The sequence below is a fragment of the Thamnophis elegans genome, chromosome 3 (assembly GCF_009769535.1).
Source record: "Thamnophis elegans isolate rThaEle1 chromosome 3, rThaEle1.pri, whole genome shotgun sequence".
Classification (NCBI taxonomy): Eukaryota; Metazoa; Chordata; class Lepidosauria; order Squamata; family Colubridae; genus Thamnophis; species Thamnophis elegans.
Window position 1 is genome coordinate 113106768 of NC_045543.1, and position 144179 is coordinate 113250946.

The window sequence follows — 144179 nt, forward strand, 5'->3', positions numbered from 1 at the left end:
TGAGACCAAGGAAACCTCATGTAGCGAAGACAGAACCAGCACAAAACTCTTAAGCATAAAAAACTTTCTATACAATATACATTTTTCAGGGCTTTCAATTTAGGACCAAAAGGATTATTGTGTATTCTTTGATATCAGTGTTATTCCGGATACAGCATTCCTTCTAACCAAATAACAAAAATCCTTGTTGAATATAGGCACACCTCTATCCTAAAAATAATTGAAGGCTTCTCCATCTCTGCCCTCCCTTGCGGCTTAATAGCCTGTGGCTTGTACCAAGAGGAAAACCAACAGAATAATAACATCACTCCCTCCCTGCAAAATTGACTATCAACAAGGTGTTTGTTTAATACCCCTGCTTCAACCATATATGGTATAATTGAAATGTGATCAGTTCAGCTGCCTTCTCTCAGTAAAGGGCAGGTATGCAGTTTAACTTTTTACCTTTGCTTAAACAACTCTGGTCTGCTTTTGCAAAATAAATAATGTATAATAATTGTTCTCACCTATTGAGTATTGTAAAGGGGTACTCCCCTAAAGTAGTGTCCCCAGGAAGTGCTGGAAAACAGGAATTAAATAGAAATTCCCCAATTACAGAGAACCTTTCTTTAGTGGATATTGTTATCATAGTGCTTGGAAATCAACTGAACTCCTCACTGCCCGAGAGATCTAAATAGTATGGAATTGCTAACCATTGTCCTAAATACTGTAGTTGCCCCTCATTTAATGTGTCCCTCATTTAGCAACCATTCAGTTACCATATTGGTGAGAATGTAACTTAATCCTTGCTTTTACAACTTTCACAATTCTGTAAAGCAAAGGGAAGATGATGTAAGATTGTACGCATGGTTGCAATTTCTTTAGTGACCACTTTGCTGGTCCCAATTGCAGTAGCTAAATGAGGACTACCTGTATAGCATATGCAGGTTAGGAAATCCCAGAAATTGCAGTTTCAACATAGCAGGAAGTTAACAAGTTGGAAAGGGCTGCTTTGAAGTCTTTTTACAATCCATGTGAACTTTATCGTTCGGTTCCATTGTGGCTTACTCAACCCAATATGCATGTAAATGCAATCTATATATATATCAGAGTATTTAGCTGATTTTAACTAAACACTTGAATTTTATTTGAGATACAAAGAGCATGATCCTGAAAAAATACTTAGAAATCAGCTTCTATATTTTTTGTATTGTATATCACTAACATAAGAGCCTGCAATTTACTGGTGTTTTTATCCACAAAGCAAAATTAAGTATAACAACTTTGTTAGGGATACTTTCAGGATGTTGCACTTTATGGAGAAATTGCAAAAATCGTGCTCAGTATTAATTCAGTATTAATTGCCTTTATTATTCAAAATGACGTATAATATTCTTTTTATACAAATGAAAAGATGAAGAAACTATGAGCAAAAAACATGTACAGGTAGTCCTCAATTTACAAGAGTTCATTTAGTAACAGTTCAAAGTTACAAAAGTACTGGAAAAAGTGACATAACCATTTTTCACTCTTACGGCCATTACAGCATCCCCATGGTTATATGATCATAATTCAGAGTCTTGGCAGCTGACAATTGCAGTGTCCCATAATTATGTGACTCCCTTTTGTGGCCTTATGATAAGAAAAGTCAGTGGGGAAGCCAGATTCACTTAATAACTGAGTTACTAATTTAACAACAGCAGTGATTCATTTAACAACAGTGTGAAGATCATCAAATGGGGCAAAACTTACTTAACAAATGCTTCACTCAGCAACAGAAACTTTGGGCTCAATTATGGTTGTAAGTCAAGGACTACCTGTATTACAAAGGGAAAAAAATGGCAGAACTCTGGTCTTTGGAGGGCGGAGCTGACGTCATGACAATATGATGTGTGATCTTGGAGCTCTAAGGTCGCCGTCGATATCTCTGCTGCTGGACGGTACCTTTGGACGTAAACTGTCCCATAGAGATGCTGATAGAGAAGGGCACATCCTGCTGATCCCAGGGACATCGCAAAGTCCCTGGTAGATCCAGGTGCAGCTCTTTTTTACAGCCACAGAGAAGCAGCCATTGAAGCTGCTGAAAGTTGGGACAGGTCCAGAACGGAAGAAAAGCGGGAGAAAAAATGTGTCAAATTGGTGAAATAAATTTTATTATTAGAGAACATAAAAAATAAAGTTAAAATCAAAGACAGAAGAGGTTAAGCGGTGAGATTAAGCTTGAATTAAACTTAGTGTTTTATCTTTCTTTAATTTTTTTTTATGGATAGAACTTTTACAAATGCTTTTTACTTTTTAAACTGGATCGGTTTTTATTTTCTTCTATTTTTCTTTTCTTTAAATACTTATTAAGACTTTATCTCTTTTTCTTTTTTCAACACTCTTGAATTTTTTTTCTAAGAACTTTTCTCCTTAAGTTTGGAATATAAAGAGGAGAGTAAAAGCAGAGGAAAAGAAGTAACACTGCCACTTGGAGGCTTGGAAACATTGTTTTTCTTGTTTACTTTGAACATTTGATCTATATTTCAAGGTTTCTGAGCTTGTTTATTGAAAATGATAGCGGGAAGAACACAGACTGTTTATACAGGTGCTCCTCTGGGGTACTATCAGTAGCTGGATTGGAGTGAAAAGAAAGCCTTGACTTGAAAGAATACAGTGAACTTGTTTGGAATTTAATAAAAAAGCTTTGGATGATATAGTGGCAGTGTTTACTATCTGGAGGAATGGCGCAACATGAAAAAGAAAAGGAAGTAATATTACAAATGATTATGCAAGGAATTCAAAAAATACGAGTAAGAACAGAGAGCATTGAAGAGAATGGAAAATATTGAACAAAGAACAGAAAATATAGATGAACAAATTGAGAATATTGACCAAATGATGATGAAATTTGAGGATAGAATTCAGAAAATTGAAGAAAAAGATGAATGACGAGACAAGAAAATTGGTGATATTGACAGCAGATTGAACGTGGTTGGAAAATACAGGAATGGAATATTGAAATGGGAGATTGACAGATTGGAACTTTACCTCAGACTCCAAAACATAGAAGAAGAAAAGGGAGAAAATTTTGGCAGAAGTAATGAGAGAAATTTTGGCAGAAGCATCGGAGAAGGGAAGTTGATGGAAGGAACAGATGGAGGGTTTCGAGTCTTTATAAAAAAGCAATGAAAAACAAGTTGCCAAGAGAAGTCCATATAAGATCTACCAAGAAAGCAATTAGAACACAAATACTACAAATGGCAAGACATATAAGATTGCACTACTATTGGAAGGATACAGGATGATGTAATGAAATGCTATAATAAAAACTAAGTTAAATTTAGAATATTAAGCATAAAATGAAGTAATAATAGTTATAGTCAAATAAATGATTAACAATAATAATGCATATATATATATATATATATATATATATATATATATACACACACACACACACACACACACATATATACATACACATACATACATACACACATACACACACACATTTGTTTTTGTAGATTTTCACGGGTGTACGTATGCTGGTCTTGTTGTATTCAGGTCTTTTCCCGTGTAAATATACTAGATTGATAATATGAAATTTTATATAAATTGTAAGTGAGGATTATGGAGAGGATGCTCAAAAGTTTTGTAACCAAAGATAAACAATTTTATATAGAATATAATATAAAGATGTAATATTACTGGATGGTTTTAGGATAATGAAATGAAATGCCAGGAGGAAGTTATTCATAAAATAATGTGCTGAAATGAGTAAATTGTCATTTGAAATTAGAGAACAAGATAAACAATTTTATAAGACATGGGATTTATTTTATCAATGGTTAGATAAAAAACATGGAAATGAAAGATACTAGAGAATGTTATCAATACAAGAATAATAGAATGATACTGAATATAACAAAGATATTATTATTGGATAGATTGAAGATGATATAATGAATTGTTATAAATATATTTAGTATATCTACTGATAGTCAAACAAATGAGGTATAATGATAATGTATACAAACATTCGATTTGATATTATGTGATTTATATAATTGCAAGTGACTATGGAAAGGATGCACAAAAACCTTGTAACCAATCTACACACTGTATGTAATGGACGATGGTTGTATGTTTTGTGTCGTTTGTCTGTCTAAAAATTAAAAAAAAATTTTTTTTAAGAACTCTGGTCTTTGGAGATTTTCAGTCATCCAGGTCATGGTTGTCCCAAAGGTGTCCCTCTTTTCAAGAGGCAACTGGACTTTCTGGGTTTTACTTTGAAGAGTTTTTGTTCTCATTCAAGAAGCTCTGGTCCAATTTCGTTAAACACAATAAGGTGAATATTATGTGTTTTCCATTAATTATAATCATGTAAACTGTGTTCATCCTCTGCATCATCACCTAGTAAATTATGACCGCTAAATTCACACATACAACTATCTTTAACTCTTCGGACAAAGTGAACTACAAAAAGTGATACACGAAACTACAGTGTATCTTGTTAGCAGGCAATGTTTGAAAAGGCCGCAGGCCAGGTTTATGCCTACAACCCACTAACAAGGAATCAGCTTGACTTGGGGAGGGGGGCGGTTTTGAATGTTTGGGTTCTATCTCGCCTTTCCCATTCATCCTAGAAGGATCCTGGGGCCTGCGCCCCTTTCCACCAGACTTGCAACACCCCCTCCTCCCCCCCCCCCGAAAAAAAATCCTGATACTGCGAACGCTGCGCGGCTCTCGGCCTTTCCCTTCCACACTCCCGCCCGCCCTAGCGCGCCTGCTCAATCCCTTCCCCAAGGGAAGGCGGGCGGCCGCGTTCCAAGCGTCTATGTTGTTTCGAACTTTGGTGCCTGCGCCTTGACCGGCCATCTGGCGCCTGCGCGTCTCTGCCTGCCTAAGGATTCGCAGGAGACGGGCGCTCGGCAGGCGGAGGGAGTCACGGTTGTGCCGTGAGCGAAAGGGCGGCGTTCCGAGGCGGTTTCCTCTTTCCGAGAGAGGCCCCCGGTGACGGAAGGAGCCGGGCCGAAGCGGCGAGATGGTCATGGAGTACTTCGTGGAAAGTTTTTGGGTAGGGGCTGATTCGCTCGGGAGGGGGCAGCAGCCTTTTGTTGGCTTGGAGGGCAGGGTCTGTCACTATACAATCAGCAGTGGGAAAAGCGGCGAGAATTGGGGCAGGCAATTGGGTGAGCCGGAGCCGGCGGTGCCCCTTCGCGGCCCCTGCGCCACTTGGGAGCGGGGTTGGGGCCTGCCGTTGGGTCGGTTGCTGCGGTGGCGAAGGCGCCGGTCGGGACCGAGGCTTTTTTTTTTTGTTTGTTTGTTTGCCTAGGAACGTCCCGGGAAACGTTGCGGATACGGGGGGCCGAAGGGCAGCTCCGGGGACTCCTTCCTTCCCAAGCCCCTTTCCTTGCCGGACCCGTGTCCCCGAGGGTCGTAGTTCGGGGGAAGGAGAGCACCTGCTCGGTCACCCTCCCACTTGCCTCTTGGTCAGCTGGAGGTTTGGGCACCGCGGTCAGCGAGGACGGTCTTAAAAAGAGGCGACTCGGCCTGGCGAGATGGGATTGTTTACTTTTCCTTCCTGCGCTCCTGCGAAGGAAAGACGAGAGCTTCGTTCCCTGGAAGTTTGATTCAGAGGAATCTCCTCTCCACTCCAGGATTTCTAAATGCCACTGATATTTTCGTTAAGGCTTTGGGGGACTCCAACCGTAGCGTACGCTTTAGTCCGTGTTGTCCTTCTCGGTTCTTTTCCTTACATTTATCATTGGGGGGAGGGAGGAGTGTTTTTTGAAAGAAGTGGCTTTAGACAAAGCAAGAAAACAAAGGAAACGAATGGCAAGCTGAAGTTATCAGTTGAGAATGTATTGTTATGTACTTTGAGTACTTGAATTGCGCATTAAGAAGGATTAGTGGCATTTCAGAAATAAAGGCAAGTCTGATCCTTAAGTTGATCCTGCAGTTTTAGGAAATTGTATATTTACCAGACTCCATGCTTATTTGTATGTGCATACTGTCCAGGAAGGGAAACTATTAAGGGTATTCATCTTTCTCTCTCCCTGACTTTAAAATTTAGGAGCAAACTCTACAAGTAGTTATTAGTTGGGCAAGCCATAATCTTAAAACTATGAACAGCCTGTTTACATAGACATTAACACTGGTTTAGTGTAAATTACTATCTTAAAAATTATAATTCTGTCTCTGCAGAATTTCAAAAGGACTATGTAAATTTAGTTATCAATTGGATTTGCTTTTCTTGAAAACAATTGTTTAAAACTGGGCTAATGCTGATTAAGGTTGCAAATAGAATGAAACCCATTAAAATAAAAGGAATTTATGAAATGTATATTTAAATAGGCATGTGCATAATTATATTGCAAATGGTGAAAATAAACTGTGTGTGTGTGTGTGTAGTTGAGGTTTCAAGAGCCTTAAGATACCTTCCATCATGGACATTATTTTTACATTCTCCAATATATTACATAATTATGTTTACACCGAAACTACTCCCATTGAAATCAATGAGATACACTCCCTGACAACTGTAACTTGGTTATCTTTCTATTTTTTCAGTACTGATGCAAAAATTAGTATCCATAAAATGACTCTTGCTGCTATGAACAGTACCTATGGGTACTTTCTTAGAGAGAAGGTAACTTTTTCATGGTCATTGCAACATTTGTGGTAATTCTGCAATTACTTATATAGTGAAGTGACTTCCTTTTTCCAGAATCTGTGAAAATTGGGAGGTAAATACTCCACCTATTCATTATCATTTATTATGTTTTTGCTTGATGAATATGGGCACCTCCCCCTTTCCCTTTTTTGGGAACTACTTCTGATTTGGCAAGAATAGCAACTATTTCTGTAGAGCAGTGTTTTTCAACCTTGGCAGCTTGAAGATGTGTGGACTTCAACTCCCAGAATTCCCCAGCCAGCTAGCTGGGAGAATTCTGGGGGATTCTGGGAGTTGAAGTCCACACATCTTCAAGCTGCCAAGATTGAAAAACACTGCTGTAGAGTACTATTTGAAAGCATAGTCAATAATATTTAAAACATATTTTTATGCTTGTTCTTAGTAAACAATATGTATTTTCAGGCATGATCTTAATTTTAATTTTACCTCAGAACCATTACTGATCTTAGCTTATATTGGATGTGCAGTTGACTAGGAATTTTCAGTACTATTATTTGCAAATTCAACAACAACATCAAAATCCCTCATAATTCTGGAAGTAAACAGTGGCCTTTCTGTATTATTGCTAAAAACAACAACCATTTCTAGATTCTCACCATAAGCCAACTGTGACTTGAAAGAGTCATTATTTTTAAGCTTATAATCCTGATGTTCATATTTCAGTCCACAGCAGATTGCAGAGTCGTATGAAACAAGTGTTCATTAATGTTTGTGTGATTTTAGAGGCAAATCTTGATAGCATAAGTGTCTTCTTAATCCTGTTGGCATTCACCATTTTTGTGAATTATTTGCATGAGCATGAAGGAAGTAATTATTTGCCTAAAACACAAAACAAACAGAAAACAGAATAATTAGCAACAAGGAAGAAAGCAAACTTTAAAACTACTGAAAGAAATTCAATGTAATCTGTGATTCATTTCTCTGTGAAGTTAATAAGCTATTGGTAACTTTTTCAAGAATGGTAATAGACTTTCTTATGAGTGAGTATGAGATATTTGTACTCTATTGATTGGAATTAAATATTAACAATTAACTTCCACTACTTCCCTTGTATGGAAGCTGATAAAAAGCCATCTGATTTCCAAAGTGTTTGCCATTTCATCTTTTTGTTTTCCTAAATCTGTATCTATTCTTCTTTTAAGCCTAGACGGCATCATCCTATTCAATTCCAGTAATTTTGGAGATTGTTCTATTGGGTTGTGAATTATCATTCGTTTTTCAAAAAATAGTTAAATAATAAAATGTTGACCATTTTATATTTTTATTGAGAAAAAAATGTAAGTTAGAATCATGTTAGCCAAGTTATAAGGGAATCTGTTTGGTATTTCCTTATGATAGAGGTTCTTACTCTGTTGCAGCTGAAATTCCCTGAGGATTCAGTTTTACTGACCTGTCTTGATGATAGACTCCTGAGTAACTATCAAAGGAGGGAGTTACCCTATATTGATGCTGCATATCATCTTACCTGTATCTGAAACAGTTTTTGTGAACATATTATTTATATTATTTATTTTTATAAAATCTTGAAGTAAAAAAAACATTTGATGCATTGACTGCCTCCCTGCTATATTTTCTGAAATTTGAACAAGCTGTAGGAATAAAATAAGGGAAGTGTGCGACCCTCCTGAGCTCCATTTTCACTGGCAGAGGGTTGCAGGAGGCTGTGGGAGCCGAAAACAGAGCTTGGGAGCCCATTTTCGCTGGCAGAAGTACCATGGGCCAGTCCTTCACTGTTTCCAGGGCGGCCCCACGGACCAAATCCGGTCCCGGGGCCTTCAGTTTGATATCCCTGCTCTATATAGAAAGCATTATATAACTAAATTGTATTTAAAATCAGGTCTTTGCACTTTTGACTATAGTCTAAATTTGTTCTATCTCATTGCATATCAGTAATGATCACTTTAAGTATGGTTATTATCCCTATAATATTAGCTGTGATATGCATGGAAAATGATCCATAATGGATACAAATACTTTTAAACTGTTACATTTCTCTTTCTAGGACAAATCTTTTTGTTATAGTTTATATTAGACATATGAACATTGAATATTATTTGTAATTTTACAATTTTCTAACTTGTTTCCCAAGGCTTTGTAGCAAATTTATTCATGGTAATATATCTACAAAATACCATGTTTTTATCTTGTTAGTACAAAAAGTAAATTGTTCCATTTGTCTGTATAAAAATATTGCTATCAGGTTGCTGTCCTGTTAATATAAATTCAGACACTTTGGGAAAATAAGATAATATGTTCTACCTATTCTGCAGATCTTTGGATATATTTAGTATATGAACAAAACAAGGAGTTCCTGTAATATGTTTCCTGTTTTGTACTGAGAATTTCAGCATGGAAATGCTCTTGTCACTCGCTAATGCTGTTTTCTTGTTATTGCTTACACAGCTACTTTCATTTCCATGCTAGGATCAGATTTAACTAAACTTGTGAAGCAAATAATTGGGTGATAAAAAATCATTAAGTTTGCATTTGTACCTACTATTCTTAATATAATGGCCACAAAGGATTGGAAATAGATATTTTTATTTTAGTTTGTGTTATATATTTGATTCTCAAAGAGTTCGGTTTCAAAGTGTTTCCATTCAAATAGGTTGCTGAAGAGTCTAGCGGAATACTTTATAATTTAAAAAATGGAGGATGGAACTAGAAGGTCAGATTGAAGTTATTGGGGAGAGAGTGACCATATTACACATAATGTAAGCACAAGTAAGCAAACAAGTCTTAAAGTCTTAGACTTTAAAAAATTGACATGGATGGAAATTCTAAAGAGAAAACTAGTCAGGATTCTAAAGAATCTCTGAAAATGAGATTGTATGTTGTGCAATCTAACACAATACCACAGAGGAAGAAAAACAAGAGATCCTAGATGAAATCAGCATGGTTGCATAAAGAACTCTCTGATAAACTGAGAGGTAAAAAGAACAAATATAAAAAATGAAAAGAGGGCCACAGAATCAAAATAGAGTACCAGGAAATAATCGAATCTGCAAGGAGAAAGTCAGGAAAGTTAAGCTCAGAATGGGAAAAAATCAAGGAAATGATCAGTCCACTAATGGGAAGAAGATGGTAAGAAGGTGATGGGCAACAGGGAGAAAGTGGAACTGCTTAATTCATTCTTTGAATCTGTCTTCATGTAAAAGGAAAAAAATAGTCTATACTATCAAAAACAGCACTGTAGGAGACAGAACAGGAATGCAAATGAAAATAGGCAAGAAAATCTTAAGAAAACACCTGGTCACTCTAGACAAGTTCAAATCACCAGGATCAGATGGATTACGTCCCAGGATTCTGAAGAGGCTGGCACAGTGGTGGGTTCCGGATCCCGTTGCAACCGGTACGGTGCAACGGGGCTGGGCATCCACCACATGAATGTGTGCAGCATGCGTGCATGCGTACTTATCACCAGTGATGCTCCGTGACGCTCCAGCTGCTCATCGGAGCGTCATGCAGGTGCTGTACACTTGTGCGTGGAAGCCCCGAAAAACTCAAATATTGGTAAAGAGCGCAAGCAGGCAGGTGGGCCCTCCGGAGCACCGGAACGGAACGGTACCTGGTGCTCTCGGCAGGCACTGGTACACCCATAACGGGGTGTACCAGTTGTTTCCCACCACTGGGCTGGCAGATGTGATTTTGGAACCACTGAACAAAATCCTGAGCTCCTGGAGCATAGAGTAACTACTAGAAGACTGAAAAAGAATATGTGGTTCCAATCTTAAAAAAGGGGGAAATGTGAGTCCAGGAAACTACAGTCCATTCAGCCTAATATAAATACCTGTGAGCACCTAGAAACAAGTAAGGCAATTCTGAAACTAACATGGGTTTGTTAAAAACACATCATGTCAGACAAATCTTCTATATTGCACTGATAAGAGCACACTTGGAATATTGCATCCAGTTCTAGTCATTATGATATAAAAAAGGCACTGGGACCCTAGAAAGTATGCAGAGATGAGCAACAAAGATAAGGGGTCTGGAAGCTGAGGGTTGAGAGAACTACTGAAGGTATGTCTAAAGAAGAGAAGGGACTAAAAACGACCAATACTTGAGGACCTATCATAGAGAAGAGGGTTGTCCTATTTTACAAAGAGCCTGAGGGTGGAGGATCATTAGAGAGAGATCCAACCTAGAACGCAAGCGCAAGGTCTAATTTCCTGACAGAACAATCAGTGGAACAACTTCCAAATTCAGCACTACGCTTGTATAAGCACAATAAACTTTCTATATTCCTCTTTTTCCCCTACTGATCTTTGATGAGTTGTAAGCCTTGAATCAAGTACTTCCTGCCCTGTTTCTTCTTAACTTTATAGCCCACCTTTCTCAACCTTATTATCCTGGATGAATCCTTGAAATAATTTTCTGGTCTTAGTGATCTCCTGCATAAATATATCTATAGCAAACATGGCATGACAAGTTTTAAAAAGTTATTTTTATAGTGATTTTTTTTGCTGGAAAGAATGCACTTCAGTAGCTGAGACATAGCAATTGAGATAGAATAAGCTTAAGCTGGGATGGACTTGCTCATTTTGGACTCCTGAAGCAAAGGGAAGATCTTAATAAGGGGACACTGGTAGAACAAATAAAAGGCAGGTAAATATCTAGGATTCAGCTCTGGTGAAGCATGTGTGAAAGTACTTATGCCTATAATTTCAGCATTTTCACATTTAGTGGGTCTTCAGTAGACCTAACAGCTTCATTGCTTGTCATTACTTTTTGCATAAGGACCATACATTTAATCTATTGCCATTATCTCAACAGTGATCCTGCATCTATCTCCATAGCCTTAGTAGTCAAAATAAAATAATAAATAATTAACTGTTTCATGGTAAAATAAATTAATACATTTTATCTTTCATGGCATATCACAATTTTAATTTTCTTCAGTTTGATTCACTAGAACAGTGATGGTGAACCTTTGTTGGCTCGCATGCCAAAAGCAGGGGGTCGTGCGCAGGCGTGCCACACCCATAATGCAATGCGTGACCCCAGCGCACATGCGTGCATGAGCAGCGCTCACACACCCCCATTTTTTGCATAGTTTTTTTGCCCTCCCCAGGCTCCAGAACCTTTATAGGAGCCTGGGGAGGGAGAAAACAGCCTCCACCCAGGGGGCCCTCCGGAGGTTTCAGGAGCTTCCCTGAAGTCTCCGGAGCGCAAAAAACCCGACCCTATGGGCAAACCGGAAGTTCAGGAACGGTCTTCCAGTTTGCTTGTATGGTTGTTTTTTGCCCTCCAGAGGCTAGGAGGGCTAAAACCAGCCCTACGAGCAAACTGGAAGTCTGTTCCCGAACTTCTAGTTTGCCTGTAGGGCGGGTTTTTTGCACTCCAGAGGCTTCAGGGAAGGGAAGAAGCCTGGGGAGGATGAAAAATGGCCTCAAAAAAAGGCTGAAGTCAGCTGATAGGGCAAAGCCTCGCGTGCCCTGACAAATGGCTCCGTGTGCCACCTGTGGCACGCATGCCATAGGCTCGCCATCCCAGCACTAGAGACTTCTCTATCTATGAAAAGACTTCAGTGTTCTGAACATTGAGCAAACCAAACAGTCTTCATATAGCATTCGTTATCTTTTAAGTTTGACTATATATTGTGTGAATAAGTAATCGGTTAAATAATTTGATGGGTGTATATATGAAGTGGGAAAATAACTAGGTGCTGGTTGTATCTTTATTAAAAAGTGGAGCCTGTAAGTTTAATCTTATTTAATGCATATTAATAAAGCTTTGTTTATTTTTATTTTTTTAAATGCATATTTAAAATATAAGTTTCCTAAATTATTATTCTCTCACTATATCTGTATAAAGAATCATGTATGGGTAGTCCTTGTATAGCAACCACAATTGAGACTGGCAACTCACTCATTAGGTAAAGCAGTTGCTAAGTGAATCTACACCTAATGATCCTATTTCAGTTGTCCTTCGGCTTACAGATCTTACACAAGAAAAGTGACTTCAAATCCAAACATATTCTTTTTAAAGAATGCACAAGATTGCATATAATTTGCCTTAAGTTTGCATCTGTTTGGTTATAACTTGAAATACTATATTCTCCTATAACAGTGTTTTTTCCAGGCTGTAGAACTGTAGGGTTTGACGAGAACCTGATGGGGTTCCGTGAGATCAAGGGCAATCCCACCCAAATCACTTATGTACAGACAATTTTCTGCCATTGGAACTTTGCCTTTTTATATTGAATGAATACAATTACCTAGAAACAATAATCAAGTCTCAGGGCACCACTTCATTCTGGTTTTACAGCCAGTTTTGTTTTTATTTAATGATTTTAATTATTTGTTTTGTGCCTTATCTGAACTGTGATGTTTTTATTTTAATCTAGGGTGAAAGGAATAATGGCTTTGATGTCCTTTATCATAATATGAAACATGGCCATACATCTACAAAGGAATTAGCAGATTTTATAAGAGAAAGGTAAGTGAACTTTTTAGCTCATTTTTCTGATTTAGAATAATCTTGATTTATGCAAAAATTGAAAGAGTGTATTCCTTAAAGCAGCTATGCTTAATTTGGATTCTTTCCAGACCAGCTTCTAAATATTCTCTAACAACAATGCTGGCAGAAAATCTGGTTGTTGAAATATACACATCAGGTTCCAGGAATAGTTTTGTGTTTCTTTCTTTAAATACTTCTCATTGTGTTTCATATTGTGTTAACACAATTATATAATGCACTATTATTTAATTAATAACTGTATTGTTTAATGTTGTATTATTTTAAACCTTTCTAGAAATTAATTTATGGTCCTGTTTCCGTGACATAGTTCACCTTTCATTTACTAATCTAGTAAATTGTGAGTCACTTTGCAATCATATTGAGGTGAAATTTTCAGTCATTTTTATTACAAATATATTTCTTTATATATACATAGATAGATATTTTTAGGTGGGTTCACTTTTTACTCTCACTGAGGTTTGTATATTTTAATTTTGATGGTGATTTTTATTTTTAGAAATTATTTTAAATTATTTATGATTATTTGTATACATTTGTTGATTATTTGATGTACACCATCAGAGTAGTTTTTTATGAGATGGGTAGCATATAAATGTGACTTGTAAAAAAATAAAATAAATATTACTCTATGAATCACATGAGGTCCACAGCAAGCAGGAAGAACCTCATGAGTCTCTGCATAGGAAGTATTGGCGAGACTTCATAATATCACACCAATGGCTAGACAAGCAGGAATGGGTGGAAAATGAGATATAGAATCCCTATAGATAGCCACCCTTCTGCAGAATTACACTATTTTCCCAATATTTCACCTATTAGGGCCAGCATCCAGAAATAGAGTATGGGATAATATGCTTACCTGCTGTGTGCCTTACAAGAAAAATAAAGCATTTAATATAAGCATAAAATTGCACCAAATGGCCACCCCAAAACGTAAGAGTTCCAACAATAAACATAAGAAAGTCTGGAGGTGTTGGAAGAAAATGTAAAAAAGGAATACATGCTCAGTAAATAGGATATCAGACACAAGACTGTCAGGCATGCATCTTTTCAAATGCTTCTACTCAGCTGGGAGTAGAAGTATTTGAGCTGTTTGAGCTATGCAATGATTTAAGTTTAAGATACCACTGTAATACATGATGACATCTCTGACCTGCATCATGGTTTTCATCTTGCTTGCATCTGTTCAATTTTGACATGAGAGGCGGTCTTAACTGTTTCCAAGGCTTTCCCCCATTTCTCTCTCTGCTGTGAATAGGAGGGAATCCTTCCTGTTCTTGACCTGAGTGGGTACCCCAATCTTATGTGGTCTGCATAGATTAAAACAAGATGTGGTTCCTATTTCACATATGATTGGTTATCATGAGGGAGTTATTACACGGTTCTGTTGTGTTCTGGAATAAAAATGCTAATGCTGGCAAGAGGATTGTTCCTTGGAGTCAGGCTATGTGTAACTAACTTTCTTCTGGTTGGCTAGGTAAAGTATTTGCCTTGTGGAGAGTGGGTTTTTTTTCTGGCGTGTCGTAGAACTAGGGTGAAGAACCCCTTTTACCATTTGATGAATGGGGTTTTTTGGGCTGATGATCTCAGATGAGATTGGTAGCTATTGGCATAGTTTTCTTTTTTTTAATGTTTTTTATTTTTTAATTCACATTAATATTATTAATGCAAGAGTTGCTCCCACCCCAATCTTCACGGAATCTATTAACACATGGGATCTGTTGGCGGTGGCAGCGGTGGCAATCCACGTTGCCTGGAACAGGCCAAAAAAAGGACGCACGGAGGTTAAAAATATGACACGCGGAGGCAGCGATAGGCGGCGGCAATGATCCCCACAGCCTGGAACAGCTGATTGGTGGTATTCCAAGAGGCCAGTCCAACCGCCAATCAGCTGCTCGCACTAAATCAGGCTGTGCTGAAGCTGACCAGGTTGTTTGCTGTTTGCTGCAAGGAGGCAAATTGCTGGAAGCAGAGGTCGAAGGGTGGAAGTTGGTGGTTGGGCGGGGCTTCGGCAACATTTACTCTATATAAGACACACAGACATTTCTACCCACTTTTGGGGGGAGGAAAGTGTGTCTTATAGACCGAAAAAATACAGTAGTTCTTGACTTACATAATGGAGTCCAGAATTTGCATTTTATGTCATGGTGGTTGTAAGTTGAGGCACCCAGATGACCAACGTGATTTTATTAATTTTTTCTGTATCAGTTGTTAAGCAAACCCATTGTCTCAAATGGGCTTTTTTTGCTAGAAGCCAGAATAAAATGTTGGTTTCCAGAAAAAGAATGTAATTAGCAATTATGTGAATTGCCGGATGCTCCAAATGGCCACAAATGTGAACTGGTTGCCAAGTGCCCGAAATGTGATTGTGTGACCATACATTAGAATTTAGAATCTGGGTCATAAGTGCCTTTTGAAGAATCTGTTGTAACTTTCAACAGTCATTAAGCAACCAATTGTAAATCAAGGACTACTTGTATAATTTAGTTCACAGTTATTGTTTGCTAAATGTTGAAATACTAATGCCAAATAAGAAATTTGAGGTTATACAAGAGAATAGTTCTCAACAGAAACTGATTTCCATCTCTTCAAAACAAGCAGAGCCACTTGACTGTCCACTGATTGCTACTTTTTGTAATCTCTGTGCTCTTTTCTGCTAAATTATAAACACTGAACAGGTTTTGTCAACAGGTTTTGTTAAAATATAATTTAGGTCTCTGCCATGAGATATTTCATAATTACTATTGTAAGACTCACTGAATGCCTGATTACGCTTAATGAGACATTCAGTCTTCTACCATAGACTTTCTGATATAAAAACAGTGGACATATCACAGTAGAATATGTTGGCAGTCTCCAAACTATTGCAGTTAGTAAGACAGGAGCTAACAAATAGGGTAGAGAGCAGTGATGGCTAACCTTTTTTGGATTGCGTGCCAAAAGCGGGGGGAGGGCAGGGAGGGTCGTGCACGGGCGTACCCACATCCATAATGCTATGTGTACAACCCCCCTCCTTTTGGCATGCTTCCTTTTTCGCCCTCCAAAGGCTCCAGAGGCTTTCTAGGAGCCTGGGGAGGGCGAAAACAGCCTCCCCCGCCCCCTGGAGGCTTCAGGAGCAAAAAACGGCCCTATGGGTAAACTGGAGGTTCAGGAACAGTGACTTTCGGTTTGCTCATCATTGATGTTTTTCGCTCTCCGGAGCCTTCAGGGAAGCCTCCTGAACGTCTGGAGGACAAAAAATGACCCTACAAGCAAACTGGAAGTGACTTCTCGTAGGGTCATTTTTCGCCCTCTGCAGCCTTCAGGGAAGCCGCCTGAAGGCTCCAGAAGGTGAAAAAAAGGCCTAGGAGCAAACTGGAAGTGACTTCCGGTTTGACCATAGGGCTGTTTTTCACCCTCCAGAGCCTTCAGGGAAACATCCTGAAGGCAAAAAACGGCCCTACGAGCAAACTGGAAGTCCGTTCCTGAACTTCTGGTTTGCCCATAGGGCTGATTTTTTGTGTGAAAAACTGCCTTAAAAGAAGGCCAAAGTCAGGTGGTGCGTGCTGGAGCTGACAGGGCAACGCCTCGCATGCCCTGTTTAACAAATGGCTGCGCATGCCACCTGTGGCACGTGGGCCATAGGTTCGCCATTAAGGGGGTAGAGGGAAGATATTTTCCCTGTAAAATATCTTTCTGAAACAATGCTGTCTGTCTTCAGTTGTGATATTGTCAGCACCTTTATTTCTTTTATTACATGAATGGATTTTCATATAATACTGTATCTTTAAATATTTGAGAGAACTAGTTTGGTATAATTGTTAAGGCATCAGGCTAGAAACGGAGAACGTGAATTTTAGTCGGCTTTAGGTACAAAGCTAGCTGGGTGGTCTTGGTTTAGTCACCTTCTCTCAGTGACAAACCTCTTCTGAAATCTTGCTAGGAAAACTAGTAGGGACAACCCAATAGTCTCCAGGAGTCAAAACTGATTTGAAAGCAATTGATGAGAACTGAAATGAGTTAATTAAAATATACCTGTATAATAAATATACTGATGTGGCCAACATATCTGCTTCCATAGTTGCAAAGAATTTTGAAAGTCCAAACAAAAGGCAAGTATAGACTAGTAATCCTTAATTAAATTCCAGTGTACAAGAAATTAGTATAAGTACTAAGAACTATTTCCATCACACTATGTCCTCAATAATGTTTCATAAATGGATTTTTTCAATATTTGCAAAAGTGGAGTGATAGACTTTTATATTAATTATTGTAGATAGTACTGAAGAACTCCTCTTCCTCAAATAACATTGTGTAAGTAAAATTAGAAGTTTCTAATGCAGAAATCTGCACAACTGGATAGTACACAAATAACTTTATCAGCTCCAACTGTTTTCCTTTTAGAGTTGTATTTGGAATAGCACCTGTAACTTGAGCAAGCCATATTTAATGGAGATTTTACTTTTGAAACCCTTCCTCTTGAATAGACCATTGCAGTGCTTCTATAGACTTTCTCTGTTTTGTATATGTTATCGACAATGTATGAAAAGTTGGCATTGTATAGATCCGTGATGGCGAACCTAGGGCACATGTGCCGGAGGTGGCACACAGAGCCATCTCTATGGGCACGTGTGCCATTGCTAGCTACTCTTCTGGTTTCGGGCACGTGCAAGAGTCCCGGAAACCCGAAGATCAGCTGGCCCTTGTGCATGTGCATGGCATTCTGGTTTCCAGTGCTCCGGCACACGCGAAGACCAGCTGGCCCGTACGCGCATGTGCACCGCCCAGCTGGTCTTTGGGTTTTTGGGGCACATGCGTGCACACACATGCATTCCAGTTTGGGCACTCAGTGCCATAAAGGTTCACCATCACTGGTATAGATACATGGTGTTTTAGGCAAAGTATGAAATTGTTTTAATGTGCTACATATTTTCCCTAGGTATTGTGTGCCTAGGCATTATGCAGAATGACAAGAAGTACCGTACTTTTTGGAGTATAAGACGCACTTTTTTTCTTCAAAAAAGAGGCTGAGAATCTGGATGCGTCTTATACACTGAATACAGCATTTTTACCTCCCGAAGCCATGCCCCTTCACCAAAGTGGCCGTGCATAGCCTTATGGAGGCTTTTAGAGAGCTCCTGGGGGCGGGGGAGGGCAGAAATGAGCAAAAGAATGGATCATTTTTGTCCACCCAGCCCCCAGCAGCACTCTATAAGCCTCCATAAGGCTATGCATGTAATTTCTTTGACAAAAAATAGGCCCATTTTTGCCCCCCAACCCCCCCAGAAACACTCTGCAAACCTGCCCCCCCCCAGGCTATTCATGCCTTTTGGGGGGGGAATGGCCCATTTTTGGGAGGTTTGCAGAGTGCAAAAACTTTTTTTTTCCTTTTGGAAAGCTCTTTAACTGATTGAGGAGATTTACACTGATCAAGTGCTGTGCCAGCAGAAACACCTACCTATCTACTGTATTTCTCTTTATCTCTATTTTTCTCTCTCTATCCCCCTACCTACCTACCCCACTCTCTCCCTTCCTACCTACTGTATTTCTCTCTCTATTTTTCTCTCTCTTTCTATCCCTTTATCTACCTACCAACCTACCTACTCTCTCTCCCTTCCTGTCTACTGTATTTCTCTCTCTCTCTCTCTCTCTCTCTCTCTCTCTCTGTGTGTGTGTGTGTGTGTGTGTGTGTGTGTGTGTGTGTATATATATATATATATATATATATATATATATATATATATATATATATATATCTGTCCCTCTTCCTACCAACACACACTCTCTATTTCTCTCTCTCTCTCTTTATCTACCTACCTAACTACTCTCTCTCTCACCCTACCTACCTACTGTATTTCTATCTCTTTCTCTCTCTCTCTATCCCTCTATTTACCTACCTACTTTTTTTTAATTTGCCTCTTCAAAATCTTGATGCGTCTTATACTCCAGTGCATTTTATACGCAAAAAAATATGGTGTTTAGATAAAGTATGAAAAGAGAATCATGAAAAAGGTTAAGGTTAGAGGTATGGTTATGGTTAACCATGATCCTAATTCTTTATTGAAAAGATCTACCCGTATATGAAAATAAAAGAAGAAATGCAAAATAAAGTCCAGGACTTTCTTACTGGAAAAAAAAATAAGAGAAAGATGAGCTTGACCTACTTGTTGCAACAAGGAAGGCTAGAATGGCATTTTATCAGGAGTATTTTCTACTTTGCCAGTTTGCCTTTTGGCATTACGTAGAATGCCTAGGAACTAGTGAAACATTAAGCGTTTCATTCTTTAACGTCCCATTTTTAACATTCTGTAAATTTGCAATAGTGGTGAATATCTGTAGCTCTGGTTTAGGATGAGGGTGAAGATTCATTCTCCAAGCCTGTGGCTTGGTTTCTGAATGTTTCGTTACCAGACTAAATAAAATCTTCAGCAGAGTTTAAGGGATGTCAGTGTCAGACTCTCACCAATGACTCACACCTGACCCATCATAAGACCCTCACTTGACACACCCACTTCTGACCTATCACAAGACCTACTGACCACACAAAACCCTTATAAACAGAGGAACACCGACATTCCCTAAGCTCCACTGAAGATGTTACCTAGCTGGTAACAAAATGTTCGGAAACCAACCCACAAGCTCATTCTGTAGATTTCCTAGGCATTCTATAAAATGCCTATTTCAGACATTGATAGTAACATATATGACCTCTGAAGGGTATAATTTCCCTTAAATGTTTGGACAGAATTTTCTACATCACAGTCTGAGTAATGAATGCTGCACTTGGCCCATTTTTTGTTTTACATTGATTTGTAAAACAAAAGGTAAATTAAATCAGGAAACCAAGGTCTCTAACACAATGTACTTTTCAAATACTTAAATGCCTTTTAATATTCCTCTGTCCACTGAACTATTCAGATTAATTATTAAATTTGTAAGCGTGTGATTCCTACATTGCAGCACAGTGCCTTGAAGCATTGTACAAACCACAGGGGCAGCTATAAGATATTTTAAATTTTTATGGCCTTAAGGCAGGGTTTGGCAATGTCATATTTTTGTGAAGCTGGGTTTTCAGTGATTGCTGTGATAAAAATCAGTGTTGAACAGGAAATGAGGGTGGTGATGTTCAGTGCAATTCCAGGTTTGAGAATGAGAAACAACAAGTATATCAATTACTAAGTAATTGCAGTTATTTAAGAATGAAATTTTCAATGTATATGTGCTATTTTTTGAAACAGTTGTTAGATTATAAATACTTATACTTTTGACCTGTTTAACAAACAAAAAACCGGTTACTATTTCATTTGGCCTAAGGGAACCATGAAAGAATTACTGTAATACTAAGAGCGTGGTGAACTGAGAAAGTTTGGGAACCCTATATAAGGATTTGCACCCTAAGGTAGACAGTTATCTATAATAACTCCAAATTAAAGTTAAGAAGGTTTTCACTTCTTCATTTCAGGAAATCTAGCCAGATGAATTGCCTCTGTTTTAGAGTAATGAATCTGGTCTAACCAGGGTATCCATTCTAAATCCCAGGTATTTTGTTTCTTGGAAACCAAGGACACACCTAAAGGGTTAAGAATTAGATAAGCTTTGTGGAGACTTCCCACCACATGCTTTACATGTTCCAGATGCTTCTCTTAGCTGCAAGTACAAATAATCAAATCATCTACATACTTTCCATGCTGCTATCTTAGACTAGGCAATATCTGATAGATGAGCCTCAGATCCGTTTCAGAAGACTGATGGAGTAAAAAAAAATCTATGTGAAAAAAGTCTTATAGGGTAGAAAAGGCAGTCCGAATGTTTTTTTCAAGAGGAGTCTTCTAGTATTACTTCATGAAGTTTAAGATGAATGGGTAGGAGGATAAATGGATGAACTGCACACAGGGGTGGGTGGGGAAGAGAGATGGTACCAGTCAATCAAATCCTCTGTTTTTGGACAATGATTAACTATTAAACTAGCAGTGTTGTTTATTTCTTTGCCTTGTGAGGTTTGGAGCCAGTGCAGTGGGTGTTTTGTTTACTGTTTGCTATTGGAAAATTCTCTTATTCAAATTTCAACATTTTCATAGTTTAAATTTCATTATGTGTAAAAGCCCCTCTAGAGTAAAGAATTAGACAGTGAACATATTATTTAAAAAAAATATGGGAATGAAGGAGATGAAAGCTGGAATCAATATTGGAGGTTGAAAGCATAAGAATTTGAGATATGCAGATTATAATATCTTATTAGCCTAAAAGAAAGAAGGCTTCACTTATTGCTAAAGTAAAACCTAAGTTTAAAATATCCAGGTAAATGTTCAGTATGAAGAGGAAATGTCAATCTTAGATTCCATTCAGAAAGATAAGAATTCTTTAAATAATAATCTTCCATATGGTTGTGAAAGCTGAACAGTGAGAAAGAAGAGACATATCTTCTAATTGTGAATTAGGAGATGGTTATTAAACATTAGAGATTGCAGAAGAATGACTCAGTCAACCTAGACCAAATAGGGTGATTCTTCCCTTTAGCAAGCAGAAAAAAAACATACGTAGGCAGTGATGAGAGCAAAATATGATGGCCTGGCAATGTTGAAACTAGCAGTAGGAGAGGAAGACAAAATAATTTTCTAGGAAAGCACTAAAGGAAGCAACCGACTCAATGGCATTTAATGCTAACTAATTTTTATCTGCTAAAAATCGAATCAGTTGTTGAGATCAAAGTCACGTACAGGAAATAGTAACTGCAAATATTTGCTAAAGTGGGATGATTTTTAAAGAGTAGGCAATGTTTTGGAGGACATAGTGAATTTAAACAAGTGGTTGTTTAATTACCATTCAAAGTTACCACAATCTTGGAAAGGTGGTTTGTGGCCCGTAAAACACTTCCAGCCATTGTAGAACGTTGTGCCAGTCCCACAGTCATCAGGCACCTTCAAGTATTTGGCAACCAGCTCACATTTACAGCCAACTACCCCACAATCATATGGTTGCCATTTGCAAACTTTCTAGCATCGTCCCCCAAGGTCAGTGAGGAAGTTGGATAGGAAATGTTGCAAGTAGAAGAGATAGAGGGAAGCTGAAATCCTTTTGTGAGCTGAAGAAAAAGAGCTGAAATTCTGAAAATTTGTAGACTGCCAAAGGATTTCCCCTCCATGTGCCAAGGGGAGCTGAAATCCTTCAGCGGATTTCAAGAACATTTGTACTTTATATCAGTTTTTATTACTTACTGCTTAAACACCTTATTAATAAGCTTTTGTGGAATTAAAATTAAGTGGTATAATTTTCAACATATAAATGAAGAAGTAGTCCTCACCTTATGACCACTTGTTTAGTGACCATTCAAAATTATGATGGCCCTTTTATAGACAATTAAGGGTAATGTAATCCAAGATATGGAAAAATACAGAGGGAACATGAAATACACCTACAATGGGAAACTATTGAGATTTAAAGACAGAATCACAAATTGGGGGCATGTAAGGATGTATAATTATATAAAGATAATGATGAGAATAGCTGAGAATTGTAACCAGGTCTACATCTTGGCCAAAATTAGGCTGGGGGAGGTGGGGTTTAAAAGCACAATGACTATATATGTATACTTTTGTTCTATTTTTTTTAAAAAAGGAGGCAAATACATGTTAAAGTTAAATATGTATATTGAAAAGGAATTATAAATGCCATCAACATAACGTGGAGCTCGCTCAGAAGCTGAAATACACTAAGTAAATGAGATGAAGAGTGGGAAGTAGAGGAGAGAGGTAAGGGAAGAAGAGAGGGATAGGAGAGAGGGCAAGGGTGGGAAGAGGAAGAGAGAAATGAGGAGTGGAAAAGGAAGAGATGACAGAGGGAAGAAAGGAGGAGGGGAGGGGGAGAAGCAGGAGATCTGTGCACTGCTGAGCCTAGCTGGTCGAGGCTTTCTGGCCCTCTCAGTTGCAGTGTTCCCACAGTCATAAAGGCAGGCATGCTGCTAAGTGCCCAAATTTCAGTCATATGAGCACAAGCATGCTGCAATGGTTGGAACTTCAGCACCAGCAAGTCCCTGCGTTCAGGGCCATCATAATTTTTTTATAAAGTTTTTTTATTTTTTCATTTTCATAACATATAATCACATGTATACTATTACATAGCCAACATCATAATGTATTTTTAAATTCTTACATCAATTCACCTTACCATCAACTCCCAAAGACAATTATTGGCTCTTCTATTCTCCATACACCATATTTGTACCTTATCCATCACTTTCTTCTCCCTCTCTTCTCCCCCTCTCAAGAAGCCTACCCTTCCCCCCCCCCCATAAGATAGAAATCTTGGATTGCACTTAGAAAATTAGTGTATTGACAAAATGTCCATCTGTCAATCACAAAAAGCCATTTGGATTTGCAATTGACAGGTGAAAATTGATTTCCTTGGTTATCCGACTATGGCGTACTAGGTTCTTAGGAAGAACCCAGCGAGTATGAAGGCAAACACTAGCTAAAGAACTGGCAATTGTGGAGATGAAAAGAAAGAATGAGAAAATCACAAAATATAAAGATCTGCAAATAGAAAGACAACTGTAGCAAAGAAAGCAAATACAGTACCAATAGTAATAGGTTCCTTGGGCTCAATCCCAAAATATCTGAAGCACCATTTGAATACTGTTGGCATTGACAAAAATCGCCATCAATCAATGTAAGAGACAGCTTTACTTGGAATAGCTTACATTCTGCGATAATACCTTTAATATTAGTAAACATCTGCATATCCCAGCTCTTTGGGAGGAATTTGCTACGTGGATAAAAACGCCAAATCCAGTCTAAATAATCTGGCTGACTATGTGACCAACCATAATAATGCAAGCTAATCAAATTTTATGAGGAAAAACTCTGATGACATAATAATAGAGTTTAGAGGGAAAAAAACAGATTGGTGTTTTGTTTGCAAGCAAATGATTTTTTTTTTACATTCAAATTTTAGGACAAAGCTTTTTTTCTTTACACATTTAAAGAAAGAACTGAGGGTTTTTTCCATGCCCATGACACTATTCTAGCATGTTAGTACTTTAAAAGTTTACAGTTGTGGAGGTGTTGATCTCAATTTTTTTTTCCTACATTCAATTGTGTATGATTCTCAGAAACTGTCGGGACAAGATCCTGCAGTTTTCTTGGTAAGTTTTTTGCAGAAGTGATTTGTCATTGCCTCCTATCTAGAACTGAGAGGAAAAAGTGAGTGGCCTAAGGTTACCCAGCTGTCTCAGGCGGAAATAGAACTCACGGTCTTCCAGTTTTTAGCTTTTATGCCTTAACCACTACACAAAACTATCTCTAACTGAGATCAATTAAGACTTGGACTAATACAATTAGTGATTACTGTTTTAATTAATTATTCAAAGAACATAGATTTTGCACTTTGCTTGTTGAGCAAACAAAACAAGGTTGTTCTTTTTTTTCAATAGAGCTACAATAGAGGAAGCCTATTCAAGGTCAATGACAAAGCTCGCCAAATCAGCAAGCAACTATTCACAGATTGGGTAAGTTGATGGAGTCTAATAGCAATGCAGTTTTATTCAGATTCTGTTTTAATATCAGAAATAATTGAAAAGCCGATTGAAAGCATTGGGGTGGCTTTTCTGCTTTTCTCAACGTAATCCCATTAATATTTGTAATTTCAGTATTATATTATAATGATTGTCTGAAACCCTGGAAGAAACAGAATCTACAATTCTTGGGATTCTTGCTAGGAATACAATGCTAAGTTCCACAAAGAAAAAAAATTCTGACTCTATTCTTGAGGTTGAACTAAACCTCATGAACTTAACTGGTTCTTGCTTTCTTCAACTCTCCTTGAAAGCCTTTCAATATCAGTTCTACCATATCCATAACAGATGTTGAATTTAACTCATGTAACTATTGCAGGCTCTGTTCTATAAATGTAAAGACATTTGAAAATTATGTGAACGATACTTTTTTTTCAGTGTAATAAGATCAGAGTATTCATTTATATTGAATGACAATTATACTTGACTCTTGAGAGCTTGATCCAGCTCTAACCTTATCCACATTTAGGTGGCTAATTATAAGCACAATATTTGCTTCTAGAATAATTAAATATAAATCTTTTTAAAAATACATGCTACACTGTCATGTTGCATAATATATTACCTTACTTTCATATGATTTTGGTACTGAACTGTTGTCATTTTCACTTCTTAGGACATTTGCACCAGTCTGGGATGTTTTCAAATCATCAACTGAAAAACTAGCATGCTGTCATCTAGAACTTGTTCGAAAGCTGCAAGAATTAATAAAAGAAGTGCAGAAATATGGAGATGAACAAATAAAAGCTCACAAAAAGGTTTTTATATATACATATATATATATACATTCCTAATTTTTCTTTACATAAAATGAATTGGTAGAATGTAATACCTGTATGATATTTAACAGACTAAGGAAGAAGTTTCAGGGACTTTGGAAGCAGTTCAAAATTTTCAGAGTATTACCCAGGCACTGCAAAAAGCAAAAGAAAACTACAATTCAAAATGCGTGGAACAAGAACGTTTGAAAAAAGAAGGTGCAACACAGAGAGAAATAGACAAGGTAAATTTTTAAAGCCTTTCTTTTGTTCTTGCATTTTTTAGCCTAAAATTGCAGATTTTTTTTCTAGATGAGACAATATTAGTGATAAATGTGACATGTTGTTTGCTTACTGGAATAGTTGTACATTAGCAAACATTTAAGCCAAAATGTATAATTTTTGCTACTTTATTCCCTAAAAGGTAAATACACTGCCGTAAACATTGTGTGGTATCCTGAAAATGTACACTATCGGTTCTGGTGACTGTATAAGTCAAATGTCTTAAAATAGCAATAGCAATAGCAATAGCAATAGCAGTAGACTTATATACCGCTTCATAGGCCTTTCAGGCCTCTCTAAGCGGTTTACAGAGAGTCAGCATATTGCCCCCAACAATCTGGGTCCTCAGATTATAGCTAGTATTCCATAATCTGAATCTTAAAACAAAAATTGTTCAGCTTTGATAAATTGTAGAAATGTTTATTTTATTTGGAGCCATTATTCATCTGAAATCCAAAAGAGAAACACAAGTGACTTCACCTTCAGCACTTATATTTTTCCTAAACTCTGGAATTGTTTCTGTTTGAGATTACTGATTTTTAATGGGAATTAAAAAATAAATAAATTGAACAATCATTTTCTCACACATGTTATAATAAAACTGTTATGTAGCCTGTTACGAGAAAAAAGGTTTTATATATTTTATTAAAACATTAGATGTTTTGTTAATTTTTATGAGTTATGTATGATAAGAATTGATATTTACTCTGAGAGCAAATGAATACATGTAAGGAAAGGTAAAGGTTACTTGAACTCAATTGTCAAATGTATTTTTCTTGGTGATAGTACAGAAACTGCTTGTCAATGCCTTCTTCCAGAATGTTGTTTTGTTTTTACAAAAGACTGATCTATAATTCTGGGATCCCTATGAATTAGCAAGGACTCTCAACCAGTCCTGGCTAATTCTGCTCCCAAAACAAGCCAAAATATCTTCTTCCTCTGATTTGTCTAGGCAACAGTAAAATCCAAGAAAGCTACTGAAATGTACAAATTATATGTAGAAAAATATGCTGCAGCAAAATCTGAGTTTGAACAAAAGATGAATGAAACTTCCCAGGTAAGATTTATCTCCAATTTATTACATTGAAAGTTATCATGAAGCAGATTCACTGAACCAGAATGTCTGTTTCAAGCATATCTACATTTGAACCCTACCGAGAGGTGGGTTGCTTCTGGTTCGGCTGAATCTGTAGTGGCGGTGGCAGGAGACTCCACCCACCTCCCGGATGCTTCTGCACATGCGCAGAAGGGTTGCACGCGAATATGAGCGAACCGGTAGTAAAATGGTTAGCAATCCACCACTGACCCTACCATTATATATAAAATAGCTAGAATCTTGGTTAATTTTTATTCCATTCTTACAGACAATTTTCCTCCCTTTTATTTTGTAGCATTTTGCAAGGAGTCTAACAGAGGACAATACAAAATCCAGGTTGAATAAAAACTATTTGTAATTGGTTTTCAGAGGAGATTTTTGCACATAAATCCTAGCCCCAGGGACATTTTTAAATCTGAGCAAGTTGTCCTTTATACCAATTAATGTTCTTTTTGAGAAGAATTGTTGAACATAAAACTTTTTCATTGACAAATTAAAATCTTTTTATATTACAGAAATTTCAAGATATTGAAGAAATGCATCTCTTCCATATGAAAGAGATTATAGAATGTTTTTCAAGTACAATAAATGAAATTCATTTGCAGATTGGAGAGGTGAGTCATTGATTGTATTTCATTAATCGTACTCTGAATTGAAGAGTCTTTCATATCTGAACTGCTATCCTATCAAGGTTCGTACTTAATATCTGTTTGAAATTATTTGGGAAGATTTAATGGGCTAACTGTAATGCAATTTTTATATATTGCATTATAATATAAATATATTTTTATCATACAATGTACAAATGTTTTCGTATCTAGAATAAGAGGAAAAAAGTTTATATATGGAGCAAATATTTTATCAATAAATAATAGTAAAATGTGAATAATGCATTTTTCTCAAAGGCATAATTAAATTTTTATATTTCTGGTTGTTTGCAACACTAGTGATTGCCTCTTGATTATATTTAGAGAACATCTGAGACAGAAGCCAGCATGTGGTTCTTCCCTTTTGATCACTAGGAAATTTTCTACCTATGTTAAAATATGGCATAAAATAAACTTTCATCATACAATCATTCAAATATGGGAAATGAAGTTGCTGCCTCATATTAATTACAACACTGCAGGGGCAAATAAGCAAAAACATATTTAACCCATATCTAGTTAGCTAAATTAACCTTACTAAATACTTGGGCCAAAAATTACTTCTATCAAATACTATAGCATTTTTAGAATTCTTAGAAGATTTCCATGTCAAGAGAAAAGTTCCCAGTCATATAAAATATTCAAGAGTACTTACAAAAATTGAAAAATATAGACTTCCATAAAAGGAGAAATCAAAAAGGTTTATAAAGGTGAAAAGAGAAATAACTGGAAAAAAACTCCATTTGAATTAAGTTAAACAGCAAGGGTACAGAAAGAAATACAAAATGGAGGCCATCTCTCAAAGTTAGAAGAGAAAACAAAAGTTAATGATCAAAAGAATATATTAATAGAAAATAATATATTAAGAAAAAATGGAGAATGAAGTTGGCTGGCTCTGTCTTTCACAGGGGCTGCAAGAAACTGAAGTAAAAATACCTTAAATTCAGAATATTTGCATAGACCATTTCTCTGAATAAAACCTTCATATTTGATTACTATATCCTGTTAGCTTACCTGGGCTGCATTGAGTGAAGAAGAATTGTCTTGGGCTGCATATAAATATACCAGTGACGTGTGGTGAGGTTTATGGCTGGTGAGGCAGTCTTCTCCCCCGACATCCCACTGTTTAAAGCGCTTTCTTTCTTTTGCCCGCCTGAGTTCTGACAGGCGGGTGAAAGAAAGCGCCAGCCCGCTGCTGGCTTTCTTTTATCTGCCGCTATGTCCGACATAGAGGCGGGCAAAAAAAAGCCAGTGGCGAGTGGGTGCTTTCTTTCTTTTGCCCAGAGGCTGCAGCCCACCTGAGCTGCCCGCCTCTGGGCAAAAGAAAGAAAGTGGCTTTTGCCTGCCCTGCCGCTATGTCCAACATAGAGGTGGCCCGCCTCTATGTCGGACATAGCGGCAGGGCGGGCAAAGGAAGCCAGCGGTGGGCTGGCGCTTTCTTTTGCCCAGAGGCGGGCAGTTCAGGCGGGCTGCAGCCTCTGGGCAAAAGAAAGAAAGCGGCAGCCTGCCAGCAGAGGCGGGTAAAAGACCCGCCTCTGCTGGCGGGCTTCCTTGGACACAGAGAAAGAAAGCTGGCGGGCTGCCCTCCTTGCCTCTCCTACCCCCCTTCCCTGTCTTCACTCTCAAACAAACTCTCTCTCAAATTGAGAGAGAGTTTGTTTGAGTGAAGAAACAAACACACGCACACACAAATTACTTACAAATTACATTAATTTTGAATTCCTGCCCCTCCCTTCGACCCACATACCTTTTCCAGCTGTTTCACAATCACAGAGGATTTGAACTCTGCTCTTGCCTGCCATGAAAATGTAAAAGGAAAAAGGCAAGAGCTGCTGAGGTCAGGCTGGGCTAGCTGCTGCCAGAGTCCCCAATGGATAACTTTGCTTAACTGTTTAAAAAAGCCTTTAAAAAACGCCCTCTATAGGAGGAGGCAAGAGAACCATGTTCCTCATCTACATAAGGATTTTTTCAGCTTTTAACCCTTGCTTAACTCTGCTCAAGTGATTATAAAGTCAGACTAAATGAGGCACGTGGTTCTCCCGCCTCCTCCTGTAGGGGGCACTTTTTTAGAGGCTTTTTTAAACAGTTAAGCACTAAGCAGAGTCATCCACTATGACTCCGGCAGCAACTACCTCAGCCTTTTTCCTTTTACATTTTTTTTTCTTTTCATGATGACAGTGGTGAGGCTCTGCTTCCCCTGACTGCACGTCACTGAAATATACATAATATAGTTAATGTGGGACCTCATTACTAGCTGCCCAGGGCTGCATGCATCACATGGGCCATGGGTTGGACACATCTGCTATAAAGCCTTTTTCTTTCATCTTTAAACTTCTGCAGTATTAAAATTGCTGAATAATCTTCAGCTGAACTTATTTTTTTCCTGAAAGGTCCATGAAGAATTTAGAAATAACATGGCAAACACAACAGTTGAAAGTCTGATACAAAAATTTGCTGAGTTAAAAGGCACAGGCAAAGACAGACCTGGTGAGTTTTTGTTTAGTTTTTTTCCCCATATACTGGTAACTCTTTTTAAAATAGCTTTCTTAAGGCCATTGAAGACAAGGTTTTGCCATTCGGCTTTAATCTAGATGTACAATAGAAATCTGTTCAATGTTTATATTGATTGTAGTTGTTGGTTTCTTAAACCTTGATTGCTGTTGATGTTATATGGTTTTTATAACACTCTTTGTTCATTCATTCAAGCAGTGTGGTGGCCTAGTGGTGAAGATCCCTTGCCTCCCACTCGGAAGGTTGAGAGTTCAATCTTAGGTAGTGTTAGATGTTTCTCTCCTAGGACACAAAGAAAGAATGTCTGCTGCAAACTCCATGTGATTGTCAGGAAGGACATCTGGCTAGTAAATGCTGAGCTCTATCCATTCATCCTGACTACACAAAAATAGGGACTACAGGGTCATTAAAAGGGAGTTTTGTTCATTTAGTCATTCTTTTGATTGATTGATTGATTGATTGATTCATTCATTCATTCATTCAGGACCTACAAGTCAGTGTTGATTCATGGTGACTACCTGGGCTAATTCTTACAGTTTACTTGGCGAAATTTTGGAAGCAGTATGTCTTTGTCTTCTTCTTTGGACTAAGAGAAAGTGACTGGCCCAGAGTTACCTTGCTGGCTTTGGGCCGAGGGTGGAACTAGAACTCTCAATTTCTGTTTCCGTCTTGATGCCTTAACCACTACACCAAACTAACTGTTTTATGTAGTGTGGTAAGCCATTGAGAGTCACATATTTCAGATGGGCAGCCATATAAATTGATTGAACAAATAAAATATACTTTCTGCATGTGTATAACTCTACTTAAAAAATAAAATCAGCTATAATTTAGCGATTACTAAACTGTTAAAATTCATTTTTAAGAAACAGTTGAACTTGATACTTTTTACATTGACAATTATTCTCATTGGATTCAATTTACCTCAAATGAAATTGGCTCAGTCTTAAGAGTAACTTTTAATGTACCTATATCCAGTCCAGATAAAATTAACATTTACATTTAATTTAAAAATCTACTTTATGTTCTTTAATTTAAACATATTTTATTGAGTCTCGAAACTAATGAATTCCTGAAATTTATTCTGTAGAAAAATAGACTCAAAGTATGTCTTCCTTCCTTCCTCCCTCCCTCCCTCCCTCCCTCCCTCCCTCCCTCCCTCCCTCCTTTCACACTATCTTGGTCCAGGTGTTTGTACGCCCGTCAGTTTTAGGATTGTGCCTGCAATCTGCACAGAAGCAATCCAACATGTTTAGCATGCACTGGTACATGCTGTGAGATTGTTTATAGTGCTTAGCAGAGCTGTCCATTGTAGAAGACCTTCAGTATGAAGTTTTTAGCAGACTGTCAGAGGCAGGTAGTACTCTTCTGTGGTATTTTCCAGTAAAGCTGTGATAAGCAAATTTTAGCTTTATTATTTACTACTGAATTGCCCTCAGTGCTGCCCTCAATTAAACTGAATCTGTCCATCCCAAAAGTACTTTGGCACAGCTGTGGAAGAAGAGTCCTCTCAGTCTGCTCCCATCGTACAGCCCTGAGAGGAAAATAGCTGAGGGGTTTCCAAAGCAGAGCACGGAAAAACAGCATGGTTACTCTTAAAAATTGTCTAAAAATAAATAAAATAAAAGACTTTGCCATTTAATTTATTATTGATTATTAAAGTTAGTCAAAGCTAGTGTCAATTTTCAAAATTAAAAAAAAATGTCACATATATCTGTATTATGTTGAGCTAGTGTCAACTTTCAAAGTTTAATAAAACTTCATCACATTTATATCTCTCTGCTATGTTGAGGCTGAATACATTCTACCTTGAATTCTTATCCTCCAAATAGAAATACAGGTAGTCCTAAAATTACAACCATAATGGAGCCTGCTCATCATAATAGTCATAACAGTTACAAATCATGTCACCCACATAATTGGCTCAATTTAACGAAGTAAAGGTTCCCCTCGCACATATGTGCTAATTGTTCCCGATTCTAGGGGGCGATGCTCATCTCCATTTCAAAGCCAAAGAGCCAGTACTGTCCAAAGACGTCTCCGTGGTCATGTGGCCGGCATGACTAAATGCTGAAGGCACACGGAACGCTGCTACTTTCTCATCAAAGTGGTCCCTATTTTTCTATTTGCATTTTTACATGCTTTCGAACTGCAAGGTTGACAGAAGCTGCGACAAGTAATGGGAGCTCAATCAGTTACATGACACTAGGGTTTCAAACCGCCAAACTGCTGACCTTTCTGATCGACGAGCTCAGCATCTTAGCCACTGAGCCACTGCGTCATACAAAAATATTACAAAAATAATAGTGTGCCATAAAGGTATATCTGGTACATTGATCATCTGTTTGGTGAATAGTTGTGCTGCAGCTATGATGAAGCTATTGGTGTCGATGAAGCCTTGAGATGTTGGAGGCACCTGTTAGTATAGGATCTTTTAGGACAAAGATAGCTGGTAAAATTAGGCTCTGGTGGTGACATTTTGTCTAGTGGGGACATTTGGCAGCAGTAGATATGTTGAATTTTCCAAAAAATATCCACAGGACACACAAGAGTGTTCAATAGGTTGCATGTTGTGAAAATCTGCATTAGAGTATTCTATTTTGCCGAAGTTCAGTGCAAGTTCTTACTGCAAAAATATTTTTGTTACTTCACAAAAGTATTTTGCAACATATTGACAACTCCTAAGTTCTCTGAAACTTTTTTTTTGTAGATAAAACTTTTATTTATTAAAGGATTATATAAATTGAACATGACTTTTTTAGGTTTCTAAAATAGTGAAAACCAGGGTCTTAATCCAAAAGGAAAAGTCTGAAGAAATGTTACAGTATGGTTAGGAACCTTTGTCTTTTCATACATTATTAAATATTTTATAATATAAATGATATTGTTCATATGCAAACTTTTTCAGTAACTAATTGTATGGTGATTATGTGAACAATATACATTGAATAATTTTACATTTAGCAGTAGTTTTGGTTTTTATTTAGCAGTATTTCTCTTTCTTAACTTCACTTTTCAATATTTGTATTGAATGTTAAATATGAAGTGGCATGAGGAGTTAGTAACAGAAAGATTGTGTATGTGTTTATAATGCAAAATTAACCTTTGTGATTGAGCTTTTACATCTAAACATTAGGAACAGTCATTTGTTTTGACAGCAAAATTAATTGAGACTAAAACAGTTGAAATTCCACTGGTATCAAGCTGTTCATTAGGAATTGCACTCTGGCTTTAGTGCTGTCAAAAAAATAACTTGTTCGACTATGATTAAATAGCAGAATGATGGTCGGTCCACTGCATTTGAGAAAGAGGTTGAATAAACTTTCTACCGCAGAAACAATTCAAAAGTGACATGTTGCAAGAGGGATAGAATGTGCATTGATTTCCAGCTGAGCTGTCAACTGGCACTGAGCCAGACACGCAAAGCTTTGCGGTTTTGAAGCAGCATGTGAGGCATATGTAGTTTTGAGAAAATTGTCCTCCTTTCATGCATGACTTCTTACTAGGAGATGGGGGCAGGGAAGGGAATCTTTTGTTTTACACTAAAACCAACCATTCAGTTTTCTTACATGTATGAAGAAGTAGTTTAGTATTTATGTTGTTTTTAAGTAGGGGTTTCTTTTGAAATTAGTCCCACAGGTTGATATTTGCTAAATGTATTTCACTTTGATTTGTTTAGAAAGCCGAAAGTTTTTTTTCTATTATTGATGCATTTTAAGAATATTCAAGAACGGTTCACCAATTAAATTTGTTCAGCATCCATTATTTTCTTTCTTTTTCTGTTTACACATTTGATACATGTTCTAAGTGGTCTAATTTGAACTGAGTATTTCAATTGTATCAGTTGACCTGCCATGACCCCATTCTCAAACCGAACTGTTTCAGAGCTGTTACTGATTAAGTGACAGGTGACTTATGAGATTTGTGAATTTTCAAGACTTCTTATTGTTCCTTTAGTGCTGAACATTTCTGTTATAAAACAAAACATACCATAAGAACCTCAAAATAGAGTTGGCTCTGTCCCCATATTTAAAATAATTAGAAGGTTTCTATTTAGATGGATGATGATAATGATGATGATGGGTCAGTGACTTAATTTGTATTTGCTTATCCTCTTGAAATTCTAAATTATACTATAGCCATCTAATTTTCACCATTTAAATTATAAACCTGCTTTTGTTTATACGTATGATTGAATTTAATGAATACAAAACTCAACTGGGGAATCAGTTTGGAGTTGTGTAAATTTATCTGAGCTTTCAATAGATGGCAGCATGTGGCCAACCTTGTCTCTTCTTGGAAGCTAAGTAGAGTTGGGTATGTGGTTAGTACTTGAATGGAAGACTACCAAGGAATCCCAGGGCTGCAGACCACTCGGAAGTAGGAAGAACATTCAGAAGAAGATGATATCCTTAGTATTTATGCAAAAAACAACATTGATCTGTCTATGTAGTCACCAGGAGTCAAGCTCAGTTTGAAAAGTGTCTTTATCTTTTAAAATCTTTACAGAGTTATGTATTCAATGACTCTTGTCAGCAGCCTAAATCTTAATTCTTTAAATATATATATATACAGTATTGTATAATATTCTTTTACATGTATATATAACGTCAGTAACTGTTATAAATGTATTAATTGTGGAGTGATCTGATTATACTTTTCTGTTAATTCAATGAAGCGAATTCTGGGGTTTCTCATAAGTACAAGCAGGAAAAAATATTATTTGGAAGGATCATTGGTGATCTTGGCTTTAGGTTTTTGATAATAAAATACCATTTCTATAGTAGTTGAACATGGAGACATCTCCAAATTTGATGAGTTTCCCATATGTCCACTCATCTAAATCATTGATGGAAATATTGAAGAGTAATGGGCCTAAGACATAACCTTGGAGTACCTTACTGCATGTAAAGTACCCTCCATGTAATTTCAGTTCCATTGAAGACTTCATGCATATTGAGTGCAGTTGGTCAGCCAATTACCAATCTATCTGGTCGTGATGCTGTCTAATCAACATTTTTCTATCTTATCAAGTAGTAGGTTGTCATCCACTTTACCAAATGTCTTACTGAAGTCCAAGTAAATTATATCAACAGCATTTTTCTGATCCACCAATTTTGTAATTTTGTCAAAGAATGCAGTAACTTTTGACAAAGCCACGTTGGCTTTTGGTTATGACTTTGCTTGCCTCTAGGTGTTCACTGATTCAGTGCTAGATTATCTTTTCAAGAATCTTCCCAGATATTGATGTAAGACTGATAGGTCTGTAGTTTCCTGGATCCATCCCCCCCTTTTAAAAAAATGAGAACTAAATTTTAAGCTAATACATGCTTTCCAACTCTATTCTGTTCTGTTATTACCAAGATCTGGCTCACACTGTCTCTGAGATTTGTCCAGATTTTTTGTCCCTCAGTAACCTTGACATCAAGAGCTTGCACATGTGTATATATGTTTCTCTATGTACACACACATAGAGATGCTGTTTTTGATCCTTAAATATGTCCTTCCTACAAACAGGGATTTCTCTGCAAGGTAGCTATGTGAATACCACTATGCTATTTTGCATCTTATAGGCAAGCAATAATATACTACTGCATAACACAAAGAATTAACTAAAGAATAATTTTTTTTTCTTGTTTTCAGGACTAATTGAATTTGAAGAATGTAATACAGCCAGTGCAGTGGAGGGTAAGTTTTTCTTCATTGTAAAAATGATTTAAAACATGTACAATGCAATATAGGGTTCTTTTTGGTAATCATTAGGGATAATCTACGTTAAAATATTAAGTGAAATACATGAAGATGAACATATTATGTTTTTTCGATTTAACAGGCTCAGTTGTGAGCCACAGATTGCTTTATATGCTCATGAGAAGCAGCAAAAATATTATTATAATTATTTTTTCTGAATAAAAAGCAAATAGCTTCTCAGCATTTCCATAAATTTCTTCAATTTTTAAATTTTTTGCATCTGTCTATTTCCCATTTTCAAATAAGTAACAAACACTTACTAATTGTATTCTATTTCGGGAGTGTCAAACTGGTGGCCCGCAGGCCGGATGCGTCATGCAGAGGCCATGGCCACCATAGCTCTGCAAATAGGAAAAATGTCACACAACATCACGTGACGCTGCATGTGTTCTATTTGACACCCGTGTTCTATTTGAACAGAAATCACTTGGTTACTCGAGAAAATGATTTTTGTCAGTAGAATTGATTTGGACGAGCTACTCTCTTTAAGTCTAATAGCAAGGCTGATTATTAGGGCTGCCATCATACTCTTCCTGTTGCTTCGCAGAAGCAATGTGTTCAGCTGCCTATGAAGGATTGAAAAAAACAGCTTGTGGGATTGCTCACTCTGCTTACTGTAAGACTGTCTGCATTTCAAAGAAGATTGAATCACCAGGCTATACCTTAGATCAGGGAAATTCAATTTCACTGAGGGCCACATCAGGGTTGTGTTTGACCTTGGGGGCCCAGGGTATCTGTATGTGGTCAGGGGCATGGCCAGGGTGGCCGTTGCCAGCTTGACATCACTTATCAAGGATCTGTTTTTGGCCGCGACAGCCTTCTGCAGCCCTCTGCTAGTGAAAACGGAGCTCAGAGAAGCCACGTGTGGCCTGCCCAGCCTCCGTTTTTGCTGGCAGAGGGATCAAAGAGGCTGTTGCAGTTAATGATGAAGCCTGGCCGAATCATGTGCGGTCTCCCCAAGCTCCATTTTTGTTGGCAGAGGGCTGCAGGAGGCCATTGCGGCCAAAAGCGGAGCCCGGACAGGCCGCATATGGCCCTCCCGAGCTTTGTTTTTGCTGGCAGAGGCACCATGGGCCAGTCCTTCGCTGTTCGTAGAGTGGGCACGCGAGCCAGATCTAAGCAGATCTAACCTCCAGGACTTGAATTTGACACTCCTGCATTAGATAATAACCTGTATAAACCTGCTGTTTAACAAATTAGGAAAGTTAAGTACGTGCTAGGATGGTGTGACATTAATTTTTTATGTTGTTATTGTTGTTTATTCAGTGTAGATGCCATCTAATTCCAATTGGTTCTGGACAGCAGACTGCAAAAAAAAAAAAAAATGAAGCAAAAAAAGTACAAAACATATAAGAATAACAAAGGTGGCAAATCTATGTCATGCACCTGACAAGGGGCTCCAGCCAGCCTAACTCAAAGCCTATTGATATCACTTAACTCAGTTTCCTTTTGATCAGAACCAGGACAATATTGAGAGGGCTAATCCCCAGACTAATCATGGGTTTTGATTCCCTGAAAAGTTTGTGAGCAATTATTAACAGGTGGGGATTGCATTGTGTTTGCCTGGATAAGATGCCATTTAACTTGACCAAGCAGATTAAGTTGAAATTAAACTTGATAGATTTAATAAAGATGGCACATGTCACACAAGTCATTTGAATTTTTAGTGGCAAACACCATGTTTGAGTACCCCGGATATAAGCAGAAATCTTGATTCAGAGCCATATTTAAGAATAAAAACATTAAATGTTTTAATTTTAATGGAGTCCAATGTGTAATTATTCCAGTTTATTGACAGTGCTGGTGTAATGACATATGGTACACTCATGAAATAAATTGTCTTCATATTTGCTACATGTGTGCATTATTTCAATGTATGCTTTTTAATTTCTATCTAATAATAATAATTTACTTGCAGGAATAAAGCCAAGAAAAAGAAAGCATTTTGGATTGTCAGGGATTATTAAGAAGGAAAAAGATCCAGAATCTATGTAAATATATTTCAAACAAAAATATAAAAAATAATACTATATTAAAAGCACATTTTTTTTATAATTCTTACTGTAAAATGTCAAGAGCTTTTACTTTTAAAGACTATTAGAATTAGTCCTTTGTACTTATATTCTTCTAAACTTAGAAAATGTTGTTTTTGACAAGACCATTAATGAATTAACTTCACACATATATTTTCTAAACATAGGTTTATATATTATTTTATGCAAAATCACTTTCTAGTTCAAACTATATGTATTCCTACAATAATCCCCCTAGACCTGAGAACTTTGTTTACGGGGATCAAAATACATATTTTATCCATCCTAAAGAATGCAATTAGTTATTAAGGAGAAAAAAAGAGAATTTGGTTGATCATAAAAATCAAAGGATAGTTCGCTAACCCATTTGTTTCATCTTAAGTCTTAGTCATAACTCTATGTAATAGTGATTAATGAAGTGTCTTAGGCATTTCTCAGCATTGTATTACACTCCAATCTCATTTTGTATTAGTGTAAGTGCCATTTTAAATTGAGTGTCCGTGCCAGTATTGTAGTTCCAACAATAAAAGAAGCACATACCCTTTCCGAGCAATGTAAGATTAATCCATATGCCATTTGAATAACACTTTGTCCTGTATAAAATAACATTTTGATCAATTGTATATATATATTAAGTATCTTTTACCATTTTCTAAAACTTAGTTACTAAAAATGGTTTTAAAAAGTGTGACATTAAAGTTACGGAATTCACTTGCCTAAGAGCCCCTATCCACTTAGAACATAGAATAATAGGAAATGGAATAATGTTTATGCCAGCAAGACTTCAAATCCTCTCATATTTTAGTACTAGATGATTTATATCTGTATCTACATACATTAAGCATGCTATTGCTGTGTTTATATATGTAATTTTAAGAATTTTGATTGAAATTGACAGTCTAAACCTCTTCACGACTGAATAAAATATGCACTCATTAGTAAAAGGTTATGTATATAGCAAAATAGTTAGACAATTTATATATCTATAACAATTATTTGATTTATTGGTGGGTGCTTTTTTTTACAGAGAATGTCCAGATGCAGATTCAGTAGTAAGTATATATGAATAATGTGAGTGTGTTTGTGAGTGAGTGAGTAAATGAATGAATGATGTCTCTGGAGATTCTCAGTCATCCAGGTCATGGTTGTCCCAAAGGTGCTTTTTCAAGAGGCAACCAGAATTTCTGGTTTTTCTTTGAAGACATTTCATTTCTCATCCAAGAACCTTCTTCAGAGCGAAACATCTTCAAAAAAAAAAACCTTTGAAAGTACAGCTGCCTCTTGAAAAAGCACCTTTGGTGTATATGAATAATATTACAGTTTCAAGCAAGTGCCAGTATTATCATCTGTTTTCTTTCTAACTATATTTGGCCATTTATCAGAATTTAACCTAAGATGGCAGATAGGCAGAATTTTCTAAAGCAATTGCTTCAGTAACAGTAACTGCTCAAAGTTACTAGAGTACTGAACAAGGGATTTACAGCCAGTCCTTGAAGTTGCAGCCATTGCAGTGTCCCCATGGACCTCTGATTGCGATTCAGGCGATTGGCAACTGGCTCAAAACTACAAATGTTGCAGCATCTGCAGTTACGTGGTCATCATTTGTAATAAGCAGAGTTGTGTACATTTACACAACTCATTTATTGTGTCATATAAAAGTTCCTGCTGCTTTTTGTCCCTGAGCAGCATGAGGACTTGTACTCCATAGTGCCTAACCACCCATACTCTGTAGCACCCACTTGCGGTATTCACCAGCCCATGGCATCACCCGCCTGCTGCTGGGAGTGCCATTGTTATGCAATGTGATCACATGTCTTTTCGCTTCATAAACTTATTGCATAGGAAGGAAATTCTGATCCCAAATATCATTGTTAAACTGTATAACTTTCCTGAATGTCCTGAAAAATTGTAGACAAAACTATTTTCTGTCTAATTTTTGGTTCAGCGACAAAAGGGCAAACAACAAAACCGCGCCCGACTAAACCGCGGTGACAAAACCGTGTTCTAAAGCGCTCCGACGAATGAGCGCTGAATCGCGCCGACAACAGCACGGCGACAGAAGCGCGCTGTAAAACTAAACCTAAACGTAACGCTAAACCTAACCCTAAACCTAAACCTAAACCTAACCCTTACCTTACCTTAAATCGCCCCTCTGTCGACTGAAATCGCCCTTCTGTCTCCGCGCTGTTGTCGGTGCATTGATGACCTCGCGGTTTTAGCGACGCGGTTTAGTCGGGCGCCGTTTTGTCGTTCACCCTTTTGTTGGGTCATGCTAATATTTAATATTAATAATAATATTCTAATTACTATTAGAATAATATTGTTCTAATATTCTTTATGAAAGATTAATTGATTTGATTTATTTTGTTTAAGCAATAATACAATATTAAAAATGAAAAATATCTTTAAGGTTGTTTATTTGAACAGAATGATTTTTGCATGGAACTTTATTGGATATACAGTATCTACTGGTAGTTCCACTGATAAAACTAGAATTATGTCATTTATACAATTAGTGGTTTGACAACTATCATAATCTATAACTTGGATGAACCTACAATATTTACTTTTTTATCTGGATATTTCACTACTTGTTTAATAAACAAATTCATGCATGTATGTGTTCAGTAAGCTTTTTGTTTTATTATTTCCCATGTACCCCACTAGATTAATTCTGTATCAGTTTCAGAATATAAAAACAATTTTCTATATAATTTTAGACATTTTCCTTCTTTCTATATATTTTTTATTAAAAATTTTGATTACAATAATAAAAAGTAATACAAATTAAACTTAAAGAAAAAATAATACTAAGAAAGTATAAAAAGGATACGACAAAAGAATGTTATGACCGTCACAGAATCCCCATAGCACCCCATCAGCATTCTGGTGCTTGGCAACTGGCATATATTTATTACAGATGCTGGGGTCGTCATTATTTGCGACTTTCCTACCCAGCTTCCAACAAGAAAAGTAAGAATGTTCTGATGTTCAAACATTTTACATAACTTTTATCAAGATAATCCTCTTCCTGCAAGTCATAAATCAAAAGATGATTGTCTTTGGTGGCTAACTTACAAGGAGTTGCACTAATGACTGTGTCTCTGGCACTGTCCTCTTATTTTAAAGATGTTACTCTTATTACTTGGCTTTGCCAGTTGGCCTGGGGACCAGATGGGGGAATTCCGTGCTGGAGATGGCTGTTACATTGATGGCAGACTCTATTCCCTACACACACACACACACACACACACACACACACCTCTGCATTCATCCATTCTTTTGCTTATTATTCTCATTGTGTTCCTTTGTCATTGTTTATTCTATTTTATTTCTTCCTTTTTATTATTGTAAGCTGCCTAGAATAGTGCCATTGCAAGATATGTTAATAAATAAAAGTTAAGAAATAAAATACTTTCATAAGAAAAATTACATAATTGCCAGGATATTAAGGAAGAGGATGGAGGCCTTAACGAGGCAGTTAAAGCTCATGGATATATTGTGAAGATTGTTGCTTCCAAGCTACGAAGGGTTAATTTTGAGAGTTGTACTTAGCCCTCACTATTTCTGCTTTGAGAATGGTGTCTTCAGTCAAGACTTTTCAGCCTAAATAAGTTAACTGCTTTCATATGGTCTCTTTATAGAGCATTTTAACTGTTTTCCATGTAGTATTTTAGCTGTTTCTATCGAGTTTGGGTTCTATTGAAACATATTTTAAAATAAGTTTTTTTTCCTTCCAGAACATTCCAGATGTAGATGATGAGGGGTATAGCATTAAACCTAAAGATTGTCAGAATATCCTTTGTTGTCATTATACTTCGTATTTTCATATATGAAGCATTAAATGATTTTATAAAGCATTGCAGTGGTTGGATACAATATTAATTAACTCAGCATCCTCAGTGAGTGGTTGTCAACCCCCAGGGAGGAGAGCTGGTTGCAAAATAATGAGAAGTTTTCCTCACAACCTGGCCATTTTGATACATAAGTGTTGTGAACAGAGAGCAACAGAACAGTTCCATCATCCTGTCCCCCCCTTTTTTTAGCACATTACTTTTCTTTTCAAAAGAAAGGGTGATAATGTCTGGAGGGAGAAGAATTTTATGCAGAACTCTGACCCTTGTTCTGCAGAGACAACTATGAGGAAGCAGAAATTATTGTATTGGGAGGGATAACCAGTGCTAGGCTGGAAGGGGACAGAAGAGATGTGCTGCACTGCTATCTCAGTGCAGCTTCATTGACTGTGAAAATGCCCAAAGAAACTTACAGACTGATAGTCTTTCGTAAGCTGCAGTATTTTATGAGGAGTTTTATGGAAAACCAATGGAAAGCAATAAGACATCCTTTTCCATGATATATGGACTACAATTTGTTAAATTAAAGTATATTAATTTATTCCTGAGCTCTAACCCCCGTGAATTATCAGTTTTATTCATTCAGTTGGTTAGGATACATTTGTCCCAGCAGTGTTTGGGAACCCTGCATTAATTGATGAAAGCAACCTTTTCCTTAACTGCAAATAACATGCCAAAGAAAACCACTTTTATTCCTCAAGTGATTCTGACTCTGAAGATGATGAACCCAGAAAGTTCCGTGTGGAAATCAAACCTGTGCATTCAGACTGTAGTTCTCATTATACAGTGCCTTCTTTGGATGAATTAAAAGAATCAATAGGAAACATCACACTTTCACCAGCTATATCTGTAAGTAAACTTTTATAGGCTATTTAGTATATAGTAATAGGGGAAATATAGTTAATACTGTCATAGGAACGTTAACTCATTTAGCCTTAACTTTTTAGTTAAAAAATCGGGAGTCTGTCCCGATGGCTGAAGTGGGTGGCCCAACTGTCCCACTCTCTGGGCGCCTTCGATCCCCTCTGCAGGCGGCTGGGCTTAAGTGGCACCACCAACCAAGCTCGCTTTGGACATCCGTCAGAGCCGAGGCTGATCTGCCACCCAGAAGAACCCGTCTCTCCCTTCAGTGCCTCAGCCTTTCCCTGGTGTGGAGACCAGGCGAGGCGACGTCTGGGTTGCGCCCAGAGCAGGGAGGAGGCTGCTTCGCCACCCGGTGCTCTTCATACACCTGCCGCTTCAGGACACGCTCCTGAGCATGTGTGACACCGGTGGAGGTGGATGGTGTTAGGCGACCCCTGTGAAAGTGTCATTCGACCCCCAAAGGGGTTGCTACCCACAGGTTGTGAACCACTGCTCTAGAGGCCCAAATTTACTCTAGGATGGATAGTTGCAACACTTCGTTAAAGAATAGTTACAAAATGCAATTTTAAAAAGGGCTACTATTAGGTCAGTGGGTTTTTTAATATATATATATTTCCTATTAAAATAACCGGATTATTTTAAAACTTTATTAAAACTGTGGTTTGATACTTCAGCCTTGAAAATTAGAAAAGAATATCTTTTTGTACATATAGCATGTACAAAACTCTGTGTAATTATGTTTTCCTTATTTTATTTCCTATGCTAACAGAGACATAGCCTTGTAAGTATTAAATCATATTTAATTAGCAGTATCATACTGCTTGATAAGGAATTTAGCTAGACTATTGTAATTGATTTTATATACTGTAACATTCTGTAATGCACAGTTCATTCAAGGCTTCCAGTTAGATTTATGCTATGAAAATTGTAAAATTGTCCTGGTAATAATAAATTAATAATGAGACAGCAATAAAATCCTAGTATAATCTTTTAACAACATTTTCAAACCTGGAATTTAATTAGCCTCATACATAAGAACAGGATTTGATTGACAGATAGTCCTTGACTTACAATCACAATTGGGACGACAATTTCGATCATAATCCATAAAGGTCATAAATCAGGCACCCATGTGCGTGTCATTAAGTGAATGAAGGCATAAGTCAAAATACATTCCAGAAACCAGCAAAAAACACTGAAAATCAGCAAAAAATGTTGCACATCAGGATCAAATGTCTGTGGGACACTACAACCAGTTTTAAGTGTAAGCTGGTTGGCAAGCCTGAAATCGGATCATGGGATTGTGGAAAGGATGTGATATTTTACAATAGCCAGAAGTGTTTTAGGAGCTGCAAAGAAGCCAACCATTTTCTTGATAATATCAGTGTTCTACCATGATGAATTACGTTCCCAGTCATAGATCTATAAAAAATGGAATGTAACATCTATGTAAAAGCACTGACCTGTAGCCATCCTGATGTTTCTTTAAGCTCAATATGATTTGAACAATGAATTCTGCCATTCTTTTTACCTTAGAGCTGAGCACTTGTTCCTTATAAATTTAAGTCTAAAAAAATAAAACGTCCCAGGTCTTTGCCAAGTCAAAACTAGGATGGGGCTTGTTTACAAGCTGCATTTCCAAGACAGCTTTTGGAGTGGTTATGACAGGCACCTAACCTTAGGCAAAATGGTTCTAGTAATCAATATTGATTTTTAATTGGCCATTCAGTAATTCATATCTCATACCAAGGGAGTGAATTTATATATCAATTTCATATAAGCTGCTGTTATGATTTGTTTTATTTTTCCATGCTTTTAGTTTCATATTTGTTAAGTGCACATTTTTTACAATAAGTTCAGAATTCAGAGCACCATACAGAGGCTGTTTGAAACCATTTTTATATAGAATTATAGAACAGCGATGGTGAACCTTTTTTGGCTCGCGTGCCATAAGCAGGGGGGAGCGCAGGGGGGGTCGTGCGCGGGCATGCCACACCCATAATGCAATGTGTGACACCCCTCCCATTACGCATGCACGCATGACAGGCGCTCCCCACCATTTTTGCATGCTTTTTTTGCCCTCCCCAGGCTCCAGAGGCTTTATAGGAGCCTGGGGAGGGCAAAAACAGACCCCTCCTCCCCGAGGTCTTCAGGAGCTTCTCTGAAGCCTCCAGAGCGCAAAAAAAAAACCTAGCCCTATGGGCAAATCGGAAGTTTGGGAATGGACTTCCGGTTTGCTCGTAGGGCCAGTTTAAACCCTCAGGAGCTTTCAGAGGCTTTCAGGAGGTTTCCCTGAAGGCTCCGGAGGACGGAAAATGACCCTATGAGCAAACCAGAAGTCACTTCCAGTTTGCTCGTAGGGCCGTTTTTTTGCGGACTGGAGGCTTCAGGGAAGCTCCTGAAGCCTCCAGAAGGCCTCCTGGGGGGGGGCTGTTTTTGCCCTCCCCAGGGTCCTATAAAGCCTCTGGAGCCTGGGGAGGGTGAAAAATGGCTTTTAAAAAGGCTGAACTCAGTTGGCCAATGTGTGCCTGCATTCCGGGCAGCTGACAGGGCAATGCCTTGCGTGCCCTGACAAATGGCTCCGTGTGCCACAGGTTTGCCATCCCAGATATAGAATAAATTGGCTTTCAGTATAGAGTGACAGCTGGTTTTTGTAAATTATCCATATTTGTATTTATTATTTTTATTACTTAGAAATAATCTTTGCCAGCTTCACTAACTCAGTTAAGAAACAAAATGGATGACTTATGGATGATTGTATTTCATAAAACAATTGTGAGGTAATGATGCCATCTGATGCTTCAAATTTAAGATCCTAAACATTTATCTTATATATTTTATTTATATGTGTCATTCATTTTGCTAAAGCTAATATTTGAGATTGCCATTGGAATATTTCATATCTTTAACTTTTCCCTTAATTTACAAAGAAAATAATATGTATTTACTAAAATTTGTTGTTTTCAATTACCTTACATTTAGGCACAAATGAACCGGAATGCATCTAGTAAGTTTGTCTGGTGACTATCAGTGACTTTTTTCTTACGTTTATATCAGTTTGAATGTCCTTTTTATGAAAACAGATTTGTCTAAACCATGTTTTTGTATGTAGGCAAATGTATGTATAATGTGAGTACAGGATAATTGAGTTTCCTTCTTTTATTGAGAGTACACAAAACAGGTTTTTCCCCAACATAACTAACTTTAAATTAAAAGGATATATATTTTGCCACTTAGTCAAAATATACTTATAGGCAGCCCCAGAGTTATGACAGTTCAGTTAGCAACAGTTAAAAGTTACAACCCCTCTCCTAAAGTACTTACATCCTGGTCCCGAAGTTACATATTTTGCAGCACCCTGATGGTTGTTCTCACTTATGACTGAAGGCATAGACACTGCAACATGCCCCCTGCAAATTTCCACCCTTCCTGCCAGCTGTGTCCCCACAAGCACTAGGCCTGTTTTGCTAGCCACAGGTTTCTACATGCTCCTCCCCACCGCATCATGGATTGCTGACTTACCTTTCAAAGATCTCCGGAATTCAAGATGTCAAGGTAGGAAAGATAGAAGAACAGGCTGGACCACGTGGCAGAAAAGCAGCCATCTTTTTCTCAGATGCTGGCGAACCTATTTTTCTTTCATCATTAGATGCTAGCCTTCCCACTATTAGCTTCCCTAGTCTTACGTTAGCAGAGTTAATTGTGGGGGAGGGAGAGAATACAGTCAACAGCAAACTGCTCCTTCCTACAGGATTGTGTGAGCACGTCCTTGCACATGCTCCCCCTCTTTGCAAAACTGCTGCTTTTGCAGAGAAGGGGAAAATGCACAAGGACATGTTTTTGCACTAGGCCCCAGTGGTCTTTCCTATCCTGAGGTATCCCATGCATGCTTAACAACTCACGCTTTCAATTAACAAATGAATTGGGGAGAGCAAGGGGGGGTTCATTTAATATGATTCACTTAACATTACAATCATAATGGGCAGGCTCCATTATGGTTGTAACTCGACTACCTGTATATACTGTACCTTAAATACAATGTTTATTAATGAAGTGGCACTGTCATATTAGGTTACATAAAGGATACTTTGGAAGATTCTGACACTAGAATATGTATCACACAATAAATATTTAAATCTATATCAAATTGAAAAAGAGAGTACTTCAAATTATGATGAATTATGGCACTTTAAATGTGCAGAAAACACGAGCCATCACCCCAGCTGAGCCCCACTGCACATCCATATGCGCCTCCGCCAGCCAGCTGATTTTCAAGTCTCTGCCGCGCATGCGGGAAACACGTGTTCATGTGTGGAGAGGTGCGGAGGAATGGCGCACCGTCCCGTGACCGTTTTTGGTCCCAGGAGGCTTCAGGGAGCCTGCTAGGCCCAAAATGGGGCACGGGGGGTGGGGTTGCACGTGCATTACCCACATGCAATGGGTAGATTATAAATTATTACATCTAACATTGTAATCAAACGATATCAGATCTGGAGAAGAAAAAAACAAATTCTTTAAATTTGGGGCCTGCCTTTCGACAAGACAGTTAGATGGTCTTATAGTGGGAGAGGATACAATATTGCTAGCAGGGATTTGGTGGTGTCCTGCTTGTTTTTAGAATATCCCCCATGTGAGAATTTGTATTAGATAAGAAACATATCACAGCAAAATATGACAAAACCAAATAATTTAAATTGTAGTACATATCTGTTTTTCTTGAACATTTGAGTGAGTTTTTGTTTCCACTTTTATCAATTGATGTTGTGCTTTTTATAAACCCCGGGCTGATTTTGTTAATATACTATCATATATTATAATATATAATATTTTAATATATTAAATATATATTATTGTTAAATATATGTTTAACAAGTGTATCTTTTTAAATAGGTGAAGAGTTAACAAAAGCAAAGTTTTCTGCTTCATCTAATGAGTAAGTTTCATATTTGATATTCATGTTTATTTGAAAGGCATGGAATATTATTTGCAGCATTCACAGCTTGAATTAACATTACCATTTAGATATTAGGAAACATGTTTTTGATTTTTTCATTTTTAAAATTCAATCTTTCATTCTGTTTTGTTGTTAATTTGTGCTCAGATTAGAATAAATATATATGTACTGCTTTGGTTTAATTGTTAAAAAGCATTTATAACCTGAATTTAGTAATTTTACATTTTTTTTAACCTTTGCTTATCATTTTCATACTGAAATACAGGAAACTACAATACCAGCAGAATAATTATTATTATTATTATACAATGAAAAATAACTAGCTGTGTTACAGTGATTAATCATTCCACTATGTAAAATATAAGCTTAACACTGTTTAAAAAAAATCTTTTTGCTTTTGTAAGGCAGCAAACTTTTATTATAAACAATTACAAGGATTGTTTCCCAATACAGTTACATCATAGAGCCCTGTGACAGCAATTCAATCATACATATGGTTCTTTATGTATGTCTGTAAAAGTAGTCCTTGACTCATGATCACAATTGAGCCCAAAATTTTCATTACTAATCAATTGTTAAGTGAGTCAGGCCTCATTTTATGACCTTTTTGCCATGATTGTTAAGTGAATCGTGCAGCTGTTAAAAGAACCTGGCTCCTCCATTGACTTGTCAGAAGCTCCCTAAGAAGATTGCAAATGACAATCTCGTGACCCCAGTACACTGTAACCATTGTAAATAGATCCCAGTTGCCAAGCACCAGAACTTTGGTCACATGACTGTAGAGATACTACAGTGGACATAAGTGTGAAAACTGGGTTGTAAATAACTTTTTTTAGTGTCACCGTAACTTTGAATGCTCATTAAATGGATTTTTATAAGTCGAGGACCAGCTGCACTTGGCTTTTTATAGAAATGAATTTTGGTGGCATTGCACCCCTGGTTTCATTGTCTAGGGAAGTGTGGTTTTATCTTTTCTACTCAGTTTCCTTAAGTCCCCTTAGCATAGTACCGTGATAGCGAACCTATGGCATGCATGCCACAGGTGGCACACGGAGTCCTCTGTGGGTACGCGAGCCATCAACCCAGTTCTGCTCCACTGAGCATGCATGTGCACCTCCCGCCAGCCAGTGATTTTCGGGTCTGTGCCGTGCATGCGGCAAATGCACAGGGGTCACACAACGGGGGGCAATACATGAGGGTGTGGTCCCCCGTGCCCCATTTTGGTTCCAGGAGGCTTCAGAGAGGCCTGCTAGGCCCAAAACAGCGGCGGGGGTGTTTCCCCCGCAGCCCGTTTTTGGTCCCAGGAGGCTGCAGGGAGGCCTGGTAGGCCCAAAACAGACCATGGGGAGAGGGTCGCATGCAAATGTACAGGGAGGCATGGGAGCGTGGGGGGACACATGCACAGGGGTACGGCGTGCAAAGGTGTTGTGTGTGCATTGGATTATGGGTGTGGGCATGTGCACTGTTGGCATGCGTATGCGCTTTCGGCATGTGAGGACAAAAAGGTTAGTCATCACTGGCATAGTATCTCTAATTATGTTTACATGTTGAACGAATGAAAAAGAGAAACAAATCCTTTTTATGTCATAATTACTTCCAAATGTCTAGAGCTTTTTTGCATTTTTCTCTATTCTATTATGTCATGTGCTTGAGGGCATTTTATTGGCTCTTTTTTTTTTTTACAGCCAGTAGCTCTGAAAGTAGGTCCTTTCTAAAATTTGTTTGAGAATACAAATTTCCATAGCAGGATTGATAGCTTATTGTATATTTGGGAGAAAGAACTCATTCTGGCATTGCTTTACTAAGCAGCTGATTGGAAAAGAATTCTTCCCTTGAAAATAGAGCTATTTGCAACAGATCAAGGTCATTCAAAGTTTTACATGTTTCTTGTTCTTTTTGGACATAGTTGATTCTGCCTCATCTCCTGCATGACAAAATCACATTTAGAATCCAGAATAATGACTTATCTTGATCTTAGCACTATGCTTCTGTTGATTCATCCTAAACTTTGTTTTCTTTTTGTATCTTTGTCACATCGATGGTTCATGTTCCATTTATGTTCTACCACAAAGCCTTTTTTTACATGTACTGCTTCCCATATTTCTATACTTGTGTCTTTGACTTTTGTAAACTTTTTTCAATGAAGGACTTTGCATTTGACTCCTTGACTCTAAATCCATTCTGTTAGTTATTGCCCACTGTTCCAACATGCTGAGATTTTCTTGAAAACTGATAGTTTAAAATGTTTGTTGTCCATCTATCTTGTGAGCATGCAACCTTCATCTAAGCCTTTTGAAAATATGTTGAACAGTATATGACCTAGAACTAAGACCAACACTCCTAACCAGTCTTTTCTAAATAAATATATATACTTAATCCACCCTGCCAAAGCTTTGCCTGTTATCCGTGTTTTCCTGATCAGTCCATAGTTGCAGTTCCTCTTTTGTTCCCTTCTGCCTCCCCCTCATTTTTTTAAAGACACAATTTGTCCTTCTCCATTCCTTTGGCACAATGCCTGCCTTCTGTGATCCTTCAATAATAGAAACAACAAAAAAGGCTCATTTACCTCTGTCAGAAAGAGATGACATCTCAACCTCTTTAAACATACTTAGATGTAACGGGTCTGATCTTGGCAACTTAAAATTGTTCATGGTAGCCAGGTAGCTTATTTTCTCTTTACTTACTTACTTACTCCTTGTGTCAGTTGTTCTGCTTAGATCCATTTGAACTCAGTTCTCTGCGAAGAAGACTGAAGCAAAGTAGTAACTGAGGAACCCTACTTTCTCCCTGTTCCTTTGCTGTCCTACCATATTCTCCAAGCATCAGGCCCAACCTTTCCTGTTTCTTCTTACTTCTATGGACAGAGGTAAATGAGCCTTTTTTGTTGCTTTTATCTTCTCTGCAAGCCCAATTCCCAAAATTCTTTTGGGCATTCTACTTATATTAGTTACATGCTGGTATACTTCTTGATGATTGCAATCATTCGTCTTTCATTTCCTATACACGACCCACTTAACTCTTAACTGAATTAAAAATTTAAAATCTAAGCACCCACAATGATTTCTTAAATTTTTCTTCTCATTGGAATGATGTGCTTCCATATCTTATTTTAAGAGCAGGCATGTCCAGCCCATGGGCCAAGTGTGGCCTTGGTCAGCTAGTAATGTGGCCCCACAGAATCATAAACCTTTAACATTATTCCATGATTTATATATATTAACTATATTATATATTTTGTATGCAGCTGAAAACAATTTCTCTTCACTCAGTGCGGCCCAGGTAAGCCAATGCTCTGTGTTTTAGAGCATTTCCTAGTCCTTTGGATTCCCTTATATTGAGGATTTCTGTAGCTGAGAATCTTCCTAGTAATTTATTGAAACTGATTCTCCTGAAATCTGGTGTAGAGTAAAATTATGTCCCAGTTGTTCTTCCTATAGTATCTAATTTCATGTTTATATCATTACTTCTTCCGAAATTTTGCATTAATTCTATTTCTTCAAATGGTTTTTCTCTATAATTAGGATCATATTTTTTAAATTAAATTTAAAGATCTATCTTGAATTCAAGGCAGCTGTAGAAGTAAAAGATCCAGTCAGTAAGTATTCAAGAAACAACAGCAATAATCATTCAGCAAATTTCCTCTTCCTTGGCTCTTCCTCTCTTTGTTCACTTAGTCAGCCTAATGGTTTCACTCTGGAAATAGATGTGTGATTCATAATAGTTCTCAAATATATTCTCATTTATATTCTCAAAATAAATGCTAAATCAGAAAGATTCAGAAACTTTTACAAGTAGTCCTCAGTTAACAATGGTAGTTGGGATGGGAAATTCCATCACTAAGTGACATGGTCCTAAAGTATGATGTCACATAGCCACACTGATTTACAAAGCAGTTGTGGTTGTTAAGCAAATCCCACAGTCATTAGGTGTGATGTCTTGTGATTGTAAAAGGGACACGGTGGCTCAGTGGCTAGGACACTGAGCTTGTTGATCAGAAAGGTTGGCAGTTCAGCAGTTCGAAATCCTAGTGCCGTGTAACGGAGTGAGCTCCCATTACTTGTCCCAGCTTCTTCCAACCTAGCATTTGAAAAGATGTAAAAATGCAAGTAGAAAAATAGGAACAACCTTTGGTGGGAAGGTAGCAGCGTTCCGTGCGCCTTCGGCATTTAGTCATGCCAGCCACATTACCACAGAGACTTCTTCGGACAGCACTGGCTCTTTCAGCTTTGAAACGGAGATGAGCACCACCTCCTAGAGTCGGGAACAAATAGCACATATGTGTGCGGGGGAGGGACCTTGTGATTGTCATTTGAGGACTCCTGCCAGCCTCCCCCATTGACTGCATGTGTGAAGTTTCATTGGAAGGAAAAATGTACTTGTGGAACATCAGCCACTGGTTGGATGTATCCTTTTTGCCTGCTAATTGTATTCTGCAGAAAGGGTTGCTTCTTTATATTTTTGTTTAAAAACTAAAAATACTGGGGCACCCAGGAGAAACTGTCTTACTTTTTTTTGGAGGGAATGAATCTGCATATCACTAGTAAAATCGCACTCTTTATATATCCAAGGCCATTTTGAAGAGGATAGAATGTTTAGATCAGATTGGGGTTATCTGTAGCTGTAAACCCTATTTTTTCATGCATTATGTTAAATAGGGATCTGGCCTGAACAGTCAAGATTTTTATTCCTGCAAAGCTCAATATATGAGAAGGACCATCCTTTGATTCACAATCTGCAATAATAATAGGCAGATTATGGCCACAATTAACATCTTCAGAGTAGAAATAGTGAATTGTCTCATCTCTGATGCAATCCCAGTTAGTGGCTGTTCCAGTTAGAGAACTGAACCAATAAAAATCTCTTAAGGTTCCTAATCTTACATTTATGTTTTCTAGAAGGAAGTCCAGAGGTAAAAATTAATTATAGTTAACAAATCTATCTTCATTTATTGATGCTTATCTTCCAAGAGGTACCATAATCTGTGAATCCTACAGGGCAGATCAGATAAAGAAACAGAAGCTGCATAGACCTAAAACCAATGCTTTATGTGAATTGCATTTAATTAAAATTTAAAGTATTTTACTGATTTTGTTTTTACATAGTAAGTTGTTTAAGATTCTTAGCGATTCAGTAAATTATTTAAGTGTATTTTGAATTTGCTTAAAAGTTATAATTTTATAATGTTCAATTTTATTTTTATTCTAATTGGCTTAAAACTGTACTCAATTGTACTTACCGTAATAATATTAGCCAGCTAACTAAGAGTACATTTCTATACACCAACTTAATGAATTTGTGTACTGTCAACTATATAATTAAATGTAATAAGATGACCCAGGGTGGAATGGACACTTTTGCATTACCCTTTTGCTTTCAAGTACCAACCCTGATCAATATACCACAATATCAGGTTCTGTGCAGTAGTACTCAAAATTTGTCTGATAAATTATTTGTACTTGAGCATCTACAAACTAAATTTAATGAGCATTTAGTTCTGCTACATTACAGTGCCTTATAAGTTGATAGCTTATATTCCACAAATTATTCATGCTTCCCTACATCCATCTAAAGCTTCTACCCCCTTTTTTAGATTCTTGTTTTAAATTTTAAATCAAGGTATCTTTTGTTTATTTTTATTTTATTTTACTCTTGATGTGTCTTTTGATTCTATATGCTTTTTAATTACTATACCCCACCCTCTTTATGCTGGCCCATAACTGTGATAACATATTGATTGGTTGGTTGGTTGGTTGGTTGGTTGATTGTAGTAAGATTCATTTTATACATATGTATAATTTGAATTTATTTTTCTAATATTAGGAAAAGCAACAATGACCTCTTGGCATGGGATCCACTCTTTAGAAATTCTGGTGATTCATCTTCCCTGACCTCAACAATGTCATCTTCTTCATCTGGTAACATTTTACTCAATGAAAAATTGAAATTATATTTTTAAATAAACAATTATACTCAATGTGTGCTATGTAAAGGTATCATAAAATATACTATTACAGTCATTCAAAACTGTACTTTTTAATGATAGCACAGTAATCTAAGATAAATCTAGGAATCTTTTTATACTTTCTATAACTTCTGAAAATGCTATTCCATTTTGTCAAAGCTGCCTTTTGATACAAACTCTTGCACATGCCATAATGCAAGGGTATCAAACTCACATTGTCACGTGATTATCATGACTTTTTTCCCCTTCGCTAAATGGGGCATGGGTGAGGCCAACACGTGACGCATCTTGCCCGTGGGCCACAAGTTTGACAGCCCGGCCATAATGCTATCAAGCACTATTTCAGATGCACAGTCAACTTCGTGAATTGTTATTTATTAGGCATATGGCATACATTGTCAGTGATGGAATGGAACAACTTGGTGTTGCCAGCTGGAGGGGAGAGCCAAGTTGGTGGGTGAGTGAGTGGGTAGATAGAACGCAGAGCAGCAGCTGTGGGCTTCCTCTTTTCACACTACCCACTGCTGCCGCTGTGCTGAGTTATGAGCCATTCAGTGGTGGGCAGGGCAGATGGCAGGGAAGCAGTGGTGAGCAAGCGTGTCCCATTTTCACACCCACTGCTAAACAGCCCAAACACCAAACTGCCCAAACACTACCATCACTGTTGGACATCCCGCAGCAGTGGCAGGGAGTATGAAAATGGAACATGCCCAGCCTCTCTGCCACCCACCCTGCCCACTACACTGCCAAATGGTCCAAAAACTGCTGCCACCACCGAACAGCCTGGTGTGAAAATGGGAAGTCCCTGGCTACCATCATCCTGCTGGTCCTGCTGAGTTGTCGTAGATCTGTCAGAGAAATCTACATGCTTGACACAATGCAGTTCTGACAGCCTAAATTGCTAGTTCTTTATGTATGGCACTTCTATGCCTATCTTTGGTGCATCGCAGGGATGAACTAGCTTACACCAGCTGACATTCAGGCTTCTGTCTTCCCAGCTTCTCTGCCAGTGGCACCTCACCTCTAGTTGTGTTGCCTCGCATCTGGCCAAGTCCCAAGCCTCCTCCTCCTCTTTCACACAAACAAACGCAGCTAGGTTTTCCCCACCAAAGTGGTACCCATGTATCTACTCACAATATTGCATGCTTTCAAACTCCTAGGTAGGCAAGAGCTAAGAATTCAAACAAGGAGAGCTCACTCTGTCTCATGGAGCTGGGCTCGAACCACATGAGTGCAGACCATTTCTGACCAGCAGTTCCAACGTCGTTAAGCCACTGAGGCACCGCATTCCTTTAGTGTTAATTGTTAAAGTTAATAGTGCAATACTCTTTAAAGAAGTGAAAAATCACTGTATTAAAGTAGCATTTTCTACCAGTTTCAACAACAAAATATTTTCTACATTTCAAAATTCAGTAATTTAACTGAGTAGTGAGTTCTACAATCTTATTATAATGTGATTCATTAAAACTCATTATTGATGCTTTGAATATACAATAGCTATAAACAAGAATGGGAATTTTTCACATTTTGTAAGCTATGGATAATAATTTATAGTTATATAATTCCAGTAGTGTGATGCCTATGGCTGAACTGTTTTTTAGTTGAGCTGTTTCCTGACTCTTAAAATACTGCTAAATAAATCTTAGATTTAAATATTTTGGTAACAATTTGCCGTTGTTTACTAATTAATTGTACAAAAACATTAATATTCTGTAATTGCCTTCCAGGAAGACCAACAACTCCTCTTTCAGTAGGAACATTAGTACCTCCCCCAAGACCAGCTTCTAGACCAAAGTTGACTTCAGGGAAACTCAGTGGAATTAATGAAATTGTAGGTTCATTACACCTTGACCCTAATGATCTCTGATCATAGCATTGTTAATTTGAACAATAAGTTAATGTTTTTGCATTTTGTTTGTTAGCCAAGACCATTCAGCCCTCCTTTGACCTCCAATTCCAGTCCACCTCCATCAGCCCCTTTGGCACGAGCAGAGAGTTCTTCCTCATTATCATCATCTACTTCACTAAGTGCAACGAATACACCCACAGTTGGTAAGTTATAGTCTGCTATGATAACATTCACATCTTTTTTAAATTCTGAAAAAACATTATTTACAAAAATTTATATGCCATCCAGTTTTATTGTCTTAAGGTGGTTTATAACTAAATGCATAATATAGCATCCAAGTAGTCACCCAATGCAGTCAATCTCTCATAGGCAATCCCTAATGCCTAAATGCCTGCTGTTACGGACCTGCTCCCCCCCCCCCCAAAAAAAAACACTTTCCAAAACAATAATTGCAGGACCTAAAACCCAACGAGAATGAGAGTGTTTGTTTTGACCTTGCACTTCCCCTCCCCTGTGGTTGTAAGCCGCCCTGAGTCCCCTCAGGGAAAAGGGCGGCATATAAATCCCAATAAAACCTAAAACCTAAAACCTAATTTCAGGTAGTGCTATTTTTCTGTCTCCACCTAACTAGATCTCAGTGATACATACAAATCTGTCCATTTTACCATCACTGGATTATAAACTCCCTTATTATAGACTGACATGGTATTTTTCAGGAGCAGCTAGACACCAAAGCTGCCAACAATTCAATCACTAGGACTCACAGTAGGTGAGACTTGCATCACATATAATAGCAAAAGGTCCACATTTCTGAACTTATAAATAAAAAATCCACTGAGAACTACTGCATTTAATTTCACATTTCATTTTTATACTGTTGTGAGGGGGAAATTATTTTTATAATTTCTCCCCTTATTATGATCTGATCTTACTTTGATTTTGGAATTGATTCTAAGCTCTTTTTCATAATTGCACTATAAGACATTTAAACATATTTTTGCATTGAATTTCCATTGATAGTGCAGTATTTAGAATTCTGTATCACCTTATACATAATATTTAAAAACAAAGGTCATGAGTAATGCAACGAGTTAACAACTGCAAAGTTAATATTGCTTAATTGACGCCTATAACATTATATATTCTAGGAACTTCACGTGGTCCGAGCCCTGTCAGCCTAGGAAATCAAGATACGTTGCCTGTTGCAATAGCCCTAACTGAATCTGTAAATGCCTACTTCAAAGGAGCAGATCCCACAAAGTTAGTAAAATAGTAATTCATTTTGAACGTCGTATTTTGTGTTTAAAAAGTAGATAAGGTTTCTTTTTAGTTTTGAACAAATTTTAAAACTTCAATACTGATATATTTCAATAAATAGTAAATTGTATCACATTTTTAAATAACTGATACACTTTAGGAATACATAACTACTGCAGTTTTTTCATCTCTTTTGCTAACTATGTTATAGACCTTTACTTTAAAAAAAATCCCTTTCAACAAAATTTTGTTGAAATGCAACAAAATGTGTTTTATTTATATACTTACTGTGGATTGAACTTTAAGAAAAATGTACATTCTATGGAACTACCGTATTTTCCGGAGTATAAAATGTACCTTTTTCCTCAAAAAAGAGGCTGAAAATCTGGGTGCGTCTTAAACATCGAATACAGCATTTTTTGCCTCCTGAAGCCCCACCCCCTTCACCAAAATGGTCATGCATACCCTTATGGAGGCTTTCAGAGAGCTCCTGGGGGCTGGGGTTTTTTGCATAAACCAGTCCGTTTTTGGCCCAGCCCCCAGCAGCACTCTATAAGCCTCCATAAGGCTATGCATGCAATTTTTTTGATGAAAAATGGGCCCGTTTTCACGAAAAATGGCCCGCTTTTGCTTGTTTTGCCCCCCAACCCCCCCAGGAGCACTTTGCAAGCCCCCCCCAGGCTATTCATGCCTTTTTTGGGGGGTAAATCATCCGGGCCTTTTTTGCAGAGGTTTGTAAAGTGCAAAAACTTTTTTTTTCCTTTTGGAAAACTCTTTAACTGATTGATGAGAATTACATTGATCAAGTGCTGTTCCAGCAGAAACAAAGTTTTAGGTGCTGCAGATTGTCAGCAATGTCCTTCTCCAGCACATGGATAAATACACCTGGAAACATATACCTACTCTCTTTCTCCCCCTACCTACCTACTGTATTTCTCTCTCTCCCTCTCCCTCCCTCCCTACTCTCTCTCTCTCCCTATCTATCTACTGTATTTCTCTCTCTCTATCCCTGTCTACCTACTCTTTCTCTCCTACCTAACTACTGTATTTCTCTCTCTATCCCTCTACCTACCAACCTATCTACTCTCTCTCCCTCCCTATCTACTATATATCTCTCTCTATCCCTCTACCTACCAACCTACCTACCTTCTCTCTCTCCCCCTATATTTTTCTCTTTCTATTTCTCTCTCTATATCCCTCTACCTACCTACCTACCTAACTACTCTATTTCTCTACCTACCTACTGTATTTCTCTCTCTTTATCTCCCTCTCTATCCCTCTACCCACCTACTTTTTTTTTATTTGCTTCTTCAAAACCTTGGTGCATCTTATACTCCGGTGTAATTATTCCATTCACCCAAATTCTGACCAGAACTTACCTTTGTCTTCTACAACTAAGGTAGTATTTGTATGTACTTGGTTGGAATGAATGGAGCAGGCTGTCTCCATCAATGTTTTTCAGATTTGGCAACTTTAAATTGTGGATTTCAACCAACATGCTGGCTGGAAAATTCTTGGAGCTAGAATCTACAATTTCAAGCTTCTCCAAAGATATAGAATGGCATTTGCATGAATTCTATTTGGAGCATTTCCAAAGATGGTAACTATGCTTTGGATGCTGAGCACTTCCTGAAAATAGGAGTAAAGTTGTTCTGGGAAGGTTTATGTGAGGAAAATTGGCTCCCCATTTTGCTTTGTCTGAATTCTACAAGATAAGGCAGGCAACTGAGCTCAATAAATTAAAAATGGCACCTAATATTTGTTTACAGTTTAAATGTATAAATGAGTATATGTACCTTTCAAATCCAATGTTATATTTTACTGTGATTCCAACAATTATAGCTGTAAAATTAACATTTGTCTATTTAAATTTTTCTCTAGATGTATTGTGAAAATAACTGGTGATATGACAATCTCATTCCCAAGTGGGATTATTAAAGTGTTCACTAGCAATCCATCTCCTGCTGTGCTTTGCTTTAGGGTAAAAAACACAAGCAAACTAGAGCAGATTCTTCCAAATGTGCAACTCGTGTACAGGTTTTGTATCTTTTATTTATTATAAAGCCATACTTTTTATTATCTTTTTATTGTTTCATTCTATTTGACTTGCAAAGTATGCTTCTTTCATAAATACCCTTATATTTCTTGCATTTAAGTTTTATAATTTAATAAAAAATCATTTTATGATTGTAACAAATTAAAATTAACTGTTAATTTTATAGAGGTATTACATTTCATAAAACTGTCCTAAATAATGTTAATCCAGCTTTCAAGATGGATTTTTTAAAAAAAAAATTCATCTAAGCTATGCTAAATTATGTTACATTATGTTATGATATACATTGCTGTTCAATTTGAAATACTTCCAGAAAGGATTACAGAATAAATTGAACATTGTAATGCCTGATCTCAGATTATAGTTTAAAAATATCTAACATAAAACGAAAAGTAAATAGCAAAAAAAAATTATAACCATGTAGATTAGATGCTTAAGTGTTGCTGTAATGTTCTGAAACATTATTGCTCATTGATTCATAGTTTACTTCTTCAAGAAGTGCTTTTGCTCTTTTTGCTGTTGAAGCTTGATCTATTCTGTCATTAACTGAGGAAATTAGGCATTAAGCAGGAACAACTGTTAATGGGTTAGGTTTAAAGGTCACCAGCTTCAATGTACCCCATTTTTATTAGAATATATTCTGACAATTATCTTGAAGCCATTCTGCAACTACCAGTTTACTTAAAGTTGGCTTACTTTGCAGATATCAACATCTGTAAACTTTTTCCAGATAATTCAGGATATTGGCAAGGCATGAGAGAATAATGTTTCATCTTTTAGCAACTTTCCCTAAATTTTAGTGTGATTGAAGTAACTCCATGTAAGTGTTACCTATCAGCACACCTGGCATCAATTGACAAAGAGAGACATAAATTGGGTAGAACTTTTTTTTTTAATTGCCAGTCATCATAACCATATAGTGTACTATTAACATATTTTTGGGGGAGAAAATGTCTTTCTTTCGCTTTTATCTTCTTGACAACAAGAAAGAGTAATGTATGCCTTACTGAGCATATCTATTCTCAAAGCAGCAGATGCAAATAGTTGAACATTCAGAAGACTATAGATCTTATCATTATTTGATTCTGCGTTACGTTCTGTTTTTATTTCATGTCTGCTGATTTTTCTCAGGAAGCTTTGATTCAGAAATGAAAAGCACATTCCTATGAAAAGGAAGTTCTATTATTTTACAGTATCAGAAGAGGATGAAGGTCTCTGCCTAATTGGAGACTAGATTATTTTGTCAGGACTGAAATTTTACACGGTTGCTCTTCTGCCCCTTTCCTTCATTTTGGAAACTGTAGACTTCAATGATGCCTACCTTGAGATTGTTGCTTTATTGCAACATATATTACTTTCGTGTCAAGATTATCACATTTGTCTTCCTTTTAGCGGATCACTGTTATAGTCTAACAAGGATCTGTTATGCTTAAAAAAACTTTAACCATAATTATTTTGCCTAATTTAGGAAGTGTGTTTCTTTGCATAAGGACATCTAAGGCATTTCACATTTCATGAAGATGCACATAGGGAAAAACAATTTCTGTAGGCCAAGGAAAAAGAATTATCTGAAAATATTTATCAGGAATAAAATTTAAAAAAATGAAAAACTTAATTTTTAAAAGAAAAACTTTGACCACTGCAGCTTCCAGAACAAAAACTAAGATATATACTGGGGAGAGGGGGGACACAATGTTCTTGTTTTTGCTGCAAAATTAGTGACATGTTTTTCCTCAGAATTTATAAGCTAGGTAATTGCAGTTTTTATCTTTATACAGTCAGTCATTCCAAAAGGCTACAAATCAGACCTACAACTTTTAAAGCAATTCTGTATAGCCTTTTGCTGACTGGCCACTTTCAATTTTGGGTCAGAAATAAACTTAGCTTTCAGCTGTTCTTCAACTTCAACTCTGAGAAACTGTTCTTCTTGGAGAAAGAGGAGATTGATACTTGTTTTGTCTTTTTTGGACACACATAACAGTAATTTAGCAAAGAAAGACATTTTCTACTTATTAATTAAACATTTGAGATTAGAGAGAGAACCCTTAAACTTCAGAAATCATAGATAGAACATTAGCATATCAAACACACTGATCCTTGCAATCATTTGTCTAAAACTCCTTGCTGCACTGAAAGCATTGGAACTTGTACAGCTTATATCACTGCTTCCCAAACCTAAGTAAATTACCCAAAATTGAATGAAAGTGGAGGGTTTGACACATGGATCAATTATCCGATCAGTACAGCGACACTTAAATTGATTTAAAGTGTGTTTTACCTACATTAGTTAAAAGGAACATTTGATAAACAGCTTTGGAAAAGGTAGGGGAGGTACTGTCTTAAATCATTTATCATTTCCAGCAGTTCCACTGCACAATGTCATGACCATAGACTTTAAAGATTTCTTGGTGACAGTCATGTCATCCCAAGTATCAGGAGATGTACAGGTTTTGTACATAGACCAACACATACTTACAATCGCATAGAGAAAAATATATTATGCTATAAATTATCTTTCTGCCCAAAGTGGTCTTGAAATTTCATGAAAATCAGTCAATTCTGCTATCATCTGTTTCCTCTCTTTTCTGACATTTCTAGTCTTGGACATCAGTTAAAATTGGATCACGAACAAATTCTGTCAGTCTCTGCATTTATTGTTTTGCTTTTAATGATGGAAGATAGAAATATATTCTGGTAGTTTCAAGAAACCATTTTTTTCATAATAGATTTCTAAGGCTACTTTGACATAGAAGAGAACATTGTTATCTACAGCCAGGAATCTTCTCAATCTTAGCAACACAGATGTTTAAATAAATGTTTTTATGCCTACATTTTGTTCACAGTGATCCATCACAAAGTGATTCCAGTACAAGGGATTTTTGGATGGATATGCAAGCTGTCACAGTCTACCTCAAAAAGCTATCCGAGCAGAATCCTTCTGCTTCTTATTACAACGTAGAAGTTCTGAAGTATCAGGTAATTTTTGTATTTTGGTGTTGTGAGTTTAAGAGCTTAACAAATCTAGATTGTATTGTTTGCTGGCACTGTAATGCTTGCTGGTATGAATTACAGTGTTTTTTGCACTATAAGAAACACTCCCCCCCCAAAGTGGGTGGAAATGTCTGTGCATCTTATAAAGCGAATATTGCGATGGGGGGAAGAGGGTTGGTGCGACGGCAGCGTTTGCCACTGTCACCACTGCTGCCATTTGCCACCACTGGGAAACATGAGCTTTCGCTGTCGAGTAGCTGATTGGTGTTGGATCGGCCTCCCAAAATACCACCGATCAGCTGTTTTAGGCACTAGGGATCGCCAGCGGCAAGAAGCAGAGGTGAACGGCAGCGATTGGCTGCAGTGGCAATTCCTGCCGGCTAGAACAGCTGATCAACAGTATTCTAGGAAACCAATCCAACCGCCAATCAGCTGCTTGGCAGCGAAGGCTCCAGTGTTCCCCAGAAGCAGCATCTCAGCTCAGTTGACTGATGGTAGGCACAATGGAGTGGATCCCTGATGAGCTGAAGGTGACCAGGCTTTTCGCTGTTTCCTGCAAGGATGCTAGCCAGATGAATACTGGATGGATGCTGGGAGGCAGAGGCAAAAAATGTTTTCTTGTTTTCCTCCTCTAAAGCTAATGTGCATCTTACGGTCGAGTGCGTCTTATAGTGCGAAAAATATGGTACCACACTACCTTTCCTACTGTGTAGTAAAACACCATATATTTACTCAGATTGCTCTGTGTCTTACAGAAATAAGCCTATTCAAGAATGGCATAGCAGATTAATATAGAGTCTATATTTTTAAATTTACTTTAAAAACTGAATCAAGCTATTTAACTAGCTGGTCAGATAATCAACCAAATCCAAAACGTAATCAGCATAGAAAGTTAAAAATCTTATTGAAGATTTCTGTGTTGATTTTGGAGAAGAGCACCTCATTGCATGTTTACTTTTTATGTTGGATTTATCAGTGTTACCATCTTAGTAGCCTTAGGAGGAAAGATTCCATCCATATACTGAAGTAGGTAGAAGGATTCTGTCATTAGGAGCAAGCAGCCAGAGGAAGGCTGATGAGCTATCCAGTACAGTGATGAGTTATCCAAAGCTGTCATCAGCACCATATATCACATCATGCCTGATATTTTTGGAATATTCTGTTTGCTCACTTTATCTTCTGCTTCAGATATTCAGATTGTGCTTGGGTGCAGGTTCATTGTTGCTAATCAGTAGCATGGGTTATTTTATGTTGTCAAAAGTAGCAAGAATGGTTGCGTGTTTCCTGATCAGATACTTAGGAATCCCTAGCATCAAAATGTTTTACTGTCCTCGCTCCTGCTGATTTGTACTTCATAGTCCTTGCAAGCAGCATGCAAGGTCTTCAAAGTCCTTCAGTACCTTTATGCTTCTGGGCTGCAGCATATCTTCATTAGTGGTGGGGAGTTATTTGCTGATTCCTCCAAGTTTCCAACATTGGCAGCTGTGGACTCAGATTTACTAAGGAAACTCTCCCTTTTCTTCCTGTTACTCTTAGCCCCTGGGCTGTTAACAAAAGAGAATGGGCTGACATGGCAAAAAGTCAGCATCATGGTGTTTCTGCTTTTGCTAGAGGGAGTGCCAACTCAGCACTAACCTTAAAATGCTCCATATGTCTCAGTCTTTTGACTTCCTTTATCTCTCTCCCCTCCCCCCCCCCCCCATATTTATATTCTACAGTCTTGGAAAATAAGTCTGCAGGCTTGGAAAGTAAGATTTCCATACTGTGGAGAAGATGGATGTCCCCTAAACATCAGGGAAGAACCATAATAAAATGATTGAATCATAAAAGGAAGCCTGAGTTTGAAAAAAGGCTAGCATAGCATTGCTGCCTCAGATGTATACATAGAGTACTATGTAATTTGGGAGATTTTTATTCCCTAAATAAGAAAAATACAGTCATTTTGTCATAATAAGGATATTATCTTTTAACTATAATGTAAAAGAAGAGACAGGATCTCTTTGAACCAATCTGCACAATACAGAATTTTAAAACCACATTCAAAAACATATTTAAAAGCTTCTGAAATAGAATATAGGGATATAGTATTGTTTGAAACAGACAGTCATCCAGATACTGATGAACAACAATAGTAAACCACTCCAATCATAGTTGCTTGATTGATCACAACACCCAATCTAAATTAGCAATAGACTCCATAATGGTTCTCCAATCAGTATTGGATATTTATGCAACCCTAGAAGGTTCCAGCATTCCAAATCTATCCATTTTATTTCATTCAATTTCAGCAAATATTAGCAGGGGTATATTTACAGTATGGAGCAGTTAGCCTGATGGTATGTTACAACCTGTGTGAAAACAAAAGACTAATTAATTAAAACTCACAAAACAAAGTCTAGTTATAGCACACAACTCAGCATGGAAGATTTGACCTTAGCCCTAACTACACCTCAACATGAAGCTGAATGCACAAAACAGTCATCCAGCTGACTTCAGTGGTCATATGGCATACATTATTTTAGGTATTCCGGGTCTTAAAAATAAGCAATATTCTGAACTGAGTCTGCAAATGATTAACAACTGCTTAAAAAACAAGAAAGATGTCAGATTCTCAGTGTCCAGTTAAAACTTAAGCAATTGCATTTTTCACTAGGTGAATTTTTCAAAGATAGTCCTACTCATAATAATAAGTGTGAGTAATACTTATTGAGTAACAAGGCATCTGTGGAGATAAAAAGGGTCAATTAGTACACCAGTAACAGCTGGACAAAAACATTCTTAATCATAACTGCACTTGAAGACTTACAAAAGCAAAACCCGGAACAGAAATTTTTCCAGTCTATGAATCTTTTGAATTGAATGTTTGCAGCACTCATAAAAACAGATAGATCCCTTTTCATTAGATGTTTTATTAGATGTTCATTAGATATTGATTAAAACTGCACCCACCTTGACATTTTGTTTTTCATTTTTATTCAATTTTTAACAGTAGTTATTGAAAACTATTTTGAACACTTCAAACTAACAGAGCTAACAGAATTATCCTTTTCCAGGCTAGATGGTCAGGTGGGGTTATCAACAATAGTTTAAAACTACTGTTGCTGAGAAGATCCAATAGGTTCAACAGAATCAATAAAAGAAGAATCACGACTCCTCTTTACTAGTTCCTTGTTTAATCGTTTCCTAGGCCAGTCAAAGCTATTAGACCCCAAAGAACCATCTTTGACGCTTACAGTATTTAACAATTTTCTATTACATAACTTAAGTAATTCCAACCTAGGGCATTTAACTATACAATTATAATTAATTATTAATACCAATAATGAAAACATCTCAACATCTCTAGTTTTATGAAATTAACTTTATTAATAATTGGCTCTTTAGAGACCAAAAGTACATGAAGTAAAAAATGAACTTTGGAAGTCATGATATTTTTCAGAATTGATCCTAAAAGTAGTTATTTTATTATTTTCAAAGGTATTGTCAAACGGTATCCAGTCTACACCTCTGAATCTTGCCACATATTGGAAATGTAATGCTAGCACAACTGATGTAAGAGTTGATTACAAATACAATCCAGCATCTATGGCAATGCCAAATATGTTATCCAATATACAAGTCATCGTACCAGTTGATGGAGGTGTAATAAACATGCAGTCACTTCCGCCAGCAAAATGGTAACTTTTTATTATTGATACTGCATTAAATTTATATTAAGATTTTTGTTGTGACTTCTAAAGCTATTTCTTAAATACATTGATTATTGATGCTTGAAGCAGTTCTCATGGAACTGAAAGAGGGAAGTGTTGTGAGACCAATGGGAACTTTATGATGGGGTAGCTATTACAAAAGCTTGGTTGATGTATAAAAAGAAATTTGCTACAGGTCCATTTCTAGGGTGTCTAGTTACTGGATTGTGGAATTTTTGGTCTACTGCTGCTTCTAGCTAATACAGTATCTGTATGGAATAAGACTTCATCTGTTCACAATATTTTGGTACCGCCCTACCTGGTTTGTAAAACTGAAACCTGTTTGGATAGTGGTGGGTATTGGCCTTGTCAGAGATTTATCTTCTGGATTTTAGGTCTTGCAGAAGTCTAGGCATGAATGATTTCTCTTTGCATGATGAGATGCAGTACTGTAGTGGTACATGGATGCAGAATAATATAGACCTTGCTTTGGAAATGAGGAAGAAAAAATAAGCAAATCTGTGGAGGAGAGGGAAAGTTTGAGACTACACAGTCTTGAGAAAAAAGCTTTGACAGATTTTCAAGATTGTTGTCAGTCCTTTGACCTAGGCATGGTCAAGAAACAGGCATCACAGGGATTCCAGTAACCTTTTTAAAATTATTGTAGGATAGAATAACAGCATATTGAAAACTTACCTGAGGCTATTTTGAGTTACTTTCACATGCTTTTTCTCAGAACTGTGTAGTCTTTTTGGAACCAGCCCCCCCCCCCCTTTAACAATTTGATAATTCCTTCCTCATTCCCATTCTTCTCAATGAATGAAAGTATTTTTATGTGACACTGAACTGTAAGGACAAGTTGAGATAACTGCTAGTGTAGTATCCAACTTACCCAGCAATGGCTCTTTTTAAATTCCTGGAGCTTATCATAGGACTGTTGGTAGAGATTTCTGTGCTGTTAATGCTGGAGACCTATAACTTCCTTGTTATTGAATGAGTATAAAGATGATTAAGATTCCATGGCACTCATGAGCTTGTCCTAAACCAAGGGTGTCAGACTCAAGGCCCGCAGGCTGGATCCAGCTTGCCAGGTGCTTAAATCTAGCCCGCGGGCCAGCCTGGAAATAGCAAAAGACTGGACCGCAGTGCCTCTGGCAGCAAAAATGAGTCACGGGGGAGCGTGCCCCCTTTTGGTCTGCATGGTGCTGCAGAAGGCATCTGTCCTGTCTCCCCCCCCCCCCCAAATCCCCAGCCGGCCCATGGAAAACTACAATGCTGATCTGGCCCTCAAAGAAATCCAGTTTGACATCCTTGTTCTAAACGATCTTGGCTCCTGTGTATCTTATGCACAACACTTACCATGATTTACAATTATTCCAGTGTTGTGTGCCTTTAGGATTTAACATTTGTATGAAGCTGCCGGAAAAGATATTCCACTGGTTTGGGTTGAAATGCCAATAATATATGATGGTACTGAATTACAGTATATATCATCACCCTGGCCTTAACCAGAGATGCTTTGGAAACCTTGAATGAGTATCTGAAGTTTACAAGGTCCTGGATGGGCCAAAACAATTTTAAATTCCATTCAAGCAAGACAGAATTCATTTTCATGCAAAAATATCTCCACTCATTGGCTACCCTGGTGATTTCTCTAGAAGGGATCATTTACTCTCTGAAAGAGCAAGAATTTAGGGATTACCTTAGACTCATTGAAACAACAGATAAAAGCCATAGCCAAAGTATTCCTCATTCAGCTAAAGTGATGCACCAGTTGCAGCCCTATTAGAATTGTGCGACCTATATCCACATTACCATCTATATCAATATCAGGCTGCCTTTGACCATATATTGGAAACAATATTAGTGCACAATGCAGCAATTAGGATATGAGAACTATATTTGTCATATATCACCAGTTATTTGGTTGCCTCATAGGCTACCAGTTAGTTTCTGAACCTAATTCAGAGGCTTGTTATCACTTAAAATCCATGAATAGCTTGGCTCTAAGGTTACATTAAGGACTGTCTCTTCCAGAGGGAATATCTAAAATCTGCTTGAGCATCATATTTTTAATTACTTGAAAAATTGCCTAAGATAATAGATGCAGAGTAGCAGTGTGGAGAACTGCCAATATATATATTCTTTTTTTCTTATAGGAACTCAGAGCAGATGAAAGCTTTGTGGAAATTAGCTAGTATTTCAGAAAAATCAGAAAATGGCGGTAAGAAGAAATGTTTTAAGTTAACTATTAAAGATTAGAAAATTACCATTGGTATTTTGACCCCAAAAACCAATTAAAAACATATATTGTGGTATATGGAAATATAAATAATTATTTTCTCCCCAAAGATAGTTTTATGATGGATTTTTTTTCCTCAACACTATCATATTTTGCAATAATTTATTTATTTAGAAATTTTATATATCAAAACTGACATTGAGCATTATCTATTTTTTCATTACAGCATAATAAATTATGAGTATATACTATATTGAGTTGCAGAAAAATAAGTTTTGTCAGCATCTCAATACAGAATAGCCTTAAAAACGCAAGAAAAAAAATGGAGTAATTTAAACTACAGTCAATTTAAAATGAAACATATGCCTTGGTTCACCATATTGAAATGAGATCTTCTTAAGCAAGTCATATAGGTGTATATCAACTAAACAGACATTTTTGTATGTCAGTTTTGATCTGAGCTTTATACCAGATTGATCTACGTCTATACACTTGTATGTGTGTTTGTATGTATGCATGAGCCACAATAAAGAAAGGTATAACTAGTCTTATATATTTTAAAAGATTCAAGAACAACTCTTGATACATATGCTAATTAATTATTACATATGTTAATAGAAACATGAGATTCAATGGGAAATATATGAAATTACTCCAGTCAATTGAATAGCCAAGTAAATTAAAAAATTATTGTAAAACGACAATATATTTTAAGGACAATTCTTACAATGTCATCTATTTATAAGAACACTGTGCTAAACATCATTCATTGTTATGTTGCTGTAATAAAATTGGCTGATTGTGTTAGTGTTTTGCAGCAAATTATAATTAAGAATTTTGAGGCATTTCAATGTGAAAAGAAATGTTACTGGATAAATTTTAGTAGATTTTTTTAATGTATTATCGGTAGTCAAAGATCACTTGTATTTTAGTACTTATGCTAATAAGTAGACTTTATTATTTCTCTCTCTCTCTTCCCTCCTGAATAGGCTCTGGCTCTCTCAGAGCTAAATTTGACCTTTCTGAAGGACCCAGTAAGCCAACAACACTTGCAGTGCAATTTATCAGTGAAGGAAGCACACTTTCTGGAGTAGACGTTGAATTAATAGGCACTGGCTATCGGCTTTCCCTGATTAAGAAGAGGTTTACCACTGGTAAGAAGGATAATGTTCTTCTGAGGATAACCTATAGAGCTAATTTGTAATGTCCGACAATCATTGGTGATAAGAGAACCAAGGTGGCTGGACAAGAGCCAAGGTGGCACAGTGGTTAGAGTGCAGTACTGCAGGATACTTCAGCTGACTGCTAGCTGCAGTTCAGCAGTTCAAATCCCACTGGCTCAAGATTGACTCAGAATTCCATCCTTCTGAGGTGGGTAAAATGTGGACCTAGATCTGTGATGGCGAACCTATGGTACACGTGCCACAAGTGACACATGGAGCCATTTCTGAGAGCACACGAGGCATCGCCCTGTCAGCTCCAGCGTGGAGCTGATTTTCAGCCTTGATTTTTGTCTGTTTTTTGCCCTCCCCAGGCTCCAGGGGCTTTCTAGGATTCCCTGAAGCCTAGGATTTCCCTGAAGCCTCCGGAGGGCGAAAAACAGCCCAATGGGCAACCCGGAAGTCCGTTCCACACTTCATTTGTATATTGGACTGTTTTTTGCCTTCCCCAGACTCCTAGAAAGCCTCTGGAGCCTGGGGAGGGCAAAAAACGGACCTACCAGGCCCAGTGGAAGTCAGAAAATGGGCCGTTTTTGGCCTCCCGGGGGGGGGGGGTAAGGGCATTTTTACCCACCCCAGGCTCCTAGAAAGCCTCTGGAAAGTATATAGTATATAGAAGTATATAGACACATAGAAGTAAGAAAGAATATAAGTCTACGTGCTGTTGCTATATAGAATCATAAGGGTAAAACCTGTTGTAATAGGTGTTTGCAGTTCTATAATCCTGTTATCAGTTTGTTTTTCAAATTTATAAGGCCATCCACTGTACAAAAAGGCGACACTGGTGCGGAACAAAGTTATTAAGTTAGACGTTATAAAAAGTTAGAAAAATGTGTATACTAATTTTGCATTTTGATTAAAACATGTTTGTGTGTGTGTGTATGTTTGTGTGTGTGTGTGTGTAATACAGGTAGTAAGTACTGTCTTTTCTGCCCATTCTTCTGGTTCATGTAAAAACTCTCCTCCTATGTGTAAGGGCAGCAGAGGGCTTTGCATGATAAAACACACCAGGTTCCTTGGCACACCAGGAAGTGGAAGGATTCATTCCATTCTTGAAATCCTAATTTTAGATGGAAGGTCGGAGATCATCACTATGAGGACTGAAGTAAACACCCCAGGGTGGCAAAACATGTGGATGTCTAGTTTAAAAAATGTATTTCCTATTAATGTTGTTTATTGAGATACTAACTGGATCTTTTTATGTCTTTCAGGACGATATATGGCAGATTGCTGAACAGCCTATTAAGAAAACTAAGTTATTTTCCAATGAATAAGAAGTTTATTCATTATCTTACTATCTTTCCAACACTATTTTAACATGCATTAATTTTTGAAAACACATTGCATAGTTTTTGGAGTTTATACCCAACAAAATGCACTTTTGAAAATAAGTCAGTTTAAAAACTATTCTGTTTTGAAATAGCACTGAAATAAACTCCAACAGTACAGAAAATCAGTTGCAATACTGAAACAAGATACTGAAATACTTAATAGTAATGTAGCCTCGGAGCCAAATAGCAGTTATGTGTGGTATTTAAAGTGTGTGATGCTTTGTGATACCTTAAACAAAACTATATTTTAGCTTTCTATAAATATTACTGAAGTATATTTTTCAATATTGCCATTCCATAAACAAAACAGTGGCAAAGTATTTTTTTTGTTTTCACATTTGCATATTCATGTGTCATATCTTATTAGAGATTATCTATAAAAATAACTTTATTTCCATATATCATACATAATTAAATGACCAGTGTTTTATAATAGATGGTTTTTAATGTAAAGTGCAATGGTTTTTTAAAATTGCAATGTACAACAGAGTTATTTACTTCTGCCATTAGTTAACATGATGGGAGTTGTAATTTTAATTAATGCTGTAGATTATTTATTTTTATATGAAATGTGTAATGTTTGTGCCTTTTCAAAGCTGTGCCTGTCAAATATTTATGTGCTTCTCATTACTTGTTTTAACTATCTAGATCTTCCAATTAGTAAACTTGAAGTAAGTAATCTTATGCTTACAGAATGGAAGAATCTGTTGTGTTCTATCTTCCATGTACCCCTCAAATTTGCTAGGGAGGCTCTTCAGGACTCCTGGTGTCGATTTTGTGGGGTCATGAGGCATTTAAAGTGGGAAGGAGAAGCCAACCAGCACACTACAATTTCTTTCTCTGGAAGATAGGCACAATTGGATATAACTTGGCATTTGAAAATCAAAACAGAAAATAGCCTTTAAAATAACTTCTGTTGGGTTAAATGCAATAAATGCAGCCATTACAAAAGAAACCTTTTAACTTTTGTCAGTTACCATATAGTATCATCATTTAAAATATCACCAAAGATATGTAAAAATCCTGACAATGAATTAAATTTTAAAACAATAAAAAATGCTACACTTCTGAAAAGTGTAGAATTCCCTAGCTACAAAAAGATGAATTTCATATGCTTTCAAACATATAAAATGGATTTAAAGTGTTGCTTATGAGCAGCAATGTTGTTTTAAAGGTCTATTTTAAGAAAAACAAAAATAATTATTGATAATTTCAATAAATGTTTTATGACCACAAATAAAGAAGCAGGTAATAGCCGTAATACAAAGAAAGTGACCCATTTAAATAAGTTTGATACAAATCCTGTTTTTAGAATTTATATGCCTTTAAAAAATTAAATGTAAAAGTCAAAAGTTATTAGGGAAGGTGAATTATATGACCAACATCACCAGAAATTAAGTACTTTTTCAAATTCTAGTTGCTAACAAAACCATACATGAAAATCACTAACTCAGTGGATTAATGAATAAAATAGTGGATTAATATATCAGTGTTCTATATGGCCACTAAATTTTGATGAATCCTTAGCACACTACAAATAAAGCTAGATGTATTCTGTTCTATTGACAAAGTAATGAATACCTAAGATAAATCAGATATCTTTTCCTCCCTCTTGTGAGACCATTAATCTCCTACAAAAAGTGGAGAGAAAATATCAGTGATGGTTTTTTTTTGGGGGGGGGGGTATCAGACACCTGAAATGTGGCTGTCTTGTTTTTAAAGATACATGGATCATTTTTTTGTTTTAAAAAAGAAATAAACCTTTGCCATCACTTCATGTGACATACCTTCAGCAGCCCAGCAACATTCATTCTTTAGCTGTGATATAAATGTCTCTCAGAAAGATACTACATTATGACATTATAATGTACAAGATACTCTGGCTCATTATTGGGATGGGAGGGAAATGGCAGCTAATTTTTTTTCCTTAAGAAAAAAAAGCCACTTTATCTTTGATTTTCAACTCTGGCCTCTCACTCAAAATTCTTCAGTTTCACATTTTCAACCAAAAATGAATCCAATTGTAATTGTTTTCAGACAAATACTGAAAAGCATGAATAATTCATAGATTAATAAATGATTATAGAATTGCAGTCAAAAATTAGTTTATATATTTGCCTTGTTTTATAAAAAAAACTAAGATTCCATTAGAGTACTACACAGTTAATTTTTATATTGTAGAATAAAATGTTTTGATGGAATTTTTAACAAATTGAGATTTCAGATGGTACAGACTTTTAATGGATTCTTAATCTGCTAATACAATCAACAACTGAACAGTTCAATAATTTTTGAAAGTCAGTCTGTTTTATCTTCCATTTTAATCATGTATTCTTTCTAAATCAGTGCTAAATTTCAGCACCTTCTAGCCTTACTACCAAATGTTCTCAAATACATATTCACAAAGGCTGCAGGTTATAATTTTGAAGCCATGCAACTTTATATTTTTTTTAATCTATATCTAAATATAGGTATAGATGTGTATAAATAAAACCTATCTCGTGGAAATTTCATGTAGCAAGCTGGATCTTGCTTGTTTATAAAGATATTGCCTTTGTAGCTGCCTATTGGGAGAATTTGTAAACTCAAATCTGAAGGGTCTACAGGTTCTACAAATTGTAAATTAAAGCAATATAAATCTTAGAGAAATTGTAAATACATCTGATCTTTTACAAAAATGTTTTAAAAATTGCACCTATAATAAACATGTAATATATAACAATCTGATTGTTGCTGTTTATATGATTTCATACATAATGCAGAAGCATTCCATGGACAGTCTTCAGATAAAATATAATCTGATTCTGTTTCACTGTTAGAATTTGTTCCTTTTCTACATATTTTTCAGCACTATTATGGCTATAGGTTTATGAGCTCTTTTTCCAGTTTACTAGTATCAGAATGTAAGAAAAAATAGTCTGTTCCTGTTTTCTTTTAGTTGTTTGTGAAATAATAAAACTCCTCTCATTCCCATTGTATATAGAAAAAAAAGAAATGGTTAAGCTCCCAGCACCTTCATTTTTTTTTACATTTTTGTATTTTTCTGTGATTTGGGAAAACAATTAGATAGTGTAGTAAAATATACATTTTAAAATGTAAACTAATTACTGTAATACCCCAATAGTTTTTTCCTCCACTGTAATACAATAGTGTACAATCCATGAAGTTGATATGAAAGTACAGTACATGAGCAGTTTTGCAATCAAGAATCTTTCTCCAGGTACTGAAATCATAGATGCATATTGCTATGTTGACTAGATTATTTGAGGTTCTAGTAAACATGCAGAAAGTGGCCTCTAGATAATGACTGAATTGAGCCACAGGTGTGGGAAGAATTGCTTCCAGTAGAAAGATGGATCGTTCACAGTTCAAAACTAAATTTACTGCATTTTGCCAAAAAATAGAGAATGAAAAAAGTCCCAAAACAATTTTCTTGAGAATTAATGAGGGACAGTAGTTATCCTGAAAACCTCCATTAGAAAATGCTCTAGATTTACCAGTGCTAAATAATTTCTGTATCTATAGCTGTCATATTAGAAAATTATGGATTATTTGTCTGATATGAAAGTTATATAGTTATCGCTGAAGAAAAATTGGAGACCTGCAGTCATTAGATAGACATCTGCAGGTATTAGCATCTTCCAAATGATTTTTTTTTAGTATTTATGAAATATATGCCTGGTCTTCCTATCCAAACTCAAAATATTTCACTCTATTTTACAAGGCAGCAGTTCTGATTTATGTAAACCAAGAATTTTTTCCCTTGTACACAACTGTAGAATTTTCACCTGCAACTTGATTTAAGCATAACAAAATCCCCTAAATTAGGCATCAGTTCCATGCAGAGAAGCAATTTCATGGGGCCCACATAGACAACAAATAAGATATTCCTCTTATAATGAACTACCATTGGGATGCCTCAGCTATAGTTACAATGCCTTCCCTACCTCAAATTACAGCTAACATCTGTAAGTATGTTATCTGTCATACCAACATTTAATATTTCTAAACTGTCCGAAGAAACCAATATTCAACAATTACCCAAGTTGTTTGCTGTTAAAAACTGTAAAAGCTTTATGCATTTTACCCCAGGCGAAAAAAGTTGGAAGTATTTTTTGTATTCTGTTACATAATTCTTTCCTGCTGCGTGCACGGAACATTATGAACGTTTTTAGCCTCCCTTCCCTCCCAAAATCCGAACAATATGAAAGCTGTTTTTGGGGGAAGTGATGCACCTCGTTAAAAGTTTTCTCCTGGGCATGCAGTTGCTAGCTTGCACCTGCAAACTCCGCTCGTGCACGTCACGCTTTAAAAGGCCGCCTGCCTTCCTCCCAAAATCCGGAGCGAGGGAGGGAGGGAGAAGAGGCTGATTTCCTATCATTTCCGCGGCTCCCTCTCGGCACCGCCTGTTTGGGAAGGAGGGAGCTTCAACCCAGAGGGCGCGCGCGATTTGCTCTCCCGGCGCGGCCTCTGGGACTCGACTTGGGGAGGGGTGGGGGGGAAGGATTCGGGAGCGGCTGCGGAGGAAGGACCCAAGAGGGGAGGGAAACCGCGGGAGCGTTGCGGCTCAAGGTCACTCCGGGCATCAGCAAACCGGCACTTTCGGCCCGAGGAAAGCGCCCAGCTTCCCGACCCGCACGACGCAGAACCCGTCGAGAAAGGAGAAGAGTCTCTCGGGGTAAGGTAGCCCAAGCCAGGCTTCTAGTTCCAGCCTTGGGGAGCCTCCCCTCCGGGAGAGGGTGGGAGAGATGAACGGCTGGGCTTTTGCAGGCAGGAATGGCGGCTGGTGCGGAGAAGCGTTTTCTTTTTTCTCCCCCCCCCCCCCCCCTCGGATACTGAGAATCCCTTTTAAAAATCCCAGTATTTTTACTGAGACACCGAGGCCGATGCTGGCGCCAGTGTCGCCGTAACTCCTTGATTGCGGCTTCTTCGCGCTGCCGCCATCCTTTCCCCAACGCCACTAAAAGAAAAACCTGTCAGAGCTGGTGGGTTTTGTTTTTCTTTTCTTTCCTTTTTTTTTTTACTTTGAAAGGTGAGGAGCTTATTATACTCGGTACTTGCAAGTTAGTCTTCAAACAGGTTATTTCCGCTCCGCACAAGTATTGCGTGTCGCGCACTCGAACTCTTTGTCCTTAGCCACCACAGCCGTTGGGCATGCTGAGTGGAGAAGGGAGGGGGGAGGGAAATTGAAATATTTGGCCCAACACAGCTGGAGAGCATCAGGTAAGAGAGAGCAGCTGACTTGCCAGTGTGATGTTTCGGTGATATGGTCGGTGGGTTCATTTGAATTGGAATGCCAGAATTTGGGGGTGCTTTTTTCACGGGGGGGGGGAAGAGGGGGGATGCCCTAGTTCACAAGTAGTATTCCAGTGAGAAAAAAATCCCACCTCCAAACATACAGTATCCCGTTTTGCAGATCCGGTTCCCTGCAAATGCATGTTGGTGTTGAAATGGTGATCCAACCACTCCAGAATGTTGTGGTATCTGCTTGTCCTATGCTTTAGGACGATTGCTATCTGCCAATTGTGTGTGTACGTATTTATGTTTTGTTGCTTCTGGTGGTGTTTTTGGCACAAGGCTGCCTTTCTTACTCAGAGGCTGGATCTCCTGTTGTGCCAGTATAGACACTAAGATTGCTCTTTATACATCTTGTGAAATGGATTCCAGTCTTTCAAAACTGTAAATGAATAGAGTAGATAAAGCATAGAGTACTATAAGATGCCTCATTTTAATCCCAAAAGTTGATATGACTATCCTAAAATTAGTCAAAAAAGGTTGTGTTCCCAGATATTTCTACCTGATCAACTTAGCCATGATTAATTAAAATAACCTAGTTTTATAAGTTTCCATGACACTGAAAAGACATATACATACATTCATGCTAAATTCACATGGTATAATAGACTAAAATGTGGTTGGTGTTCGGTATGTCCTACAAGCATAGATTGACACTACTAATATATCTGGATAGAAAAAGGTATGCAGTAATATTGCAAAAAAAATCTGCTGACAGGAATTTGCTCTTAAGTGGCTTCTTTTTGCTGACAGCATAAAACAAATGTATGTTGTATTATGACTAGCTAAGGATAGCTTCAGATATCAGAGGGAAAGTATGGCATATGCTCATGCACTATTTCTTAAGAATAAAATTACTCCTTGCTACAGTTGTTTATGTTTGTCCCCATTTACTCCTCTACTATTAAATAACTACCTCTACTATATATGACAGTTGCATAGTGGCTGTTAGCATCTTGATCTTATTGATAGCTCCTGATAGAGACAGATAGCTTGCTTATGATAATACAACTCTATAGCCTAACTTACTATGTATTTTGAAAACTACTCATTCTGTTGTTCTACTTTATTTGAAGATAGAAATGTATAGTATCCCTTCTGTCATTTAAATCTTTTTCTATTTGCGGTGGAATAAAAATCACTTTTCAAAACTTAAATGTTGCAGAGTATTGCTTACATTCTTTGGCTCAATCATTTTAATATTTCACACAGTTTAACCAAACTGAAATCATTTGAGTGTAATTACAATGTATAGTCATTATGCTGTAGTCTACAAGATTTTTTAAGCTTGGCTTTAATTTTGTTGGTATTCTGGGGGATAATCGTGTTTCATATTTTTAGTTCTTGGCTAAATTAAGCTGTGATCTTGTACTTGCCTACATGGGAGTCAATTGTAATCTGGATGATAGACCACCAGGAAATAATCAGAGCTGTAAGGTAAAATGGGAAGTAAAAACAAAAACACAGAATGTAGGAACTATCAGACAACTTCCAAGTTGTTGCCAGGAAAAATACATGAGAAGATACCAAGCATGACTCAAATAAGACTTTACCATATAAGAAATTTTGAAAGACATAAAGGAATGACTATTTGTATTTAACTAGTGTTTATTTTATTTTAATAGGGCCAATTAAGATGATGTTCTTTGACTTCTTGTTTAAGGTCATTTAAATTATTTCTCCTTCCAGTCTAGAAAGTCTCTTTCCCTACTTGCATTCTAATAGTGTATCTGCTTAGTTAGTCTACATAATTCTTGTAGCAAGAGCAGCATGCTGGCATAGTGGTGACGATATTCTCTTGCTGCTCAGAAGGTTGAGAGTTCAATCCTAGATAGTGCCAAATGTTTCTGTTCTAGGGCACAAAGAAACAATATCTTCTGCGAACTCAATGTAGGCATCAGAAAGGATATCTGATCAGTAAATGATTAGCTCCATCCAGTTGCCCCAACTCTACTCGAATAGAAGCGATAGGGTCGTAAAAAGGGAGCTTATTTGGAATTGATTTCAGTATGATTATCTTAGAATAACTCACTGGAGAAGAGCCTAATGCTGGGAAAGATTGAGGGCAAAAGAAGAAGGGGATGACAGAGAATGAGGTGGCTGGATGGAGTCACCAAAGCAGTCAGCGTGAGCTTAATTGGACTCCAGAGGATGGTAGAGGACAGGAAGGCCTGGAGGAATGTTGTTCATGGGGTCGTGATGGGTCAGACACGACTTTGCAGCTAACAACAACAATCTTAGAATTTTCTAATAAAAATCAGAATTCAAAGGTTCTGATAATAGACAGTTTGTGGTGGAATCTCCATCTAGAGAGTGGGGAGGTGTGAATCCTTGCAGAGCAGGAAACAGTATAGGCCTTATCTCTCCCACAGTCCCTGAAGCCTTATCTGATCGTTCCCAAGATAATGCAGTCTGTCTGGCGAGAAGCTAGTAAATAGGCATTGTAACAATAAAGAAGTGTAGACCTATTTCCTTAGGCTTGACACGGTCTCAGTAAAAGTAGTTTTAGTCTCCCTCTGGAGATGATTTCCTATTTGCACTGATCTACCTAAAAGTGCTGATACTAGGAAGGAAGGAATGATTTGGAAGTTCTTGTCCACTGTAAACTTGTTTTAGTCTGAGCTTCCTTTTACTGCGGTTATTAAAGGTAGACTCACTTCCAGAATGGGCAAAAGATTTCCACTGACTTTCTTTTGTCATATCTCATATTTCTGACTGTTCTTTGTTTTTGTTCTAGAGCTAATAATATTGCACTGGAATACTTTTGGTGTCCACCAAACTAAGCAGGAACAGATTAATCTTATTTCAACTTTGAAGTTCTATGTCAAGGATAATCAGTGTGTTTTCCTTTAATGGCCTAATTATATTTATCTTTTTGTTTTAATTTCCAGGCCTATTAAAGAGTTATGCCATTCTGATCTTCATAGAAGAAAACATATTCTATTTCACTTTGAAGGAGGATTTCTTATTACAATAATAATGTATTCAGTTCCTCGCTCCCTATCTGGAATGGAAGGAGATAATGGGCATCCTAGGAAATTTATCTCTTTCCTTTTCGTTTTTGGCATTACATTGTTATGTGCTGGATTTTTGCTATCAATGTTTGTTTTGCAGACATGTCCAAGCGGAGCCTTTGGTGACTGTAAGGGAGCTTTCAAAATCATTGGGCCTCTGCTTGCAGTTGTTGGACTAGTTTGTATAATTTTGGCACAATCGAGAGCCAAAGATTATCTCAGAGATGTGCAATTGCAAGACGATCAGGTATATGGATTTGTTTTTTGTCGAGGAAATTGTCAGTTTGCTCAGTTCCTCGTGTTTGGGTTTTTATTTTTAACAAGTGGGATGCTTATTAGTGTCCTTGGCATATGGATTCCGGGATGCAGTCCAGGATGGCGCTATCAGCAGTTTAACCATAGCAATACATCTGGCATTGAACTCCAGGACTGTGGATTTCATTCTGTTCAAACTATGGGCCCTTTAATCGTGCTTATTGGATTATGTTTCTTTGTAATAGCTCACATTAAAAAGAAACAAAACTTAAACCTCATCCAAGAATCTTCAGTCAGTGAAGAACAACTGAACTCCGAAACATTTCAAGTTACAGTAGGTAAGTAAATAAACCAGCCAGATATTTTTATCGGTTATTAGAATTCTAATTTATTTTATTCAGAGGTGGTATTCAGCAGGTTCTGATCAGTTCTGGAGAACCAATAGTGATAGATAACCGATAGATAATTTTGAGTATTTCAGAGAACCGGTAAATACCACCTCTAACTGGCTCCGCCCCATCTATTCTTGCCTCCTGAGTCCCAGCTGATTGGGAGGGAATGGGGATTTTGCAGTAATCTTCCCTTGGAGTGGGGAGGGAATGGAGATTTTACAGTATCTTTCCCATGCCACACCCACCAAGCTATGCCCACAGAACCGCTAGTAAAAAAAAATTGAATCTCACCACTCATTTTATTAGTCAGTTTAGAGAAGGTATATAAACAGGAAAGAAAAAAGAAAAAAAGAAAGGGAAAAAACAATGGGATACAAATAAGTAAACAAAGGATTCACAAATGTCAGAGAGATTTGTCATTTTCCATGATACCATTAGTTGAGTTTGAGTAAGTGAATATATTGGTTAACAGTTTGAAAGACATAAATAAACATATTACTTTTATATAAACTTGTATGTCTTGGGGATAGAACATTTTTATTTCAGTTATATTCAATTATATCGTATTTCAATTATATTCAATACAGGTAGTCCTCAACTTACAATTATTCATTTAGTGACCATGGAATAGAAAAGCACTGAAAAAGTGACATGACTGGGTTTCATTTAGGCTCTTGCAGCTGGCATATATTTATAGCAGTTGCAGTGCCCCAGGGTCATGTGATCCCCATTTACCTTCCCAGCCAGCTTCCGACAAGTAAAGTCAGTTGGGGAAAAACAGATTTGTTTAATGACCACATGATTCACTTAACAACTGCAATGATTTGCTTAACAATTTTGGCAAACAGAGTTGCAAAATGGGGTGCAATTCAACTGCTTAACTGCTTTGGTTAGCAATGGAAATTTTGGGCTCAGTTGTGGCCATAAATCAAGGATTGCCTGTATATTATAAAACATAACTGTAATTATTTTGAAAAACTAAAATTAGTCTAAAAATATAAATTAAACATTCCAGCTCATGTTGAATTTCTAGTGAAATATACTTTGGAAAGATGGCTCTCTTATTTACTGCTGCAAAGAAATCTGCAGAAGATGTTGATTTTTAAGCATTCCCTTTATTTTGCAGGTGATACTGTAATGGTTTTTCCTCCACCACCACCACCTTATTTTTCTGATTGTTCACCACAGACCATAACTCCTAGCTTGGTAACCAGCGAACTTATTTTAAATGAAAATCCTCCACCATATCACAGTATTTTTATTAACTGGTAAGGGTATTTCTGCTTTTAATTTTAGATACTTAACTGTTTTAAAAATAAGCAACAAATTATGCATGACTTGGGAGATTCCTAAATAGACTTACACACTTTCCCCCCATTTCCATTGAGAGGCTTGGAATTAGGTTGGTGTGAACAATAATTATTAATTCCTATTTTTATTATCTATTTCTAAATTGGCTAATAGGCATGTAATGATAGAAAGATAATCCCACTTTCGCTACCTTCCTCTACTACTACAACTTTGATTCTTTATTGATTCTTTGTTAAGTGCACCTGCTTTCAAGTTTTTTAAAAAATTGAAGTATCTATTAATGGATCTCTCACATCATGTCTGGTTTGGTCTTAATATTTTAAGGATATATATATATCAGCACTAATACAACAAAAAATGTAACAAAAAGGCAACAGTAAAAATATTGGGTTTCTGCCTGGATGGTCTCTTGTGACGAGCCGAAGGACAGAGAATGGAAGTAGTGATCTTCCTCCCACATTTGGGCATACCAGGGGTTGTAAAAATCTAATAGATATATATGCAAAACTAATCAAATAAGCACCTGCATACGAGACTGTCCTGACCTTCCTAAAAAAAGTATGAGTATAAGTGAAGTTTACTTGGAAAAAAGACATTTAATTAATTAAAATTAATTATAGATGGTGATCTACATAGACAAATATATCAGGTGTAAAATTATATTTAGTCTTTGCATACTAGAAAAAGAAAAAGGGAGTGTTGAAATGATAATATCTGTGCCAGATGTCATTCTACCATATAGTGTATATAATCATAGAGTTGGAAGGTGCCCTTTAGACTAGGGATCCCCAACCCGCGGTCTGTGAACTGACACTGGGCCACGGCATGCCAGAAACTGGGCCGTGCAAACAAAGCCCCATCCGCAGGATCAGACAGCACATGAAACCATGGTCCGCAGAAAAATCTCCCTCCATGGAACCAGTCCCTGGTGCCCAAAAGGTTGAGAGCCACTGATTTAGACCATCAAATCCAACTACCTACATTGTATAGCAATCCAAATTATAAGATCCTAGGTAGATGCTTGTCAGTAATTGCATGAGTAGCTCATCCCATTTTCACTAACCTCATATATTTCTCACAGCTCCTTACTGTTATAAAGTTTATACTATTCTTATATTGTTTGTATTATTATAAAGTGTTATACTTTTTAGTATTATCAGCATCAACATTAGCCATCTTAGATGAAATATGTAATATGTCTATGTCTAACATTTTTATTTTGTTATTGTTTTTTTCAGAGTATTGAGTTGTGAATAAGAGGCCTACAGAGAGAATGAGTTCCACAGTATCAGAAAACAGTTTGCCTTCTAAAACTTAATCAGTTCATTGTCATTCCTCTGAGTCATCTCAGAATTACAAGGCAAAAGAAGCAGCTGTAAATAATGAATGTGTCTTGTCGTCTCCCTTCCATACTCAGCTAATCCATTACCATCTGCTTATCACCAACTATAAGAAATATTCAGAGCTGAAGCAGAAAGACAGGGGAAGGAACAGGTATAAACAAAGACAAGAAAAGAAAGAACTACAGGAATTCCACATAAAAATAAGATGAAAGGAGAATGAAAAAGGCTACACCTGCATTTCCTCAACCCATTAAAGAGAGCAGTAGGTTTTACATTAGGAACATGCAACCTTTTTCAAGTCAAAGGCTTTCACCAGACATATATAATATTTTGGGGTTTTTACAAAAAAAGTGGCTGGAACATGGATGTGGGGGGAAATGGGTTTACCCAGAAACAAGTGGCTACATTTATTTCCTACAAGACAAAGGAAACGTTAGTGATCGTTAGTGTAAAATAGATTGTTCCCTTACCTGTAATATACTTTGCCCTCCACGCCACTTCTACAACAAATGTATATCTGTTAACTTGCACATCCGTTTTTCTTATTGTTCCAATGTCAGGGATAGTAGCAGTAGCAACAGCTCAGTTTCATGGAGGCTGCTTGAAATCCAGAGGATATGCTGAAAAATACTTTGACATCTTGAGTAAAAAAGGAAAATAAGGGGGAACAAGGAATTGGCTGAACACCCTGCTGAAGTAGGAAGCCAGAATGAGTTTTAAAAAATGGACAACACGATCATGTTACAGGCTTATTTGCTGGTGTTAGAATCCAGCAGTTCATCAGTGTTAGAAAGGTCAGGGAGGCATGAAGCCTCCAGACATTTTGGAAAATTCATTTGCTGAGTGAGCAAGAAAGGATTGCTGAGGGACAAGCAAGTGAGTTGGAAGCTTTGCTGCCATAAAAGTCACATGACTGCTCTACCAAGCAGTCAAATAAAAGGAGACATTCCTTTATGGAAGGAATGGAAGATAAGGAAGAAGAGAGGTATGATAGGAGCAGTGGGAAGTTATACACTGATGCTTCTTGAAGAGGTTGTTATTTCATAGGCTTGGCAGGAATAGAGAATTAGGAAATGAATGAGGGAACAGATACATATTGTGACTTCTTGGTTCACTGTGTTATGCTTCAAAGGTAAGCAGAGGGCACAGAAAAAGGACAGCAAAGAAGTGTGAATCTCTGACAATCCTTGACAGTGCTGGAATATGCTAGAGCCACTCTCAACATTCAACAACAACTCTTGATGGCTCTTAAGAGTCCTGGAGTAGATGGCCCAGTCTTCATGAGCCACAGACCACACTCTTTGATTTCAGAGGCCAACCATAGGGGAAACTGCAGCAGAAGCCAGGGCAGAATGCCTGTAAGTGGTAAACTGCCTATTTCTAAAGAATTATTCAAGAAAGGAATCATCATAAACACTCCTGCATGAGATTTAAGTATCCAGAGCAAATCAACTACTATCTTGACAATTGTTAGGTTCAGCTTAGACTAGAAGAAATTCTGAAAACTTTACATGTCTTTTTCCTCTTTTTTCCCCTGCTGTAAAGGCCCAGAAGATATGAGATACTGAAGGTATCTATATCTATGTGGCATTTTAATTTATTAAATATCATGATGCAAAGTGGCACATAGTGTCTTAAACATTTGGTGCCTCAAATGACACATTCCATTTGCCGGAATTAAGGGCCTCAGTGTAGTCATGAGGAATAATTATGAAAGAAACCATAATGTGGAAATTATGGAGTTGGACCAGGAGTGGGGAGATCCAAATTGAAATCCATTCTGTTCATCCATGGAAGTTCTTTTCTTTATGTAATTGAATTACTGACTGCCTTGGTTACTAAACAAAGTCTAGGCTGCGTACAAGGATACCAATATATTAAAAAGAAATCTAACAATAAAAAAGATAAATCACATCAGGAAACCAATAATGTACAAACATACGTCACAAGTGCACTCCCAGAGTCTGCTGAAAGACCCAGGACCACCTCAAGGCTTTCCTATAATGCAAAATGCAGATTTAAACAATTATTCTAAAAGATAAGAACAACTCCAGGATGCCATGAGATGATACTGCTTTGCCAAGGGGACCTGGAGCACGCCAATCCTGCCAGATCTTATTGGATAGGCAAAAACAGGAAAAGTGGTACCTTCCAGGTCTCAAGCTATAAAGGGCTTTATAGTGACAACTAGCAACTTGAATTCTATGTGGAAGCTAACTATCTGGAGGGCAGTTTGGGCCATTTATTCATTCCAAGCTCAATGCTGTGTATGATGGAGAAAAATAGGTATTGTACTATGCTTAGGTATCGGTGCATAGCAAATAAAAACAGTATTATTGAATACGTGTGTATAGCCCACTTCTTTTTGGGGACAAAGTTTGAAAAAATAAGCGTAAAAAAGAAGGCAGTACTACATTCAGTATTTTGTCTTAGCGTACATTTGATGCCCAGCATTTATCCTCTACTGGTTAGACTAAAGGTAATCTCACAAATATTCCACTAGAAATTAAATGATACTAGACAACATACACATTTATATAATTACTGTCATTTTTGAGAAGTTCAAGCTCCTGTTTTACTTTTAACTTCCTGCCTTCATGTGGATTGTGTTTAGCACAAATCCAGTGGAAATGCTTCTCATCTACTTAACCCAAATCATTTCTCAAAGAGGACTCTGCCAGGTCTGTGTTCCCAAGGAGTTGGCTTAGTTCAGCTGATGAACAAGTTTATTTCTGGCTTTGTAATAATTATAAAAAAGGAAGGAAAGGAAAGCAGCATATTCGGAGGAGGTCAAAACAAACAAAATGCCAGTTGTGTGTCAATGCATGTGTGTCAATACTGTGTGTATTATGAAAAGATAGGGCTTTAATTGCAGCAATTTTATTGCATCTTGCCTGTTTTGACCTCTTCTGTCTGATGCTGCTGGACAGAAAGCAGTCTTTATTTTATATGTATATTTGGTAGATAAACTTTTCTAATTGAAAAAAAACTCTTGCTTTGTTCTTCCAGACTCCTAAGCCTCAAATCCTCCTCCAGGACTTCAGGTTTGCCTTGCTATTGGGGTTAGCAGTAATGATATTAGGAGTGGATCTGTGCAATGATCTCAAGTTGAAAAGAAAAGCATATTTCAGAGCTCAAGAGCATCTTTAAGGAATTGCTATTGAGACATAATGTGAGTGCCCCAAGTGTTCCAACCTATTCCCAATTTTTCCCTGAGGTTTTGGACTTGCATGTCTTGGGTGTGCAAACTCTAATCAAAGAATTGATAAACCAACCACTAGAGTTAGCTTTCTATGTCTAGTGATCATCTGGATTTTTGCAGAGGAGATCTGTTAGTCCTAATAAAATTGACCTTGCAATGAATTCTATGCACTTTAAAAATTATGCATTTTGTTTGCAACTCCCCTCTTCAGTCGTCTTTAGAACCTATAACCATTAGGAATTAAGCACTAGGAACATTACTTATTTTCAAAATTGTTAGAACATATGATGATATCCTTAAAATGGTACTTTTAAACAGAAGGGATAATGATTGACTGTAGTAGCCAAGCAGCTTTATGTTATTACATATACTCAGATTTACTTGTTTCCATTTCGGAAGTAGGCAAACCCAGCCTTTAATGAAAATATGGATTGGCATAAATAATTTATTTCCCTTTATATAAGCAGAGATAAAGACATTGGTGGCACTGATTAAATGGTTCTTGCAAAAAGTGCTTGGTTTTATTTTTGAATTTGAATTGTTTTGAATTTGAAAACATTGATTTTTGAATTCCTTTGTTATCCAACTGTTCTTCGTATTCCAAGGTTGAAAATAACCCAATAAACCAATTTCAGACTGCTTTGTAGGGTTTGGGGAGTGGGCCTGGCATGTTGTTGAAATGTTCTTTGGAAAACAATTATTCCTATTCACCATTACAGAAAAAGTCCTGAATCTAATATTTATGAATGATTTCTGTGCATGCAGTATACGAACAACAAAACTTGACCCTTTCTTTGCTCCCCTTCTTGAATCTTCAGAGTCACAAGTCTTTTACCAAATGCTCATTACAATCTGCCATAAATATTATATTTGAGAGCCAGTTTAGAAGAACATTATTTTCCACTCTTAAGACAATTATTTTTTTCATTCTACTACATTAAGTACAGCTGTTCTTTTAACATAAGGTTTGAAATTGATTTTTTGTTTTGCATAACCATTGGATCTAGTTTTACTTGTGCTACTTTGTCCCTCTAAAAGCTTTTAAGGAATATTAAAATGTTAGAAAAGGTCTGGCATTCACTATAAATGCATACTGTAAATTCAAATTGACTTGTGTTCCGGCTAAGGAAAATATTGGTGCTGGTAATACTGTATTGAATATACAGCACAGCTTGTACTTTGAAGGATGGAAGCATATGCGCTTACCTCACCATATTCTTGCTCAAGCACTTGAAACCAACCAATAAATGGCACACATCTTCAAGACCATAAGCATTGTCCTCCACAAATGTATCCAGTCCCTTTTTAGTGCCATGTAAGTTAATGTCTATCACTGTGTCTCATGGTGAAGAATTTCACAAGTTAATTATGCACTATGCGATGAAATGAATCTTGAGGGTTCTTACACTCCACCAAAGTCTTTAGATGATATGTCTCCTTATGCAACTCTTCCATCTTTAGCCCACAACAGAGGAAGCTTACAACCTCTGGCTGTTGGCTTTAAAGCTGTGTTTTCCTCTTCTGCTAATACAAGCCTTGCTATACAAACATTCAGGTACATCTTATCAGAGAAGTTAGTGATGAAATGATCAGGGGCTGGAATCTATTCCGATTTGATTGTTCATCTTGAGCTGTTGTAGATGTGCCCTTTCCCTCTGATTGCATGGCATTGTCTTCCAAGTCCCATTTGGCCTTGGTTTCATAGATCAGGCACCAGGTTTTCACAGAAGCATCTGTCTAGGTAATGTCTAACTATTACTTGGTAGAGCACCAATAAGAAATTACATGAACTCCTCACATGTACAAATCAAGCATTCTTCAGGAATAATTTAGACCTGATTTAAACATGTGTTAATGGTCTTTCAAAATAGTGGTAGACTTTTTCTTTAAAATAACAAGAGTTACTATCCACTATCTCCAAAAAATAGAATTAGCTCTTTTTTCACAAAAGGTTGATCTAAAATGGGAAAGTAAGACAATTTCTGTTTTCATTAGCTTGGTAAAACTTGTCTTCTAAATAAACATGTGTTCCAAAATAGTCCGGCTGACTGACTAGCTGGATAGTGCTGGGGCAGAGGATGAATCAGGATGAGACCTCTCAATGAACCAAATGAACTTCTTCCTACCCTCCTTCAGATTTATTGATCTGTCAGGTGGGGTATTTTTGAACCAAGATGTACTGACTGGTGACTGGTGGTTTTTTTTAAAGGGTCTGGTTAATATGTCAGGTAGAGGACAGGAATGAAACAGGAAGGTATTTCTCAATGTGCTATGTGAGTTCTTTCTCTCACTTCACCCATTTTTGCACTGAGTTATTTGCTGGACTATTTTTGGAAATGGGCATTTTGAACAATTGCTACTTGCCAGCTTTCTGGCACTGAACCTCATTTAATTGACAAATTGCATGCTTTGTCAGCAATTTCACTTTTGTTTTTTAATAACTTTCAGGTGAATGCCATCAAGATCCTCTACTTTATGTCCTAATTTGTTTTTTTGTTTTCTCAGTATCTTCTAGTATTGAGAAAGTCAATGCAGGGTTAGTTGTGTATATTATAGTATCTCTTGTAATAAAGACAGCTACTAAAACAATTGATAACTTTCTCTGCCTTCTCAATATTTTGATCATCCTTTTTATTCCTTTGTTGTCTAATGTCCAACCATTTCTCCCACTACCTTGTTCTCCTTTTAATTTTTTCACCATACTTTTCCTCTTCTTCCTTCTCTTTCTCTCTTTTATTTTATCTTTTATTATTATTATTATTACTGATTTTTCCTACATTGTTGAATTATTACTTAAATGACCTCCAGGCACTACAATTGCCCTCTTTATTTTTCTTTTCCATTTCTTTTTTTTTTGTTTACAAGCCTCGCTTTTAGGTAGAATTTCTCTTTTTGTAGTCAAATGTGGCTGTATAGAACTAGTAGCTGTACCCGCCCATGCATTGCTGTGGCCCAGTCTGGGCGTAGTGGGGTGGCAGGTGGGTACTGCCTTTGGTCAGGACTTGGGGCTGCTGGGCTGGGCGAGCTGGTTGGGGTAGACGGCGCTGGGGCTGTCGGCCTCGTGGAAGTTGTTGCGCATCTCGTCGGAGGAGCTGCGCTTGGGCTCCCCCAACTCAGTGGCCCGGGAGAGTGAGACGTCCAGGATCTCGAAGGAGGAGAAGTCCTTGGTGTGCCGCCTCACGGGGAACCCAGGGGCCACCCCAGCCCCGCTGTACCTCAGGCTGACACCACCGCTGACGCCCCGTTGGAGCCGCCTTGGTGAGGCCGTAGCTGGCTTGCTGTGAGGGGGGGTGGAGAGTGCGCGTGGCCGGCCAGGCTGAGGAGACACTCTGACTCCACCTCCTCTGGAGCTCCACTGGGCTGGCCGGGGGTAGGCCGGATTAAGGGCACGGGGGGGCGGCCAAGGGATGTCACAGGTGGTGTCCCGCCGCATTCAGCAAAGGCCTGGCGGGAGGGGAGGGGAACGCCGAAGGGCTTCGGCTCCCCTTGGCAGAAATGGCCAAAGCTCATCAGAGAAGGGGCAGAAAGGGGAAAGGGTGCAGCCGCAGCCCAGCCACACACATAAAGGGACCATCGGGACGGAGCTGGAGAGAAGCTGAACTGTTCCGAATATACTATACTCACTAAATGAACGCTATGGTAAACAACACAGCTCAATTCCAACGCAATGTCACACGAAATAATTAAATCAAAATGAAAATAAATCAAAATCTATGAAAATTCAATATAACAATGGAATCGGAAACACTGAAATGGAATCATGAAATATTTAGTATAGCATGTGTTGCTTTGACATCCACCAGATGGCACTGGTTTTCAAAAAAGCATGTTTTTACAAAAAATTATGTTTTTATCTGTCGCAGGTGTGACATCTATATAATATACATATATAAAAACATTCGCATATTCGAATGCAACGTTATGTCAAAATTTCAAAGCAAGAACTTTTGGAGATTAGTGATTTTGAACAAACAACCATTACATTTTTATTTATATAGATGCTGCCAGTTCCCCTTTGCAAGATAGCAACATATCGTAAAATTAATAACTTTAGTAGAGTAATACCATAATACAGCTAATTATGTAAAAAGATGCAGAGAGCAGCCTCCCAGATCCAGATCTGCAATCATAGGAACATATTCTTTGACAGGCAGAGAAGCCTAAGTTTTAGTTACTCTGAACCATTGCCACTTTGAGTAGTTTGTTCTGAACTAGGCTTCACAAAATCACGAAGCAAACTCCTTATCCTGACAAAACCCCTTTTTATTAAGCTAATGTGAATTCCAGTCACTCACATCCAGCAAAGTCCCGGAAAACAGTCTTTCAAGGGTGAATTTACAATCACAGACCTTATCAGTTTTGGAGAGCTGCCAGGCCGATATCTTCCAAACTGCATTGCTGTACAAGAAAATAGTTGGCAAGGAGTCTCTGAGAGTCACGAACAAATCTTCACACTAATTAAATGAACTACTTGTCTCCTGCAAACTCCACTCCCCTTTCACGCCTCTTTATTCCCTATGGGAGGAGCCATTCACTGTCCACCTGTGCCTTTACTCCCAAATCAGCCCTTGTTCCTTAACTTTGCCTTCTAGCAGGTCTGCGCATGTGCACATTGGGAACAGGCTCCAGCTGTTCTTCTGCCCCACTGATCTCCAACGGTGGTTGATAACTGTCAGACAGCCATGACCCCCATCTCTGCCTCTGACATAGAGTACTCATCAGAACCTTCCCCAGATTCCAGGATTGGCTCATGTTCCTCCCCCAACCTCCTCACTGTCTGAGTCTGCTACCAGCTCTGCTGGCCACAGGTGGGCTACAACATTGTTTAGGTACTGCTTTAATAATTTGTAATGCTTTGAGGTGGACTCTACAACTGCACACTTACTAATAAACTGTATCTGTTCAAAGTATTTATAGTCCTTAGATAAATAGACTACTTAGACAATGGCTAAAAATACTAAGTTAAAACTAAATTGAGTTAATGCTTCGGCCCTGCAGCTGTGTAATGACTAATGTCACAGGAATTGTGATTATTGTATAATTATTTGTTTATTTTTCACCTGACATTCTTCTATGAGCTAGACTTCTTTTGCTAAACTTTTTTATTTACTCATATACTTATCAGGAATTACCAGAAAAGATTTGGGGCTAAGAAATATCTGTTACCTTGATAATCATGACAACATGAGCTTGAGTTCTAATAAATAATTAAAACCGCAGGCCTAGACACATCCATTAGAAAGTCAGCGTCATTGAACAGAACACAGTGGAGCACGGCTGAAATTCCTGATGTGAAAGGAATTTAAAGCTGAGTTAGTTTACTGAAAGAAAAGAAGGATAGCTGAGATGAAAAGAGGGACAGGGTACCTTGAAGAGATTTTTAGAAATTGTGTCAGAAAAATTAACGTTCTGAAACAACAAGACCTGGCAAAGTATTTATTATACTTCGCTATCTCTTGTTCTTTCAGAGTCTAACAACAAAAGATGGCTTGTATGAATGTATTCAAAATGAATAAAAAGGGATCATCATACAAAATGCTCTGTAAAGATGAACTAAGAGAACAACTCAACAGCTCATTCTATTCTTTCCCCACTTTTACTTAACAACAGCATGAATACAGGTAATCCTTGAATTACAACAGTTTATTTAGTGACCATTCATAGTTACAACAGCACTGAAAAAAGTGACTTATGACTATTTTTCACACGACCATTGCAGCATCCCCATGGTCACATGATCAAAACTCAGGTGCTTATCAACTGGTTCATATTTCGGATGGTTGCGTGTTCCGGGGTCACGTGATCACCTTTTGTGACCTTCTGACAAGCAAAGTCAAAGGGGAAGCCCGATTCACTTAACAACCATGTTACTAACGTAACAGCTGAAACTAGATTCACTTAACAACTGCAGCAAAAAAGTCATAAAATGGGGCAAAACTCTTAAATGTCTCACTTAGCAACGTAAGTTTGGGCTTAATTGTGATCATAAGTTGAGAACTACCTGTATATCTGATCACCTCTTTTTTTTCCTACAATGTCCTCATGATGGTGTTTTCTTCTCGCTCCAGGTCATATTTGAGTCAGATTAAAGTCATTCCTGGCTGTTTCAAATTGAAATTAGGATTTTCCCCATTAATCAATTAAAAAGTCATAATTGTTTACCTGTGTATACAGCCTGACATATTTTACTGACCATTCAGATGATACCAAGGTCAAATGACTCATAAGTGGGATCAATACACACCTATTGGCCATGTTTACTGGTGCCAACATATCACCACCTTTTCCAATTCTCGAGCATTCAAGGATATTCTGCTTTGGGATGCAGAAGAATTCAGATCTTTGTAACCAAATCAAATTTGGTCAAATAAAAAATAAAAGCAACCTCTAGATGGCAATAAAGAATTTTGATTTTCCCCCTCATTTCCCTCATTATTTATTTTCCTAGACCTGAAAGTTACATTCTGAAATTGCAGTTTCTACACTTTTCCTCTGTGTGACTACTCAAATGTCTTTGAAAGCTTTGGAGAACTACCATTTAAGCCAAGGATTTATAACACTGAATCTGCAGGTTCATGGGTTACCTCCCCACCCACCTAAGTATATTTCTGGATTCTCTGAAATTAAAATCATTTTTTAAAAGTGCAGTGGCTAAGACCTTGCGGAATCACCAAATCCCTCGCAAAATTATATTATATTTGCAAAATATTTGAGTGATAACTTCCAAATACACAAGATTTTGACACTATTTTTAAGGTAATTTTTAAGGTCTGTGGGAGCACCCTACAAATGCCCTCACAAAGCATTCGCAGCTTATGTACCACCAGTTGGGTCAGGCTTTTTGTGAACATCATCTGATTTTGCTTAACCAGTTCCTTTCATTTGAGTTTACCTTTGCAAGCTGCTTTGAAAGAGGCTTTTTTAAGGAACAGTTAGAAATCATTTAATATTTTGGGAGCCCACAATAATTCTAAAAAAAAGTTATATGACAAATTGGAAGCAGGTTTTCAGGCTACTAACTAAAAATGCATTCTCCAGATTATGAAATAGTTTTCAGCTCATTTATGCTCACCCAGGACTTTAGAGACAGAATATTGGTAACACAGCCATATCCATCCCCTGACTCTGTCTTCTTCATTCGCTGCTACAAATTAGATTTCTGGAAGGCATTAATGCAAAACAAGCTGGCTCAGGAAGAAGCCTAAATTAGATCTATTTCAGTTAGGATTTATTTTTGTTGGTGAAACGGTATATTACTTGATCCAAAAGCCGTTCCCTGAATTTCTATCATAAGCTTAAAACTTTAAGTAGATTTAGGATTCAGGCATAGAGAAAAAATAACAGGTATAGGCATAAACAGATCCTGGTGGCTGTATTATAATTACTAAAACAAGTATTATGAGATTTAAAAATAAAAGTATGTCCAAATAAACAGCTTAGGTATTAGTTATGACATTGTTTGGCACATATTTTATAAAAGACAAAATCACAGACTCTGCTAACATTACTTGGAAGAAGCACAAAGGAAAAAAATAGTTCAAAAGACCTACATATCTGATAGGAAGCATATTCGATTAGAGGGTAAACAACGTCCCACATGTAAACCTGACTTACCAATTGGGACAAATAAAAAGTCACTTCTCAGATCTCTACTCTTTAAAGAAAAGAATCCTATAGGCAAGATCCTTTATAGGTTTTCTTTGTTAATCATAACTATATTCTAGGGGGAAATGTGACTTGCCTAAAATGATCCCAAAATGCAGGACCAGGTCATATCCCCAGCTACAGATGCTCCAGCAACAACTTTTTTTTTACTGTGTCTTTATGATGTTGCCTTCAACTCATCCTCAACCCCTGAATGATAGCCTGAAGTCATTCCTAGCTGTACCTGTGTTAAAGTAATATTTTCCTCTTCTGACTTCATCCAAGATCATCCTTAAGGCAGATAACAGTTCCTTACCCATTACACTACTTTGGGAAGAAGTCAGGTGACTGAAGTTACTGGGAACAGAAGTCATAGGGTCAGGATTGGGATAAGATAGCAAAATCCAAACCAGCATAGTTTTCTGCTGACTCAAGGATAGGTGAATAACATTGCAAAATGTAGAGGCGTGATCATATACTTATTCCCACTTCTAATAATCTAGCATCCCCACAGAAGATATCCAAAAATCTAATAGCACAAATTGCCAAAGAGAAGAGTGGTAAGACAAAGCAACTTCCCATTTAGTTTTGAGTTTTTGCTCTAAGTGAGACTGTAATAACAACTAAGTATGAAGGGGATTCATTACCTCCCTCACCCCCTTTAGTATACTATCAGTTGTATCTTTTCTACTTTTGAAGATGGGTGTGTGGGTATATGGGTTAGTTGTAATTTGTGCATGAACTTCCTTAAGGTTAGGTGTAGGTTAGATGCACAGGTTAAATCAGGGGTGTCAAACTCATGGCCTGCGGACCGGATGCATCACACACTGGCCACACCCACCCCCAATTTAGAGAAGGGGGGAAAAGGTCACACTACGTAATGTGACCACAATGTGAGTTTGACACTCCTGGGTTAGATGTAACCTTTAGGTTATGTGTCAGTATTTATCTCTGGAGACAGGCGGGGCAGGTAGGATAAGACAAACTTGGAGTAACACACAGTATAAACTGAAGGGCCCCTTTAGGACCAGAAAGTCCAGAGTCTGCAGTAACTATGTTAATGTGAACAAAGTTCTTGTGTAACAAATAGGAGCATTCAGCCTGGAATACTTTTATAAACATATCCTTTTCCAGGCTATTTCAGAACTGGTCTCCTGTGTAATGGATCAAAACCACAACACTGCAGAAGATACCTCTGCCAATGGGTTTTCTGTCTCTCCTTGCCGGCAAAATCCCTCTGAAATTCCTGCATCTGAAGATGACAAAGCTGGTGCAGCATTATTTTTCTCTGGACTCATTTTGGGGGTTGTAGGAATCACCTTCACTGTGATTGGATGGGTGAAATATGAAGGTGTCATTCATTTTGAATGGACTCGATTGCTTGGACCCACTCTGTTTTTAATGGGTGTGACATTTCTGCTGACTGCTGTGTTCAAATTTAAAATATTCTCCTGCAACGCTTGCAACCAGAATGAAGAAAGCTCACTTGACACCGAAAGAACATATAATGGGCTTTACGCTGGAGTTAGGCAGCCCATCACTCTTCATGGAGCTGCAATGATTCCTTACCTGCCTTCTCCAGCCCAAGGAAGGGTTTTTACCAATTCAGCCAATTGGCAACAAGTATTGAACCATTCTGAATTTCTCCCTGGCTCCACATCAATAATTCCTATTCTTAATCATCCTCATTCTGCTAATGTCACTCCCATGGGCAGCTCAGCTCTTTCAGAAGAGAATTATTCTGCTTATCTTACAGTGGACACCATAAGTGAAAGGTAAGTGATTTGGGAATATTCCACTTCAGAGCAAAACTACAAGATCCAGATAAAGGTATTAAGGAAGTAGAGTCGGTATCATTCCTTGGATAAAATTCCAGTTACTGCTTTAAGTGAAAATATTGCCTGAAGCTCTACAGTTTCACACTTATTGCTATTCCATTTAAGTAATTCACTGACATGCAGCTTTAATTTTCCATGTGTTGGTGTTTTTCTCAAGTACATTTCTCTCTTATCTTGAAAGAACTTTCTTTTCAGCCAATGTGCATAATAATTTTATCAGTTTAAAGGGAGTGGATTACTGGGTATCTATTACCACAACCTGATCTTCATGAATTTCGGACCCAGAGTTTATTTTTGGAGCTTTGGAATATATAAAGTAAAGAGAATGTTGCATTCTATGCACTAAACCATTATATCCTCCAATTTTCTTATAATGATATGCTGGACCTTTTCATTTTATGGTGCAACGGTGTATTTCAATATAATCTGAACCCTATGTAACTGATGTTTGGTCCTATATTGAATTTGCTGCAATAACTAAGGTACCAGCTGTTAAATAACACATTTTCAAACAAAAGCTTAAGGTTAACAATACTGAGACACACTAATCTCTATTGACCTTTCTGCATCATCAAGCTTTTGTACAGTAAGTGCACATTTGTCTCTCACTTGCATTTTGCAGGGAGAAATGCAGGCACATTTTGGACATGCATATAAAACTCGCCTTAAGTACCAATGTCCAAGACCCCCTGCCTGTTCCCATCATTCTATATGGCAAAATACATTTGTGATATGTTTTAAAATACCTCTTTTTATTCATATCTCCTTTGTTTCTTTCGCTGGTTGTTGCATCTTATAAAATGCCTCTCTCCCTGCTCATCCACCCATCACATTTCTAGGTCAACTAACAGTCTTGAGGAACCTGAAGAGATATTGGATGAAGATCTTGGCAACGATTCCATACCTCCTCCTTATGAGAAGCTATTCCCACTTTTGTCATAATCAGATCTGCTTAATTTCTCCGCAAGGACTGCGTCTACTTCGATAAGACCACCAACATACTTCTATAACTTGAATAAGTATAAACCACATAACATGAATTTTACTGACAATTTTTTTTTTTTTTGCTGAAAAGAGTTGTTCATTCATCAGGCAGCTGAATTAAACGCAAGTGGACATATTCCTTCTAAGTGTGTAACATTTTGCATTTGATTCCATCTCTAAAATCACCTAGCATTTCCACTTCACCTATTCTCCCCTGCCCCCTGGGTTCTTGAGTAATATGCAAATGGATATTCAGTTTTTACTTAAGCTGGGCTACGTGTGAAATCCAGATTTTATTTTATTTTTTTAATGACAGTAGTCTGAGGAATGACCAGTGCTTTTCACCGCAAGAAGATATCAAGAAGCAGGAACAAGCACACAGGGATCCTGTTTTCTATTTTAAGCTTTACCAAATCAGCAAATGGAGAATCAGAGACAAGATAGTACTCACAAGCTCAATCACTATTGTAGCAATTCTGGAAGGATGGAGCAAGAGGCAATAAGTTAAAGACGTTCTTTTAAAAGTTCTACTTAAAAATGTACAGCAATCAATGCTCAACTGAAAAGGTCTGTCTAGAGCAGTGTTTCTCAACCTTGGCAACTTGAAGATGTCCGGACTTCAATTCCCAGAATTCCCCAGCCAGCGAATGCTGGCTGGGGAATTCTGGGAGTTGAAATCCGGGCATCTTCAAGTTGCCAAGGTTGAGAAACACTGCTCTAGAGGTCCAGAACATCAACCTGGCAGAAAGAAGTTGAAGATTAAGGGCTGAGCAAGCAGGACAGGATGACTAATGAAAATTTGCCCCAGCAGCTGCTCCAAAAGGCCACATTTTCATGCTTCTGTCTTCAAAACTTACCTTAGCCACTGCTGCTGGATCTCAAGGATTGGCTAATTAGAGGGGCCATTTAGAAACAGGGAGGGGCTTTATTTCCAAGTAACAATTCCTTCACTTCCTGCCTTCACAAGCCTTGGACATGAGATCTCCACAAGAACTATTTCAGGATGGTTAAGGATTATTGTCAGGCCCAGGCACTGCAAAGTGGGGCTCCAGATAAACTTCTTGTGCACGTTTGGGGAGTCCTTGGCATTTTGCCTTATAGTTTGATCGGAATTTGTCTAAGGAATCATAGGGAGTTAGCACCCATCACTCTCCTAGAAAAATGAAATATTTTAGGAAACATTAAAAGGACAGAATATTTTCCTTAAAAGGGAGGAAGAAACTCACCACCCCACACCCCAATTTCACCCCGCCTCAGGCTATTAAGACGTGAGCCAGTCTATTCTACAAACTTTAGGCAGAGCCATAATAGGAATCCCAAAGCCCTTTCATTACATCATCAACCAGCAAAGGCTCAACCAAGCCTGGGATGCAGGACAGCCTACAGAGTTGCCACTGCATGGCCCAGTGGTGGGTTGCAGGCGGTATGCCCCGGTATGGGCGTAATGGTGCCTGCCGGGAGCACCGGGTACTGTTCCAGTATGGTGCTCCAGAGGGCCCACCCACCCGCCCGAGCTCCTTACCTGTACTTGAGCTCACCGGCGCATCAGCTGAGCAGCTGGAGTGTCGCGGAGGCGTCGCGGAGGTAAGGACGCATGCACGTGCTGTGCACGTGCTTGTGGGGGATGTCGAGCCCCATTGCACCGTACTGATTGCAACATGATCCGGAACCCACCACTGGTATGGCCCCATGGGAGTCTGACAACCAATCAGAAAACAAGCTCAAATGCAAAAGCCCAGAGAGGGCAAAAAACCAGGGAATTTCAGCATCTCTGCCCTTTTCCCAAAGGACCTTAAACTATGTGGTCCTGTCCACCATTAAAAACCATATTTCCAAGCAACTTCCATGAATCCAGTGTTTTTTTCCCCAGTTGGAACTGAACCCAGATGGACATTTCTTCCAACAGGATATAGGCATGCTAGGCTTTAGCCCCATTTAAATATAAGAGAAGGACTCAAGTTTGAGGAAGACCTCAGACCACCCATGTGTGTAAAGGTGTATGTGTATGTAAGGATGTGGACTGCTGGCAAAATATCACTAATTTATATTTATAAAACTTTTAAAAATACATTTTACTTTGTCACTTTATTAGTCTAACAGTGTTATTGTAGGATTCAGCCAGACCTGAAATATTTAGGAAGATGGTGATGAAACATTTATTTTTAAAATAACATTTTAAATAGCAAGAAAAAAGCTATATACCTGAAGATGGGCCCCACATAAGTCTAAAAGCTCAGAAGACAAAATCTCTGGTCCCAGTGACCAACCCAGATTGGATCCTGCAACATTATCTTGGGACACGTATTTTCTCCTTCATTCGTGAGCTATATATCTGGCTTATTTAGAGATGGGTGATTGTACAGAGGTTGAACATCTTCCATATCTTGAATTCAGTTCTCCCCCCCCCCCCCACACACACACACACATTCTACACTCTATTCCAGTGTTTCTCAACCTTGGCAACTTGAAGATGTCCGGACTTCAACTCCTAGAATTCCCCAGCCAGCATTTGCTGGCTGGGGAATTCTGGGAGTTGAAGTCCGGACATCTTCAAGTTGCCAAGGTTGAGAAACACTGCTCTATTCAATTGTGTTTGATTCTTGGAAACTGCCTGGACAAGACCCTGCAGTTTTCTTAGCAAGCTTATTCACAATTGGTTTGCCATTGCCTCTTTCGAAGGGCTGAAAGAGAATCTCTGGCCCAAGTTTACCCAGTTGACTTTGTGCTTAAGGCGGGGACAAGAACTCACAGTCTTCTAGTTTGTAGCCTGGTGTCTTAACCACTATCCCATACTGGTTCTTCCCCAGGTTTTAAGTCTTGTGAAGTTGCTGGATGGATAGGGATGGAAGGGATGGATTGGGATGGAAGGGATGGATTGGGATTGGGGTTTAATTTTGGGCTGAGGCTGTTTTCTCCCATTCTTGTTACTTCACTGTTGGGCAGGTGGGGGGCAGGATGTTGTTAGATTTCAGTGTGAAAGAAACCAAAGTATGCCAAGTGTGCATGTGTGTGTGGGTAAAATAAAGAGAAACTGAGTTGAAACAAACAAATATGAAAAGCATTCAGAGGTCAAGAAGAAGAAAATACCAACACCTAAGTATGACTAAGGACGTGGTGGCTCAGTGGCTAAGATGCTGAGTTTGTCGATCAGAAAGATCAGCAGTTCGGCAGTTCGAATCATTAGTGCTGCATAACGGAGTGAGCTCCCGTTGCTTGTCCCAGCTTCTGCCAACCTAGCAGTTCGAAAGCATGTAAAAATGCAAGTAGAAAAATAGGAACCACCTTTGGTGGGAAGCAGGGGTGGGTTTCTGCCAATCCTAACCTCTTCTATAGAAGAGGTTCCACAAATCTACAGTGCCGTTTAGAACTGGTTCCAGCTCCCTCCCCCCACCAGTCCGCACATCATCAAGATGAAGAGTGAGAGGAGGAATTCTGGGAGTTGAAGTCCACAAGTCTTAAAGCTGTCAAGTTTGAACACCTTTGGGGTTTTTTTTTTAAAGGTTAGGGGTGCAAGGGTCTTGTAACTTGACAGCTTTAAGACTTGCATGCTTCAAATATCAGAGTTTCTGAGCCAATATTTTGGTTGCTAAGCAAGAGCGTTGTTAAGTGAGTTTCACCACATTTTACAAGTTGGCCATTCCCACAAAGCAGGCCACACTTACAGAAGAGGTTCTAAAAAAATTTGAAACCCACCACTGGTGGGAAGGTAACAGCATTCCGTGCACCTTTGGCATTTAGTCATGCCAGCCACATGACCGCAAAGATGTCTTTAGACAGCGCTGGCCCTTCGGCTTTGAAACAGAGATGAGCACCACCCCCTAGAGTTGGGAATGACTAGCACATATGTGCGAGGGGAACCTTTACCTTCAAGTATGAGTATTTCATCTTCTCATTGTTGGAGTTCATCTCAGATCAGAAGGTGGCATTTACAGAGATACTTGGGGAAGAGTTCGCCATAGTCTGTAGCATTCCAGATGTTACTAAATTACATCTTCCATCATTCTTCACTATTGCCCATCCTTCTGCTACCAATAATTGCCGTTCACCATATCTGGGAAGCATACATTAGGAACCAATGGAGTTCAGTCTCTTTCATTGCTCCATATTATTTGCTTATTTAATCTTTAAGGCCATTGTATTACCCAGATGTCACCTGGGTTTTCTAATCTCCTGCCTTGTGTTATCTTTATAGTGAAGTGGAACAGAAATTAATGCAAGCCAACTGACATGTAGTTCAATTTTAAAATAAAACCAGTTTGCTCTGTTGTTCTTTTTAACAGTAGTTTATGAAACTTTATGCAGGAAAATACTCAGCAAACTGATTGGAAACTTTTCTTCCCATGCTTTCTTTCTCTTTTCATTGGCATTCTGGAATACTCCAATATTCAAAATTCTGTCACCAAAAGTTTCCATTTGTAGGCATTTATGAAAACAGCTGAATCCATATTTGCACATCATAATGACACCGCAATATCCTGGCATAGCTCTTGTCAGTTCATTTCATCTTCCTAAATTTAAAACCCAATAATCTGCAAACCACTACTGATGTATTGTTGCTCTACAATTGGTATAATTTATGTCATTAAAGATCCCAAATCCTTTTTTCCTCTTCTGTTTTGCCCAGCACCCCTTAATATGTGGCAGACCCTTGCCTGTGAAAAGAAGCCTGTTTTGCATTAGTCAGTAATACATTGAATCATTCCTACAAAATGATTTATTATGGATTACAAATTCTTATATGGCACTTTAAGTTAATGATTAGACAAGTAATACATCACTGTGTGATTGGTTGCATATGGCTCTGATTTTAACTTTCTGTATAGTCAGGAGATTACCACAAAATCTTCTTGTTATTACAGTTCAAAATCTTTTGCTGTCTTTAGTCATACTGGTCCCACAGAAAGAAACTGCTCCGCAAACACACATACTTCATATCCACAGAGTACTTTCATGTGTTTTCCCCCCTCCCTCGCCCAAGAGAATGACAAAAGCTGTAATAAGCATGTGAATCCAACATTTCTAAAAGGATCCCATCATGTAAAGTCAGAGAATTTAGAGGAACCTTCATCAATTTAGTGTTCTTCATATGGAGAACACTAAAGACCCTACTAGCTGAGAATCTTGGAATTTCAAAATTTTGCAATCTTGTTACAAATGGATGGGGGTGGATGTGGGTGGTGGAAATGGCTTACAGCCTAGGCAAAAAGGAACCAACTGGTCTTATAATATTTTATTTAGCAACCATTTGCCAGAATACATGGCAAACTGAAAACACAACGTTAATCTTCTACAGATTTTACCACTTAGTAAACTTTGGAAATTTTTATCAGTGAAAATTTGCTTCGTTCTATAGGACTAAATCCCTTTCTATGTAGACAAACAGCGTTTGTATGTGTTGATAACGATAAATATTCAATTTTGTCTTTTTTCTTGCATTGTTAATGACTGGGAACCAGGGAGTTGAATTACATCATCTTTAAGTTTTAAGTATCTTACATGTTGCCCTAATTCTCAATTAAGCAATCTGCATCTGGATTGTAGCTTGTCAAATATCACAAGTTCATCCATGCGTCATTAAGATGACTTGAAATGATGTGATGTTTTTGAACGTTACTTGTTTGGCAATACTATAAGCCATACATTAACCAACCCAAAATAACATCCAGAGAACAAATTGACAACATAATCACTTGAATTTATTCCAAGAATAATTAATGATATAGATAGATAGATAGATAGATAGATAGATAGATAGATAGATAGATAGATAGATAGATAGATAGATAGATAGATAGATAGATAGATGTGAAGTGGAGGCAGGCCAGTTTTGGACCACTATTTCTAAAGTCATAAGACAGTGGCCAGGGATCATGGCAATTCCCTAAAATATCTTGAAGGCACAGAACATGGATCCAGTACATGGAAGATGAAAAGCCTAAAATAATAAATAGTACTGTAACCATTACATGGCCAGGCTAAGTTACATATTATTGCTTAAAGCAATTGCAAACTTGGCAACTTTAAGATGGGTGGACTTCAACTCCCAGAATTCCACAGCCAACACCTCAAGGTTGAGAATTACTGGTTTAAAGCAAAGTACAAGATGATTCCTCTCAATCCTCTGTGCAGATCCTAGCAACATATCATTTAACACCCATGGCATCACTGTCCATTATAGCTGATGGTACCTTAAGGAATGCTGGATTGTCCTTGTAATGGCACAGATCCATTCTCCAGTGTTTCTATACCACTTTTCCTTTCTCTTTTTCTCCATATTTCTCCACATGCATTTTTGCTGGACTGTCCTAATTGTAAGATTGGCTCTTTTTGCCTTGAAAACATACACTGTTTTCCAACAGATGATTATGGCCATCACTGTTTGATATGGCAGTTTTGTTATATGAGTGGTATGAGTATCCTTTGTATACATTTATATCATGAATGGGACCCCAAGTGGAGCTTTTCCTCCTTACTAGTATGTAACCAAGTACGTTTCCTCTATCTTTGCTAAATATAATTGGCTAAATTTGAAAGCACTTATTGTTAGGAGTAGTTCTGAGATTGGACTTTGACCTTCATTTTCATTAAAGATAGTCCACGGGAAGCTAGAATCTGTTGCACAATCCTTACTTGCATTCTACGCTTTTAATAGCAATATATGAGCCCATGTAATATAGTGATCCCAGCTAGGAAAACCTGCAAGTATCAGAACTACAGGCAAAGGAAGCTGCCTTGTAACTGATCAGGACTACCAAACCTAATAGTGTTCATTCTTATTGGCACTGGTTCTTGAGGGCTTCATGCAAAGAATTGTTTCTCATCATGACATGCAACCTTTCAACCAGAGGTCCCTGGAGTTGAATCTGGGTCCTTCTGCATGCAAGCAATTATTCTGCTATGATACAAAAATCCCATTTGCAATCTTTTGGCATCTAATGCGCGTGCGCACATGCACACACTTAAAAAAATCCACAGGCTTATGCAATAGCACTGATTTTTTTGACTCTTAACATGAAACATGAAAGCATGAATCAAAAATTATTTTTTTATTTAGTGATGTCATTGAAAAATGCAACCAACAATAATTGATTGAAAAATGATACAATGATAAGTTATTGTTGCCCAGCTAGTCCTACAAAAATGCCACCCTTTGTCATTGATTAGTAAGGATGTTCAATTTGATCCGCAGACTGATTAAACTGGACTTATATGGATTATATAGAAATGATCTCAAATTATATATGTTGAGGTGAAACATTGCTAAGCACTTATAATGAACTGATTTCTCTAACGCACTTTCACCTTATTCTTCAGCCAAAACAAATGTTTATAGTTTATAGAGTGCCCATATGTTACGCTCTTGGCCTTCATTCCTACAAGTAAAAATACAAAAAAAAGCGGGGGATGGAGGAGAAGAATGGAAAAGCAATAAAGTGGGGAACTTTCCCATTTAGCCCTGATCACATCCCTGGCAACATCTTGTTTTCTGCTCTGACCACACAGCACGGCCTTCATCACAGCCTATAATTTAATGAACTGCATAAACTGTTTAAACTTGAAGACAGCAGTGTGTCAATTGCATCATGTTTGTTTTAAACTTTAAGCAAACAAGATGCAATTGACACACTGCTATCATTTACTTAGTATTGCAATCAGATGAGCCCTGGTGGGTGGGATGAATTAAGCACCTACTGCCATTTTGATGCCTTCCCCTCTTTCAAGACCATCCTGCTTTGGGTAACAGAAACTCCAATTCTTCCAAAGTGGTCTCTCTTCCTGACTCTGCTAGGACTCCAAAGAGATTCAATTGCTTGGAAAGAGGAACCCACCTGAACAGCAGCTAATGGTAGTGGAGGGAGAGCTGCATAGTGAAGCTGGAGAGAGAGCAAGGTGCTTCTTTAGGTCACACCCTCCCCATACATATCAGTTGTTGTTTGGGGGGCTTGGTGACAGTTCTAACCCACTTCTGGGATAACGCTAAACCTGTATTCAAATGGTGCCTGACAACCTCCTTTGCTCTGGCACAAGGGTCCAGCAGCTCTGGAGCTGCATGTGGCTCTTTCATCCCTCTGTTGTGGCTCCTGTTGCTCAAAATAGGCATCACAACCACCAATATGCAACACCCACTGGCATGCAATTCATTGAGCTTTTAAACCCCCGGTAGGTCAACCATGAATAAATCCAAGAAAAGAAAGTTTCAGAAGAAAACAGAATGCTTTCATATACATATGCTAGTTTTGTGGCCGCTCAGGAAATAGTCAGACACGGGAAGGGTTTTGTGACTCCCGGTATTTTCTTTTCTGTGAGAAACAGGTCCAAATGGCTCTTTGAGTGTTTAAGGTTGCTGACCCTTGGTCTGGCAGAACTGTTTTGCATGGGAATCCAAATATAAGCTTCTTTACTGCACCCCTGTTCTCCCATAGCATTGTTCAATGGTGCTATTCCTGAAGCATGCTAAACCCCTCTCCGTAAAGAGGCGAAAAGAGGCCATCTTTTTGAATCCCCACACAAAACATTCTTCCACGAAAAAAGCCTTCAGACCCTCATCCTTCAAGTTACAAATTCTTTAACAAGAATCGAGAGAAAGAATTCAGCAGCCTGTTGGATGCCACTAGGTGGCAGTTGTGGAGGGCAAAAGGCACAGCAGCCTCAGTAGCATCATCAGCTTCTCTCTTCTCCCTCTCTGTTCTACTAGGGCTTGTCTGAATGGCTGCCACTAAGCAATAACAATGCACATTATACTTTTGTCAGCAGCGAGAATTCACTACTACAGTGTTTACAATGTGCATTTCCTGAGCGATATGGGCATACGTGCAATGCAGGATATTGTCAAGCATTGCCAGCCATACCCCGCTGCAGTATATTCAGAGCAAAACAATTAGATTTTTTTTCCTCTGTTTACATTTGTGCAACATAAATATATGCACATGTTTACTCAGAACTAAATTCCATTCAGGTAATAGAATTTACTCATCAGTTATAGGTGCAGCAGATTTTAGCTCTAGGGTAGAAAGGAAAAAGAACACACTATGCTCAATAGGAACACAGGTTATCTACTGATCTTTTCAACACTGTTCCTTGTAGGTGTCTCCCTGATAATCCAATAACTTTGATCTTAATAACATTGGTCTCTCCTGGTTGATACTGGGATGACAAATACCATGAAATTCAAAATTGTAGGCTAAACTGAGATTCCTGAACCACAATGGTAACAAAGGGCAAGTTTACAAAATGTTAATGTATTGGCAAAAACACCGGACTCTGGGATATCATCAGAATAATGTTTAGCAGGTGAGACTTTGCAGGTTTTAAAAGAAGTCCACTGATTTTATTCGAGAGGAGTGAACCATTCTGGTTCCTGGAAAGACCCCATATCCAATTTCTAGACCTATTCTCCTCAATTCAATTAGCCTCTGACAAAATGCAATTTACAGACGGGATTCTTTCCGGTAAACAGATTCAGAGTGTCCTATTTGCAAAGAGGGAAGGGGAGAAAGGGAAAGAAAAGCGGCGGCTCTGCTCCGTGTATTAATCTGCGACCCAGCTGGCTTCGTCTCCCACTCCCCCAAATCGGATGTGGCCCTCCTAATGAAGCTCGCATGCCGTTGTATACATTAAAGTTGCAGAGTGTAATTTCGTTTTGATGAATCCACGGTTCCCATCTGATCCGCATTTGCCTACAAAGAAACCGGAACCCCGCATATATGCATGTGCGCCTGCGTTGTTCCTTCCCGCCGCCCTCCTCCTCGTTCTCCGGATCGAGGTTTCGAAGGCAATTCGGTGGCCGAAACTAGCAGCGATTACAGGGCTTGGCGCTGGCAGAGGTGGTGGCCGAGGAGGCCCTCCCTGCCCAGGGCCTTTCCACCTGGCGGGACCACCTAGCCCGATCACTTTGCCACAGGCTGCCCCAGCTGCAGCCTCGGGGGCCGGGGAGCGAAGGGTCGCTGGGTGGGCGTGAGTGGCAAAGCCTCCTTTGCTTGCCCTGCCCCGGCCACCTTAGTGTATCAGGCCAGAGGCGAAGCTGCCGCTGCTTTAAGATCCTTCGGTTATTTGCAGCGGTGCTCCTTAAAACCGCTAAAGCTTGGGAGAAGTTAGGTAGTTTTGTACAGTGCTGGAGAGACATAAGGCATAAGTCCGGAAGGCATATTATATAACACAAAGTTCGACGAAAACGTTTAAGTCCTTAAGATGAATCACTTAGCCTCACCTTCGGATGCTTGCAGGGCTAATTACAACAGGAAAAGTGTAATTAGTATCCGGATAAAGGCGTATTAAGATCGTAGAAATAGTTTAAAGGTACAGCAAAAATGACCCAGTGAGGATAGGAATTTATCATAATTGAGATGCTTACAAATTAAAAATAAGTGACTTGAGAAAGGAGGGACTTTAAGAAAGTGTGGAATTTGAAATATTCATACAGAATGAAGATCACATATCTAAATAAATATATAAACTATTATTAAATATTATGTAGAGACAGAACAAGTCAAAGTTTGCATGTTTTTAAAGAAGCAAGAGTGGTACAATAGGATTTTTTAAAAAAAAAATAACATTCACCCCAAGTTATAACCCAGGGGAAATTGTTTTACAGATGATAGATAATTCCACCAATTTTTCTTAAGTAAATATAAAAACATTGAAATTTTTTGATAAAGAAGGTACACTTCATCATATGTGATAGTTATGCTATGACACCCCCCTCAAAAGTATAGAAAAGATATATATTTTAAAATACCTAAAAATATAATTTGAATTAAAACCTCAAATATTTTTACTAGGATTGTTCCAGAATACATAGACAAAAATATATATGATTTATTAAGTTACATGTTCGTGGTTGCAAGAACAAATTTGGCAAAACATTGGAAAATAGTTATTTTACCAACCACATCAGGTTAGGAACTTTGGAGAATATGTGAAAGTAACAATATATATTCATAACAAGTTTAAAACAAGAATGGATCCCTTATGTATCATGTACTACATCAAAAGGCAAACTTAAGACATTTACAGCATGGTTTTAGGGAGAAATAAAAATCAAAATAAACAAATGGATTCAAGTAGAAATCAAAAATATTTCCTAATATTTTGGTTGCAATCAGCGGCCAGGGTATAATGGGAAGGAAGCGTATAATTTGTAAGCAAGTAGTTTTTAATAATGGTGATTTTAACTTTTTAATATATAATATTATTTTCATTTTCCTTATATTAACTTAGCAACCTTTTTCTTTTTAAAAGATTAATTGTAATTCATAATTTTGTAATGTTATTGTATTATCCATACCTGTTATTCCTGATAATTTGTATTTTGCAGAGTTTAAAATGGCAAAAATTTGGTCATAAACAGGATTTTATATATGTAATTCAGTTTTAAAAATATGTAACATTATCAGATGGTATTTGCAGCAAAATTAATTAAGATGATCCATTTCCAGTGAAGATGGAATTGAAGCTAAATATTCAAGGGTGTTGGAGTGCAGTTTGTTTCACGCAATAGTTCCTTGATTACTGAAGCATCGTTTATTCAATTCAAATTTCTGTTTGTAAGACATACTGAAGCACAAGAAGAAGTGGATTCATACTAAGCTAAAATAAGGATGAGTAGCTTGTAGTTCAGTAGCATGTATCCAATATACCAAACCACAGACTTATCATGTACATTTTAGTCTAATGTTTGTGCAAATGCAGAGAATATTCCCTGTTTTCAAAAGCTTTAATTGTGCAATCCTAATTCAGTTTGCATTGCTATATTTCAAGTCATGAAATGACAGAATTGGTCCAATATGACCAGATATTCAACTCGAAATTTGGAAGAATCTATAGTCCTTCTTTAAAAGGAAGTATTATCTGATCCTAATATTTTATGAATTTCACACATTTAAATCCAGTGCATATACATAGCTTTTTCTTTTCTTTTTAAAAAAGGATCTTCCCATAAACAAAAAACACTCAAAGAGCATCTGAAAATTGAATCTGTTCTTTCTTGAGAGCAATAGTTGGAAAATGTTTTGGGATGTGTAATCTCAGATATTAGCCATCATATTTCTTGGGACTGTCCCACACAAGTTTTGATAGAAAGCATTTTGATTAATTCAAGACTTCTCCACTGAAGTATCAATTTGCTTTTATTGATCCTAAACATCTTGGGTTTTTACATTTTCAAACTTTTCCTTCCTTCAATATAAATATTAATAATGAATTATTTAATCTTTCTTTGGCCTAAATTTAGGGACTTTTTTATATTTGATACCACCTCTATCTAAATCAGAATATCTGTTTTTGTTTTCTGTCCACCTGCCAAGATTTCCAAACACACCAATATTTATGATGCATTTGGCATTTTGGCACAGCAGTCTCATGCTTGGCATGCGCTTTGCATAGAAAACCGCTCCATCCTGTTGTTATTTTAAAGCAGTGCTTTTCAAATTTGGCAACTTTAAGATGTGTGGACTTCACATCATCCCATAATTCCCCAGCAAACATGGAGTGGACAAAAGCCCAAATAAGGAATTCACAAAAGCCAAGCGCTCCTTTCCAAACATTCATGTGGATTGCCTACTTTCTTCTGGGAAGTGGCTGCTTCTAAAGGTGCTTGTTGGGAGCATCCTCGCTAGGACTTAGTGGGCTGAAATGGATGGAACTGGGAGTGTGGGTGAGGCTTGGTCAATATCAGGCCAGGAGTGGGTGGGACCTATTATGGCCTGGTTCCCTCCAGGGTGCCTCTCTTCTTCCTCCTCTTGATGCCTGAAGATGTCTCACTTCATCTGCTACTCATTCTGTTCGCCTGGCCAGCTGTCAAAACGGGGTGTCTCTTTCATTCCAACTCACAAAGTACTAAAAAGAAAGGGAGGGGTGCTTTAATGCCTGTGTTTGGACACAAGCAATTATCCCTAATTATTGTTTTTATTTTGAGCTTGCCCTTCCTGCTGGAGAGCCAACAGATGAACATGCTTCTATCCTTCCCAGTTGCTTGATCTCAGTGGATTTTGCAGAGCAAGTCAGCAGGGGAGGAGGAGGGGAGAGGCTTGGTGGCTTTCATCTCAATGTGAGTTTAGGGCTGATTCAAACACTTTGTGATGGGAGAATTAACCCCAGGAGCCAGGGTTTTCAATGGCCTCTGATAAGAGATTATACGGGTTGGTGGCAAACTTTTCTTGGCCAATGGTTTTCAAAGCCTTTGGAGCTGTTAAATCAAAGCACTATTCAATTGGGACAGGCCCCTTACTCTGACCCTCTCTTTTCTCCTGTTCACTGGTGGCAAGATGCAGCTCCAGCAACTTTCCACTCAGACCTTCCCTACTTAGTGCCGCCAAGGAGAAACAATAGTCAGAAAGCCAGAAACAGGGAAGTCCCTCATTTTAATCAAAAAGTAATTACATTCATTATGCAGCCAACCTCATAGTCAAAACATTTTCCCCTTAATTAATTTGCTTTAGCTGTAGACTTACATGTTAAAAGCAGGGCGGGAGATAATCTTTTCTGTCACCACACTGTTTTTGAGAAACTAATGAATTCAGTATTTTAAGAATTGGCCATTGAGTCACTTTGGGATAGGTAAGGACTTCTGGCTGAATAGTTTTATCATTGTTATCAAAGGTCATCTGGGAGACAATCAAACATCATTGTCACCTAATACCAATCAGCCTGCAAGAATGTATGGCAAGGATAGACAAGTTGTACCACCCTTGCAGTTGCTGAATGACAACTCTTAGTCCTGCATTTCATGGTAGGAAATTCTGAAATGAAGCGTCCAATAGAGCATAAGTGTCTCTGTTAGGTAGGCCTAGGGAGGCTGATGCCTACCAATGTGCGGTACTACAATTGCAATTATCCCCAATGAACACAGCCAAGCTGGCGAAGCCTGGAATAAGCGAACAAAAACCCTTCAGGCTCCTTTGTATTACTGGTTTTCAATGCATCTAGACATTTTTCCACCAAATGAAGAACGCTTTTGTTTTCCAGAAGGATGTCATTGTATGTATACGCTTGGGTGTTGTGGGCTTCAATTTGATTTATCATTGATTTATTATTACCATAATTTTGTCTCATTTTGTAATATTTTATTTCATTTGCCTCCCTGAAAATAGCTATATTGATGGTTCTCAGATAAATAAACCAGAATTGTTTCTTAATAAACTATGTGAACTGCTCTGCAAGTTAAAAAAATATTTAAAAATAAAAAGCGAAGTCAATGGGATCCCTGAAGCTTTCAAATAGATCAAAAAAGACACAAAACCCTCTTTAGTTTCCCCAATGGTACACTGATGTTCTAATTATCCTCCTTAAATTACTTCTTCTCACTTCCCACAGTTCATTGCTTGTGATCCACAATAAACCATTACTGTTATTTATTACTTATGCTTACATTAGATTTTATATTTCCTCCAGAAGCTCAAAATGTTGATTATAGCAGTTCCTCCTCAGATTTAGGGGGAAACATTCCCTTGCCTGAGCTCCAGATGTGCTCATACCCGCTGCTTTTGATGTTAATTGTTGATTTGTCTTCAGTCAGGAATATATTCTCCAAAACTCTGCACCAGAATGCTCTGGTTAATTCATGAACAGTAATGCAAAGGACTCATTATAGAGTACTACCATCAGTCCAAGAGACATTGCAGTATTATTATAGATCACGGCTATCAAACTTGCGGCGTCACATTGCTGTTGCATGTCTATCATGAACTTTTTTTCCTTCATGGAGCTGGAGTGGGTGTGGCCTCTGCGTGACGCATCTGGTCTGGAGACCACCAGTTTGACAACTCGGCTATAGATTCTGTGTTAAAAACCCTCTAAGAAAAAAATATATCAGTTGGCAATGAAGATAAGATTCTGGAACATTGCATTAGCATGGTGCACTCTAGTCTTGTTGCTTAACAATCTCTGAATAGTTAAATATTCAGGGTAAAATAGTTGCCCTCAAAGTTGACTCTCTTTGAGAAGAGACTATCCAGAGAGCTATAATGATGTCTTGCTTGGGAGTGCAATGATTTTATCCCCTCCAAGCCCATTAGGAAAAAGTATTTCACTCCAAAGGAAATGAATGCAGGAGAATGGCTTGACTTTGGGCACAGAACACAACTATGCAATGAATGAATAAATGCATACATTAATGCTTCAACTGAGATCAAGTGATGGAAAAGTTGATGGAAAAATCAAAACAGGTGGAGTACTGTAAACCTCTATAGTAGGAAGATCTAACATTGAATAAAGCATTTACCTTGGATCTTCTTCTCTTCATCTTATCTCATCTCTTCTCACCTCACCTCCCGCTACTTCACCTTACATGACCTGACATTATTATTTATCAAATTTATTTGCCATCTCACAGTTCAGGCGACTAAGCAGTTACATGGATGTGGTCAAGAAGAAAGTTCCTAATGATATAACACTACCTGTTTATACTGCTAATAAAGTGGTCATTTAATACATTTGTTACCAGAAAGCCAAAGATCCCCTCCATAACCATAATATAAAACAAAAATATGCAAGGGGTAAATTTGTAAGGGTGGTTGAAGAACAGAAAGTCTAGATGATAATGAAAGTTTGTTGAATTTGTGGACTCCAGAGAAAAATTGGTATTGCTAAAGAAGCAACTAAATATGAGAATACGTGGAACTTGATCTCAGCAAACTTTGCTATGTACAATTTGCAAGTATGTATGAAAAAATAACCATTCTATCTATGGTGAGTTCCATTGATGTTTGGGTTACTTCAAAGTGCACATTTTGGAACAATAATGGAACAAATATATTTTTGTATATAAGGACATCGGGGGGGCACTTTGCCAACAACCCCCCACATTTGTCCTTTTCATTTTTTGTTTTGCTGTAGTTCCACATTTCCTTAGTGAGCAATTCCTCTGTGTGATTGGGGTGGGGGGAGAGATTGGCATGATGCCCTTAATATTGTGGGATATCACGGGGTGAATTCTCTTTCTCCTAGTAGTGTGGTAGCCTAGAGATGAAGATGCTCATTGCCCACTCTGAAGGTTGAGAGTTCAATCCTAGACAGTGACAGATGTTTCTCTAACAGGGCACAAAGAGAAAATATCTGCTGCAAACTCTACATAGGATTCAGGAAAGGCATCCAGCCAGTAAATGCTCAGCTCCATTCAGTAAATGCTCAGCTCCATTCAGTAAATGCTCAACTCCATTCAGTTGCCCTGACTCCACTCTGATAAAAGGAATTACAGGGTCATAAAAAGAAAGAAAACAATTCTGCTTCTCCTGTTCTTTGATATCTAAGTGAAGCTTCTGGGAGAGGGCAACTATGATATGAGATGCCATATCAGCAGTATGTTGAATTACCCAATTATTCAGTGCATTGCTATCCTGAGCTGCGAAGGAAATGCTGTCAGTGTCATTTCCTAGTCACCGTCAGTTTTTTTTTTGCCAACATTAAAGTTGTCTTGGATGAGCAAACATTTTGTGTCAAGGAGCAGAATCATGATTTGGGGATCCTTTTGATTTCATGGTTCCTGCAAGTAAAAAACATGGCCTGGGGGATCTCCATCCAGTTTCAATTTACACATCAGTTGCAATCAACATGGGACAGCAGGTCTTAGCTACAGTAATTCATACACTTATCACTTCCCAGTTAGGCTACTGTAATATACTCTACTTGGGCTGGTCTTAAAAACTATTCCACAACACATTTGTCCCAAAATGCAGCAGTCTGCAAAACGTTTGGTTCTCATTATTGGGAATGTACGTCAATTACTGGTTTACAGATTCTGCTTTGGTTGCTGATCGGTTTCTGAGTACAACTTGAGTACAATTTGTTAAAAGACAATGAGCTCCATCCTGCAAGGGCTTCCTGGTATTGTCTCATATATGGACTATATTGCTTATGAAACAAGTATTGAAGAGTTTTAATGATATTTCTTAAAAGAAGAAGTGACTCTAAACCAAACCAAATGCCATTTTCTTCTTCAAAAGTTTACTTGTCTCAGTTGAAGGAATTAAACCTCTTTTTTTTAAAAAAGGAGACATTCTTCTTTTAAGACCCAACTCCTTCGAATCTAGTTATGTCGTTATATTATTAAATATATTTCCAATCATGTAGGTATTTATTAGCCTTACCTGGTGGACCAGACAGAAAACATTACCATTTGATCTAATTCTTCTTTATTGTAAAGCTACATTAACAGAATCTTGCAAGTCTGAAAGTAGAATTCCGCTGCCATCACCTTTTCAGCCCAAGATCTTAGGGAGGGCCCCTTCTGAGCATTTTGTTCTTCCCACTATGCTGAATCATATAAAACCAGGTACATCACTAGAAGCCAAAATCACAAGACGTCCGATTAACTTTGGCCATGTCATGCATGCAAATTCATTGGAGAAGCCAATGATGCTAGGAATGGTTAGTAGAACAAAAAGAGGCAAGCAAAGAACACTCTGGCTTGATAATATCAAAACTGATATAAAGATGAACATCCAAGAATGGAAAGACGCTGGGCTTAACAGTAGCATGGAGCGCGCTTGCCTACAAAATCACCAAGAGTCAGACACAACTGAATGCTCAAAACAACAACAAAATTTTCCATAAGTGAACATAATACATGCCTGTCCTAGTATATGAAGGTTTACAAAACACTGGCAGACCCTTCAGAGGATCCTGGCTTTGGCTGGAATGTGATAATACTAAGAGTTTGTGCACACACTCAAAGCTATTGTGTGAACGGATGGTTGGCCCATCCATCATTTTACAGAATGCCTAATCATCTTCACAAAAACCATTCCAGTGTCTATCTTACAAATTTAATATATGATGTAGGAAGAAGCAAGAGAAAACAAGGGTCTTCTGGCATGGCTTCTGAGATAAAGGCTTTCTTGGGCTTTTCCAAATGGTGTTAACCAACTGTTCTGTTGCTTTAGTTGTGAAACCACTGTGGCAGCAGCTGTTTCACCGGGTTAACAAAACTGTTTTCCTCATAAGATCCTCATGATAAAAGCTATATAACTTTAGGAATTGATTTTTTTTACAGTGACTTTATTAGAGGGGATTTAACTCATTTGCCATGGACAGGGAAGTTTCTCATGATCAAGGTGGTTGCTTCTTTAAGGAACGTAGGAGCCACTTCACCCTGGGATCATAAACCTGGATTACTCCCTTGTCCTGTGACTGTTCTGATTCCCTGCACAAACAGCCCAGCCAGAAGAGATTGCCTGAAGTGATCAGAGGCCTGGCATGAAACTTGGAATCTAGTGACAACATTTGCTAAATGTGTTTCAGATTTGAGGCTGTCCTCAAGTCTGGTGAGTAGGAGGTTTTTTCCTGTTATTTCTGCTGCCAGATTGCATTTGGGTGGCCTTAACAGAACGTGTTGTAAGCACGTGGTCATTTGTAACACTCGGGAAAGTTGTGCTGTGCACATTTCTTCAATCTCCATTATCTTTGCTGTCTGTTGTTCCACCCAGTAAGCACACATGCCGGAAAACAGCTGGAAACATCTATATTTGTTTGAAGTGAAAAGCAGAATTCGTAACTTACTTAGCTAGAGCCACCTGGTTGATTTTCTCTAGGAGGAAAATGCAAACAAACCATTATCTACTTATTTCTCAAAGTTTTAATAAAGTACTCCTCCCATCCAAAAGGCCAGAATAGGACACCACCAAGAGCCAGGGGTTAAGGCATCAGTCTAGAAACTGGGACATTGTGAGTTTTAGTCCTGCCTTACATACAAAGCCATCTGGGTGACCCTGACCCAGCCTCCCTCCCTCCCTCTCTTGCTCTCTCTCCTTTCCTCCCCCCTCTCTCTCTGCAGGCAAAGGCTAACCATTCCCAAAATCTTGCTAACAAAACTAAGGGACTCCAGGAAGCCACCCAGAGTCCAAAACTAACTTGAAGACCCCCACACACACCATACACCTTAAGACCACCACTGGTCTATTTTTATGAAGAGTTGCTTTGGGAGAGAACACCCTTCTGGGCTTTATTCTACTAAGAATATCACAATTTATTTTTCTAGGATTTATTCGACACCTTTTTCTTTTCCTGGCCCATTCTATGCCTTTTAGACACACAGTCTCAAGGCAGTGAATCACTCTTTGTTGCTACAGGGGATTAAAAAGTAGGTAGTATCTTTCATGTTTTTAGCAGAATAGTTTCAGATCAGTATAAGCAAACAGTGCAATTCTACAGCTCCCATGCAATAAGCTTCAGTTGGTTACACCAAATAGAATTACAGACTAATGAGGCAGGTTGGGATAATAACTCATTGTAAGCGTATATGCTTTGCATTCAGAAACTATTACCTGCTCAGGTGAAAAAAAAACTTTTCTTAGGGCCAACAGTGATTCAGCAGAGACATTTCTAGAGCCATACTTCAAAGTATAAGTGAAGCAAAAAAATAATAATGGATAAATATAAGGACAAAATGTCCTTCACTTACTTTTAAGGCAATTTAAATGAATACAATTAATATGATTATTCTCGATCTTTTTAAAATCAGTTCTATTACATTAAAAATAACAATTGAGTTGTGAAAATTCTGAGACCTTCTGAAAGATTGCAGCTTACATGGGACTCTAAGGCTTTAGCCTAGGCACACTACCTAAAAGGAGAAAATAACACAATGTTGAAATACTCTTATCTGAAAATGGAGATCATCATAAACAATATTGAGTCCAACACACCAGTGGACTGACCAGGCGTCATGCGGCTTTGTATGTTCAAAGAGTCAATTAATCATTCCATTTCTTATAATCACTCCACAAGATGGATGAGGTACCATCATATTAATAAAGCAGGTAACATGCTGATTATATAAAGACTGAAAAACAGGGAACTGTGGATTAATTAGGATGGCCACCTAATTTGTTATGGTCAAAGGAGTGAAATCTGGTTAGCTAAGAAATTCAGCAATTTTGCATCTTCATCTTAATAAACATTTTTTTCATAATTTATGTTTTATTGCTTTTAAAATAATAATTACAAAACAGAAAAAACACAAAAATAATTATGATAAAAATACATTGTCAAAAAAAGAAAAATATAGAAAGCATTTTTAATAAAGTGAAAAAATACAACAAATAAAAAAATGTATAATTTTAATGTAGAATTTAGTTACAATTCTAACTAGACTTATTAATGCAGTTTTCCCCCGAACGCTATCACTCTGCTAAACAAATAATTCTTTCAACATTGTCAAACTATTTACTAAGGCTGCATTACTATTACTGTTACTCTTCTCAGCATTCCTATCACCCATCTCCTCCCATGCGTTTGGCACACGTGTGAGTGAAACGAGCTCACACGTGCCAAAAAATTTGCATGCCAAACTGGCAATAATGTCGGTAGCAACCCACCCCTGGTCTACCTCAATAGGCAATCTGCACATAGGTGCAATCTCCAATTCACTGAGTAAATGGGACCATATATTTATCTTTCCAATGCTGCAGTATCAGTCTTCTAGTCATCATAAAGGCATGGAGAACATATTTACATCATCGAGTTGTCAAATTCCAAGTACTAGGTATGTAGTTCAGAGAATTTTATCCTATGAAAACGTTAGCTTTTGTTGCACACTTATATTTATATCATCCCTACTTTTCCCCAAAACTTAGTACATTGTAGGATAATGTGTTTCAAAAAAACATTATTCTTATTAAACCTCCAACAAAATGCTGCTTTGGAAGTCCTTTTCTATTCAAACATAATGAAGTCTAGTAAATTCTAAATATTATTTTTGTAGTATAAGTCATAATTTGAAGTCCATTGACAATCTTGCTATAAAAGATGGTCTGCCATTGGATAGAAAATATAGGAACCTCAAGTTTTTTATTTCACACATTCTTTGCATATCCAACTGGTTTATTGATAAGATATATATGTACGTATGTATGTATGTGTGTGTGTGTATGTATGTATGTATGTATATATATGTGTGTATATATATATATATATATATATATATATATATATATATATATATATACATACATACATACATACATACATACATACATACATACATACGTTATATTTGTGCTGATAAATAAATAAAGGGAGACTAGTATAGATCTATTTCAAGCTATTTAGCTCTCATCAGCTAGCCATACCCTTACTGGGAATCGAGCCTGTGCTGTATTGCCTCTTAGGCAGATGTGTTAACCACTGAGCTACAGAGCTCGACTCTTTATCAGCCAAGCCAGGGTGAAAGGTATATATTTAAAGTCACAACCCCTGGTATGCCCAAATATGGGAGGAAGATCACTACTTCCATTCTCTGTCCTTCGGCTCGTCACAAGAGACCATCCAGACAGAAACCCAATATTTTTTACTGTTGCCTTTTTGTTACATTTGTTATATTTGTGCTGATAAATAAAGGCAACAGTACAATAAAGTGTGTGTGTGTGTGTGTATATATATATATATGTAGGTCTCTAGTTGTTCGGGTTTTCTCCCGTGTAGAATTGGAGATGTCTTGGCGACGTTTCGACGAAGTCACATTCGTCATCTTCAGGCTGCTGCTGACTACTTCAGGTAAACCTGAAGTAGTCAGCAGCAGCCTGAAGATGACGAATGTGACTTCGTCGAAACGTCGCCAAGACATCTCTAATTCTACGCGGGAGAAAACCCGAACAACTAGAGACCTACATACTAACACCCGCGAAAACCTCAGAAAACATATATATATATATATATATATATATATATATATATATATATATATATATATATATATATATATATATATATATATATATATACACATACACACACACACACATACATACATACATACATAGATACATACATACATACACACACACACACAGAGACAGACAGACAGACATACATACACACACTAATAGGTTTTCAAGTTTTATTTATTTATTTATTGTATTTTTATCCACCTTTATTATTTTTACAAATAATTCAAGGCACCCAACATACTTACCATTCTATCCAGCTCCTAGTTTTCCTATAACACAGGTGTCAAACCCGTCACATTACATTGCCATCATGTGACATACTGTGACATTTTTTCCTTTGTGGAACTGGGATGGGCGTGGCCTGCACATAATGCATTTGGCCTGCGGGCTAGCAATTTGACACCCCTGCCCTATAACAACAACCCTGTGAAGTGGGTTGGGCTGAGAGAGAGTGATTGACACAAGGTCATCCAGAGAGCTTTCTTATCTAAGGTAGGAATACAAGTCACAATTTCTAGGCAAACACCTTGACCACTACACCAAACTGGCTCTTGCCAGTTGAGTTTTAAAGTAAGGTAGTTTCAGGAGGATTGAAATTTGCTCTCATTGTCAAATAGTCTTTGAGCTATAATATTCATTGGTTGTGTTTTAATGACACTTTTGCCTAGGTTTATTTGACCCATAGTTTATTCAGTTTTCTGGATATCATAGAATTATGCATGAATCTCGTTGATTTAATTTCATAAAATATGTCCCAAAACTAAATTGTGATGAATAGTTTGTGATTTACCATATTTTTCGGCCTATAAGATGCACTTTCCCCCCTGAAAATCTAGGTGCGCCTTATACACTAAATATAGCATTTTTTGCCCCCTTCACCAAAATGGCCGTGCATAGCTTTTAGGAGGCTTTCAAAGTGCTCCTGGGGGCTGGGAAGGGCAGAAATGAGTAAAAAATAGGCCATGTTTTGCTCAATTATGACCCCCAGCCCCCAGGAGCACTCTATAAGCCTCCTAAAGGCTAGCCATGCCCTTTTTTGACAAAAAAAACCCTGTCTCTTCTAAAAACATTCCACTGATCATTTATTCATTAACCTCATCTTCTATTTCCCTCAGCTTAGCTAAGGGACCATTTTTTCTGGACCATCATCTAAGATCATCCTTGACTTACAACTTCTCATTTAGTGATGGTTCAATGTTACAAAGTCACTGAGAAAAGTGACTTATGACTGTTTTCATACTAACGACTGTTGCAACATCCCCATAGTCACATGATCAAAAGTTAGATGCTTGGCAACTGGTTCACATTTATGACGGTTGCAGTGTCCTGGGATCATGTGATCTCCTTTTGTGACCTTCTGACAAGCAAAGTCAATGGGGGAATCAGTTTCACTTAACAACCGTGTTACTAATTTACCAACTGCAGTTAAAAACTCTGGCAAGAAAAGTCGTAAAATGGGACAAAACTCACTTAACAAATGTTTCACTTAGCAACAGAAAGTTTGAGTTCAATTGTGGTCATAAGCTGAGGACTACTATCTGTACTTGTATTCCTTGCCAAAATAGAAAAAAAATGTTTCCAACCTAAAGACCCCAAACTTGTCTAAATGTTTCAGTCCTGTTTCAAAGTTATCTTGGTGACAATACAAAAATGATTTTCCATTGCTTTCTTCTGATTTTGAAGTTTCATCTTGGAGATGTGTTGCCTTTCTTCACACCTGTAGAATCCCACCTACTGTACTTTCATTCCTCTTTGTGAATTCAGTTTAGTTTCTTACCTTCTATTTGATCTTTGGAGGCAAGAGTGATTCTACCAGGAGTTGTCATTCCCGGTAGCATCAATCAGCTAAGCGGTTAAGGAAGTAAACCCTTAAGAGAAGGATTGTGCAAATAAAGTCATATTTTATAACTGAGATCTATAACAAAAATTGCAATGTGGAGTATTTTGTTCAGGCTTCCCCATCGGTCATTCACATCCTTTTCCCTTATATTTTATTCAATTTATTCTTCCATCATTTTTCTTTGGCTTTCTTAAGCTTTCCATGCTCACTGACCATGCTCAGTCTTCACTGGGTTACATTGAGAAGTGACTTTGAGTTCTTTCTTTTGCAGATATTTAAAACTTTATGCAAAACTGAGATTTCCTAATTTGCTGCAAAAATGTAGAGCTTCTTTCTGGTGTTCTTTTTATGGCCTCCTTAGAAATCAGCATTTGTTTCTGAAATGAAAAGATAGAAAATATGATAATATTTAGCAGTTTGTGGGTGGTTTTTTATGACCTTTATGCTATTGTAGGACTAAAGGCAGCATGATTGGCTCATTACTAATTTACACTTCAGTCCTACATCCCAGAGGAGAATGTAGTTTATACTTTTGTCTGACTGTATTACCAATTAAATTAGAAAGTGGCTTCAAAAGATAGCTTCTTTGCATGCAATAGGTCTTCTCCATCTGGAAGATATTGAGAAGTACCCACAGGGAACAACATCCATAATTAAAGCTCCAATATTTTTTTATGGAGATCATAACAGATGGCTGTAAAATACGCCATGCCTCAAACTGTAGTCCTAAATGTACTATTTAATAGTAAATAGTGACTATCTACAGGTTATATCGTCTGTAGAACTAGTAAGACATACTGTTAATTGGGATAATACTGTATACCAGTGAATTGCCAGAACAAAAAAAGCTTCTTATTTTTTCACTATTGGGCAGAGAAGCAGGACAGAAAAAAGAACAGTAATTAAAAAGGAGTCTCACCTAAATAAGGAATGGGAACGTATGGAGGGGGTAGTCATATTGGCCATACTGAACTCTTTGAAGGTATTTCGCACATTGATGGGCTGAGATGGGCCCTTGATTTTACAGTGGTGACCTACAAAAAAGGTTGTAGAGTTTTGTTCATGGGCCCCATGAGTCATTCATAAACTTTTCCATCTTATTCCATTCTACTCATTCCTCCCCATGCCACAAGTCTCTTCCCACCCCATGCACATGCATTTATAGCTATTCATATACCTATGTTTCAACAGTGAGATGGGCAGTATATAAATTTAATAAATAAGTACTAAAAAACACCTCCCTGCATGAATTTAGGTTTATTAGACTGGAAATGAGTCTGCCCAGAAATCTTAGCCCTAGGCCCGAAAACAGACAAAAGGCAACTCTCACATTCTGGACATATGTTGTGAATCTTAAAGTTCCCTTGAGTTGGACAGTCAGCATTTACTGGCCATGGTGGCGCATTGGTTAGAGTGCAGTACTGCAAGCTGCCTGCTGGTTGCCTGCAATTTGGCAGTTCAAATCTTACCAGGCTCAAGGTTGACTCAACCTTCCATCCTTCCTAGGGGGGTAAAACGAGGACCTAGATTGTTGAGGGCCATATGCTGACTCTATAAACTGCTTAGAGAGGGCTGTAAAAGCACTGTGAAGTGGTGTATAAGTCTAAGTGATATTGCTAAGAAGAAAACTGAAAGATTTCTTAAGTAATTTTGTAATTTATTTTTTGTAATTTTAATAGATTTGCTTGCTGCCCAATCCTGGAGGACTCCGGGCGGCTTACATAAAAACAATTTAAAAAATATTTAAAAAGATTAAAACACAGAACAGTACAACTTAAAAACAGAAAACACAACATGCACTCACTTATAATGGGGCTGAAGTTCAGTCAAGATCAACAGCCCCAGGCCTGCTGGAACAGCCAGGTCTTAATGGACTTACGGAAGGCCAGTAGAGTGGGGAGGGTTTGGATCTCAGGGGGTAAATTGTTCCAAAGGGCCAGGGCAGCAACAGAGAAGGCTCTCCCCCGAGGAACCGCCAGACAGCATTATGTGGCCGACGGTACCAGGAGAAGGCCCGCCCTGTGCGATCTTATTGGACACTGAGAGGTATGTTGCAGGAGGCGGTCACGGAGATATCCAGGTCCTAGGCCATGTAGGGCTTTATATGTAATAACCAGCATGTCCAGAGACTGATGGGAAGCCAGTGCAGCTCACGGAGGATGGGTGTAACATCGGTGTACCTAGGTACACCCAGTATCACTCTCGCGGCTGCATTCTGGACCAATTGTAGTCTCCGAACACTCTTCAGGGGTGGTCTCCTGTAGAGCGCGTCACAATAGTCGAGCCTTGAGGTGATGAGGGCATGAGTGACCATTTGGAGTCCCTCCCGGTCCAGGTAGGGCCGCAACTGGTGCACCAGGGAAACCTGGGCAAAAGCTCCCCTGGTCACAGCTGACAAGTGATGTTCTAATGTTAGCTATGGGTCCAGGAGAACACCCAAGTTGCGGGCCCTCTCTGAGGGGTGTAAGATTTTACCCCCCAGGATTAGAGGTGGGATATCTGGACTATTTTGGGGGGGCAGCATCCAAAGCCACTCAGTCTTGTCAGGGTTTAGCGCGAGCTTGTTCATTCCCATCCAGACCCTGACAGCTTCCAGGCACTGGCACATTACTTCTAAGTAGCAGAAGTGTAGGAAGGTCATGGGAGATACCCATGTAGAAAACTGCCTGGTTCACTCTGCTCTTGAGTCAAAGGAGAACCACAGCAGGATGGAGTGTCCATCTGTGTTGGCTCTTAGCTGGAACTTTGCTTTCAGTCAGTATGTAATAAATGATTTGTGAGCAAATAATTTATTGCCCTTTGCTGATAACTCTTCAGGCATTCTGACTTCAGGCTGGATGCCAAGATGTCTTCTGCCAGGCACTGCCAGGAATCATGCAGAAGTAAAGTATAATGATGAGGGGGAACCATTTGCTCATAAATCTCTTGGCAGGATCTGCCTGGAAAAGCAGAGAAAGAAGCTTGAAGCAGCCCGAAGAAGGAGGTGGGAGGTCATTGTAGCTGCTGCCAAACCAACACTAGTTCAAAAAACTAGGTTATAAGAATAACTCTGCTATTCTTTGTAGCATGTAGTTTAAATTTCCTCCTTTATACAGCCTTTAAAAACTATTTTCAAGCTTGTGCTTCAGTGAGGAAGGACTGGGGTTAAATGAATCTCTGTAATGGGACACTTATTGTAGGTTTACAGAAGAGTTAAGAATTGCATTTTTGGCAAATTTTTCTCTCCCGCTCAGTGCTTCTTAAACTCTTAATCACCTCTATCTTTTTTACCACAATGCTTTATTTTAATCATTTATTGCATTTACACTCTCCCACAATCTGACAGGCTCTTGGTGGTTAAGGAAGGGCAGGGAATCTTTTTTTGTTGTTGTTTTGTGGGTTAATTCCCTCACAGTTCATCTCTCTCCCTCCCCCTCCCTCCCCCCTCTCTCTCACACACATGCACACACTAGAGGTCGTATTCTACCGGTTCAGACCAGTTTGCCCGAACCGGTAGCGGAAATTGCTGGTGGCTACCCCCACCCCCAGCTTTACGGCATCCCATTTAGGATCTTTTTTGCCAAAAATGCATGTGCGCAAGACTGCACACATGCACGGAGGTGGTGCATGCACTCACATTTGCAAACCGGTAGGGAAGGCAAGTGAATGCCACCCCCTGGCGCGCGCGCGCACACACACACACACACACTGTGTACACTTTCTCACTCTTTCCTTGCCAAGAGACTGCCAAGCATAGACCAGAATTTGAATTTCAGGGACATCTACATGGGTTACTATTGGAAAAATCAAAATGATAGCTACAAGTGTATGTTTGATGTCCTGCCCCTACCCCCCCTTTACAAGTCTTACATACATGTATAACACTCATTAAAAAAATAGTTGCTTATGCCACCATTTTGAATCCAATGAAGGCTGAGCACTGATGTTTGCCAACCCAATTTGTAGACTTTGTGAAGTGTCTTGGATCTGATTTGTGCAGAGATGTGACCATTCTTCTCATGGTATGGAAGAGATGAAACCATTTACTTCTCCATGGATTTCTTTGTATGACCTCAAAACTTGCTTTCCCAATAAATGGAAGAAGGAGGCTTCTGCACAAAGCACCAAAGTCTGCTTCAGCTAGTAGTGAAAAGCTGTGTAGCACCATAATACAACTTTAAAAGGATGCTTTGATTCCCAAATCTTCAAAATGAGGCACGTCTTTGGAGTCCAGCCATTCTTTCATTCCATCTTAATTTCAGCACGAGTTCCTTCTTTTTTTTGTTCTGGATTGAAAGTATTATGGCAAAGATTAGAGCACATATGGAAAACTCATGACTTTTAGTTTTGATAATGATCATGATGATTCTGATAATATCACTTCCTTACAAAATAATATGTAACAATCAGGGGGGAAAGCCTGATTTTTAAAAAAATATAATTTCTGGGATCTTTCCACTTAGGCAATAGGTGGAGTGGAAGAGAGAATCCAAATGATATTTCCTTGTGGGAAATTTTTACTTCGCCATCAGATCCCTGGGAGATATGCTCGTCTTCCCATAGCATACAGGAAACAATTATTTTGATCAGGGAAGCTGATGAAAAGGGAGAGATTTGAACTTTCTCTTCCTTTCCTGCTATTCTGGCAAGATTTCTGCAGCTATTAGCAAAGGCAAAGTAGCTATTTTTGATAAGGGTGATTGGGGGAAAGGGAACAGTCTGGTATCCATTAACTTTAATGGAGCATGGCTATCGGTATCATTGGATGCTATATACAGGGTGCTTCAGCCTGATAGTAAAATGCAGTAACAACTCCTGGAACAATTGCCATCACCATCATCCTGATTTCCTGAATCTATTTATTACTATTATTAACTTTTATTGATTAAACATGGAACTCGATCAACTGAACATTTAAAAATATATTACAAATATTATTGACTGGCACTGATGGTTGATATGGGTTGCTGCCAACATCCTAGGTATCGACCAAGTATCTTCTTAACAACAACAACTACTACTACTACTACTACTACTACTACTACTACTACTATTACTACTACTATTATTATTATTATTATTATTATTATTATTATTATTATTATTATTATGTTAATCTTTGGTGAGATTCACAGCCTTTGGAGCTGGTTGGTAGCTCAACAGCTTGAGTCCTAACCAAGGACCTAAGAACTGTTAAGATAACGTCGGAGGATATAAGCTGTTCCAAGTAGGGTGGTTTTTTTGTAAAATCCGCATGTTCAAGTCTGATAAATTTCAAATTTCCAAATAGCGAAGTAGCCCTTTAGGTATTGCTCCAAGGGCTCCAATTACAATCGGGACAACAAACAATTTCTTTTTCCACAGTCGCTCAACTTCAATTTGCAAGTCCCGGTACTTTGTGATTTTTTTCTTGCTATTTATCTTCAATTCGTGCATCTCCAGGTATTGCAATGTCGATGAACCATACTTTTTTCTTTTCAACTATTGTTGTCAGGTATGTTGTGGGCCAAGTGCCTGTCAGTCTGAATTCTGAAGTCCCACAAGATCTTGACTTTCTCATTCTCTATAACCTTCTCAACCTGATGGTCCCAGTGATTTTTGCTCTACTCAAATCCAAACTTTTGGTACAATTTCCAGTGAACGATCTTAGCAACACAGTCATGGCGTTGTAGGTAGTCAGTTTGTGAAATTTTGCTGCACCCATTGATCAAGTGGTCGACTGTCTCGTCTTTCTCATTATAGAGGTGACATTTGCTGTTGGTGGTAACATGTTGAATTTTTGCCTTCATGTAGTTTGTGGCTAAGGATTGTTCTTGAGCTGCCAAAATAAAGCTTTCTGTTTCTTTTTTCAATGCTCCTGATCTTAACCAGTTCCAAATTAGCTTTTGGTCAGATTTGCCTTTTCAAGTATTGGCTATGCATAGCTTTGTTTTTCCAATTTTCAGCTCGCTTCTCAATTACTTCTTTCTTATATTCAGCTTTTGACTTAGTTGTCTTTAAAAGGCCTCCTTTATTTACTTCCTTAATCATTGCTTCTTCACTTTTCTGGATGTAATCATTCAAGCTGTGTTTTTCTTCTTCCACAGTCTGTTTTACTTGTAGGAGTCCTCGACCATCCTCTGCTCTTGGTAGATATAATCGGTCAACATCACTTTTAGGGTGCAAAGCATGACTCATTGTCATAAGCTCCCTTGTTTTTCTGTCCAAATTGTCCAACTCCATCTGGATCCAGTCAATTATTCCTGCAGAGTATCGAATCACAGGTATAGCCCAGGTATTTATGGCTTTTATGATGTTTCCTCCATTCAATTTGGACTTTAATATCTTGCGAATTCGTCAAATGTACTTGGCTGAAATTAATTCCTTGACTTTATTATGCATTGAGTCAGAGGCCCCTAAAATCCCCAAGTACTTGTAGCCTTCTTCTGGTTTTACTGCCTTTATCATTTCTTCATTCTCAAGTTCTATTCCATCATCTATGACCTTGCCTGCTTTGGTTGCCATTGTTGCACATTTGTCAATTCCAAACTGCATACCAATGTCTTGGCTAAATTCTTTTGTGCTTTCAATTAATGAATTCAGTTCAGCTTTTGTTTTACCAAACAGCTTCAAATCATCCATGTACACCAAGTGCAAAATTTTCAGTCCTTTCTTTGCAAGTTCATATATATACAGTTCATCTTCTTCAAAATGATTGTCAGTGGTAGCATTGAGAGTATAAAAAGTAGGGGTGAAAGGGATTATTATTATTATTATTATTATTATTATTATTATTATTATTATTATTTAACAGCTTTGGTGCTTAATAGGCTACTTTGCCTAATTGTAGAATGATATCTCTCAGAACTTCCAGTCAGTAGATCATACACAAAGCAATAGCAATAGCACTTAGATTTATATATCACATTACAGTGCTTTTATAGCCCTCTCTAAGTGATTTCAGTCGGGTTTCAGGCCTGGTTACAGCACGGAAACTGCTTTGGTCGCGCTGATCGATGATCTCTGGCGAGCCAGGGATAGGGGTCACCCCTCTATCCTTGTGCTCCTTGACCTCTCAGCGGCCTTCGATACCATCGACCATGGTATCCTTCTGCGACGGTTGCGGGAGGTGGGAGTGGGAGGCACCGTCCTTCGATGGTTCTCCTCCTACCTCTCGGACAGGTCGCAGTCGGTGTTGGTTGGAGGGCAGAGGTCGACCCCAAGGCCGCTCAATTATGGGGTGCCGCAGGGTTCGGTCCTGTCCCCCCTCCTATTTAACATCTACATGAAGCCACTGGGTGAGATCATTCGACGGCACGGGATAAAATACCATCAATATGCGGACGATACACAGTTGTATCTGTCCGCCCCGTACCAACTCAGTGAAGCGGTAGAAGTGATGTGCCAGTGCCTGGAGGCTGTCAGGGTCTGTATGGGTATGAACAAGCTTGCACTCAATCCCGACAAGACCGAGTGGCTATTGATGTTCCCTCCCAAAGATTGGCCAAGTATTCCATCTCTCAGGCTGGGGGGTGAAATTATACGCCCCTCAGAGAGGGTTCGCAATTTGGGAGTCCTCCTGGATCCGCAGCTGACTTTAGAACACCATTTGTCGGCTGTGACCAGGGGGACCTTTGCCCAGGTTCGCCTGGTGCACCAATTGCGACCCTACCTGGATCGGGAGGCCCTTCAGATAGTCACTCATGCCCTCGTGACCTCAAGACTGGATTACTGTAACACGCTCTACATGGGGCTGCCCTTGAAGAGTGTTCAAAGACTTCAGCTAGTCCAAAACGCAGCCGCACGAGCGATTGTGGGTGCACCCAGGTACACCCACATTACACCTATCCTCCGCGAGCTGCACTGGCTACCCATTAATCTCCGGACTCGCTTCAAGGTGCTAGTCGTTACTTATAAAGCCCTACATGGCATTGGACTTGGGTACCTGAGAGACCGCCTCCTGCCAATTACCTTCCATAGAGCGATCATATCGCACAGACTAGGCCTTCTCCGGATCCCATCTGCCAGCCAATGTCGGCTGGCGACTCCCCGGGGGAGAGCCTTCTCTGTTGCAGCTCCAGCCCTCTAGAACGAGCTCCCCGTGGAGATCCGGACCCTTACTACTCTCTCGGCCTTCCGCAAAGCCACTAAGTCCTGGCTGCTCCGGCAGGCTGGCGGGCTGTTGAAGTATCCAGCCCCACGGTAACTATGAATGTTGTGTATTTTAAATTGTTGTTTTGTCTATTTATCCCCTTCCCTTGTTTATTGTAAGCCGCCCGGAGTCCTTCGGAAGTGGGCGGCATACAAGACCAATAAACTGAACTGAACTGAACTGATTTACAGAGTCAGCATATTGCGCCCAACATTCTGGGTCCTCATTTTACCAACCTCAGAAGGTTGGAAGGCTGAGTTAACCTTCAGCCAGTGAGGAATGAACCCCTGGCAGTTAGCAGAATTAGCCTGAAATACCACACTCTAATCACTGTGCCACCTCGGCACAGTGGTGTTTTATATATATAACATTTTTGACAGGCCCAGCCATTTCCCTCTCCTACAGGCTCTCAGTGGATTAATAAAGAGCACATATAATAAGTGGTGGGACATCTGTCACTCTTTAAGGTATGAAATAGATCTCCATATCCTTCTTTCCCCCTGTGCTGAATCAAACCTAGGATCAACACACTTCACTCTGAGTCAGGTACCTACACACAAATTTAGAAATTTGCTGTACTGGTTCCAAGAAATAATGCTTCCTTGAAAGCATCATTTGTCCTTGCTGAAAGACCAGAGGTTGAAACCTGTTGGACATTCTCAATCTGGCAGTTCTCCTGTCATGTTAATGTATAATTTTTATTTTTGCGAGGATGGGGGTTGCTGGATTTCTCATTCATTTATTCTAGCTTCTCTTTTTTTCCTTTCTTTTATCTGAATCAAACATTTACAATAATGGGTTTGAAAAAGTGGCATCTGTTTAGGACAAGGGCAAGGAGCCGTTGGTTGTTAGGAACGTCTGCACTGCATTTGGCAACCCATCAGCTAAGAAGCGTTATAAGAATTATCTTCTGTGTCCTAACAGCATACTAGAATGTACTGTAGATAAGATAGACAGAAAAAAAGGGACACATATGAATGGCTGAATTACATATTCATTTTTTAATGCACTGTATCCAGTTTGTTTTAGATCCCACATAAAAAGAGTGAGAAACAATGCTTCTGATTTTTGCTGTTACCCCAGTGGAATTTAATGAGAAAATTGGTGGGAGAACTGTAGACCAGGAAAAAGAACTGGAGCTGAATGCAATCTATAATCTGAATGTAATCCATCTGCCAATCTAGCAGTTCGAAAGCATGCAAAAATGAAAGTAGAAAAAATAGAACCACCTTTGGTGGGAAGGTAACAGCGTTCCATGTGCCTTCAGCATTTAGTCATGCCAGGCACATGGCCATGGAGAGGTCAGTGCTGGCTCCTCGGCTTTGAAATGGAGATTAGCACCGCTCCCTACAGTCGGGAACAAGTAGCACATATGTGCGAGGGGGACCTTTACCTTTATCCTTATGTGTCCTTGCCCAAGAAAAATGGGACCACCAAAGAAATAAGAAAATTTCTTCTACCCATTTTTGCTTCTACCCACTGCTTGACATGTCCCCAACAGATTTTCCCAATCTTGTATATCTAAAACTCTCCCAGGTTGATCAACAATTGTATTATTTATGCCATCACTTGCTGGCTCTGCAGGCAATGGCACAAGCTATAGGACCTTCTCAATGAAGGTACCAATCTTCAAAATGTCCTCCACAGGGACATTCATCAAATGTTCATTCTTCTCACATTTCAGTACTGTAGATGGATTTTAAGAACTGTTCTGCTTTGAAAAGGATTTTAGGTATCATGACCGGTCTTTTTAAAAACTTAATTTTTAATTCTCGTTAGCTTGGACCAGCAAAAAGAATGTGAAACTGAATGTCCCCATTTCCAATCCCTCTCCTGCCTCAGTTGCCTGTTTAAAATCATTACAACCACCTGGGTTTTCCATCAAGATGATGGATGGCAGATTTTACACACTTTTCAACTGTTCTTCCATGGTGTTGTCAGAATTACGGGGTAAAGCTTTACTTCATGCCTATGAATATCTTAAGGCTATCCCATAAATTGCCAGGAGTGTGTGTGTGAGAGAGAGAGAAAGAGAGAGAGAGGGAGGGAGGGAGGGAGGGAGGGAGGGAGGGAGGGAGAGAGAGAGAGAGAGAGAGCCTTTAGATTGCTATTTTATGGAGTTTATCCTTCTTTGTTGTAGGTGTGTAGAGTTTAATTGCCTTAATATTCAATTTGAAAGCTGTTTGGAAACAACTGGCATATAAAATATACCTGAGCTTACAGAATAAGGTAAATGTTTCAGAACAGAGCTTCTCTAATTTTCTGGAGAGTAAAAGCAACAAAGGGATTAGTACTTTCAACCTTTCAATTTTGTTAACTTGAAGGGCTAATGTGTTGATTGCAGTTCTCATATGTGTCTGTCTTATCACTTTTACCCAGCTGAAGTATTTGCCCTCCATTCATTTGGACTCCATTTCTTGAACTGCAAGGCCAGAGGAGAGCTGATTCAATGCAGTTCCAGCAACGATTTCTCCATATTTTCACAGGTTTCTAGAATTTGCAGCTCTCTGAAGTTTTTTTTTTTTAATACATCAACTGCCAGCAGCTGAAGTAATCAAGTGTGCTGGACCATAGGCAGCTCTGGAGCAACAAGGTTATGAAATCATTTGTTGGATGCACTCAAATATTGCGTGAAATGACCCAGGCGACATCGGAGGTTATTTGGAGAACACAGAAAGAGTCTCATGGAACACTGAGCATTTCAGCCTTTATTTCAAGATGGCTCAGAAAAGACAAAGGCGTTGTTCAGGGTACAGAAAAGCTGCATCTTTAGCTTGTTAACAAGTGAAAGAAAGGTCACAGTATTGTAGAATTGTCTTCAAATTTCATGTATCTAATAGATGCAGTTTCATAAATAAGGCCATGCGAGAGAGAGGGGGGGAGGGGAGGGGAGGGGAGGGGAAAGGGAGGGGAGGGGAAAGGGAGGGAGGAGAGAGAGAGAGAGAGAGAGAGAGAGAGAGAGAGAGAGAGAAATTTAAACTCAAGCTGAAATCCTATACAAAAAAAAAACTATTTATCCAAGCCTTAGGACTTGTCTGTATGGAATGTTTTGGGTTTGTTTGTTGTGATTGGATTGCCATATTATGATTTGTGATGTAGTTGGTTTTTTTTTACTTGGTTTGGTTGATTTTCTGAATTTTCTTTATTAAAAAGGTTTATTTTATTGTTGTGAACTATTTGGATTGGGCAACATCATCCAAATTGAAATATATAAATAAAGTCCAATTCAATTTACCAGTGTTGATTACTGTGTAGAAAAACATGGAATTAAATTGTGAATGAATTGTAATTCATAGTAGGAAAGTTTCCACAGATTGCCTCACACAAACACGCCTCTCTCTCTCTCTCTCTCTCTCTCTCTCTCTCTCTCTCTCTCTCTCTCTCTCTCTCTCTCTCTCTCTCCCTCCCTCCCTCCCTCCCTCCCTCTCTCTCTCACACACACACACCAATATGCTCATTTGTTGTAGAGGGGTGTGTGTGTGTATTCCTTGTTCTCTGCTCTTCCCAGTGATCTTATATTTAGAGAATTGTTTTCTATTTCCACGAGGAAGTACCATATGGGAAACCAGAGGGATTTAATGTAGACTTTGGACCAATGAGGGGGAACCCCACTTTCTCTCAGTCCAACCTGCTTCCCAAGATTATTATGAGGCTCATGGTGGAAAGAATGCTGTGTTAGATGCATGGAGCTCCTTACAGGATATAAATTTAATTAATAAATATGTGACCTGTAGCCAGGAAGTTAACTATTTTGCCCTTTCCCAATTAAATAAAGTAGATTTAAGAGCAGATTAATTTGTTTTCAGCAAGAATGCCAAGTTGGAGAGTTGATAGACTATTTAGTGTTATGATTTCATCACAGATTTAAAAAGATGTGCACACTTTTTGCATCTAGGTTTAATCTGTGACCAATCCAATGTAAAGATCATGCTGATGGGAAACACACACCAAGTATAGAAAACATAATGGCTTGGCTCATTGTTTTAATTACACTATCCTAGCTTAAATATTCTTGCTTTACACAAAACTTACTTAGAATTTTTTAGACTGGTGATTCCCTGTGCTAATCTTAAATGTTTCCTCTAATCTTAAAAGTTTCCTTTAATTTTAACACCCCTCCTTCATTGCTATATGAGCTAAAGGCTGCATAGTTGAAGCATGCATTTAAAAATCTCTAGTTCAAATCTTGCTTCTGTATAAATTCATTAAAGGGGTCCTAGGCAAGTCAATCCATCTTAGGCTCAACATTCACATTTACCACATGAAGGATAATAACACAGTCTAATTGTTCAGAGTCAAAGGAACATGTAAACTTGAAAACACTACACAAATGGTAGGTTTGTCGAATACAAGGCAGAGTACAAGATAGCTGAATCTGGGATATAGTCTCATCTTTCTCCCATTAGGAATTGATTTAGTCGTGTTGAGGGTGATTCTACTGATTCAATATTGAAGTGAAACTTTGGAGCCAAAACGGTATCTTCCCACATCCTGCAGCAGCTTTTAGTTGTGAGATCAGTATTTCCGGAGCCTTGTGCCTTCCTTGATTACCATTTCCCAGCGGAAAATCTCCCTGCTTTCAGGATGCAGCACCTTCCCTTCAAAAAAGACCACACTGGAAGCCCACCCCTCATCAGTTGTCTGATCTCACCCAGGAAAATCCTTCTGACTGTTGCAACAGCAACCAGAATGAAGCTGTTTCTCTTCAATGGAACAAGTCCTATGCAATGTGCTGTGGAATGTATTGTATGCTTAATTAAAGACACATTTCTGCAACCTCAAGTTATAATCAACACATGGTAAAAGGTCATTATTTTTAAAACTTTCAAGCTGAAGCAGCTTGACAGTGGGAGGTGAATCTCTCAAAATCTGGCAGCAATATTTCATCTACTGGTGGACTTTAATAAGTGTAGAAAAGAAATAAATTTAGACAGTATGAAACATAGTTGCATCAATGTTGGAAGGAATCCCATGAGGGTTTCCAGGTGCCCTCTATCAAAAATTTTGTCCCAAGCTCAAAAGTTGATTTATATACTGAAGATAGAGTTTAGTTGGCACTTCCTCCTACAAAATCACCCCTGTCATGGATGAACTGTGGACTTCTAAAAAAGACCTTGGGAAATCAAATGAATACATCTTCCCTCCCACAACTTCTCCATAAGTCATGCCATAATCAAGATTTTTTCCTACATTTTTAATCTGTACCTATATTTTTCTTGCTGATAATATGGTTATTTTTTTTTACTGTATCTTAATATTATCATCTACTTTTCTGAACTATCAATGCAGCAAACAAAATCTAAAAAAATGTGTGACATGTTATCACCATTAAAAACAAAGATAAATAGACAGACATAGTTGCGTGCTTATAATTCAGCTAATCTAAACAACATTTTCAGGTTCGCTACAATAAAGCATAAGAACAGCATGACCAAGAATGCATCATTCTTAAAAGCCAGTGAAACCAATGGCTTTTCAAAACCTTTTAGGATATTGCAACTGGAGGCATAAACAGCAGAGCCCTTAGGACGAATGTTCATAAGCTATGCTACTGAGAAAGACTTATCCTCGGCATCTATCAACCTAAGTAACCTTGAAATGGGCCAATGAATTGGCTTCTGATAGTGATCTTAAAGCATGGGCGGTCTTTCACATGAAGTAGCCTCAGGTCATTTAGAGCTTTAAAGGCTTAAATCAAGATGTTGAATATGGATACACAATAAATACACCCACAAAGAGCAAAACTGAAGAGAACAGAATTAGATAATGTGGTCCGATTCCAAAATATCAATGAGTGAATGAAGGGAACTTGGTTATTAGAAGATATGGTCACCAAAGATTAGCAGCCAGTTAGAGCTATCAGAAATCACATTCTTTTCCACCTCCCATCCCTTGTAATTTCATACTTTTTCTGACAATTTCATCATTTCAAAGGACTTTAATGTGCATTTTTACTGGAATGTGAATAAATCATCTCTTTAACTTATTTTTTGTTACGGAACAATAAACTTTCAAAAACAGTTCTGCATTTGTGTGGAATGAAATTAAAAAAATCTATCAAAATGGGCTAATTTGCAATTATCCTTATTGGGTAGAATCTCTGTAATTATGTAAATGTTTTACCAAAGATGTTATTTTTATTTCAGATTTTACTGATATTGACAACTGACATTCCATTTAAACAACAGCAAAAGGACATTTCTAAATGTAAGGAAATGCAAGGGGAGGGAATCAAAGAATAAGATATAAACTATTGCAAAATTCTAAAGGAAGAGGAGGTTTGGGTTTACCAGATTTGATGCCTGCTGTCTGGTCTGGATGAAAGAGCAGGTGACTTTCCAAAACGTGAGATTTGGAAAGAGGACCATGAACTAAGATTTGGAAAGCATACCAACTTATGATATCAATGTGTTGATTTTAAGAATCACTTTGAAGGGTCCTTGGTGCTCTCTGAGCTTACCTGTATTCTTGCAGGCCTTTCATTATCCAAACTAGGTAACATCATCAGTACTAATCAGGGGTGGGTTCCTGCCAGTTCTAACCTCTTCTATAGAAGAGGTTCCACAAATCTACAGTGCCGTTTAGAACCGGTTCCAGCTCCCTCCCCCACCCATCTGAACATCTTCAAGATGAAGAGTGAGAGGAGGAATTCTGGGGGTTGAAGTCCACAAGTCTTAAAGCTGTCAAGTTTGAACACCCCTGGGGGTTTTTTCTAAAGGGTTAGGGGTGCAAGTAACTTGACAGCTTTAAGACTTGCGTATTTCAAATGCCAGAGTTTCTGAGCCAACATTTTGGTTGCTAAGCAAGAGCATTGTTAAGTGAGTTCCACCACATTTTACAAGTTGGCCATGCCCACCCAGTCACATGTCTGGCAAGCCACTCCTACCCAGTCACATGGCCAGCAAGCCACTCCCACCCGGTCACATGGCTGGCAAGCCACTCCTACCTGGTCACATGGCTGGCAAGCCACTCCCACAAAGCAGGCCACACCTACAGAAGAGGTTCTAAAAAAATTTGAAACCCACCACTGGTGCTAATGTACTAGTACTAGCACTGGTGATGTTACCTAGTTTGGGTAATGAAACATCTGCAAGAAATCAAGCAAGCTCAAAGAGCACCATCATTTCAGTCCTGAGCTACAAATATTTTCCTTTATAAGAATCACTTTGATAGACATACCTTCCTAAGGATTTGGAACCAATGTAAAACACAGTTCTCTACGAAGCTACCTCTTTGTGTGTCTCCTCTGGAAGCCTTTTCTTGGGGAAAAAATAATGATGAGGCCAAACTGGTGGACTTAAGGTCAAATAATATTTTTAGATCAATTGAACCTACCCTCAGAAGGACATGTCTGTCACTGGTTTACATATGTACAACTGAAAGAAAGGTTTAAATTAGATTTTAAAAGTTATGGATTTGACTTTGTAAAAAATGAATTTGAAATTGTACTGTGTGCTGATGATGAACATGCTATGGCCAAAACGTATAAATTATTGTTGAAACTGAATTTGGGGGGTGAATATGTGAAGCATTGCATGATTCAATATGCAAAGAATTTTGAATATAATAGACTGCTTGAACAATGGGAAAACATGTGGATGAAGGTTTAAAATGTACATTAAATTTCAACGTTATACAACGTTGGTACTTAACACTTGATAAATTGTAAAAGATGTACAAAGGTATTTCAAATGTATGTTGGAAATGTAAATGCAAAGAAGAAACATTTTACCATCTTTCGTGGACTTATGATAAAGCAAAGAAATATCATATTTTTAATAAAGAAAATTCTTAGTGTGAATAGAAAATTAAACCGTAGACTTTTCTTTTAACTTTAATGGATAAAGCCAATTGACATGAAGCTCCTGGTAGATTTCTTATTTCTTTAAGCCAATTAAACCAACGTTTGTGTGAAAATGGGATATATCTAATATCGAAGCTTCAGGGCATTTCATGACATGCGTTCCTAGATCAATCTATTAATATGGTCAATTATTCTAGTTCCCAAAATTTGGGTTGCTCAAACTAAATAAATAACCAAATCCTGTTGTCTTATAATGAAATCACATCTTTTTTTCAAATTCCAGCTGCTAATTTAGAGTCCGCCTGTATGATAGAATTTCACCTTGACAGAACTGTTCTAGTTCTCAAGTCAAAACATTATCACCAAATGATATCCAAGCAAAAGAAATTATTTTTGCTGGATTAATGCTGCAATATTTTCTTAGATTTTGTTCTGTTAGCCTTTTGAAGTCTATCATGAACACCTCCCTGACCAGTCTGATGAGTAATCATGGCTCCTCACACTGAGGCACTGCCCAAATAATGCAACATTTTGCCTCTATAATTTATATTACAATGTGGAATAGCTAGAAATGGTAAATCAAGTGCTGGATGAATTTCTGACCAGAGTTACAGTAAGGCTAATAATGCCTAACTTACTCCCTCATTTCCCCAGATGTATACATACTAGGAGAGAAAAACATAAACCATATTGGCTCTGTGTGGTGGTAAATAGGGAGGCTGCTGGAAAGTTACCAACTCCTTATAATTTAAAAGCAGGGAGGAAAGCTGTCTTGACGCTTTGTTAAATTATTCCAGATAAAAGAGCAACTTCTAAAGAATGGATTTATTGTTTCAGAGACAGAGCTGGGAACTAGGAAAACCCTAGTTCAATTCTCCCTTGAGCCATAATTCATCAGTTGGCTCTTATTCTACCTTAGCCCTAATTTGTATAATGCAGAGAAGATAAATACTTATTATGATTCTTTATTCTTTATTTATTTAGCAAATTTGTATAGCCACCAATCTCACTAAATGTAACTCTGGGTGGCATGCAATAAAAGAGTTAAAAACAAATATAAACAACTATTGAAAACAATTAAATATAAATGCAATCTGAGTGGTGGGGGATGGAAAACATCCAGTGATGGGTTGCAGACGGTACGTCCCGGTATGGGTGTACCGGATCCTGCCCGGAGCACCGGGTACCATTTTTGTACGGTGCTCCGGAGGGCCCACCCACCCGCCAGTGCTCCTTACCTGTGCTTTATGCTTTTGACACTTCCGTGCCCGCGCATGGCACCTGTGCGATGCTCCGCAGAGCAGCTGGATCATTGCGGAGGCTTGCAGAAGCGTCATTTGATGCATGTGGGTAACTCCAGAGCCTTTCCAACCGTACCAATTGGAACGGAATCCGGAACCCATCAGTGAAAACATCCTAAATACAATACGGTCATTTCACAGGTTCCCTGTTCTCATGGAATCCACAAGCTTGCTGGAAAAATCAAATTGTAAGGGTTCTCTGGAAATCTGGTATGGATGGGATTAATCTCACCTCTGGTGGGGGTGAGAGTTATGTTCTAGAGCAAGGGTGTCACACGACATATTGCAACTTCCCCCCCTTTGCTAAAAAGGGGTGGGTGTGGTCAGTATGTGATGCATCTGGGCCGCGGGCACGAGTTTCACACCCCTGTTCTAGAGGGCAGGAGCCACAGCAGAAAAGACACATTACCTGGGTTCTGTCAGATGAAATTGTTTAGCAAGCAGGATGCCTATCATCTCCCTCCTGCGAGACCTGATGGGATAGATAAATAGATATAATTGGGAAGTTGCAGTCCAAAATAACCTACTCCCATGCTATATGGGATTTTAAAATTGAATTGAACCTAGAAGCAAACTGACAATCTATGCAACTCAGTGGTGAAATTCACATTTTTTACTACCAGTTCTGTGGGCATGGCTTGGTGGGTGTAGCAGGAAAAGGATACTGCAAAATCTCCATTCCCACCCCACTCCTGGGGCCAGCCAGAGTTGGCATTTGCCGGTTCTCTGAACTACTCAAAATTTCTGCTACCGGTTCTCCAGACCTGTCAGAAGCTGCTGGATTTCACCCCTGATGCAACTTGTGGAGAGGAGATGTAATGTGTGCCATCCTAGGGCACACCTAAATGCCACATTCTGCATCACTTGAAATGTATGGATGCTTTTCAAGGGCAGTCCATGTAGAACACATTACAACACTCCATTCTAGAGGTGATTAGGATACGAGTTACTATGAGTTATAGTTGGTCATAGTCCAGGTAAGAGTGCAACTGTTATACAACATGAAGCTATACAAAGGCTCTCCTTTATCTTAATAATGTAAAACTCACCCATAAAATATAGTGTTAACATGCTAAAATGTGCTCTTAATAAATACTACACATTATTTATGTGCATATGCATTAGATTTATACAGTGCCTCACCTCTGGGAGTGTTAGGCGAGATACATATCAAGTGCGTGACAGCAACATACACTCTCTCCTCTACATTTTCCTCTAACAACAATCTTGAGTGGTACATTGGGTTGTCACGTAAGAAATGTGGCATGCAAACCTATATCTTTAATAGAAAGTACAATAAACCTGAGGAAGAGTTGTGTACATCATGTTTTCAGCACACTTTCAGATTAAGACTACCAACAAATTAAAGTGAGCTGCAAACGAATTTACCTTTCAAGATATTATTTTGATAATAATTTGCATTAACCCATGCATTTCAAATACCATGACTAGCCTTCTACTGGAGAAAATTTGGAGGGCTCTTTAGCTCCCTCACCCCACAGCAGTTCTGGGTAGATTAAAGAAGGCCTCATCCTCCTCTCCAGACATCCTGATGTGGGCAGGGAGTACTGGTCTGTCTCTTTCATTGGAGAGAACTTTTGCAGGATCTTAACTCTTTAAGAGCACTTTTACTTCCATAACTGTCAGCCCTCAGGCTGCCATCCAGGGTCCATCACCTTGCCTGCTCGGCCATACTTACATGCCACTAACACTGCCACATTAATGTTGCCTCTCTGATGTCGATTGAGCCTGTAGCTGCATGTGGCTCTTCTACTTGGGTGCAACTGCTTACTCTGATGTAACTCTTTTGCTTGGATGCGGTTAACCAGGAAAGAGGCTATGATGATACTGGGTGAGGGTGTGGCTAAGGGAGTGGGTCATGGTGATTGGTGATGGTGGGAGGGTGTCATCTGGGTGGAGTTGTGGGTGGAGCTGGGTGGGGTTATGGTATGTATATATGGGTGATGGTGTTAACTTGGTTAGAACTGACTTGGATTTGTTTACCTTTGTATCATTGTTATTTAGTGCTGGTTATCACCTAGTTTCTTAGATAAAAGTTTTTCACCAAACAAACTGACTCTCTGTTTGTATGCAACGTGACAATAATGACATGTCTGAGTCTGACCCAATAAGTTCAGCTATTAATAACTTAATTCAATTAATTTAAATAGGTCTTAGTAAAAAACAATTGCTACCAATCTGCCTTCCATTGAGGACCTGTATACTGCAGGAGTCAAAAAGAGGGCTGTGAAAATAGCTACAGACCCCTCACATCCTAGACATAAATTGTTTCAACTTCTACCCTCAAAGCGATGCTATAGGGACTGCACGCCAGAACAACTAGACACAAGGACAGTTTTTTTCCTGAATGCCATCACAACTAATTCCTACAACACTGTCAAATAATTTACTAAGACTATATTACTATTATTCTTCTCTTCCTTCCTAGTACCTAGCTCTTCCCACTTACGACTATATCCCTGTTGCATGTATCTTTCAATTTATATTGTTTTACTTGTTTACTAGTACTATTTGATAGCTTAATAGTAACCTTGACTATCACTAAGTGTTGTAACTTTTTATTCTTGATAAATGTATTTTATTCTCCTTATGCACACTGAGAGCATACGCACCAATGACAAATTCTTTGTGTGTCCAATCACACTTGACCAATAAAGAATTGTATTGTATTGTTTAGGCTATAAAACAATGATCTTACTTTTAGATAATCAGTCATAATTGTTACATCTTGGAACCTAAATCCCCTTTCCTGACACTAGTATCTGAACGTACACATACTTCTCCACGCCAGCAAGTAGATTAGAGAACAGATGGCATCAGAAATATTTACAGAAGTTCCTCTTCCATTAATTGACACTGTCACCAAATAGTATAGTATACATTTAAACAAGATTCCAAATCAAATGCAAAAAGAAAAAAAATATTTGTTCTCAACATTTGGCCCTTGGGCTAAGAACAGTTATTACAATTCGTAAAATGTCTGAATGTTGTGTATGTTTACTCAGAAGCAAATCCAACTGGATTTAATGTGGGCTGCAAGAAAAGATTGGAATCTGAAATGCTGACATAGGTCCTTGGTTGAACAAAATAAAACAGTTTTTGAAAGGAAAGTAGCAAGCAAGTTTTCCAAAAACTTTGAAGGAAGACCCAGCAGGAATCAATTATTCACATGTCAAAATATTATTTATTAGGAATACATATTAGTAAGTGCAATTAATGGCAACTGAGAAGGACAAGGAAGAAACAGCTTTGATCTTTAATACTAACTTAAATCATCCACATTTGGCTTGTTTGAATGTGCTCCTTTAAGACAGAAAACATCACTTAATGTTACACCGATTTCTGCTAATATATACACAGCAGTGACTGAGGAAAGAGAACAGCTACTAAGGGGCAAAAAATCCCAGATGAGTTAGCAGGCAGCAAAACCATAACACAATAGCAACAGCCGCCAAATAATGCAGTGGCAATTCACTTAACTTCTCAAGAAAACTATGAGACACTTGGCTTTAAGCAGTAAATTAAGAAAAATAATGGGAAAGGGTGTGTGTGTGTGGAGACATCCCTGCAAATAAAAGGGAAAGCACAAGACTTGCCAAAGAAATGTGTCAATGGCATTGTGACAAGTGCCTCAAACTCAGGCTTAAGTTTTTCTACAGTTTTCGGGAAGGAAGGAAGGATTTTGCAACTGATCTATAAAGGACTCCTCAAACTGACAGGAATTTTTTAAAAAAAATAACAAACAAAAAATAGAAAAGATTCAATCTTAGGATAATTGCTCATTTGATTTTTTTAAAAAATGTGTTCAGTATGTTGTTTCTAATCTGGTAGAGTCCAAGGAATTTAATAACATACATATAACAATAAGTTAATACTAGGGAAGAATAATGCAGCGCCTTACAAATACAGTCTGTTAAAGACTATCTTCTTAAAGAGGCAATTCCTTTCATAGCCAAGGTACCTTTTATTTGCCTGGTCCTTCCAGAGAGCATTTCTGATGGGGGAAGATATTTACAGGAGTTTATCTCAAGTAAAAGAGTGCCTTAAAAGTATTCCCATTACCAAAGAAAAAACAGTGTGGTAAATCACTGAATACAAATCCAGCATCAAATTGCTGTATTGCAATGACAATAAAATGTAAAACCAGAAGCTCTGAATGTGATGGAAATGTGTCTCTAGGACTGGAGCCAATATTTTCAAGGATAAGGGTCTTCAGTATAACCCTATACAATATAGGCTTTTGCTGGAACTTGGATGGATCTGATAATTCCTGAGTGTGGATTGGCTCCCAGTGCAGCACAATGAGGATGTGCCTGTTGTCCAGCACAAACGAGGCACATCCTGTCATCACTTGGAGTTCCTGAGGGAGAGTTAAAAAAAGAAGAAGCTATTAATAAAATTACAGTTTGGGGATTACTTGGGAATTGGAAGAATTTCTTGTCATGCGGTCAAGCAAAGCAAGGGAGACGAAGTTACCCCTATTAAGCCATATTCGCTCTGGATGTGCTACTAGAACAGCAGACAGCATTTGGTGAACTAGAGAACTTGAATTCAAGCTGATCCTGTAAAAAAAGGAGAGAAAAGAAAAATAACAAATATTCTTCTTGCCCCAACAGATGAGGATATTAGGATTGGGAAGCATGCGCTGTTGTTAGATTTCATTTATCCCCAATGATTTCACATCCCATAACAATGAATTTTGGTTTTCATCCACAAGGAAGGATGTTGACCATTTGCAAATGGGGGGAAAATATTTGCAAACTCAAAAGTTATCCAGCAAACAAATTTCACTTTTTTAAAAACTTGAACAGATGCAGAGATTTGCATAAAAAGCATTGTAACAATGTCCTACTGACTACTGCTGCACCTGTTGTCTTTCTGCTAACTAGATTCCTTTGATAACTGTGTTGGTGCATAACTCTAAGACACAAGTCTGGAGAATGCAATGCATGACTACCTCTTCTCCCTGGCAACGTCTGCCAGCCAAGGTGCCAATTAGTGCCAATTGCATTAGAGCACTTGACAACATAGATACCTATCAAATTACAAACAGAATTGAAAGTCTCCAAGTGATTTCACAAGGGTCACTGAAAAGCAATTGGATGATAATAATTTTTTAGTCACTACCTACTCTGGCTGTAATCAAACTAGTGACCTAGAGGTGAAAGGCTATATATCCTATTACCAATCAGCTAAATGTTCAGCTACCCTATTACTGCAATTTTAATTAACCAAGCCAATGACTTGAAAGTGGAGGGGAGGCAGGATACATGTACAACCTGCCTGCTTTAGGTTTTCTTTGATTTAGAGAGGAATCTCATCACTATCGGTACTTTGGACTTGCTGGGCCAAAGAAAAGTAAACCATCAATCTCTAAATTGTCTAGGTTCCCATATTCATGAAGAGCAGAAGTAAAGCTTGATAAAAGTTTTTGAACAGAGCAACAGGGACCTGCAGGGATCTGCAGGAGATGGAAAGATAAAGCATTTTTTAATGATGCAAACCAGGGGTGAAATTCAGCAGGTTCTGGAGAACCGGTAGCGGAAATTTTGAATAGTTCGGAGAATGGCAAATATCACCTCTCTGGCTGGCCCTAGAGTGGGGTGGGAATGGAGATTTTGCAGTATCCTTCTCCTGCCATGCCCACCAAGCTACGGCCACAGAACCAGTAGTAAAAAAAAATTGAATTTCACTATTGATGCAAACTATACAATTTACACTTAGGCCGGATATTATGATGCATGGACTAATCTGTGTCCTTTGCATCATTTCATGATATGTGCCATCATTTGAACACTACCACAGGTTGTTACAAATAATTCTGCAACAAGGATTACTTCTTTATGACCAGAAAGTGGGAAGGGACCAATGTTGAGCAATGTTGTAATGAAGGAGGTACCATCTGTAACCAGGAAGCCAATTTCAGAAGTCCTTGCAAGTGCCAGTTGTCTTTCCTGCCAGATTGTTGTGGGGGAGGAAAAAAGGAGCATCAAAAAAGAAAAAGGAGGAAAAAATAAGGAGATTTAACAGAAGTTGACAAGTCACTCCCATGACTTGTTAAGGCAGCAAAATTAAGTGGTTTGCCTTGCAGCTGCCATTTTGTGCCCCCCACAAGCAGGTGAGAGCAAATGGTGGATGCTTACAGGTTGTCACCATTTGGCCCAGGGACAAACCATTCTGTGTTACTGCATTAATGAGGTTCCACAGCACAGCAGAAAGCTTTGCTAGCAAATCAGAATAGGTAGCTTTGTCCTTGGGTTGCACGATGCAATTCCAGAAGCAGCCGCCATGTTTCCAGCGGACAAATTATATTCTGGTAGCTGTAAATATCACCTCCACTTCCATGGATATGTGATGGAGTGATCTGTTCTAACACTCTGGAAGGCTTTGTGGCTCTTCAAAAGGTAAGTGAAAAGTGTGATTGGCCTGGTGGGGTGAACATCTGGTCTAAGTCTTGGGACCCAGTGTGAGTGGGGAAAGGCCTGTGGAGTCCCAAAGGGCAGGAAGCAGAGCACAGGATGTCTCAGGGGGAGAGATATTGGGAGGGTCAGGATAGGTGGACTTGTGCCAAAGCTAGGCCTCCAAGGACCTCCCCCGCCCCGAGGCACCTCATGCTCTGCATGTTCTGCATGTTGGTTTGACTGGGGAGAGGAGGGATTGTTAAATGAGATGCTTCACTTAACAACCATCACAACCTGCAGCCATAATGGACAGGCTCCATCATGCTCTTGAGCACTACCAGAGGTGGGTTGCTCCCAGTTTGACTCAGTTCGGCCGAACTGGTAGTGCTGCGACCCAGGCTGGTCACACCCCCGAACCGGTTCCCCAGTCTCTTCTACCATTGCTGGGATGTTTCTGCATATGCGTATATTTCTGCATATTCGCCCAAGACTGAAGTAACAAGAATGGGAGAAAACAATCTTCCATACCATCAGACCTATGCACTCTGATCTAACTTTTGGCAACTGGGAAAGCAAGTTTGAGGTAGTGGTTAAGGCACCATGCTAAAAACCAGGAGACTTTCAGTTCTAGTCTTGCCTTAAATATGAGGCCAGCTGAACAGTAATTTCCTCTCAGCCCTAGGAGGGAAGCAGTGATGTGCGATGAGGTTTATGGCTGGTGAGGCAAGCGGGCAAAAGCTGCCCTATGTCTGCCGCCCTATGTCTGCCAGCACCGGGGCTTCGGCGGGGCTTTCGGAAAGCCGCGCCAAAGCCCTGGCGTGGCTTTCTGCCATAGAGTGGGACGCGGCGGCATGGCTTTAAAGTGCTGGCATGGCGGCATGGCTTTAAAATCCCGGCATGGCGGCATGGCTTTAAAGTCCTGGCAGGGTGGCATGGCTTTAAAGTCCCAGCGCAGCACCGGCCATAGAGCGGGATGCATCCCGCTCTATGGCCGGCACGGCAGCATGACTTTAAAAAATAAAAAATAAAAAATAAAGTGCTAGCCTACGTGCCAGCAGAGGGAGGTAAAACACACACAGACACACACACACACAAATTACTTATAATAATACAAATTACAATTACTTACAAATTACAATAATTTTGAATTCCTCCCCCCTCCCTCCGACCCACATACCTTTTCCAGCTGTTTCACAGAGGATTTCAACTCTCCTCTTGTCTGCCATGATGAAAATGCAAAAAATGCAAAAAGAAAAAGGCAAGAGCTGCTTGTCAGGCTGGATTAGCTGCGCCAGATGGATGATTCTGCTTAACTGTTTAAAAAAAGCCTCTAAAAAAGTGCCCTCTACAGGAGGAGGCGAGAGAACCACGTGCCTCATCTACATAAGGAATTTTTCACCTTTTAACCCTTGCTTAACTCTGCTCAAGTGATCATAAAGATAGACTAAATGAGGAACGTGGTTCTCCTGCCTCCTCCTGCAGAGGGCACTTTTTTAAGAGGCTTTTTTAAACAGTTAAGCACTAAGCAGAGTCATCCACTATGACTCCGGCAGCAACTACCTCAGCCTTTTTCCTTTTAATTTTTTTTTCTTTTCATGATGACAGTGGTGAGGCCCTGCCTCCCCTGCCTGCACGTCACTGGAGGGAAGCAATGGCAAACTGCTTCTAAAAAAATTCCAATAAAACTGTCCAGGCAGGATTTTTAAAAAATAATGATGCAAAACTGGAGGAG

At 38.2% G+C, this 144179-nt stretch overlaps 3 protein-coding genes across 5 annotated transcripts; all 3 read left to right on the plus strand.

Moving 5' to 3' along the window:
- The first annotated feature begins 4770 nt into the window (after positions 1–4770).
- Positions 4771–72752, plus strand: FCHO2 (FCH and mu domain containing endocytic adaptor 2). Of its 3 annotated transcripts, XM_032213938.1 has the most exons (27): positions 4771–5038; positions 5297–6613; positions 13005–13096; positions 24546–24620; positions 25303–25444; positions 25537–25689; positions 26679–26783; positions 27338–27436; positions 29860–29956; positions 35624–35668; positions 37650–37722; positions 38792–38816; positions 41505–41559; positions 42289–42467; positions 43252–43263; positions 45465–45489; positions 47373–47415; positions 53257–53351; positions 55126–55229; positions 55321–55450; positions 56396–56507; positions 58386–58541; positions 61404–61536; positions 65029–65228; positions 67400–67464; positions 68472–68636; positions 69914–72752. In XM_032213938.1, exons 2-27 carry the CDS (start codon positions 6410–6412, stop codon positions 69934–69936), a joined length of 2607 nt encoding a protein of 868 aa, XP_032069829.1. In that variant the 5' UTR covers positions 4771–5038; positions 5297–6409; the 3' UTR covers positions 69937–72752. The 3 variants fall into 3 exon arrangements, with proteins under 3 accessions (XP_032069829.1, XP_032069831.1, XP_032069832.1); XM_032213940.1 differs by lacking the exon at positions 43252–43263; XM_032213941.1 differs by lacking the exon at positions 5297–6613 and having other exon boundaries at positions 4773–5038.
- Positions 72753–74459: 1707 nt separating this feature from the next.
- On the plus strand, positions 74460–83984 carry TMEM171 (transmembrane protein 171). Its single transcript, XM_032214643.1, has 4 exons — positions 74460–74711; positions 78220–78935; positions 80116–80257; positions 81539–83984. Coding segments are annotated over exons 2-4 (771 nt in total). The 5' UTR covers positions 74460–74711; positions 78220–78307; the 3' UTR covers positions 81540–83984.
- Positions 83985–93650: 9666 nt separating this feature from the next.
- Positions 93651–95269, plus strand: TMEM174 (transmembrane protein 174). The gene is made up of 2 exons (XM_032212766.1): positions 93651–94264; positions 95167–95269. Exons 1-2 carry the CDS (start codon positions 93651–93653, stop codon positions 95267–95269), a joined length of 717 nt encoding a protein of 238 aa, XP_032068657.1.
- The last annotated feature ends 48910 nt before the right edge of the window (positions 95270–144179 follow it).

Excerpts from the sequence above, each read along its gene's own strand:
- FCHO2 (XM_032213938.1), top strand. The coding sequence starts at position 6,410 with ATGGACATTATTTTTACATTCTCCAATATATTACATAATTATGTTTAC. Across the intron at positions 37,723-38,791 it reads GAAAAAGATCCAGAATCTAT|AGAATGTCCAGATGCAGATT; the intron begins GTAAATATATTT and ends TTTTTTTTACAG. Across the intron at positions 45,490-47,372 it reads AATGAACCGGAATGCATCTA|GTGAAGAGTTAACAAAAGCA; the intron begins GTAAGTTTGTCT and ends CTTTTTAAATAG.
- TMEM174 (XM_032212766.1), top strand. The coding sequence starts at position 93,651 with ATGGATCAAAACCACAACACTGCAGAAGATACCTCTGCCAATGGGTTT. Across the intron at positions 94,265-95,166 it reads GTGGACACCATAAGTGAAAG|GTCAACTAACAGTCTTGAGG; the intron begins GTAAGTGATTTG and ends TCACATTTCTAG.
- TMEM171 (XM_032214643.1), top strand. The coding sequence starts at position 78,308 with ATGTATTCAGTTCCTCGCTCCCTATCTGGAATGGAAGGAGATAATGGG. Across the intron at positions 78,936-80,115 it reads AACATTTCAAGTTACAGTAG|GTGATACTGTAATGGTTTTT; the intron begins GTAAGTAAATAA and ends TTTATTTTGCAG.